This window comes from Furipterus horrens, unplaced genomic scaffold, assembly GCF_987537825.1.
Source record: "Furipterus horrens unplaced genomic scaffold, mFurHor1.1.pri manual_scaffold_1, whole genome shotgun sequence".
In the NCBI taxonomy this organism is placed as follows: domain Eukaryota; kingdom Metazoa; phylum Chordata; class Mammalia; order Chiroptera; family Furipteridae; genus Furipterus; species Furipterus horrens.
In genome coordinates, this window is record NW_028327171.1 from 160,919,830 (window position 1) to 161,041,725 (window position 121,896).

Genomic DNA, 121,896 nt, shown 5'->3' on the forward strand with positions numbered 1-121,896 from the left:
GTAAAAGAGAAAAGCATTTTTAAGCTGTCTGCTAGGGCCAAATGTTAAAGAAAGCCCATTAGACCCTTCGTTATTCAAAGGCATCAAAAGCTGGCTTTGAGCAAAAGAAACACAGTCGTGATGTTTTGAAAATTTACAGCCTCTTACTTTTAAGAACAATTACAGCAAACTTTCAACAAGCTCTTCCTAACTCTATACTGGATTCATTATACTCTTTAGCACATTTAATCCTTACAACACCCATAGGATGTGTGTCAGAGCTTAGGGGTTATGAGGACACCCTGTGGAATTTTAATTTACTAGAATATTCTAATAATATCCCATATACATTTCCTAAATGGAATCTATTGCTTTCACCCACCAACATGCCCCCTTATTTATATTTGCTATATTAAACAATGGTGCTGTCATTTTTATCTGGTCATCAACTCTGCAATTTCTAACTCATTTTCAAGCCTCTGTTTTTAATACTGTTTATTCACAAGCGAACCTTCCTTCCCTCCCCCGACCATTGCACTTTTATGCAGGCACTTCCACTGGCCTTGTCCCTGTCTTCAGTCCTGTCCAATTCCAGTCTATGACTAAAGAGCCATCCCACAAATCTAATTATGTCAGTCCCAGTTCATTTTTTTTTACTTCCCCTTTGCCTTCTGTTCATTTATAAAAAGCAAAACAAAAACCCAAACCTGTAAGCGAGATCCTCTGTATTCCAGATTAATTCAAGCGCTGAGACATTCACACAGCCATAATTTACTATGATAGAACAAAACTATAGCAATTTAATGCGGTGAATGCAATCAATGATGTGAGTACTATACAGAGGTATCATATTGCTTACCTTTGAAGATATTACACTGTAGGAGGATTTTGAGCTGGGTTTTCAAAGATCAGCTCAAGTTTAGCAAAATGATGGGATCAGGGGCCTGAAGTATATGCCAGGCAATGCACTAGGATGTGCAAATAAAATTTAGATTCCCTTCATAGCATTCCAAATTGTTGGTTTTAATAATCTCTCACCTTATTCAACCTTTAGTCTTCCATGTACACAGATTGAACAAAGTTTTCCCAGACATGTTCTATTTTTTCATTTTCTCAATGTTCTTTTCCTGTATCACGAACCACCTAGCTAACTACTATGATATTTCCAAACTCAGTGGTTTTACTATTTTCACTGCCTCTAGCCCCTTCTCCCAGAATGAATTGTTTGTGTCTCCTCTTTCTGTGTTAATTTTTGCCTCGAGCTAGTTCTTATGATCTTAAAGAGGCTGCTCTAGGAGCAGGTATCCTCCAAGTGAGACTTCAAGAGCTGTGCTTGTACAACCTGACCTGTCCACTCAAATAAGATAGTTAACATCTCTCTGAAATGAGATAGTGTTGACTATGAGAGGCAGAGGCAGCCAATTAATTCAAAGGCAGATCTACAAATTTCCGCTGAGAAGGTTATTTGGTTGTCCTGATTTCTCTACTTTCTGAAACATGCTTATTCAACACTTTTGAATTTTATAAGGTACTTCACCATGCTTCTAATCAATATCCTTTTATTCTTTGCTTATGCTTTCTGAATTTGATTGCTATTTTCCACAGCCAAACAAAAACAAAACAAAACAAAAAATACATAAATAAAAAAACTAACACTAAACCCAAAACCCTTAAATATAACAAAAACTACACTACCTGAGATCATTGATTTTCTTGTGTGGGTCTCTTATTTACCTATGAACTTACTGAATGATTTTACAGCCAGTGTAATAGGCCTTCAATAAATGCTAGATGAACTGGAATGGACTAATTTTGGTTCAACTCCAGTTATCTGGGGACAGATTATTTAAAATTAGAAACCAAAATTATCAGTGAATTAAAATGTATCAATTAAGTGAAACAGTAAGTGGTCAACAGGTGCTATATTATGTCTGTTGCAACATACACTTGTCATTCTCTGGCCAAATTAGTAGCACCTCAGTAACTCCTGGTCTTCACCAATACTCACGAAGAGAGGGCCTTGGATTGGCTGCATGGTGAAGGCAAAGGAGAGCTTGTATTACTGAGAATACAAACTCTGCAAAGTCAGGTTTAGGCTCTGGAGAAAGGGTTTGGGAAAGATAATTTACCTAAGACTGAGGTGAAGAAAAAAAAATAAAAACAGTTAAAACTTGAAAAAAGGTAACAATATTTTGGAAAGATATTAAGTTTGGGGCCATTTTTGAAGTAACTTTATGTAATATTTGGTGTTCTTAAACTACTATGTTATTTTTACTTTTTGGTGTGATGTTTGCAGAGCTGTAAAAGCACTCTGAAATAATGTTATATGTCATTTTAACCAAACATATTTACATTAAATATATCTTTATTTTAGTTCTAAATTAGTCATATATATATGATTTAGTCTTTATATATGTATAAAGATATATATATATATCTATCTTCTTACCCCACCTCTCTCTCACAGCCATTACCCCAGTGAATCAAAGTTATGTTACTTTTCTAATTTTTGATAAATTTAAATATTTATCCATTTCATTTAAAATGAATATTTTCAATGAGGGAAGTTACTCTTTGAGGTTTTATTATTTCAGGCATTACCTCCTTATGTAATCTGAGCCATGTCATTCTTGGAGTCATTTAATATTCCTAGGGAACCAAATTTAATTTCTAGTGTCTGTGTATGTGTGTGTGTGTGTGTGTTGGGGGGGTATATGTGAAAAGAAGAGGGACTAAAACTTATAATGAACTCAGAGAAACATTTAAGTTATATATGATAACATTTTAAAAATTAATATACAGTTCTTTTTTGAACACATCTAGTCAGTACTTACTCTTAAACAGCATTCTTCCATGAAAAAAAAAAAAAAAGGAAAACACTTTTTAAATTAGTATCGCTCTCTGCCTAAAGCCTTATGTTCTTTATGTAAGTATACATGCACATTTGAAACAGAGTTGATAATGTGTAGTCATGGGAATTTTTAAGAAACATAAAATACTTAATGTTATGTTTTTCCCCATATCTGTGAAAGTGCCATTCGTAAGAAATATCCTTTATGTGCCAGAAAGAGTTAGGAAAAAAATTTTAAATATTGTTTTTATCATTTTTTTAAACCAGGTGATGTTCTTTATTTAACCAGGAAAATAAAATTTCAAAGCATTTCCTATAAGCCCCTTAGAGATGGAAGACATACCTCCAGTAGCATTTGAATTAGCATGCATGTGTGCATTTATAGTAATATAACTGCATATACACTTGAAGTGTTAGTTCTATTCCCCCTGATTTACACAGAAGTTGATAAAATGCTTTGTCAAAATGAGTCAGGTAGTGACAATATGATTCTCTTCCTAGAGCATTGGAGCAACTGATTTCTGTGTTAGGAAAAGAGGGAATGTTTCATGAGTGTGTGGGTTGTAAAGAGAACAAAAGGGTTATCTGTAATTCAGACTAAAAATAAATTGCAGAGTTAGCAACAGCATTCTTACCAAGAGCCCTGCTCCAGAAAAGCTTCAGATGAAAAATTTGTTTGAAAAAATTTTAAAGAAGAATCTAAGCATAACACAGAATAGCACCTTTTCTAATACCTTTCCCTAATTACTGAAGGTTTTTTAAAAATTCCAATCAGGCTATTACTGATAGATTTATTCTTGCCTCTTATTTAATAATAAGATTATAAAAATGTCCTCAGGATATTGTTACAAAGCATTAAGTGTCTGGACTTGGAATAATCAATCCACTCTCCAGTCAGAAACTAACAGGGACACCTTCTTTTGGAGACACGCTGTCAACCCAAGAATGATGTTGCTATAAGAGTGAAGCGGAGGTTTATTTTCTAGCTTTCTTGCTTAGTGACAGTAGGGCACAACAGATAAAATTTGTAAGTTAACATCTGATAACAAATCCATGACATGATGCTCTGTGTTTCTGTGCATAAATATAGATTATGACGTTCTTGTGCGTAATTAGTATTAAGAGCTTGTCATCCATAAATAGCATTGTTAAATGCAACAATAAAGAAGTACTACTACAGGTGTGCCTCTGATACACCAGATTACTCTATGTTGAATATACTTGTAAGTCCTCTTATGATACCATCTACAGATAATTTTTGATAGATCTGTTTCTAATTCTGGGTTTACTTCTTTTCTGCCCAGGTCATGTCATCTTTTGTCACATAATAAATGTATAATCAGATCAATGTTTGTGTGTGTGGCATCTCATGTTCTGTTTTAGAATAATGACCCTCAAACTTTCTGATCTCAGGGCTCCTTTATACTCTTAAAAATTATTGATAACTCCAGTATGTTTTTGTTTATGTGGGTTATATCTTTTGCTATTTACTGTATTAAAATTAAAACTAAGGCATTTTAAATATATATATTTGTTGATTTATTTTAAAGGAACAATAATAAAACCACTTCATGGTAAAATAACATATTTGTGTGTGTGTGTGAAAAACAACTCTAATTTTCAAAACAAAGGAAATTTAGGGAGAAGAGTAGCCCTGTTTTAAGTTTTCGCAAATCTCTCTAATGCCTGAATAATAGAACACAGGTAGATCCCCATATCTACTTCTGTATTCGATCTATAGCAATATGTTTTTTTGGATGAAGTGTATGAAGAGAATGTAGCCTCATATAGATATGCAACTGGGGGAAAAAAAGAAGCATTTTAATAACTTGTCAGGTAATCGTGGATATTGTTCTTTAATACTACACTAAAACTCAACAGTGCGTATTTCTTAAAAGCTAGTTGCAGTGTGTAGTCTGAAACCAAATTAATGAACTTTGGATACTCTAGGACATTTGAAATCTATTGACCTGTCTTGCACTTTGAATAGCTCTTAACTCCCATATGTCTTTTTATTTACACTATCATGAATTGGACAATTGGAAAATATTGCTTCATTGAGTTATCCAGATGTTCCCAATGTCACCACATTTCATTATACAATACAAAAAATTACATTTGTCAATATCATCAGAAAAGTTTTTATGTATTGAGAGCTGTCAAGTTCACTGAGGCAGTTACAAATTTTCCAAAATTTTAATTTTCACTTACAAGTTCAAATTTTATCACTGGCAAAAATAGTGTTAGCGTTTCTCCTTGAAGTTACAGACTTATTTTATTTATTTCCTATCAAATATCCAAGTCTGAATAACCATGATTTGTCTGTCAGTTGTTCTTTCAAATAAAAATGGTGTTTCATGGAAAATACAGCCAGTTTATCTTCAAGTTCAACAATGAATTGCTTTTCCTCAAAATGGCAGGTATAAAGCAGAAAGGTTTGCTGTGCAAATTCATTTTGTTAACAAAACTCAAAATATGTGTACATATGGTCAAAATTTTATAGTTAATAATTTTTACTGTTTTATCTAGCACATTTTAAAGTAAAAAAGAAATTTTAAACTGTGGCACAAAGAATATAATGCCTATTCATATCATTTGGTGTCACAGCCTTGATTCATTCTCAGACATCCTCAATCTTATCTACTAATCAGTGTAAATATCAACATAGTGAAAAAAGGCAAGTACCATCTTGTATTAGGTGCAATATGGTATTATTATGAAAATAACAGACCCCTGCAGAGATCTTGGGTGCTACTGTCTAATTCCTGGTTCTACCACTTCATAACATTGTTCTTATTATGTACTGCCACATAACAAACCAGCTCAAAAATTAGTGGCTTAAATAACAATTTATTATTTCCTCTCATAATCCTGTGAATTTAGTTCAGAAGGGTAATTTTACTTAAGATTGCTAATGCAGTTGAGGTCAATATTTGAGACAGAGTCATCTAAAGACTTCTTCCCTGTAATAATCAGTGTTCTCCAGATAAACTAATGGCACATGTATAGATATAAATAAGATATTTACTATAGGAATTAGCTCCCATGATTATGGAGGCTGAGAAGTCCTATGGTCTGCCATTTGCGAACTGGAAAACCAGCAAATGAGTACTGTAATTCAGTTGGAGACTTCATAAATTGGAGGAGTGGGGGGCTGGTGACATAGTTCTGGTCTGAGTATGACAAGCCAAGAACCTAGAGCACGGATGTTTGAGGGCAGGAGTAGAGGGGTGTCTCAGCTCAAGCTTTCCTTCACCTTCTTGCTCTATTCAATCCCTGAATGGATTGAGTGATGCACACTCAAATTGGTGGGGTATCTTCATTACTCAATCTACTGCTTCAAATGCTAACCTCTTCCAGAGACACTCACAGCACAAACACACTGAGAAATAATATTCAGTTAGGTTGACACATACCACACTGCCTCATGTGTCTGTCTGGAATGATAGGACTGGAAGAGCTGAGGGATGATTGCGTATCTCACTATCATTTTGGCCTTTCCACTTGGCTACCTTGGAGCTTCTTCACATCGTGATGGTTTTGAGGTAGATTGTTTTCTTACAAAGCAGCTGGTTTTCTCCAGAGAGAGTTTTCTAATAGATATAAATGAGAGTCCTAGTTTACATTTTACTTCAGAGCTCCAAAATCGAATGTGAAAAAAGCCTTACACCATACATGAATGACGGTCACATTGATAAAACATCTTTTCAGAACTGACAAACATAGGAAACAACTCATTTACATTTCCTCTCTGGATAAGTCATTTTTATAACTTTAGCTGATAAATTTGAATACTTCATTTCTAAGTACAGTAAGTTTATATCTTTTCTTTCATGAAAAGACAAAAAGTGGACGTAAATGCTGACAAAATGTTTAAAGCAAAGTTTGTAATTCATAAGTATTAATAACCTGTGTAGACTACAAGTATATTGCTACCATCTAAAAAATACACTTCATTGTAATTCCGCTAACCTTGGTCTAAAGGGTAGAAACTAGTGTGGCTTAACATGCACCATCCCCTTCAGGTCTCATTCAATACTTACTCCCAAAGCTGAGATGTTTGACTTCTTGCCAACTGGCAAGAGAGTACCCAGGCTCTACTCTAAGATTTTCTTCCCCAGAATAGAGTTTTAATGGAAATGTCATTTATATGTATTAGTAGAAATAAGTAGTTCTAATTTAAAAATTTGCCCCTATTTAGGTAGTAAAAGACAACTACAATGTTAAGAAAACTTCCCATCAGTTAAAGTGCCTTTAAAAAATGTGTTTCCAGAATATATAATCTTTTTTATTTATTTTGGTTTTTCAATTACAGTTGTCCCCTTTTCCCCCAATTTCTCTCCCCCACCCAACACACCCCCTCTCCCGCAATCATATCCCTCCCCGTTGTCCATGTCCATGAGTCTTTTATACAGGCTCTTTAATTAAGCCCTTCCCTTACTTATCCCCCTTCTCTCCCTCTCCCCTCCCCCCTATTGACTGCTATTCTGCTCTTTGTTCTATTTAGTTCCTTTGTTTGTGTTGTTCTTTAGTTTCCTGTATTAGGTGATATCATATGATATTTTTCTTTCTTTGCCTGGCTTATTTCACTAAGCATAATTCTCTCTAGTTCCATCCATGTTGTTGCAAATGGCAGGAGTTCCTTCTTTCTTTCTGCTGCATAGTATTCCATTGTGTAAATGTACCACAGTTTTTTGATCCACTCATTTACAGATGGGCACTTAGGTTGTTTCCAGCACTTAGCTATTGTAAACAGTGCTGCAATGAACATAGGAGTGCATAAGTTCTTTTGAATTGGTGTTTCAAGATTCTTCGGGTATAATCCTAGTAGTGGAGTCGCTGGTTCAAAAGGCAGTTCCATTTTTAATCTTTTGAGGTAATTCCATACTGTTCTCCATAGTGGCTGCACCAGTCTGCATTCCCACCAACAGTGCAGTAGGGTTCCCGTTTCTCCACATCCTCGCCAGCACTTGTTGCTTGTTGATTTGTTGATGATAGCCATTGTGACTGGTGTAAAATGGTATCTCATTGTGGTTTTTATTTGCATCTCCCTGATGGCTAATGATGTTGAGCATTTTTTCATGTGTCTATGGACCTTCTGTATGTCCTCTTTGGAGAAGTGTTTGTTCAGGTCCCTTGCCCATTTTTTAATTGGGTTGTTTCAGAATATATAATCTTAGTTTCCTTTTCAACAGTCTCACATATGTAATACTGTCTCCCACTATTCAAAAAGTAGCTAATAAATCTTTTCCTGTTTAGTCAACATCTTGACATTCACCTTTAGCCAGGTGTGTATACCACTTACTTCTCTTGCCATCTCACACTCTTGGGCACTGAAATATTATCAAGAGGCTCCTCACACTTGGGAAGTTGTTGGTTAGGATAATAGAGGAAATGAACGAGCAAATGAAAGAGTTCTATGAGAATATTGGTTTCTATCTCTCTAGTAACTTGGGGTGGACTCAACTACCTTTTAAAAATATAGTTTGGTCCTCACTTCAAATATAAGACTAGATTACTTTATTTTCTAAAAATAGGTACTAATAAACAACCAAGGGAAAAATATTGTTTGGTTGGCATAGTAACTTCATATGTATACTGTATATACAGGGCTAATCTGAATAAATAAAGTTAATTAAATCAAGACTTAAGTCTGTAAAAATATTAATTTTACCTTATTTTCCCTTTACTATTGTATTTAATTAGCACTATCTTAATGTACATTTATTATGATGCAGAGATAAAAGTAGATGTTATCTCAGATGGCATAAATTCTTCACTTCAAAGCATAATTTGTTTTACTTTATATCATGTCAAATTAGTTTTACAGCATTATGAGAAAATGGAAAGATAAAGTTTAGTCTGGTCATTAAAACCAACCATGGGCCCAGAAGTCCCCTGGGTTTAAACTCCTGCCCTCTAGTGGCTATGTGACCTTGGTTCTATCTAACCCTAAGTCTCAGTCTAGGCATCTGTGAAATGCTGATGAAAATAGTGCCTCTCTCATAAGGCTGTTGTGAGAATTAACTGACATAATTCATTTGAAGGGGCCAGTATGGATTTTAGACCTATAAATGTTAGCTATTCATACCTCAAAAGTTAAACAACTATAATACTTTGAAGTTGAAAGTGGAATACCTTCAATTATATACACTTATTGGGGATAATTTTTTCTTTCTTGTGTACAATAATCATTGTCCAAGAGCAGGCGTTTACATTTCTTATTTTAACTAAAGCCACAAAATTAAGTACCCTGGATATATTTCTTTAGCAAATTGTGCATAATGACTCATCAAAATCAGCATGGCTATTTGACTATACAGTCTGTGTGTGGTTTGAGGAGCCTCATTATTGAAATTTAAAAAAAATTATAAACATGAAAAAATAAAATGAATAACCATTGTAAACTTGTTGGTGCTAATAGTACCCATTTCTTTGAAATCCCTAAACAGAAATACCTTCACATGTATGTATGTGCCTATATATATTTCAAAAATGCAAAGGCATACATTATTTGTGCATTTGCCAGACAGTAACATTATTTTACTTCCTGCCTTTTCTTATTGAAAATTTATCCTACAGATATTCTGAAAAAGAATATTACATATGTACATGATTAATCATTGTGGCATCATTTGTAATAGGAGAAAGATAGCTAATTATTCTGAGTTTAAATATCAAAAATAGTTAAAAATACACAATACAATATATAAATGATGTATAGAATTGTACACCTGAAACCTATATAATTTTCTTAATCAGTGTCACCTCAATAAAATCAATAAAAAATTTTAAAAGAAGTTAAAAAAATAATCTTTTAGCAGCCTCTCCTCAAAATAAGCTTTTACACTGGCTTATCATTGTTCCTGTGGTTGGATTCAAGATTATTTCCCTTTTTATTCATTTATTTGGTCAGTTTGGTGAGTCACAAAATATTTATTGTGTACACTTTGCTAGGAATCTCTACCAGGCCCTGTGGTATTAAGTGATCTGTTCCCTCAAGTGGCTTATAGTCCTTTTAATCCCTTAGATTCATTTAGAGTCAATAAAGTAGTGAAGACTGGGTTACATATCCACTCTTCTGTTCCTATAGCAGCTTCTATGTGTCTGCTTTTTCAGCCTTAACAGTTTTTCTGTGCCCTCTACTAGTTATTAAATTCCATGAGAGGAGAGAGTACACTGTATACTCAGCATTTACCATACTGCTAGGTACATCGGTGCTCACTTAATATCTTAACTGAATCAATGATCATCTTGCCAAAATTTTACGTTGACTTCCCACTGGTTCTATGTATTCTTACCTTCATTTTTTCAGTGCCTGTGTTTAATTATTTCTTCTCTTGTGTGTCTGTGTCAGTGTTGCCTGACTCTAATTGGATGAGACACTATTTAATCAATCTTTTCCCATGTCCAGAGCAAAGCAGTTCATTTGATCAGGCCTTTAAACTCAGAAAAACTCGTTCTGAAATTAAATTATTTTAAGCTCCAGGGCAGGAATTACAAAGTTTTTGTTCCTATTCTCTCACACCTTTGGATTCTCTACATAAAATGTTACTCAATAAATATTAAGTAATATCAAGTGTGATTTCAGAGAAAATATTGACTAAGATATCAGTGAAATAGCTAACATGTCTGATCATTTTAGAGAATCAATATACTGCATAGAGCTTGAATTTTAGCAGGTTTGGTACCAGCCAGATCTGGACTTAAATGTTGGTTCTGCCACTGACTTGGTGGTCCTGAGCTTCAAGTTTCTTCATTTTCACAATGTAATTAGTAAAACTTACCTCACTAGGGTCTTATGTGGTATAAATAGAATAAAATTTTATAAACACAAGGCACACAGTGCAATGGTCTATAACTGTTGTTTTCCTATTTTATTTCTGACCAATTTATAGTCTTTATTAAAATAAAATAGAGGTTCTTTGCATCTGTATATTATGCCTACATATTTATTGGCTTATTTTCATCTGAAAAATATATTCTTAAATACATTTAAATGCCTCTAGGTCTTCATAATTCTGGGCACTTAGGACTACATGCAGTGAACAAAAGAATTTTATGTTGCAATTTCTAGAGATGGAGAAACCTGGAGACAGGACAAGAGTGTCAGGAAGATACAACTCTGCATATACCTGTTTTCAATTAACTGGTCACTAAAAAGTACCAGTTCCAAAATGAGATGTAGAAAGTACCACTCAAGTTAAGAAGAGTAAGCCCCTGTAAACTGGAATGCAGGATATGATTGCTCCTATGATATGCTTTCGAAGTACATTATTAAAATGGAAAATGAAATCATAAACATGTATTTTTATTTTTTAAAAGCGCTACTAAAAAAATGTTATTTGTTGTGGAGACTAGAGTTGGAAATGAGCAACCTTAAAATCCAGCTCTTGAACTCTAGAGTTTGAACTCCATTGTTTTATTCCCTGTATGATAGTTATAAATTGAGAAATTAAATAATTGAAGCTGGATGAACTTCTTAAAGTAAAATCTGGAAATTAAGAGAGGGAATATTATACACATATATGTAAATATTTGAGATTTGGGGGAGGCCAAATTTATGTCCCTCAATCACAAACAAAGCCAATTACAAGTCTTCTTTGCTGGAGCAAAGCTAGCACACAAGGGTTACAACGCTGTTCTGCAGGCAGGAAGACCCTGAAGTAGAACTCAGAAAGTGAAAGCCACATTTTCCCAGTCTCTTCTGCTAAAACTTCTATCAGGGACATCACTCCTTCTCCCCTGGGATGTGTAAGGAGATGAACAGAGCCTAGAAATATTCTTTCTACATTTTTCCCTCTGGGAAAATGGGTTAGAAATTTCCTCTATGAAAACATGAGTAGGATGTGTGTGTATATACAGAAACACATGTATTTTCTTTTAAATATTTGTATGAAAGGGAGAGAAAAGGGAGTGGGGAGAAACTAAACAAAAAATAGAAGAAAATTTTTCAATTATTTCAAGTTTCAAAGTGAAAAGTCAGAGTACTTATAAAAGTCCAGGAACATCACCTAATTTAATGAAGAGAAACTGGCATCATCACTTCTATTTATCTTTGATCTTTTCTTATTATAATTAACATTACTATCATAATATTTATGCCCCCAAAGTCATGAAGAACTTAAATATTGATCACAACATCACTTTTTAGAATGTTAAGCAAGTATGGGTAACCCCTAAGAAATATATTTTGCCTTTTATCCACTTAAGATCCATTTGTATGTGACAGTTCTTCACTTCCAGTTTGTTTTCTTAGTTTTATCCAGAAACGATCGGATTGGCATTATGTTATAAATTCATGTATTTATATACTTGATTGTACTCTCAGAATCTAGAAAAATGAAGTCTTCAGTAAATAAATAGGTTTCCTTATTGATTTAAAGGTCAAAATTTCATCCATATTATTTCATCATCTAAATTAAAAAAAACACATCGGGAACTTTTGTGTTGATATAAACTTCATGAATAACATATAAACCAAGTTAGTCACAGCATTTTTATATATGGTCTTTAAAAAATCCAGAAATATACTTGTTTTAACTTTCTTTTGGAATATTTTTTCAAGGAAAGTAGTTTGCGGTAATTAAATAATAAAAATAGTTTACTTGTAAATTTATTTAATTTATTTTTTTCTTCATTTACATACTGCTTTTTCCTATTTGTATTCTATTCTAAAGGATACAGGATGTTAACATAAATTAAGAATGTGACCATAGATTTTCTAGACAAGGTAGCTTTGCTTTGAATTTAAGAAGACTACAGACTAAAGGAAGAAATGTTATTTATGCTTGTCCAGAATACTATTAAATATCACTGACTCACATTTTCTGTTTTTAAAACTTCAGTTGAATTAATTTTCTCTGTTTTATAATATAAATAAAACTTTTATAACGTAGAAGTTTTTTATAAGTACTAATAGATCCCATATTTCTATTTATGCTTGTTTTAATCATTTTTAATGTTGGAAAATTTGGTAGTTTGTGCTTATCTTTTTGTACACATCACTGGCATTTAATGAAAGATTCCAATACCTAAACTGGCATGTAACTTTCTTAGAGAATTTATATATTCTTGTTACAATATTATTTATTTACTATTTCTACTAAAGACTGTTGCTATTACATAAAAAGACTAAATGATATTGGAGCAGTAAGAGCCTTGTCCTTATTGAACCTCAGAAGAAAGAAATGTTTTTTCTAAAAACAGCTTTTTGATTTATTTAAATTTTAGCTAATTTAAATAGATGATCAGAGTATCCTCATTGTCCTTAATAGTGTGTGTGTGTGTGTGTGTGTGTGTGTGTGTGTGTTTGTTGGTGTGGGGGAGATTGTTTGTACTCTTTTTCTTTTCTGTCTTTCAGCGTACTAGGTCATTGCTTGATGTCCACCGCAACAGCGAAGGGGCTCAGCAATGTGCTCCGGTGCGAGCGCCACCAGCACTGCTGCTTCTGCTTGGAGAGCAGAGGAGGCCTCTCCTGTCTCCATGACAACCGAGTGTCCTCCGGAAAGCTGTAGCTAAAGACCTTCAGAGAGTTGGGGGAGGGGCCATTTCCGAGGAAAATCTCACCTCATTTCTCCTCTTTCTAGAGAAATTTGCTTAACTGTGTCTATTTTTTATTGTTGCTGCATAAGGCTGTGATCCAAAACCTGCGCATCCACAGCCTTATTTCATATATAAAAAAGCCATATCACAAGGATTTTCCTAGCAGCTGGCCCATAGTTTCCCATTCCCTCCACCATCATGTTAACTTTAACTTTCTAGTTCTATTCCCTAAAATGATTTAAATATTAATGATCGCTGGAAACCAAAACACTGCCTTAACCTGGGAATATTGTGGCTATGCATTATAAACATTTGAAAGGAATAAAATTTCTGTCTTTGCTTTTGTTTAATCAGACTTGTTATTATAATTTAAAATTGCACCTTCCCACCAAATAGCGTTTTATCATTAGGCACCATAGATGTGTGCCATATATTGATATTTTATACAAACCTAAATTTCCCAATTCATATGGGGGTGATTTGATTTAACCTTTGTCACAAATTCTAGTCAATATTTTACATACATACTTACTCCTTCATAAAAGCTCTATTATCAGAAAATAAGTATATTTTTGCCTTGTGGCTATACCTGGTAATGGTAGTGAGTTGATAGAGTAATCTTCCTTCTATTCATTATACTTTTTTGCAAGGCCATCTCTTCCAGATTTGTGGCTTCAACTAGAATCCTGAATCAAATGAACTACAATTTGTGTCAAGGTTGTCTTGGGTCCTGGACCCTTTCTTAAACTGGGGTGGTAGCCTATGTGGGATGAATTTAGATAATTTAGAAAGAAATTTCCCAGAGTTCCCTGTGGGTATGGCTTTGGTTTAGCATTGTTGCTTCTTAAAACGGAGGCAGCCACAATGTTATTTTATGCTCTGAGAGATGCATGTGGCCCCAAGCAATGTCCTAAGTTTTGCTTGTTCCTTTTTTTTAAAATTATATTTTATTGATTATGCTACTACAGTTGTCTTGATTCCCCCCACCCACCAAGCACCCCTCACTCCCCCAGGCAATCCCTCCACCATTGTTCATGTCCATGGGTCACATATATAAGTTCTCTGGCTACTGTATTTCCTACACTGTACTTTACATCCCCATGGCTATTCCATAACTACCTATTTGCATTTCTTGATCCACCACATCTTTACCTATCCCCCACACCCTCCTCCCATCTGGTAACTAACAAAATGTTCTCTTTTTTGATATTCTTCTTTTTCTTAAATAAGTCGGCCTGCGAGCTAAGTGTCCCTGGTTCGATCTTCCAGTCAGGGCACATCAGAGAAGGAAAACTCTGATTCCAAAAAACCTCCGCTGCCTTGCGGCATACCTCTTCAGGGGAAAGGCTAAGGGAGTAAACCCCGACAGAAAATCCGGAGCCGGAGTCCCTAAGGCGGTTTGACGTTGTAGTCAACACCGGCAACTCCTGCGGCGCACCTGAAGCCAAGCTGTATTGACTCCGTCTTTCCCTTGGATCCTTCAGCTGCGAAGAGAGGGGGGTCTGCTGCATGGGCAACAGCAGACCCTCCATATCACCCTGCCCAGGCTCTGTAGCTTCAGCTTCACTGGAGAGGACACTCCAGCATCATCATAAGATGTCGATTCAACACGGGAGGAGACAGATACCGTGTCACTCCCGAGTCGGACTGCACAACCATTCTCGGCGGTGCAGATAGACTCTTAAGAAGCTACACCATCGTCTCTCGAGACGGACGGCTGCCAACAGTGATCATGAACTCCTTTAGTTTTTTTCTTGTCTGGGAGGCTCCATGTCTTGATATTGTGGCCTAATGTAGTAGGTGTCCCAGTGACCCAGACTTCTCTATAACCCAAGCTGGGTACTTGAGGTAAACCCGTCCTGTGGGCTGAGTATACCCTCATCTTGTAGTTGAAACTTGTTTGCTGTTGGCAGATGAATGGGAAGGATTTACCTAGGCCAGTCAGCTGTGAGGATTGGCTGTGACCACTGACCATCAACCTCCACCCTTTGTGGGGAATCTGCTGTGCAAGGGCAGGGTGGTGGTGCTCTGATGTGGTCTGTAGCTGTCCACTGGGTACGCTAGTCCTGGGGTTTCTCAGGTGGTGCAGAGCAAGGTCAGCCCCCACATGTGACTGAGCTATAAACCAATCTGAGATGGCTGCTACTTGTGCTGGGCTTGGAGATTCCCAGGCAAAGCCAAGCTGTGAATCTAGGCTGGGTCCTACTAATGCTGGGCTTAGAGCTCAGTGAGGCCAGCTATTGCTTGTTTGATAGGATTTAGGAAGTTGTGAAGCATGAGCTAGGACCAACCATTCATATGGAAAAGCAGGTTGGATGGGCCCATAAATTGGTTTGGGCAGAGTCTCTAGGGATCTCCAAGGCAGGTGAAACAGTGTTAGCCAGGTTGATGGAGTCTCAGATATGGCACCCAGCTTGCAGGCTCTGTGGCTCTGTGGGAGGAGGGTTCAGAAAAGGGACAGTGGCCTCTGCTCACCTTGATGCTAGACACTTCAGTTTCTCCCACTATACCACTGGTGTCTTTCAAGCTGTTATCCCAGTGCTGGAGCTCAGAGGGAGTGAGTCTGAGTGGATGAGTCCATGTGTGGGTTCTTTAAGAGGAACTGTTTGCGTCTGTAACAGTTTCTTCCACTGACTCAATCCCAGTTGGTTTTTGCAGCCAGAAGTTGTGGGGACTTATCTTACTGGCACTGGGACTCCTCGCTCCCAAGATATCCCTTCCAAATTTTAGTCCATCAGGCGTGGGTGTGGGATCAGCCTGTCCCATATCCCCTCCTACCAGTCTGGACTGATGTGGTTTCTTTAATTCTGTAGTTGTCAGACTTCCATTCAACTCAATTTCTGATGGTTATGAGTGATGGTTGTTCTATATTTTAGTTGTAATTTTGAATTGGTTGTGTGAAGAGGCCAGCCATGTCTGACTACTCTGCCATCTTGACTGGGTGTTCCCTCACCTGTTGCTTTTCATCTTGTGGGGTTAGTCAAGGCATCATGGGATCTGCCACTCCTCTAGCACCATAGTTCATCTCTGTCACCTTCTCTAACTCCTGCACCAGGCATTGCTGGGGACCAGCTTCTATGGCAGGTCACCCAACCTCTTGGTCTTCTCTTTTGGCTTATCTGGATCCTACATCAGGTGCGTATGCAGCCAAAAATTGACTAAATTTAAAGAAGAAATAGACAAATCCACAATTACATAGGAGAATTTTAACATACTTTTCTTAATGACTAATAGAATAAGCAGACAAAAACTCAGTAAATATAGAGATGATGAAATATTAAGTATGTAGATTACTATATCTCACAATTGCAGAGTATTTTCTGAAATACATACAAAACATTTACTGAAAAAAACAGCATGTCACGTATGAAATATCCCAGCAAGATTTTATTTTATTTTTTAAATTTTATTTATTTATTATTAAGAGATTTACCCTTTTAACAAGTTTAAGCATATAATACATTACTGTTGCCTATAGATACAATTCTGCGCAGCAGCTCTTCAGAGCTGATTTATTTTGCTTAAGGAAACTTTATGCTTGTTGATTAGTGACCCTCCATTTCCTCTTCCCCCAGCCCCTGAGAACTAGCATTTCAATCTTTGAATTTATGACGATTTTAGATACCTGGTATAAGGAGAATTATACAGTATTTGTCTTTCTGTACCCTCAGGGTTCATCTATGTTGTCTTAAATTGCAGAACTTCTTTCCTGAATAGTATTACTTTGTATGCATAGCCCACATTTTCTTTATCCATTCATTGTAGATAGACATTTAGGTTGTTTTCACATCTTGATTATTTTGAATAGTGCTGTGATGAAAATAGGAGTGATATTATCTCTTTGAGATCCTGATTTCAGTCTTTTAAATAAATAACTAGAAGTGGGATTCTTGGATCGTATGGTAGTTCTTTTTAAAATTTTTTGGGGAAACTTCATACTGTTTTTCATAGCTGCTACACTATTTTTATTCTGCATGCCTGCCAACAATGTGCAAGAATTTTAATCTCTCCATATGCTTGCCAACACCTGTCTTCTGGGATGTGCATATTAATGTTTTTCATAATATTTTGAAAGTTTTTAGCAATTATTTTTTTAAATGTTCTTTCATTTTCTTTCTCCTCTCATTTTGGTACTGCCATTACACATATGTTGGTATATTTAATGGTGTCTCATATTTTTCTGAGGCTGTTTATCTTTATTTTTTCTCTCTCTGTTCTTCAGATTGTGTAAACTCTATCAGCCTTTTCTCAATTTTGCTGACTTTTTGTTCTACCAGCTCAAGTTCACTGTCAAACCTCTAACAAATTTTTCAATGTAGTTACTGTATTTTTCAACTCCAGAGTTTCTGATCTTACTTACCTTCCAAGATTGTCGTCGTTATTGTTTACTTGCTTTTTTTAAAAAAGTCTTTATTTGTTTAGTGATTTGGCTGAACTAATTTGGTAAAGTCTAGTTTGTTTTACAGTACATAGCCTCTGATCTCCTTGCTTAGACTGTTTTATTTTCCTCTTTGAGGCTAGATAACTTGGTGTCACCCTTGGGTCAGCATTAGCCACTTACTGGTCAAAAGTTGTGTTTAAGCCCCCTCATCTACTTAGATTTATACATTTTTGCCATTGGATGTATGTGTGACTTGGAGGTCATTATCATGGTCCAGGGTTATTGGGTTTTGTGCCCTATGTCCATCTAGGGACTAGGAGCTTTGAATTCTCTTCTCTGCTCCCAAGGGAGTACAGCCTTGCACATGTACACAATCTTTCACACTACCAGAGATGAGTCTGAATTTATTTTTAATCCTTGCCTCCTAAGAGTCACCCCTGAATTAGAATAGTTTGTTGTTCAGTCAGTGTTTGGCAGAGGTTGTGTTAAGCCTCTTACACAAGTGAGCCACATGCCATTCTAGGCATTAGGTTTGTGTGCATTTGGGGGAATGCTTTCATGTCTGCCCTGTTCCTTGTTCTGAACTGTCCTGAGTGAATGAAGGCTAGTCTATGTATAGCCTTCTTGACTCACAGAATTGGCTGTGACCTTAAGAGGGCTCTTTTTGGCTTTCTCTCTCCTTGGTTCCCTCCATTGTTGTTTCGCTTGTATAATGGAGCTACTAGCTTCCTCTTAATGTCCACCAGGATCTCTGTTGTCTTAGGCATGAAGTTCTGTATTTACTGTTCCAAATAGTCAGTCCCCTCAGGAACTTCTCTAAAGCTCTTTATCCCTATCCACAATTTAGAACTAAGACTCCAAATATATTCCAAGGTCAGATTTCTAATTTAATTACCTTCAGATCAGAGAACATGATGTGGTACATATGATACAAATTCTCTGAAATTTTTGGTCTGTCATTTAATGCATTTTAATAAATCTGACATGTGCATTTGAAAAAAAATCATAAAACTTTTTCAAATGTAGCTGCAGAGTTCTTTGTGTGTCTAGTAGGTGAAACTTAATTATAATAAAAAATTACAAGTCCTTTTAGGTTTTCCTGTCTGGTCGTTACATTTTGGCTATTGTTAATTTCCACCAGGTTATTTTGTACTTTTTATATTATTTTTCTATTTTACTTTTCCTTCTTCTGCTTTTGTATTAAATACTATTATTTAATTTTACTTTTGTAATAGCTTTAACATTTTTATTCACTTTGTTATTCTTTGTATATCTTTGACATAGTAAGCATTTTAAGTAAAGTATAAAGTTAATATTTTTAAGTATATTTTATTGATTATGTTGTTACAGTAGTTCCAATTTTTTCCCCCTTTGCTCCCCTCTACCCAGGACCCCCTTTCCCTTCAGCAATCCCATCCCCCTTAGTTCATGTCCATGGGTCGTGCATATAAGTTCTTTGGCTTCACCCTTTCCTATTTTATTCTTAAGATCCCCCTGTCTATTTTGTACCAATGGATTATGATTCTAAGTCCCTGCATCATTTCCCCATTTTTCTTCCTCCCCGTTCCTAGCTGATAACCCTCCAGATGATCCCCATACCTATGATTCTGTTCCTATTCTGGTTTGCTTAGTTGGATTTTGTTTTTATTATTTAGATCCAGTTGTTGATAGTTGTGAGTTTGTTGTCATTTTAGTGTTCATAGTTTTGATCTTCTTTTTCTTAAGGAAGTCCCTTTGACATTTCATATAATAATGACTTGGTGATGATGAACTTCTTTAGCTTCACCTTGTCTGGGAAGCACTTCATCTGCCTTTCCATTCCAAATGATAGCTTTGTTGAATAGAGTAATCTTGGTTGTAGGTTGCTTTTCATCACATTTAATACTGCTTGCCAGTCCCTTCCTGCCTGCAAAGTTCTCTGAGAAATCAGCTGATAGTCCTATAGGCAACCCCTGTGGGCAACTCTCCACCTCTCTCTTGCTGCCCCCAGGACTCTATCTTTCACCTTTGAAATCTCAGTCAGGATGCATCCTGGTGTGGTCCCCTCTGGGTCCAGCTCACCCGGGACCCTCCGTGCTTCCTGGACCTGTATGTCCATCTCCTTCACAAAATTTGGGAAGTTTTCCTCATTTTTTTCAATTCTTGCTTCCTCATTCTGCACTGGTTGACTGTTTTTTTCTTCCTCATGTTCCAAATCATTGATTTGAACCCTGATTTCCTTCCCTTCACCATTGATTTTGTGTGGATTTCCCTTTGTTTCACTTAGCATAGCCTTCACTTCTTCTCTTATGCATTTGCCATACTCAAGCATGTCTGTCAAGCCTGTGAGCATCTTTATCACCAGTGTTTGGAATACGATGTCTGTAAAGTTGGCTATCTCCTTGTCTGTTAGGTTGGCTCTCTTCTTGTCACTTAGTTCTCCCACTGGAACCTTGATCCATTCCCCTTTTTGGGCCATACTTCTCTGTCTCATCATTCTGACAGGCTCCTGTGTTTGTTTGCCTCCACGTCCCGGGCAGAACCATCACTCCTGTTACACTGTAAGGGGCAGAGCCTTAGGGATTCATCAATGCAGGGCGACCTGTTTCACCACGTTGTGGTGCTGTATGTGGGGGAGGGGTCCAAGACGGAACAATGCCACCTGCCCAGCACTCTCCCCTTTTCCAGGCACCTCTCCCACTGCTGCACTGGGCTGGCACCCCTCTAGCTTCTGCCCTGGTGGTCATTTCCAGAGTGGGTGGGTCTGTGGACATTTTAGGACTGTGGGGTCCCTTTAAATAAGCGGACTCTGCTGAGACCGGTAGTTTCTGCCTCCACTCAAATTCCCACTGGTCTGCACAGTCAGAAGCAATGAGGCTTAATTTTCCCTGGTGCTGGGACCATGAGCTTCGAAGCCTGGTGAGGAGCTGGGAATGGTCCCCAGGTGTCCCTCCTGACTTTTTAAAATGTGTGACTGCCGCCACTGCTGCCCCCACCACACCGCATCCTCGCCACCCCGGCTCCACCCCTCCTACCTGTCTGGATGAGTATTTCTTCTTTATATCTTTGTTTCCTGTACTTCCATCCAGTTTGATATTCTGGAACTTCTGGTTGTTTCTGGTTTTGAGGTAGTTGTACTCCTTCTTAGTTGTGGAGGGAGATGCAACATATCTGTCTATGCCTCCATCTTGGCCCAAAGTCCCTAAAGTTAATATTTTTATCACCCTCCTGAACAATACAAAGACCTTTGAATTTTTGGACTCCAACATCTCTCTCAGCTTGTATGAAAACATTTTACTTTTAGCTCTATTTTTTCAGTTTTAACAACAGAAGCAAAAATTATTATTGATTTTTGCCTTTGGTGTTTTTTAACTTTATCCTGTTAATCACTGATTTACAGTTTTATTTTTTGTCTCAACATTCCATTTTGAATCTTAGAACTTCCTGATGAAATAATTTTTCTTCTTCCTGAAGTATATCTTTTAGACATTTCTTTGTGAGAATATATTGGTAATAAAATATCTCAATTTTTGATCACCCAAAAAATTTTAAATTTGTTCTTTATTCTTAATAATATTTTCCCATGTATAAAATACCTGTTAACAGACATTTTCTTGTAATATTTTTGTTATTGCAGTTATATTAAATTGTCTTGTCTTTTTTTTTTTTTTACTTTGAAAAATTTCTCTTGGGTTTTATTGTTGTGAAATTTATTAAGATGTGCCTGATTATGGCTCTCTTTTGATTATCTTCATTAGGATTTTTTTTGATTCTTGAATGTTAGGATTTTTGTCCATTATCAATAATGAAAAATTCTTAGTCATGATGTAATCATATATTGGGTTCCCTTATATTTTAATTTTCCTTTTGGAAATCCAATTATGTCATACTTTTTCACAACTTGCTTAATTTCTCTTAAGGTTTTGAAAAATATATTTTATATCTTTGCCTTTGCTGTTTGTAATTTTTTTTTCAGATTCTAATTCACTATTTCTCTTTTTACTTCCATGTAAATTGCTAGTTAATTCTTTCATTTTGTTTTAATTTCAATTATTATATTCTTTATTTCTGGAAGTGGCATTATATTCTTCAAGCATGTCTCAGAATTTTTTTCTTTTTTTCAGGGGAGAGCGCGAACGCAGTCCCCCACTACCACAAATTATGCAGTCGAGTTTCCCACATTTGGGGAAATCGCAGGGGTCAGCACATCCGGAGTGCAATGGATAAGCCTCGCCCTGGAAAAACCACCTTCGTGATCATGGTATCTCGCCTGCCAGGTAAGTATGTCTCAGAATTTTTATCTCTCTCTCATTACTCATAGCTTAATTCCTCTTTTATTTTTTAATACTATTAAACATACCTATATCTTATATATGAAGACTGTGGGTTTGTTCTCCTCCTCTCACTCTGCAGTTTTATTTTCTCTTTGTTTACTTTGTCATTTCTCTTATTCTGAGTTTATGTTTCTCAGACTTTATTTGTGGGATATCTTTGAGGCTTGAGCTGAGCTGTGGTCTTTCAGAAAGGATTTCAATTCATTTCTCTAGGTGCCTGGAACCACTAGCAACTTGTATTTACTTTAAATCAAATTTTTGCCTTGCAGGTATTTTTGTACTAGGCCAAAAGTATAAATTTGGGCCAAATCCAGGTGAATTATGGGCCTATAGTTGTGAATTTCAAGAGATTTTTCCCTCCACAAACCCAGAGCTAAGACAAGACACAGAAGTTTGCTGACCAAGTTGCTTTTGTATCTGCCTTTGCAACGTTTGTTTTTAAAAATCTTTTCATTAAGTGTGTAGCTTCTTGTGGGTCTTAAATTTATTCAGGATTTCTAACCCTAATTAAATCCAAATACAATATTTTTCTTCTACTCTCTGTACACAGGTTATTAAAACCAAGCTATACATCACTGGGATCCATAGAAACCCAGAGTTCAGTGCTTGCTTACCTTTCTCTAACAATCCTAGGGAATTTCCTGTGCTTTCTTGTAAGCACAACCATACATTAAAATGGCCTTTTAAAAACATTTTATTGTTGTTTTTATGTATTTTATGATAGGAATATTGTAGGGTAGTTGTCCAAAGTGTAGTCATAACTTGTCAAAAGTGAAGAATATCTACATGATTAAGGTACTGAAATCTGTGTTTTTATCTATGCAACATAGTTCTGATAGAAGGCAACTCAATAAAACTATTCTTTCACTGAGAGAATTAATGAAATGAAGCCTATGTTTTAGTAGTTTCTGTTCGGTAATAAGATATTACTTGTAAACCACAGTTAAAGGGTATACAGTATTTCCATGATGTTAGTATATTTTTAAACTGATTATAAAGATGGATTATCTGAATTTAGATACCAATAAATTTGAGAGTCATTCTCAATCGGGACTGAAAAAAATTTACCAGTATTATTGTCTGGCACTTAAATATTTTTGTGTGTTTATGGAAGAATAAATTATACTAGCAATATATCTGAATACTGATAATCACTGATGCTCTGCCAGTCACTGCAGATAAAGGGAAGAAGGGTAAAAATAGTTAAGGAGATGTGCCTCATACTTTGGATATATACAACCTATTAGAAGAGATAAATGCAAAGGAGGTAATACAGCATATTATGATATACACCATCACTGATGCACATTAGAAAGTCTGAGGAGAAATGATATATTCTACTTCAGGAAATCTGAAGAAGGTTCCTAAAAGATGATGATATTTGAGCCAGTCCTGAAAGATGAGCAGTGATTTAGCAGGGGGATAAAGAGAAGGAAAGACACTGCAGGCAAAGAGAATAGCATGTGCTGAGACAGGAGAGATATCAAAACATTGTGTAATGTGATTCCGTGGGGGAGAGAGCATGAGCTGTGGAGTGGCGGCCAATGATAGATGATAGTAATGAGATATGTGAGAGACAGGTTATCCAGAGTATTTTTGTTACTTCATAATAACAAGGGAAAATTGATCTCCCGGTGATGGGGTGCTGTCTGGTTTAGAAGGTTTCAGATATGTACTTCATTCAGTATGTTAACTGGCAGAATTACAGAGGACGGAGAGATTCTGGACAGTAGAAAAGATATACTGCCAATAAAAGGATTCTTAGGAGTGTGTAACAACAAATGTTTGGATCCATCAAATCATTAATGCTTTTCTCGGTGAAAAGAATATAACATTTTAGGTGTTATAAGAGAGCAATGTTCATTTTTTATTCTTTTGTGATTAAAACCAATATTCTAGGGAATACAAAACCTAAGCCCAACTTCTTCAAGTTCTGTGACAAATGTTAATTAAGGATCAAGAAGTAACTTGGTTCCAGATGATTTTACAAACGACTAATGATTTCTTTGTTTTAATCTCTTTGGTTATATATTAGGTGTTACCTTTTAGAAATCTGTAAGGTCACAAAAGAAGAAATAATAGCCATTCTTTTAATTATTTGCAACATACTTCAACTTTGTACTATAAAATATTTGAGGTCAAGACTTTTAAGGGGGCTAATGTCAAGGCCAAGTGTGTTTCTGTCTATTTAAAGCTGTGTAGCAATGTTTCAAAAGGTGTATTGACTCTTCTGACTATTTTGGAAGATGATTATTTCAACATAATTCATATCAATTAATAGATTGCTTGGCTAACGATTACAAAATAGTAAACATAAAAATGCTAAGGATTTTAAAAAGTAATACTTGACTTCTGTGTGGTGTTGGCAAGATCTGAAAATTGAGCAGAAAGAAGCCAACGAATTTCAATTGTCTCCTTACATCATTTATGTTGGGGTTAGGGCTAAATATGAAACACATGTTTACATCCAATTCATCTTCAAAAAATATAGACTATAACTAAAGTTTCCCATTGGGGATAAATGTTTTTTTATTTTTTTTAATTCTCTGCCCAGCACCCCCCTACGTGTTTTGTTTTTGACATAACATTCATCCAAGGGACCTGAAAAAAAAAGTTAATATAAATCCTCAATCAACTGCATCATTAATACTTTACCTCTAAATAGGAGTTCATAAATGCATTTAATAACAAGTTATGTGAGATTTATCAACTACCAAGGAATTTGGAGACGGTATTAACTACACTGAGAGGAGCTGAGATTAAAATGCTTACAGTCAAGGGAATTAGTTGATAATCATTGTAGAGGGCAACTATTATTGTTATGGTTCCTAAGCTAGAAAATGTGAGTTTGATCTTTTGCACACACAAAAGTTCACAAAATGCTTTTAATAATCTATATTCTGTAGTACTGTGTGGTGGATAATGCACTAGGTTGTTATAAAATTTATGTGAACTTTTATGTATACAGATGTCAGATCAAATACAGCTTTTATTAATAATATGTATTTTAAACTTCCAACAATAAAAAAGAGGCCAAGAAGTTAAATACAATAAAAATTGAAATATTTATTCTTTTGGCTCAATAATGACGTAGCTCACCATTCTTTTTAGTAATAGCAATTCCCTGCATGCAGTTCATCAATACACTACAAGTAAATAGTTTTGTAAAATGAGTTAACATTAAATTTTTGGTTTGTGCAAAAAAAAAAAATTATATAAGTTTAGGTAATTGCACAACTTTGCCATTTTGTTTATGGCTAGAAAAGACACAACCCAAGTTATATCTCTAATAGCTTTAGTGCAGCAGGAATTAAAAAAATAAGACTAGTCTGCATAAGCAAATACTACAAAAGTTGAGTAAAAAAAACCTTCCATGAATAAAGGGTTATATTGAGGCAACCATAGTTGGTAGAAAATGATCTAGGATTAAGTTTTTGACCAATGTATCTGCTATTGGTATGGTAGAAAATATAACAAAGAAATCCACAAAACCCAGTGTCTAAGTTTTATTTTAGGAAATTATCCTTTGAAAAGTCTTATGAATTCAAAAGTTTGGAGTTGTGATTAAAAATAAAAAGCAAAAGCATAAAGTAAAATAAATTGCCATGTCATCAACCTGAAAATAATTTTCTTATGTACAAAATGCAACAAATAAAATTGATCATATTTTTACATTATTTATATCTAAACAAGTTTTGGACATATTTTTAGCAAAATATGAAGTACAGGTTTTGACAATAGGCAATATGTCATATGTTTCCTTGAAATCTAGAGAGAGAGAGGCACCACACAACACTGAAGTTAAATTAAAAATGCAAAAGGAAAAGTGCTTTTAAATAACTGCAAGCTATTCTGCTTGACACACTGGACCGAGAGCTGGTTGAATTCACTCTACCACCAACATGTGACTTCTTCTTACCAAGACTTATGAAGAATGGACTGAGTAAAATAGAGCAGCATAGGCAATATTAACATGCATCAGTGACAATCTTCAAACTATTTATGTTTAATGAATGTTACAGAATATATCCCTCTTGGAAGCTTGCAAAAGACAGATACACTGTGGTACATATTTGATTTAATAGAAGATTTCTTTATCAGGCTGTATATATACTTATATATATATAGATATATATATTTGCCCAAACATGCACCACAGGAAAAAATAACTATTTACAAAACAGAGGGTGTTTAATTGACATAAAGTGTCAGCTTTGCTAAGGGAAGAAGATGGCAAAGCAATACTGCAGCAGAAAATGGAACAACTATTCTAAAGAAATACTTTAGATATACTATACCTTTCTGGAACAGATTATTAGATTACTTTTTTTTTGAAAGCATTTAACCAAAATTAAATATAGAGCTCTGGGACTTGGAAAGAAATCTGCACTTGCTGAAACAGAATACTCTACATAAAAATAATCCTTTAAAATTAGAGTAGACTTTACAGGCACATAACTGTTTAAATATAAACAAACATAGCCTGAAATGCTTTCAAAATTAAAGTTATCTAGAAAGTAATGGAAGTACCTGAAATTATTGACATTAGAATTTTGTTTCTGGTTTTGAACTAGAATTTCATTTCTCAGACAAAATATTTTTGTCTGATTATTTGAGAAACTTCTGGGGTAGGAATACAGGGATCATATACTTTTTTCTCAACTTAAACCTCATTTACAAAAATAGTGACACAGTATTATGAATAAACTATAAATTAGGGACCAGGGACAGATTTTGTAAAAATATGGCAGATATGGAAGTTAAAAATAGAGCAGATGCAACTACTGTACTAAGGGTGTTTGGTGTAGTTACAATGATCACTTTGCACAGCTATCCCTACAGTCTAGGCAGCCATTGAGTTTCTCTTCAGCAGTGTCAGCTGGTAATGAGAACAGCAACCTTTTGTCAATGTTGATACCCTGACTCACAGAGTTGTAGTGACAGAGCGGCCGGCCACTGTCTTGTTATAGGCACTGACCGTGAGTATTTGTTAAAAGTCAGTTTGGCATAGACCTCCTCTGGGAGTGCAGTTGACACATAGACTTTACCTTCATAGGCTGTAAACAATTGATTACAAAGATAATTCTTTGTTTCTTTTTACTTTTGATTTTCCCTGACCTCTTTTCCTTTGCTTTCTTTTTCTGGTTTGTCTTTCTCAAACTTTTCTTTGTCTGGCTTTGTTACACTGTCATAGGAAGGAGGAGAGGTGGTAGAGGAACTTCCATCTGTTTTTTCTGGGGTGGAGTTCCCATTTAACTTGTCCATAATCATGTCTTCTTTTATAGGTAAGTCAACCCTCCCTTTGATTGCCTCTTTATTATATCTACTTGAAACTTTTTTTAACCTTTGCTTTAAAAGATAACATCTGAAATTGCGCTGAATGATAGCAGCAGACACCTCCTCTTGCTTGCGTTTCAAAGTGGTTGTGATGGGCTCATAGGAGACTTTGGATGGGTTCGATGCCATGAACCGGTCCTCCATCTGTATTCGAAGGGCGTCCATCTCTCCACTCTCACCCAAAACACGCTTTGTAAAGGCAAATAAGATGTCGAGGCAGTGAATCCGGTCGCCACTGACCATGGGCAGATCCATGGCAATGAGCTGAACTTTGTTCGGTTTTGCTATGAGAAGAGGAGGATCCAGGGCAGCTGCAAAATCAGAGAGCTTGGAGAACTCTATAAACTGGGTCGCATCAGGATCAAACTTCTCCCAAACCTCGTAGAACATCTCAAAGTCATCCTCACTCAGGGGCTCTGCACTTTCTTCAGTAGCAACACTGAAGTTCTCCAGGATGACAGCGATGTACATGTTCACCACAACCAGAAATGATATGATGATGTAACTGACAAAAAAGAAGATCCCAACAGAGGGGTTCCCACAGTCTCCTTTAACTGAGCTTCCAGGGTGAATTGTGTCGGGGTCACAGTCTGGAGGCCCACTATTAAGAATAGGTGCTAGCAGTCCATCCCAGCCAGCAGAGGTGGTAATCTGGAACAGGCAGATCATGCTGTTGCCAAAAGTTTCAAAGTTGAACATGTCATCAATTCCAGCTTCCTTTTTAACATAGGCAAAGTTGGACATTCCAAAAATGGCGTAGATGAACATGACCAGGAAGAGCAGGAGGCCGATGTTAAACAATGCAGGAAGGGACATCATCAGAGCAAAGAGCAGCGTGCGGATCCCCTTTGCCCCTTTGATCAGCCGTAGGATTCGGCCAATCCTGGCAAGTCGGATCACTCGAAACAGGGTAGGGGACACAAAATATTTTTCTATCATCTCAGCCAGAAACATGCCTATGGAAAAACACAGAAAACAGCTAAACAGTGAATATCCTATGCTTACGTGAATACTTTATCTTTGCAAGGTCTATGAAAACAACAGATTTGTTACAAATATAAACCTTTGGTAAATATTTGGATCTACTCCATAATTTAGCAATTAAATATTATATTGTTATGTAATTCTTTCAAAATGTCATAAACCAATATGGATTTTTGCAAAATCCAACAAATTAAATACTCTCAGATAGTGATAGGACAATTTAAGTTTATATACACCCAATTGCTATGAATAGGTATCCTCACATATGAAATCTGCCAGTTACAAACAAAGGTTGTTTCTGAAATCTCCGACTATATTATGTTCTATTTCTAAATACCAATGTTTTTCAGTTAGAGGAAAATGAACAAGGCTGTTAAACTTTAGATCTACACACATTACAATTCTCAGATCTGATTTCAATATTACACAGCTCTCGGCCTTGAGGGACATTCCTACAACTGCACTTCTCTGTAATGAAAGCATTCTTACCTACAATGGAGAGAATAACCACCACAAAATCAAAGATGTTCCAGCCTATGGTGAAGTAGTAATATCTGAGGGAGATAAGCTTTAGTACAAATTCTCCAGTGAACAAGATAATAAACACAAGGTTGATCCAGGACAAGACTAGAGTCATGTATTTGCTCTGATCATCAGTTTCCACCATCATGGTGACCATGTTCAGGCAGATAAGGATCATGATGCTGATATCAAAGACTTGTCTGGTTACAAAATCAAAGACCATTCCTTGGAATTTGTTCTAGAAAAAGAGAGAGAAGAGAGAAGGTTCATATACATATTTCATAAATAATGATACAGTGAAATTGCAGTGGAAGTTCTTCCACAAGTGGCCATGAGATGTGTACCCTTCTCACATACCACAAACAACTCTGTGTGCTCCATTTCTCTTCATGTTTAAAAAAGAGAAAGAAATGAAAAAATTTCATATGACAAGAACAAAACATAATTAGTTTAGTTTCTATGAGAAAATAAAACTGAATAAGGCATAAACTGGTAGCAGTTGGCTAATCATATGTATGGGCTTTGCTTGACTTTAAGAACTATGATTGTTTTTACAAAAAATAATGATAATTAGTAATGATAATTTACAAAGTAGATTAATATAGGCAGACTTGTAAACGAATAAATACCCCAATTCATTTTTCAGTACTTTAGGACTGATAGGGTCTTCTTTCCACCTCTCTCTCCTGCAAAATATGTCAATCATTTTCTATTTAATTCTACCTCTTCTACTGTGATATTTCAATCACTTTTGGTAAAGCAGGATTATGCTCTTTTGTATACCCTGTACCACCTCCCTTCAACTCATACCCAGCTATAACTACTCTTAAAAATACGAAGTGAAGTCATTTATAGGATTCATGAGACCTTGTCAAATTCTAGCAATGACAAGCTTTATGGTTTTGGGTATATTTACCTTTTGGGGGGCCCAGTTTTCCAATTACTTACTCATCTAAGAGGATATATGAGTTAGAGTACAGCTCTGTGAACATACAACATCATTATTATGCCTTTCTATAATTACAAAGCTCTACAAACTATGCATTCAAATATGTCCTTTTTGTGTATTTCATGAAACTATGCTGATGACATGCTTTTCTTTTCCAAAAAGGTTAAGTATTTTTTAGTCATAAGAATAAAGAGAACAAACAGCACAGCGCAGGGCCATGGGCATCAGGTGGGAAATCTGAAAAACTCCATCTACTTAAAAAGCCAAGAAGGTGCCTGTAACAAGATCAGAGGGGCAGGAACCCAGCACACTGTTGGTTGCGGTAGGGGTAGCAGGAGCATTAAGCCTGCTTGGGAAGCAGTTATCGAGAACCCTTAGCTGGAGACTTTCAATTGACAAAATGTGAAGAACATTTCCCCACTTTAAAGAACTTGGTAATTCTTGTTGTCTTATTGTGTGTAGCAGTTGCGAGTTGTGTTGCACAATATGGACTTCACAATTAGGCCATATTATGTATTGGTGATGTCACACAATATGTTCTCATCCAGAGCACTGCCCAGTTTCATCATATGGAAATAAGGCTTTGGAATGCTAAAGAAAATGAGTCATTCTTACTGCTGGCCGAGGTATGGGTTTCTGAGGTTTTTTGGATCCAAGCTTCTTCATTGCATTGTAGTATTTTTTCTGTTCCTCTGTCATAAAAATGTCCTGGCCTCCAAAGTAAAGACATAGAGTAAAATTGGTTACAATCTCAACATGTGTTACACCGCACTTTTACCAAAATATTTCTGGGTCTTTCCTTTAATCCTTTCTCAGTTTGTAAATGGATTATTATCCTGTTTCATACAGATTTATATTACTTTTTATATTTATGTGAAATTCTGATTACTTTAATATTATGTAAAGCCCATAATCACATAAAACTCTGATTAGTATAGGATCTTAATTTGATTATATTATGTTTAGAAGGAGGATCAGAGATTTCAAATATATTTTCATGAAAAAAAAATGTTTTCTTAGAATATTTCACTATTGACAGTTTTGCTTCTTTATTCAACAGCTTTTGGGCACTTCCTGTGTGCTAGACAATGTACTGGGTATCAGAATTACATAGCTATACAAGACACAGTGTCTATATGCAGAAAAAGCAGTACAGGCACTGCAGAGATAATAAATTCCAAGGCTCAGAAATGGACTTTATGTAGGAGAGTACCCTTAAGCTAGACGTTAAAGATGGTTATGGGTTTGCTAAACAAAGAATTCCAGGAAGAGAAAATATTCTGTGTGGAGTCAGGAAGGTAAGAGAGCATGGATTGCTCATAAAAGGGCAGAAAATCCATGTAGTCATGTGAGTAGCAAGTGATTATGTTGATGGTGGATGTGCAGTGATTGAAGAGTAGGGAAGTAGATATAGAAAATGTGTTATGGGAGTAAAGGAAGCTGAAAAACTAAGTGGAGGTAATTCCCGAAAGGCCATAAGCAAGGGTAAAGCATTGTAGGCCCAATGGCGGTTTTGAAGCTGTAGTCACATTTTTAGGGTCAGAAAGACACTATAACGGATTTGCAGAGGATGAACCTAGAGAGAGGGCACTGATTAGAGTGGGAATCCTCTGCAGCTGGACTAACAATGTAGTGAATGGAAAAGAATATCAAAATGATGCAAGTCTATCATGACTACAAGTGTCCATATATGACAGAGAGAAACTCAGAATAGAGAAAGGCAAGAGTTGAGAAATACTTATCTTCTTTTTCTGTTGGTTGAAGTTATCTATGATGACACCAATGAATAGATTCAGAGTGAAGAATGACCCAAAGATGATAAAAATGACAAAGTATAAATACATATATAGATTTTCTTCATATACAGGCTGAAGTTGAACCTAAATAATATTGAAAATATTAAATATTTTATAACACAAAAATACTTAAACTAAATTAACAATTCAGTATTATTTAATATAGAGCTATGTTTGCCTTGCCCTGAGTATTCTGCAAAAAAACAATTTTTTTTTCAAATTGGTAGGATGTAGTTTAATGAAAGTTTGTAATTTTTGTGATTGTTCTTGCATCTGTTTTCCCATTGTGGCTTATTCATGCATATGATTTAGAGTAAATAACAGTTATATAAACAAGGAAAACATTTTGTATTTATTATTATTCATATATTTTTTCTGCAGTATTTTCAATTTGGGTTTGGAAATGCTGGCTTGGAGATATGACTTTATCAGCAGAGCATCAACTTCTATGAGGAAAATTCAGCAAAAACTGATATGTTCTAAGGAATTATTTTTATTCCTATTTTTAAAATTGAATTTCCCTGAAACTTGCTTGCTTTTATCATGATATTTTTGGAAGCTGCTTCCGAGGCCCTGGTTTATCATATTCTCTAGAGAAAGGGAAAGACAAGTTACTTCCCCAGTGAGCATTTTCCCTCAATCTTAAGAGTCTCATTTACTGGATCAATTTTATGTCTTCTAATTCATGCAGATGGATATCTTTTTATGTTATATATATATAATATAATACACATGACAACCGAAAATTATCTATATTAAAGTGTACTGTCTTTTAAAGATCATTTCTACATATAATTGTAAATGTTCTGGTAACATCTAATATAAAATCCCAGGCTTTTCAGTTAAATTAGCACAAATGTTCACTATGAAAAATCTAATAGCTATAAATAGTATTTGAGTGAACTTACATCTCGTGAGTCAACAGCTGCATACATAATGTCCATCCAGCCTTTAAAGGTGGCCTGTAAACAACATATATTTGATTCTGTATAAAAATCTAATCCAAGAATATGCATTTTACTACAGGAAAATATGATAGTTATTATGAATAACTTTTTGTACAATATTATGAAATGTTCTATAAAGACATTGAAGTGAATTGAATGAAAACATGAAACTTAAATAGAACAAGACTTTATTTTGAGTCTGGAACTGTTTTCATTGTTTTTCTTGGAAGGTTTTCCTTTTTTTTTTCCTACACTAAAACTGAACTAGAGCTTGATTCATAAAACTCCCATCTCAGTCTCAAATTCCTTTCATACCAAAAGGTAAGCTCTATGATTCAAACCTATGTCATGTTTAAACACAGCTCAGTCATTTTTATTAATAATTATTGATTAGTTAGTATACTGTCAATTAAGTAAAAAATATTAAACATTATACATTTTGAAGTTCACTCCATAAAATTTGCATTTCCGCACAATTTAAAACCATACTTTTTAGATGTTGGTGTTATTAATTATATGGCTAATAATCCATACATTAAATTCATTACTACAATATATATTATTTTAATATATTAAATTATTCCTTTGGGAACGATTGCCGCAAAAGCCTAGAAATACTCATAGCTCAGTAGTGCTCAATAATATAACAAGAAAAAACCAGAAGCAGAACTATAAAATCACATGAAAACACACTAAAAGCTGAACACTAGTGAAAATACATTATAAAATAACCGCAAAACATCTTCCTTACAGTCAAGTTTATGATACAGGTGTTATCAACCACTTTTGTCAGATATTAGTCATTTAAACAAAAGAATATCAGAGAAATGATCTTACTTGAAACATTTTGAAAATGTTTTCAAAACTCACACAGTAGCCACTTACCACTTGAAGCAGTGCGAGATAGCCAGCACCAACATTATCAAAGTTTACTTTCACATTTTTCCACCGAGCTTGTTTGCCAAGAGCCCGACAATCGCTCAAATTGTTGACTTCACTAACTTCAAACATGGTACCCGTTGTTGCGTTAACACAATGGTAGAACTTGCCAGCAAACAAATTCACACCCATTATGCTAAATATCAGCCAGAAGATGAGACAAACCAACAGCACGTTCATGATAGAGGGAATTGCTCCAACTAGAGCATTCACAACCACCTAGAAGAGGAAATGAGGATAAGGAAGCTCACAAACTGTTAAAATGGAAACCATTCCTTTCATTTATTTAAGACTAAAATGGGTGTGGAAGGAGTTAAAGAAAAATCTAGGTGCATAAGTTGTTTCTTCTGATATTTTCTAAGACATATTTGTAAGGGAAGACAAACAATCACACAACAAAAAAGCTAAAGGATTTAAGAAAAGCAAAACATGTCAAAGCATGAAAAGAAAGAAACAAAACCTGATAAAGTAAGATGGAGTCAGAAAATGTTTGTATGCTGGAGAAAAAAAGAAAACAGAAAGATACATTAAATATCGACAGAAGAAATAATCATCATTCAGCAATATATTTTAATTTTTAAGTGTTAATGAATGATTGATGATTTGAAAATATGATTAACAAACCCTTTACAAATAAGCAAAGTATTAATACTGCATTAAATCTGTATCTTCAGAACAAGTTAAGTTTTCATGGCTATGAGAAAAGGATTAGGAGCTAGCAAGGTGCTTTTTTTGTCCCTATTAGTAAATCTCAATTCAAAAAGTATATTAAATTAGGAAATGAGGTAGAATTTATTTCTGAACATAAAAGTACTAAATATATTCCCATTATTATTATTCAAACTCTTTTAAATGTTCATTTTGGGGCACATGTTACTTCACCAGGCCCACCTATTTCATTAAGGAGAAATTAAGTCACATTTCCTTTAATTAAATTCAGAAGAAATTAAGATGCATTTTGAAATATCTAGGGCTGTCAGCCATATCTTTTGTTATCTAATTTAATCTAGTTTACATTGTACTACGTTGTTAAGAATTTATATCAAGTGAAACTATTTTAAAATACTGCAAATTTTATTTTAGAAATCAACACCAAGGAATTTTAAATTGAAATCACAACGTAAAATCTAAAACTGTAATAATTTCATATGCTACTTAAATTTTATTTCTTTAGAAATTAACTCAAATATACTTGTCAGGTTTTTTGCCACTAAAAGTTTTAATAAAATGACCTCCACAAGTTCTCTTAACATCATAAAAATTAATGATACATTTGACCATATTTTATCATTGGAATGTTAATTCTGCCATATGACTGAATTGAAAAGGACAGAATATTTTTTCAGATTAGAGCAAATATATATATTTTTTGTTTAATTGCTGTATCCCCTCAAAAATAAATTATTAATATGAAACCATACTACCAACTGATGGCTTAAGTAATGTCAGTAATGGTAAAAAGCTGGTAATTTTATATATTTTATTTTATTTTGTGACATTATCAAGTAGCAGTGGGATAAAATTATAGTGTAAAACCAAGTATTTATTTGCTTGCAGTGATATGAAAAATCTGGAGAGTGGTTTCATTCTACCCCATGAGTGAATCTCAGAGTCAAGGCCAAAGTATTTTTATTGCCCAAACCAACCACCCCCTGAGATAAAAGAAAGCCCTATGACCTAGAACAAATTCAGTATCCATGTGTGTTTGCAAACTAGATTAAACAAAGCTGACCTTTGTGCTAAATAGATTTTGAGGGCTGTTGCAAGTCAGTATGTATACAAGTGTGTATTTTGTGTTTAGATGCATACAATATGCACTAAGGGAGGGAGCTGGAGAGGAAAATACAAGTGCTATAGAAAAAGTGAACCTCATTCAGAATGCTCACTAAAAATGGAGATCTATAAAACAAACCCCAGGGGTAGCCTGCAGTGTTTAATTATCTTAACCCCCTATTATGTTTGCTTAAGAAATATAGATTTTGTCAGAGGCTACAATTTTGTGTCGTTTTCTTGTACAACAGCTATTTTTATCACTGATATTAGTTAAAAAAGTAAAAGCACACAAAAACCATTTTACTTTTCATTCATTACCATTAATTTTGGAGGAATCAAACTACCTATTAAAGAAGAAAAAGACTCTCCTAGGGTAAATGTCAGTAGTAAATATTCTTTTCAAAGTGTATAAGCAATGAAGAGAAATCAATAGCAGCACACGGTTTACGGATGTTGTGGAAACATCTTTGAACTTTCATCATAAGACCTGGACTCTACTACTTGTTCTGCCACAAATGACTTTTTGAGTACCTGTTTCAATTTCAGGAGGCTAGGTTTAGTGATCTCTAAGATTCCTACTCTGAAATTTTGTAATTCTATGAAATAAATTTCAAAAGAGTATGACACCCATTTGTATCTAAATCATTACCTACATTAAATTTTGATATGAACCATCAGAGAGCTTTTATTCTTCTTACCCTCATGCCTTCAAATCGGGATAAAGCTCTTAGAGGTCTTAAAGCTCTTAGTGTCCGGAGGGATTTGATGGCACCAAGTTCTGAGTAACCAAGAGCAGTGGCTACCAGGCTAACCAAAGAAACCTGCAAAAAGAAAAGTTATTAATCATCAGTCTAACAAGAAATAAACTGCTGAGTGAAGGCATAGGACATGTTATTTATTCTTTAATGACAACCATATAAAACTTCAGACATATCTTGGCAACTTCCATTTTCCACATAGTGGAATCATCTCACGTTGTGAGCCTCATCTCCTACTATTGCTTTTCTTACCAGTGAAATGGGAGTCCTTCCTCATTTTTATAAACATTTGTAAACTCCTCCAGTTAGATATTTCACCCACGCAGCCCCCTTTAACCTGGGCATACATACCAGTAATGATTCAGGATTTGGTACAAAAGCCATATCCTCCAGGTGCCATAGATCTGTGCTTAATATAATTGATTAGAAGTATTTCCCTCCTGAATTTATGTAGCATCTTGGTTTTGCATAATAGAGGCATTTGCCATGTAATAGAAATAATACATCCATTGGATGGCTTAAGGGCTTAATTTCTTCAGAAAAGGGCTGTTGGAGGTGGGTCTAAATGATTCCTCCCCTACAATCTTTTGACGGTGGGTGAAAAGAATGATCTTTTCAAGAACACATTGTATAACGCTGACACCAAAACCAGAACTGAGGCTTTCAAGGCAATTGGAGCCATTGCCCCCTCATTGTTGAACGTGGCATTCGTCTCATTTATTGAGCTATTCATTTCTCTCTAGTGTTTGCTGTCACAGAAGACTGGAAAGATAGGAAAGGTCATTAGAGAACACATGGGCTTCTATAAAGAAGCTGTTAAGCTTCTTTATATTTCTGAAGCTTCTTACTGAAGACTTTCCTTATCCTCCTAACCAAGCCCTTTATATAAAGATAAATGGCTGCAAGTTTTTCAAGACCCTAAACTGAGCTTCATGCTTTGAAAGGGAAATAAAAAGGTAATGGCCAGAACCCAAAGGTACTGGCACATTAGGAAGTTGTGGGTTCAAAGGCTAGGGGGCACCCACCACTTGCATTAACCACCTCAAACTGAGTGACTGTGTGTGTTGCTAGAGAAGCTGGGCGTTACTGAGTTGTCCTTGTAGTGGACCTCACATCATCTTGTGTAGCATAAAAACTCACTTTATTGAGTTAATTATTCTGAAAAAATATTCTTTAAAGGCAATTTTGAAGTAAATAATTTTAATGATTTGCAATATAATTAAAATTTGAAAATATCCCCTCTGGGGAAGTTGCTTTACAGTTGCAATGCTCTTTTTCACTCATGATCTCTGTCTCAAAGTAGTCAAATGACTAGTATAGTTGAAGAAAAAGTAGTATGGGGCAGGTTCATAACTGGAATTTAGGTCTTCTGTTTTCAAGTTCAGTGTTTTCCACGTCGGCAACTTTGTCCCCAACCTTTCAATGCATAGTCTAAATCTTCAACTCTTTTGTGCCAAACACAAAAGGCACTCTTGGTAATATATACAAAGGTGTAACAGAAATCCTGTTCCAAAAACTAAATTTTTAGTACAAATTTACATGATTCTAGGTAACTCACTACACAGAAAATACTGTGTGAAATTGTCTATGCTACATGTTTCAAGGGTGGTTTAGTTGGCATTCACATTTTTCCATATTCCTATGGCACGTAAGCTGAGAACGAATGGAATCATGCAGGAGGGATTGAAGGTTCTGAAGAAGACACTGGAAGTTCTGTGACTGGTTAGTGAAACAAGTGATATGAATTTATTTTCCTTAAAATGACTAAATACAATTTTTAAGGTTAAAAATGTATGATTACCTCCATATATTCAGATAATACATCCAAAATCTTACATAACTTTTGATGGCAAAATCAAGAGGCATTCCCATTAAAACAACAAATAAAAGAATATGCCTACTATCAACATTATTATTTAACATTTTCTTAGAAAGGAAATAGGAGCTATAAGAATTAGAAAAAATGAAAAAGTCATTAATTGTAGATATATTTTTGTTAACCTCTAAAAACAAAAACAAAAATAAGGGAATAAAGTGAAAACTATTATAAACATTAATACAATTATTTTAGGTACTAATATATTTTTATTTCTTTACGGTCTGTATAAGTATGTTTTGGAACTATACAAACTTTAAAATATTAAAAGATTAAAGAATAAGAATCTAAGATATTATTATTTGAAGATGAAAAGCAACTAGAGAAAAATTTATTCTTATACTAAAACCAATTACAAATCTGTAATAATTAATGTCATATTAGTAGACAAATAAATTAATAAAACAAAATAAAATTAAATTAGACCCAAGACATACCAAGATTTAGCATGTAGATAAGAGTAACACTTTGAATGAGAGGTAAAAACAACAACTTAAATGAGAAACAATTTTGAGGAAAAGAATATTGGAGCCTCCCCTCACACCTTACACAGAGATAAATTCCATAGTGATCAAAAATTAAAACAAAACAAAAATGAAGAAACAAAACTCAAACTATAAAACTAGAAATAAACAAGAAAATATATTTTCATAATCTTGAAAGGAAATGGTCTTCAAGAGCATGAAAGAAACCAAGAAGGGAAAAAAGACTGATAAATTTGACTAAATCAATATGAAAAATTTCTTCATGACAAAGAACAAAATCCAGAGACAAAAGCCCAAACAGAAAAAATACTCATACCACATGTGACAAGTAGTAAATTTTCTTAATATAAAAAGAAGTCTTATAAATCAGTGACAAAAAGGTCATAAAACAAATAGTAAACATGTAGATGTTTTTAGACTTTCATTTTAATTTGTTTGAACAAACATTTAAACTCCCTATTGAAATTCAACTTGAAAGAAAGCCAATGAATACAAAGAATGTGAGAACAAAGAGGAGAGTTTAAAAATTATGGATATTAATATTCAAAATACATAAAGAACTCATACAACTCAACACCAAGCAAATAACAATCCAATTTAAAAATGGGCAGAGGAGCTGAATGGATATCTCTTCCAAGAAGACATACAAATGACCAACAGTTATATGAAAAGATGCTCAACTTTACTAGCTATTAAAAAAATGCAAATCAAAACTACAATAAGATACCATCTCCCACTTGTTAATATGGCTATTGTCAACAAGACAAGTAACAACAGGTGCTGGAGAGGTTGTGGAGAAAAAGGAACTCTCATTCACTGCTGGTGGGAATGTAAACTGGTACAGCCATTATGGAAAACAGTATGGAGGTTCCTCATAAAATTAAGAATAGATTTACCACATGATCCAGCAATCCCTCTTCTAGGTATTTACCCCCAAAATGTGAAAATATTAATTCTCAAAGATATATACTCCTGTATTCATAGAAGCATTATTCATGGTGGCCAAGACAGGGAAACAACCCAAGAGTTTTTTGATAGATGACTGGATAAAGATGTGGTACATTTACGCAGTGGAATACTACTCAGCCATAGAAAAGAGGAAATACTGCCAATTTATAACAACTTGGATGGACCTTGAGAATATCATTCTAAGTGAAATAAGTCAGTCAGAAAAAGCTAAGAACCATATGATTTCACTATATGTGGTATAGAAAAATGAAACTCATAGACACAGACAATAGTATGGTTGTTCCCAGAGGGAAAGGAGGATGGGAGGTAACAAAGGTAAAGGGGGTTAAATATATGGTGACAGAAGATAATGTGACTTTCAGCGGTGGGGGCACAATGCAGTATGCTGATTATGTATTATAGAAATGTACACTTGAAACCTATATAATCATATTAATGTCCCACAATAAATTTAATAAAATAAAAATAACAGAATTCTGGACTATAGAGAGCATAGGAATGATTACTTTCTCACCCACACAGAAACCCAAGTACCTTCAGAAATCAAACTGTGCCAATGAGCTCTCGAAGAGCTCTGGGCCTGGAGGCACCAGTTTCCTCTCATAGAGGGAGGTAATGGGTGGCACTGAAAAGAACTGATTGACAGTCTCTCTACAGGAAAGCTGGACACTCTTGCGTCCTCTCATTCACCTCTCTTCGGCTCTGCAGGAGAGCAGAATGGAATAATACACCTTCACAACGTGCAGAGTAAAATCTGTATCTGCAATAGTAGTCAGAACATAGAAGCAGTGATCTACATTATGAGACCACAAGAGCCTCTTCAATATATAATGAAATTGAAGTTTCTTTTATTAATAGTACCATAGCATTTAAATAGCATGTGGACTAACTCAATATTTCTTAGAGCAAGGGCACCTGGGACTTGAGATTGCTACCTGCACACCTCCTTCCTTCCACCCCAGAACAATCCTGTTCCTCTCTGCTAGGCAGCTGGAAAAAATAGGGCTCAGCTAGTGGTAAGGACCAGATACAAAGCTGCCACTGAAGCGGTGGCAGAGGGCTGGCAGTGAAGACAGGAGGTGAGGGATTCTGGGGTTGGTGGGATTTGGTCAGCGGGGATGGGTGAGGTTCATGGCAGGAATGGTGTGAAGGCTATCTAATGTCTGTGAGAAGTAAAGAAAAATTCCTGTACAATGTCAGCCAGGAGTGAGAGCTCCTTTTTATGTAAGGGGAGCTTGTAGCTCAGGAGCGCCCTCTGCTTTGGACATCCCCTCTACTTCTCTCTTCTGCTGTTACAGTTAATTTATCTCTAACTTTGCACATGATTAAAAAATCCATGATGCTTACAAGCTATATAAAAGCATGTATCTTGGTCATCGTGCCTGGTTTTGTTTGTTTGTTTTGTTTTGTGCGGGTGGGAAGTGGGACATAAACTACATACTCATCTCTGGGGAACGGATGAGTGAATTCTGGAGGTGTCCTGCTGTAGACTGCTAACTGGCACTCAGGGCCACGGGTGCCACAGGAATTCCATTTAAGTATCACAAGCACAGTGGTTTAAAAAATGAGGACTTTCTAAGTTTACTCCTTTGTCTGAAATTCTATAATTCAGTAATTTCAATATGATTAAATCAAAATAACCCTATGTTATTCATGCTGAAAAGACAAATCACAGTATTTTTACTTATGAATGCATTATCCTTAATCAAGTACACTACTGGAAAATACTTCTGTTTATGGGGTATGTAACTATGACTCTATCATCAGGTTTAATAATTTGGGGGGTATAGGAATTATTTTTGTCATTTTACATAGTGACTTTCCTCATGTACAAGATTGGGATCATAATAGTAGATGCCTCAGTGGTTGTCGTGAAGATGAAATGAATTAAGACGAAGATTAGTTGTTGTTAATATACAAGAGAACCTTTATCTGCCTCTAATGTCACTGTTTAGAATCCTAGCTGATGAGCTTGTTTGGTATCCCTCAGGAAGGGCTTTAAGAAGAGAAAGAGCCATTAAGAGCCATGGACATCTTTTTTCTTCTTCTTCTTCTTCTTTCTTTTTATTCTCACCTTAAGACTTTTTTTTTTTTTCCATTGCTTTTAGCGAGAGATGAAGGGAGAGAGAGAAACATCAATGTGAGAGGGAAACATTGATTGGTTGCCTCCCATACATGCAAGGACTGGGGATCATGTGTACCCAGACTGGGGATCGAACCTGCAACTTTTTGGTTATGAGACAGTGCTCCAACCGACTGAACCACACAGGCCAGGATGCCATGGCATCCTACTATATGTGGTATTTGACAAAGTTGTAACTGGAGGTAGGAAGAATATTTAATAAGCCATTACTTGGTTCAGTTAGCCATAATGATGTTAGTGTTAAAGGGGAGGCCCCAGACCCCCGATTTATATTTTAGTTTGTAACATGGAGAATTTGGTAATTGATTGGTTGTGAGGAGTAATAGAGAAGGAAAGGCTGAAGATGACATTTGCTTTAGGTTTACAGATATACTACCATCAGACTAAACAGGGAATTCAGGGAAAAATACATGATTGGAGAGGAAAGGTAATGAAGGTACCCATACAAGAGGAGTAAAAGTAGGTACTATCTAGGAAGCATTTAGAAATGTGGGTTGTGATCGGACTAGAATTAAAAACTTAAAATCTCTGTACCTTAAGTCATGATTTTTTAAAGAATGGAATATAGAATTTTATACTGTTAAATTAATAGGGTTATCTATTTAAGGCTGGCCAGTGAGAAAGTTTTATTTTTTTTTTAATTAATGATGTTAAAAGAGAGTTAAATACTTCTGAAAAAAGGAATAGATTGAATCATTCCCACTAGGAGACATTTACAGAAAAAGCCAAAGCATGTGAGACTGTATACCTAGAAGTATGTCTGAAGAGAGATCAGAAATTGATATGAAATGACAATAATTTATAATTATTCTGCTCCTTTGGAAGTTCTTTTAAGTTAATATAATTCTCTTCACAAAAGCTCCAGCTGAACAAGGCAAGTATGTACATAGCAAGGCATTTTATTGTTTTCAATCACCACCATGGACTGTAATGTGGGAGCTCTCTGACTAGTGCAACACAGTATTTCAGATAGATCTGTGCTCTACTGCGAAATATGGGGCAAAGAGCACAGTGCTGAAGCAAGGTACGTATGCAACTTACTAGATGTATGACATCTTTAAACCTCATGTTTTCAGTAGCAACACAGAAATAATAAGACTGACGTTACAAGATTGTTAAGAGGATTAAAACGTATCTTATACTTTTAAAAGATATTGTTAATAAGTTTTGTATTGTAGTGGTTAGGAGCACAGTCATTAAAGTCAGACTACTTGGGTACAAAATCCATCTTAGCATCTTACTAGCTATGTTTACTTGGGTAAGTAACAACCGTTCTTTGCTTTAGTTTCCCCATCTGTAAAAAGAGAGTGATTATGGTTTCTAAATAATAGTTTTGAAGATTAAATGAGTTAACATATGTAAAGTGTACTTCGCAGTAACTTTACACAGTAAGCCTTAAAATAGTGTTATTAATTTTCATTATTATTAAGAAAGGCTCTTAATTAGTGCCATTCCCACAGTAAGTGCTAGGCATCCTACTGTGCTACTACTAATAATTCTGCTAATAATTCATTATTGAGGATGCCACTATGTCAAGAATAAATGTAATGCAGGGACTTCTAGATTCTAGAGGCTGTTGGCAAATGGAAATACATATAAGATGCAGAAAGTGTCCCTATTCTGCTTCAGCTCACCTCAACGGAATAGGTGGTAAGGGCTCTGAGCTGCCCTTGAACAATCAGCAAAAAAGGTTCATGAGTAGCAAACTTCATCAAATATCTTATTTCAACCATATCAGCAACTGTGCTGTCTGTCAAGTGGAAATCACTCGTGGGAAATAAATGTTTAATGATGGTTGAATCTTTTACTAAGAGCACCTTAGCAAAATTTAGAACCAAATTTTAAATTGTCATGAAAGATGTTCACATGGATTTTCTTGGAGACGACATTTATGCGAAATTTGTTAAGGATCACAAAAAATCTGAATCTTTTTCAATAAATGTGATCATGTATTTAATTTCTTGTGGGGTCAATAATAGCATCTGTAGTACAGCTTGTGTAGTTATAGGATAGCATACTTGGTTTTTATATGAAAACAGTATTTTTTGACTTTTGAATACATATATATATATGTGTGTGTGTGTATATATATATATATATATATATATATATATCCACACAGAATCGGAAAAAGTGATCTACTTAGTGTGTATTCTGGCAGACAAAGGCATGGATTAAGTTGTCCTACTTCATTTTAACCTGAATTATCATACTTGCTGTCTCTATCTCTTCATCTGTTCTTTCCTCAATCTTTCCAATATTGCTATACTTCATCCTTATCAATTCCATGTGACAACTCTTATCCGTGACATCAGTGACCTTTATTTTGCTAAATAGGTTATTTCTTAGTACTCATGTCACTTGACTTCCTTATAGCCTTTGACAAAACTGATCAGTCCTCCTTTGGAAAAAACCAACTATCTTCTCTGATTTTCTGTGACAACATCATGTATATTGTTTTTCATCTAACTGCTACTTAATCTAATTTACTGGCTCCTTCTCTTTTGCCCAGCTTCTAACTGTTGCGGTGTTCCCAGAGTTTGGTCTAGGCTACCTTGCCAACTTGCATTCTCTGTCTAGATGATCGAGGTTCGTGCTTCAAATGACATCTATATTCTGATGACTCCTAAAAATCATAATCAGGTCTCACTTCTCTCCAGAGTTGGAGACTTATATAAAATTCCACATGTATTTTTGAATATCTAATTGGCATCTCAAACTTAGTACATTCCTCTTCCACCTACCATCTGTTTGCCCTGTCAAACCTGTTCTTCTGATCATCCCCATTTCAGCTAATAGCTTCATTCTCTACCCATTTGTTCAAGCCCAGGTTGAAAGAAAATTTGTTTGTCAAATCCTCCCTTTTATTCACACCACACAACTAAGTCCATTGCTAAGTTTCATCACCTCAGTCTGACACACTTTTCTCTTTCCTAGATTATCAGCACAAACCCCTAGTTGGTCTCCCTGCTTTGACTCTTCACCAGATGTGATCACTTTGAGACTGTAGATCAGATCCCTGCAAAGTCCCCTCCCTGAGATTCCCATTGTAACTTGGATTAATATATAAGGAATAATAATATATACAATATATAGTAAATCATGGCCTCTAGGCAACTTTCTGAATTCAATTTCTATTATTCTTGCCTATGTTTCCTCATACACAAGCACAATAGTTTTTGTTCTGTTTCTTGAGTGTCCTTGTTCATACTCATTCCAGGGCCTTCAGATTGTTCTTTTCTATTCCTTAGGTCTTTGAATGACTAGCCTATTGTTGTAGACTGAATGTTTAGGTCCCCCCCCCAAATTGATATGTTGAAAATTAACCCCCAATTTAATAGTATTTGGAGGTGGGGGCTTTGGGAGGTGATTAGGTCATAAGGATTAGTGCCCTTATAAAGAGACTCCAGAGAGCTCCTTTGTTCCTTTATCCATGTGAGGTCACAGCAAGATGCTATCTACGAGCCAAGAAGCAGGCTATCCCCAGACACTGAATCTGCCAGCACCTTGACCTGGAACCATCCAGCTTCCAAAACTGTGAGAAATAAATTTATGTTGTTTATAAGTCACTTAGTTTGTGGTATTCTGTTACATCAGCCCAAATGGCCTAAGATACCCTACCTCATCATTTACCTTTGCAAAGACACCTTCCCTGCGTCTCTAGCTAACATGCACCCCCACTCCCCACTTTGCAGTCATTCTCCCTCATTTTATCCTGTTTTATTTAATAACAGTAATCACCATCTTTTATCTTATTTTTAGATTTTATTTGTTTATATTTCTACTATCTGTTCTATACTCCCACAGAACAGGGATTTTCAACCAGTGCACCGCAATAATCTTTAAAACATGCACTTGCTGACTATTTAGTCAAGGACTCTGACCACTTGTCCTTTAGATTGTCAAATTTTAAAAAATGACAACAGTTGGCACAACAATAGCTGTCTAGTGTGAATAAATCAAAATTAGACCTATTTTTTTGGTCAGATCAGCCAAAAATATTTCTCGAGTGCTGCACATTTTAGTAGCTTATGTATGCCATGAGATTAAAAAAAAAAAAGTTTGAAAATCTCTGCCATACAGTATAAGCTCCAACAGAGCTTACTCTGTCTTATTTATATCTCCTTTCTCTAAAATAACATGTGACACTTAAAGTGCTCAAAATATTTATTGAACAAAAGAATGAATGTTAGGAAGTTGGACAGATAGCCCATTCCAATCTACTTTTTTTTGTAGATAAGGAATTAAAGAGAGTATTTTTTTTTACATAAATAAATGTCTCAAGGTTTGAAAGTATATTTCTTCCGGTATGAGGTACTTCACTTATATCAGACTTTTTCTTTTCTTTCTCTTTCTTTCTCTCTTTCTTTCTTCCTTCCTTCCTTCCTTCCTTCCTTCCTTCCTTCCTTCTTTCCTTCCTTCCTTCCTTCCTTCCTTCCTTCCTTCCTTCCTTCCTTTCTTTCTTTCTTTCTTTCTTTCTCTCTCTCTCTCTCTCTCTCTCTCTCTCTCTCTCTCTCTCTCTCTCTCTCTCTCTCTCTCTCTCTCTCTCTCTCTTTCTTTCTTTCTTTCTTTCTTTCTTTCTTTTGTTAGCTTTCTGAGGCTGTTTAGTTTTGTTACTGCAAAATACCTGATGGATCATTGAAGCCCTTTTAAGTATTATACTTGTACTTCCAAAAATAATTTTAACTCTACATTTACATTAGCCTAGTAGTCTGAGAACAAGTTGTTGTCTGGGACTACAGTAATTCATATATTTCAACCCGAGCTTTAGAGCCATTTAAGACAATATAACTTACCCCAAAATAGAGAGCTTTAAATTCCAAGTTCTAATCTCTAATCTAGTAATTCATTCTCACTAAAAAGGGGGTAATTTTTTGGACACAATTTTTGTCATCAATTTATTCATTTTTGACATTACTTAATAGACACCTAAATGTTTATCTCAGGTGTCTAAAGACAAACATGACACAATACCCCTGCTCTTGAGAGATTTTGCTTCATATTCATATCTTCTATATGGCAAAATACATGGAAATACTAAAAATGCAATGTAGTATTTCAGTTAATGTAAAATTTCCATTAAATGTAAATATTCAGGAAATTTCAGAGTCTTCTGGAGTTCTATCCCATTTGTAAATGGCCATAATACATGACAAAATCTTTTCAAACCAGAGAAGATTCTTAAATGTATTTAGTGTTTCATCACTTCAGCGAGAAGCTAGAGATTATAAATGCTAAATCCCAAAGCCAATCTTAAAAAGTATATTACACTTATATTAGTTAGATAAGAAATCTGTGGGGTAAAGGAGCACTGAATTGAGAATTAAGAAATTTGACACTAATCTCAGCTTTGTTAGGACAGTTCTTTAAACTGAGGCTTCTGTACAGAATAAACACTGGAAAACTGTTTAGAATAAAAGCTAGATATTCTTTAAGGCCCATTTCAGGTGCAGATTCTGAGAATATTAAACCTCCTTTTATCTAAAGCTTTTTAGGACAATATAATATTGAGATGCATCTCTATTATTCATTAAAGACAAGCCATGGAAATTGGAAGTTATTTCTGGTCTATTAAAAGTGACTTGGTGGCAGATTTCTTCTCAACTCAAGGGATTACACAAATTTTGGTTATAGAATTATGAGTATGTATATATGGGAGAAAGGGGAGTCGAATTCAGGTAGGCTTACATGTGTCACAAATGATAAAATGAATGAATGCATACATACAATAATCATTGATTCAGAGTGGCAGGTGTTAGAGCTAAAAACAAAGTGCTCATAATTGCTAGGAATTAGGTAGATATACTTAAAGCACCATGTTTTGTTGGGAGGCTGTGACACTTTGTACAATGGAATATCACAGGTTACATAGAACCAGGTGACTATCATTTTGCCCCAGTGCCTCTATATCACTTGGAATAAAAAAAAAAAAAAAAATGCTGCAAGTTAGACAGATTCCATTATTTCCAATGTTTCTATGACTACTAACCTCAGGGTAATCAGTTTCAGGGCAGGGCTCTTGCACCTAATCCTTTGCATGGTAAGTTAAAACTAAAAATGCATTTCATTGTCTCTCTGCATACATGGCTGAATGAATAAAGTATAGGTTATTTTAACATTATTTAATAACATATTCTCTAGTAAGTGAATAAAGAGCAGTACTCACAATTCCTGACCCCGAATCTCTCTTGATTTTTAATCCTTGAGGTCTTTTTTTTTACTTAATTGTTAATAAGATAATTCCTTAGATCTGTCAACTGACAGGATTTTTTAGCTATTCCTGAATCTGAGGTTCTTAACTTTGAGAAAAAGAAGAGCTGTCTGCTTGTGGCATTGAACAGTCTTTTGCTGTTCTGTGTGTGTGTGTGTGTGTGTGTGTGTGCGTGAGTGTGTGTGTGTGTGTATCTGTGTTTTCTCTTAATCATTGTCCACATTTTAGGACCTCTTCTGTTTCCATGGGACTTTTCTCATTTTTGCATTTATTATATTTTTTAAAAATATAACTGCATAATTGTGTCAGCATCAGTGAAACTAGGCTCTCAAAAGTCAAGGTTTCCATTATAGAAATACATTAAATGTCAAACTTATCTCTTTAAAAAATAATTTTATAAAAATTATTCAATATACTTACATCAACAATCAAGAAATCTAGCCAGCACCAGGCATTAGTGAAATAGGTTTGAAATCCATAAGCTACCCATTTGAGAAGCATTTCCAGAATGAATATATAAGTGAAGACCTTGTCAGCATAATCTAGCATGGTTTTGACAGTCTTTCGCTGTTCAATGTATATATCTTCAAAAGCCTGTGAAAGAAGGATGCTTTTATTTTACTTGAATGGCTTGCTGTTCCCAAATACTTGATAAAATTGCTTAGTGTAATACTGGTCATGCAGCACTAATTTGATAGGTATTAGATAACATCACAGAAATATCAAACATCAGAAAAAAATTTAAAAATTAAAAGTAATGGAAAATGTTGGTGAGTATATACCTTTACTGATTTAGTATGTGATTTCTTCCTTGTATCTCACACCAAATCTATATTTTAATTACTCCTACACAGACTTGCTTTTAGAGAAGTAATATAAACTCAGAAAAATATACCTATAAGTTTTGTTAATGAGGGAGAGACTTGGCCTAGTCGAACATTACCTTGAATGTTTCCCTGTATGATCTGGTTTATTTTAAAAGAATAAATTGATTAGACATAAAGAAAACAACATGCACTTTTAATTAATAAATGTGAATATGATTATTAGGGAGAACTGGATGGTAGTTGATATGGAAGGTAATGTAATTACAGAATGGCTCCATAAATGGTTGTCTCAGTGAGGAGAACATCTGTTAGATAAACACCACATGAGAAATTCCATCTGGCTCTTCATGGTTCTGATTTATGAGGTCTGTCCAGAAAAAGTCCAACCATTGTTAATATAACAAGAATGGTTTGCTAGAGATCGATGTATCCTGGCAGCCAAGGAGAGTGGTCTGGAACACACACATGTGAACAATAACAACCTCATTGTTTTAGTCAGTGGGGGTGATAGATGCCTTTGAGTGAACATGTGTACTGTGTGGCTGTCACATTGAAAATGACTGAGTGAGTAGAGAAACAAATTTGCATCAGATTTTGTGTTAAGCTTGAATATTTCTGCACAGAAATTATTTACATGATTCAGAAGGCCACAGCTATGGGCAACTGGTGATTGGCAGCTTCATCACAACAATGCACCCACTCATGCATCACGTCTCATGCAGAGTTTTTTGGAAAAACATTAAATCATCCAGGTGACTCAGCCTTACTACAGCCCAGATTTGTCACCTTGCAACTTCTGGCTTTTCCCAAAACTAAAATCACCTTTGAAAGGGAAGAGATTTCAGACCACGAATGAGATTCAGGAAAATACGAAGGGGCAGCTAATGGCTTTTTGGAGAAATATGTAAGGTCCCAAGGTGCCTACTTTGAAGGGGACTGTGGGTCATTGTCTTATGCACAATGTTTCTTGTACTTTGTATTTTCTTCAATAGATGCCTCTATTTTTCATTGTACATGGCTGAATACATTTTGGACAGATCTCGTACTCTGTGCTGAATTTTGTGTAGATAAACCCTGGTGCCAGGTTCTGCAAAAGGCATAGGTATACCTCCTCTTTTGCTTTTAGTATTTTTGGAGAATAAGCTATTTTACTAGAACCTGATTTTTACCAACATGCATTTCACTTACCAAAGCACCACTGCTAAGAAGAATCATGAAGACAATGAAAGTCTCAAACCAGTTGTGTTCAACAATGCTGTAGCAGGTTTTCCGAAGATTCCACCAGACCTTTCCTTTGCCTTCTTCTATACTTACTTGACAGAATGGAAACTTCTTAATACATCCTATGAGATAAAAGTAAATGTAATAAATTAGAAAAATATATTTTACTCTTAATTAGGAAAAAACAAACTTTGTTGCTCCCTACCCATCCCAATCTCAGATCATCATTTTACAGGGGAACCGGTTACTTAATTCCCTAGTTATCTGCAACATCTCTTCTGTATAATGAATCATTTTCAGATTCAGGTATTAAACCAGTTACCTAGAATTCAAGGAATTAATTTACAAAGAGATGCTAGTTAGGATCTTTTTTTGCCTGAAGGCCATTGATGAAAATACTGTCCAAGAACCCTTCTCAGGGTTAGGGAAGAGCCACGTGTTTAAATTGTTCACTCACTTTTTGATGTGATCCTTCCTTCTTTTCATACACAAAAAATCGCCTCATCTTCCCAGGTATCAGCCACTGTCAGTCTTCCCAAGCTAATTTATTTTTGGCCTTGGTACTTTTCCTAGTCACACCCATGACTCATCTTGTCAGTCAGTATCTCTATTCCTTTGTCCTCCCACTCTTTGCTTTCCTGTTATTTCCAAATCCATCTACTCTTCTGCTCTGATACTCTAGGCTTCTACTCATCAGATTAAATTCAACCACATTGAATCAGCAAATCTTTATTGATTTGTATGTAAGACACTGTAGTGGTTGCTGTGAAAACAACTGTTTTCCTTCCAAAGCTCTACAACACATCTACATTCCCAAATAGCTCTGGTCACAGCACGAATGAACCATATGTGAAACTGTACGAGATGGGGTGTAATTATTGCAGCATCTATAAATCAAATCACCAAATTGACAGTGAAGTCAGAAAGGATTGCTGAATCAATGAGATGACATTCCAGAATGCCATTTATCTCATAGGGTTAACTTCACATTCTGGAGGATAAAAAAAAAAAAGACATGTCAAGTCATCCTAATTATTCAGGCACACTCACTGCTATAGCATAATCTGAAAATATAGATAAATTAACTTTTGGAACAAAAGAGGAAAACAAAGATAAACATATTGTCACCATTTCTTTGAAATATTTCTTTCAAATGATGTATATTCAGTCTCTATAAGGAAAAAAAGGGAGATTACATGTAATCAGATTAGAGCTTGTTTACCTTCAGTAAAACAAGCTTCTGGTTTAAGGTCTTCCTCTGGTTCAATTTCAGCTTGTTCACCTTCTCGGGGCGGAGCAACATCAACTGTGCTTCCTTCAGATGAGCTGGTTGCATTTAATTTCTGGAAACAAAACCCCATTGCAAAGATGTAATTTTTCTTCCCTTTTATTCAGTTAATTTGGAAATGCTCTGTCATAGTGTGCAAAAATGGTAGTGATAGCATTAGACTCCATTAATATTATTGATAATTATTTACTAATAATTTAACATAATTGATGTCCTACTATTCAAAACAATGTAACTACTGACCTGATTCTGACAATAAAAAATTTAGACATTATTCAATGTGGGTGATTTGAAAGGGTGGCTTATACTGATTAACTTGTTCTATGATCTATATATAGGAATGCCCATATGAAAATCATTTACTACATCAATACTCAGGCCAACTCAAAAATAGTTTGATAAAAATTTTTTATGCTGACATCCACTACTGATGATATTAATTAAAATGCATCAAATCTAATTGTAATTTCCACCTCTTCCAATGGAAATTTTCAGAGGGCAAAGAACATTACCAGTTGTCAGTAACTACTGTCCATGTTTCTGTAATTTTAGAAAGGGAGAATGGCTCATTAATATTAGTCACAGTCATTATACTTCAGTTTTGAGCTATATTTTTCTCTGATTTCCATAAATTTTTTTCTTACTTTACTAGCAGAAAAAATGATGGATCTCTCTCTCTGTCTGTCTGTCTCTATCTCCCCCCCCTTTCTCTCTCCCCCCTCCCTCTCTCCCTCCTTCCCAACTGTTTAAATGAATTCAATACTTGCCAAAGATTTCTAAATGGAAATTTCTTCATAAATGGCATTATCCAGAATCTTTGTAGACTTATTAGGAGCACATTCTTAATTCATCATGTGATCAGGCTGTGGATTTTTCCATTAAATAAATCACTGTGACATGCCACATGGCTAGGAAGAGCCACTTTATTACAAGAATAAATATCTAATAAGTACTCTGAGATCACTTGGGAAGACATTATGGATGTGCAATGCTTTATGAAAACTGATGCGAAGACATGACATACAGCACAACCTAGGCAATGTAAAGCTCTCAGAATGGAAGGGCATGGACACACTAATGGTTCAAAGCTTCCATCACCTTTAGTAGCAAGTGGTAGGGTCACCGTGCCCTAGCCTTCAGCAAAATTTAATGTGTTATTAAAAAATGTCTGAATGACTTCCTAAACATGGGTCATATTGGAGGAAATTTTGCTCAAAATTCTTGATTTATTGAAATTATAATGCAAGTGTATTTTATAATGCGAAATAATTGAAGAGTAGTATCTAGATGATACTTTCTGTGATGTTACTTTGAGGGTGAGGTTAACCAGGTGTAGCTAAATAGATTATGGAAATTAAGTCAAACTCTAATTCTATAATAAAATACCTCCTAGCCTGGACTATGCTATGGAGAGATGGTAGGCCAGCATTGTAGGCTAATGGTTCATAGGATCATTATAGTACAAGAATTTTACCATTAAATTCCTCTACTTTTTGGAGAAGGGGGAGGCCATGACATATTATTTTTCCCCAGGGAAGTTACTACTGGATAGAATTGCAGCAGACTCAGCCACAAACTCTTTTCTTCTGATTTCACTTATTTTATGGGTTGGACACTATCCCATTTACTGAGTGGAAGCAATAATATCATAATTGCATAATATGATAACATTGTAACTGCATATATAGAACCAGTAAAAAACCAAAATTTTTTATGATTACTAATAAAAAGTTTCATATTTCTTCTTCCTCTTGGCCAATCCAAGCTCAATAATTTCTTTTGAGCCTGGTCATGGTTCACCTCCATTATACTTGTTTTTGCTTTGACAAATATTCTCATAAGTATATATATATTATCATACATAAAATTATATATTTTTGTACATATACATAAACATATATGCCAAAAATGTACACACACACACACACACATACCAAATGGCCCAAGTATAGAATAGACATTAGTGATGTCGAGTTTATGAAGAGTGAATAAATGAATGTTTGCATTTTTCTATTACTCTTTTGGAGAGAATTATAGTAGTTAGATAATTTCATCTCTCCATTTTGAGATATAACTCAATTATGGTCTCGACAGCTTACTTAATTGTATTAGGAAATGCATTTCCTTCATAAATAACAATTATTTAATTAATAATATTTTAGTGATAAAAACACATGATCTTTCCAAAATGTTTCTCTCAAACATTGGCAGATATTTGATAAAGAAATCTGAGGGAAAAATTAATAAGTATAAATGTATGTACACAAACAAATACACATATACTTTTCCATTTAAAAACTAGAAAATATACTCACCCTTCACTTTTCATTTTACCACTGTTAATATAATTGTAAGATGTTTAATGTTTTGCATTATAATTGTCTGCTATATATTTATACAGGTGTCTTATATTTAAATACAAATACTGATTGAAAACAAACCTTTCACAGCACAAGTAATTGTAGCAGCTAATTTGAATGACAATTGAATTTACTGTTTACTAAATATTGTATATATTTTTACATTCATACTGTCTTTAGATTATAAACATTGGTGAATGTGGTTAATGTTTAGATATAAATAATTTTAATTTTCTAAATGGCTATGGAGACTATGCATTCAAAAATTGTAAAGGGGGTCAGTAGTGAGTTCACCTCTATCTGCCTGGCATTATGAGGCATAACATGTTTTTCTGAAAACAGACAAGGAAAAAACTCTGCATGTCTTCTCAAACAATCAGAACCCATTTTACACGGAGAATTGTTTCACTGTTATCCAGTTTTCTGATTATAAGGATAAGCTCCTTAAACTTATACTCTGTAAAGCTCCTTAAGGAATGTTCAGACAGAGACTTGTGAAGGATAGTTGGTAGACTAATGTTCATTTCACTAAAAAAGTGTTTTGTGGGAGGCTTCTTTCTCTATGGAAGCTGACAGAAAGTCAGTTCTTCTCAAATTAAAGAATCAGGCTTATTTATATTATAATCTTCATAAGCCACAATTTCCTCAAAGGAAAGTTATAAAAATATTGTATCAACTACATTAAAAATTTTGACAGTTTTTGAATTTACCTACATTTATAAATTAATGCTTAGACTATCATTAAATTGTAACAACTTACCAATTATGATATACTTTATTATTGCTCTAATAACTGGATCCATAAAGAATTTTACTGCTGTATTTTTAAATCATTAATTTATACCCTAGAAAACTATTTAAGCATTTAAAATTCTATACATTGATAAAATGCTCTCTACATAATCTAAATGTTTTCTAAATTCAACACTTTGACATTCATACTCTGGGTGAGCATAGTTTGTGATGTATTTTATCATAGCCATACCAAAATTACTTATTTAAAAGCATGTAACTGATTTAAAAGCAAGTGACCGGTGATAAGTACAAAAAATAACTTACTTTCTTTATATTGCCATAGCTGTGATACTACAACGATATAAAAAAAGGCAAAGAAAACCTGAAGTGAGTCTTTTCATGTTAAGAAACTTGATGACTATACTAAATAACTATAATTAATACTTGTTCTGAAGTAGTTAGAAAAATATAATTAGCTATATAGGCATCACAATACAAATCTCTCATATGGAACCACATAGTACAAGGTCAGGCTTGTTTTCTTGTACTATTTTCTTCCTACCCCTCTAATATTTCATAGCACTGAAGGTTAGATTCTTCCATCCCTTGTAGAAACTACCGAATCTACAGAGGGATGATGGCTTATGCTCCACAAATGCACACTGGGAAGCAGGTTTGAAGATGCAACATTCTCCAGGCCGAATTCAGCCGCAGAACACATGCCTGGCTGTAGCAGAAGCCCAGCGCAATGCTGTGGAAGCTGCACGCTGATCCAAGAACCATGCTCTCCAAGACATGGTCCCTGAATGTGAAGTTTTCAAGGTTAACTGAAAATACCACTCATAAGAAATGACAGAGTCAGCACCCAAGTTTCCCCCCTAATAGCATGAACTTACACAGAAATCCCCCTTACAACAAAAATTGCACTTGATTTTATCCAATTAAATAATGAAATTTAACTTTCAGAGAGAGAGGAGAATGTTAGCAACTGGCCTACTTCCACTGAAATGCGCTCACATTTCATTTGTTTTCAGTCAGCTATCAAATGTTTGACTCTCACAAACTGCTGTATTAAGAGGCAAAAATAAAAGATTCAGCCATTACACATTGCCTTTAAAATCTCCTCATTGACCTCAAAACATCTGGATTTAGTCTTGCAAGAAGAAGAGGAGAATCTTTTGGTCATACATACTATCAGGGCCTTAGTCTGATCTTTTGGATATGCATATCCATATCTTGACTTATATTTCACTTGAAGAACTGGTAGCCACACAGGGAGATAATTCAGTTGCTTGTCCAAGGCAGGAAGTGAACGATTAAAGTCAATAGATCTCTTTGCTGAACCACATATTGAATGATCAAAAATATAAACCGACTGTATATGGTTTGGCATGGACATATTTTAAATGTGCAATACCCCCGGTGCTCCTTTTATTTAAAATAGCCTTAATAAGAACATAATATAATGAAACTTGAAAATAATTACATGGTAGTTGAAAAGTAAGGTAAAAGGGCATCAAAAGAACAGAAGAAAAAGCTGGTTTATCTTGAGAAGGTGTACAAAGATTGCCATCTAAGCCAGCCTTCACTGAGTTTTATTCAGCAGAAGTACACTAAAGCAGCAAAGCAGTCTCTGCAGTCAAGATGGGTTTAAAATGGCTATTTATACACCCACCTGTGCCTCTGTAAGAGATGCCTCACTTGCAGATTCACACACATACAAAAAAAGACTAAAACGTCATTTTTAAGTAAAAATGACACAAATCACCAGAGAGTGTATTTGTTCTATTTTTCATTAATAATGTTATTTCTGAATTTGTTGCTTTCTACAGCTAATTCTCAGTTATTCCTAAAGAATAAGAGAGCATGTATAAATTAAACCTAGAGACAAGCTCAAATTTCCTTGGATATTCTTTTTCACCAAGAGACTTTAAAATTGCCAATATCATGTACTTTTCACTTTTGCTTTATAATATCCCTCCCAGAACCCTTACTCAGACTGAGATTCCAGTAAGCAATGATAGCAACAGGAGAAAGTTGAGTCAAGAGAATAAACTAGATATTTAGTTAATCCACAAACCTACAATAATTTTGGGAGATGCCCTTTTCTCCTCATAAAACAATAATTAATAATCAAAAGTAGGAAATTTCCCAAGTCTCTCTCTCTCTCTCTCTCTCTTTTTTTTTTCCTGCTCAGTTGTGGGCAGAACATTTTAGGGAGAAATTAATGTAGATCAGGGAAATTTTTAAAAAGAGGTACACTGGACCATTTACTTAATGATCCAGACACAAGGAACTTTTTCTACCCCGGAACATGATTTTTTTCCTTCTTTTAATTATTGTACAATGATCACTTAGGGTTTCGCAGAAACATGATTTAACAACTTTCCTAAACTGCATGAAAATCCAAGATATGTAGTGCCCAAATGCATACAGACTATGGCCCTTCATATCCAAACATTTACGATCACCCTAGTGTACCCTTAACAGAGCCCACCCCCCAAAATTAAAGCAAACATTTCCATCTGGAGCACGTGAGTTGGATGGGTTGAAAATTATATTCACAGATCTTAATATAATGATCTGAAATGGAAGCACTATTTAAAAAACCGTCCGAGCCTCGTTTTGGTAATACAGTTTACTTATAAGGGCTGAATCAGCAACAGAAAAAGTTGTGATCTTATTTTAATGAAATAAAAGCAGAGAAATAAAAAAAATGCATGCTCTCAAGTTTTTGCCTGTATTGAACTTTAAACATTCCTATCATGTTTTAAAATAGATATAAATCCTATGAGCATGCAATTATTGCTTGTAAAAGTGTAAAAAAGTCTAAGCTGGAAAACTCATTAGCAGGATTAGATACAATGTCAGGACTGCCCGTCTTGCCTGACCATGCTGCAATGTGTCACACGATTCAGCAGAGAGCAGCTGGGCATGTCTAGCGGTTCCTTGCCATGGCAGGAGAAGGAACGTAGCTGAGTAGCATGCAGTCAAAATTCATTTAGAAAGTGATTGTATATGTACAACTTGCTTGGGTAACCTGGGTAAAAGTGGTGGCACGAATCTCTGTCTGGTTAAAAAAACACCAGAGCTGCATTCTCGATGGCTCCAGCTTGATTTTACCCCTGTGAGAAGTAAGAATGGTAAGTGGTGAAGGTCACAGTATGATAATGCTAGATTGTGCTTTGGAATTCAACTTCAGATAGGATTCTTAAGAGCATTCATTCTGTATTCTTTACCTAGGAAGACAATGAAATCTTTTAAGAACTAAACTGTCAAAATCCAAAGTTATATAAAAAGTCCAAGAAATCATTATTATAGGAACTTTAAAACTGTAAAAATGAATAAAATTCTACATTATATCTTGTCATAAGATTTGTATAATTCCAAGTTATTCTAAAATCAAAAGATTACTATTGCTATCTTGAAACCTGTATCTTCAATCCTCTTACATTTTTTTATGTAATAATGTATTATACCAGTAATTCATATTTTTATCCCTAAAAACTTATGGTTATCATTTCTCCCCAACTGTGTTGCAAAAGGATATACTTTATTATGAAAATGAATGGAAGGAGTAGACTAGATAGGTTTCAGATACCATCTAAATTTATGATTAATGTACTGCCTCTACTTAAAGCAGAAATGTGTTGGAAATTTTTTCTTTCCTTCTTCCTTCCTTCCTTCCTTCCTTCCTTCCTTCCTTCCTTCCTTCCTTCCTTCCTTCTTTCCTTCCTTCCTTCCTCCTCTTCCTTCCTTCTTCCCTCCGTTTGGCTCTCTCTCTCTCTTTCTGTGATAAATGTATAACTCTGCTGGGTTTAGCTCACATGTTTTCTCACTTTGTCAGCAAAGAGACAGGATATTCTGTGTTTCTCAAAGCACGGCTCAATGTTCTTTTCCTACTTGTGGTCAAAAAACTAAGCATGAACCAAAATGACACTTTATGGATATGTTATTTTTAATTGCATGTATGTGCATGCATGTAAAACTACTGAAAGAATAACACAGCCAACATGAATCTGCATCTGAAACGTGTTCCATTTCAGCAGTTTTCAGAAGTTTCAGATCAAAACCGAACCTTGCTCAAATTCATCTAAATATTCTCTCTTATGTTAGAACATGCTAGTTTTTGCTTTTAAAAAACAATGCTTTTTAAATTTTTGTGTGATCATATATGAGAATGGCCCTGTTATTTTCCCAGAGTTTTCTTGGTACTAATTTTAAAAACTATTGACATAACATTTGTTGTTGACTTTAATTTTACTGCACAAAATAATTTGAAATTTTATCCTAGTTTTGTAAAACTATTTAATTTCATATTTACTTTGATTTATTTTCCTACAATATTATCTGTACATTTTAAACAATTTCATTACATTCTGCAATTAGATTCCATGTATCAAAAATTAGCTTGAAAAAGATAGACTACTTATTTAAAAAGTCACCCAATAAGGAATTTTTGTTCAGATAATAAAATATTTTCCAGGAATTGCTAGTGAAGACACTTCATCTCATTATTCCAAATTTATAATTTTTAGCCATTAAAAAGACATGATAGTGAGGTAGTATTCTCCTAGGCAATCTTTTGAAATATTTATAGACACTGCAGGGTTTCTGAAGTATTCTGGAAACTCTTTCAGATATTTAGTTTCCATAGAGCCAGTGTGATAAAACCTATGATATTAACGTAGCAAAAGTTTCTCTACCTCTTCTCCACCCCAAGCTAGTCTTGTCCCTAGTCTTCCCTTAATTTTTCTTTATAATTACTTCTTTGATAAGTTCCTCTAGTTTCAAGGAAGCAGATAATTATGAAATCTGAATTATTGAAGCTATTTTTAAACCCTGCTCTCTCACCCAGCCTCTGGTCCAAACACCATCACTTCTACTTCAGTACATCCCAGTGGAATTCCTCTTCTTTCTACATAAACTTTGTAATCTTTTCTAAAACATTTTCAGACAGGGGCGTTACTTTTTTTTTCCAATTTCCCAGGTTGTTTACTAAGTTCTTCAAATGGACACTCGATCTCATTACCCTGGTCTAGAAGCTCCCCCCTGATTGCTATCAAATCATTGCCACTCCATTATCCACCACACACCCACTTTTCCCTTACTCTAAACAGTTCTACTTATTGATATCAAGTCAATTTTCTTAAAACTTCATTTTTTTCTATTGGTTTCCCCCCTGCTTCAGGACAGATAGCTGCGTATCAACTCTGCAGCCAATTCCAAACTATCTAACCTATTTCGAAGACTGTACAATCTGAAACTACAATTTCCTCATCTAAACATATTTTCATCTATTTTCCCAACCTGTACTTTATTCATGCTGATTGTTTCACTGTCTCACGTTAATTTTAAGCTCACTTTCAACTCTGTTTTTGTTTAGTAGGTTTTTGCTTTTAGCTTTCTGTTTGTATATTTAGCCCAGAATTTGAGGCCCGTTTTAATTTTATCTTCCATGTAGCAAACTTGCTATTCTCAAAATCTATAACCTTGTATTTAGTTCTGTAGGATTAAACCTTGTAATGTCTTGAGTGATTTTGTGAGTTAGTGTTAGCTTCCTCAAAGGTGTTGAGCTCTCTCCTTGGAGGGTTTTGTTATGGAGCTCTCCTTTACTCCTTCCTTACTCTTAATTTCCAGCAGAATGTGAAGCTCATTAAAGTGTTCAATAAATGCTTATTAACTAATTGATGACTCCTCTTAAATAAATCTGCATCCGGTAATGGAAAATAAAATCAGAAGTGAATTCTTATTTTACTAGAATGAACAACAGATAGATTAGAATTTAATTCACTAAGAAGACTTTGAGTGGAATTCAGAGTAAGAATCATATATCATTTTGTATGTGCTTATACCTTTACCAAAATATTTTCAGATTTACTAGTATAATTTATCTCAATAGCTCTGAAATTCCCAAAAAAGAATCCGGAGGCTATGAGTTGTGATATTGTCAACTCCTTATCACTTATACAAATTCTGTTGATACTGTTACTATAAAAGGAAGGTTCCAAAATATGCTCACAGAATGAAACATCACTGGTCTGATTCCTAGGGTATCGATATTGTACCCTCAAACTAAAGCTTTCTTTTATAACTCCATGCTAGACTTATTCACTACTGGTATGTTACAAGTCCACAGATAAGTATAGTAAAAATTTTAATCCTGTTCTCCATAACACAGTATTGCAGAATTAATACCATTAAGCTACTACTATGAGACTATATGAATTCTTATATTATAGAAAATATTCCCTTTATTTGTTTTTTCATATAACTAGCAATATGACAGTAAGAGCAGTTTTTCAGTCTACAATTTAACTACAATACTCAAGTAGAGCTTTTCTAAGTAGTTCTTAGTATTTTCAAGTTCATCTGGAAGACCTTATAGATTTGCTCATTGCTGACTGGGCAAAATATAATCAGTGCTATTTACAGTTTTCTAATATGTATAACACTTTCATAAATAATACACTATCATAGTGAACAAAAGCTACATAACTTTCACATTAAAACAAATGATAGGAAAACCTTATATATTATAGAAAGTAAAGAGACGACACTTTTGCAATGATCAATAACATATGGTTCATTGACTTTTCTAAAAATCAATGTAATGTAGAATAGAACTTACTAAATATCATCTCTTTTTTGGAAGACCATATTTCTTAACCGTAATTTCAAGTTATTAAGAAAATGAATATACTAATTATTCCAAATGAAGGTTTCTTACAGAAAGTTGGAATTTCTTTAAATGAATTTTCTAATAAAATATAACTCATACTTGTCTAACATTACCATATATATGACTTTCAGTATACTTTAAAATAACAAACACAATAAAAATATTAAATAATCATATTGTATGGTTATTAAAAGAATACAACACAGTTTAAAAGCATTCTTACCTCTTTGCTTTCTTCTAGCTCTGACTCGCTGCTGAACTCTTCAGTATTTAAGTTTTCAAAGTCAGACTCTCCAAGAGCAATTGGCACTGTTACAGTGAGGCTGGGGTTGTTTATGAATATGTCATTTTCATCGATTACATATTTTTCAACACTGCTTCCAGTACCTACACCACTGGTTGTTCCATTCCTATCTTTTAGATAATTAAGCTCTTTGCTTATTTCAATTCCAGTGTTATTGGACGTGCAGCTGTCTATTTTGTTGCCTTCCTGGATTTCTATAACTTTTGGCTTTCTGAAAAATGTTTTAAGGAAACAGTCTCGTATCTTATTTTTCACATAATCAATTCCCTTTTGCACCCTTCCTATTGCGATCTGGAGATTGTTCATTTCATTGTCATCATCAGTAGCAGCAAGATTGTCAGAGCTAAATGAACTCAACAATAAGGCCAGGAAGAGGTTCAGAACCTAAAAGAAAAAAAGAAAATTTGCTACATCAATATTGAAGTTTACATAAATATGAAAAAATAGCTGAAGTAAGAAACACATAGAGAAAACAGGGAGAGAAACATCGATATGAGAGAGAAACATCAATTGACTACCTGTCTCTTGTACCTACGCCAACCTGGGACCGAACCTGCAACCCAGGCATGTGGCCTGACTGGAACTCGAACTGGCTACCTTTGGGTTTGCAGGAAGAAACCCAACCAATGGAGCCACACCAGTCAGGGCATCTTAGAAACTCACAAATCTTTGCTAAAATTAATTCATCAAACAATTTTTCATTGCTTTCTATATTTCAGACACCATGTCTCAGTTACACACTAATAGAAGACCTGATACCTTGTACATGCTCCAAGGACAAAATGGAAAAGCAAGCTTCTTCTCTTTCCTACTGAGGACAATAGGAAACCAGAACTCTGAAGAGTTAAAGTGTGTCTATCAGGGTTGCCAGTGAAAGATAAAATTCTATTTTTATGGGTTTGGCCAATGAGAAAAAAAGATATTTTCAATTTAGTCACTTTATCAGTTTGTCTAGGGAATGTCTAGCTTTGTGTTTATTTTCTTTTTTAAGATATTATTTATTTTTAGAGAGAGGGGAAGAAAAAGAGGGAGAGAAACCTCGATGCAACAGAGAAACTGATCAGTTACCTCTCAAACGCACCTCAACGGGAAATCGAACCTGCAACCCAGGCATGTGTCTGGACAACTTTTCACCTAATGGGATGGTGCTCAACCAACTGAGCCACACCAGTCAGGGATTGCTTTGTGTGAAAATAATTAATTAATTTAAATAATAGCTTAGTGATGTTAAAACAGTACTCTTGAAATATACATTCCTTTGCCCAATGGCCACAAACTTTTATAATAGCAGAAAATTCTAAATGCAAATTATATAATACATTTCCCATCAATATGCTTTAAAATTTATGTGTCCAAATAGTTCGACAGATGGAGCAAAACCAAAAATTATTCCAAGGCTTAGGTTAGACCCATATAATGCAAATTAGTTTTCTCTTTCCTCTTTTTGTACAGAAAATATGAAGAAATCTTAAATCTGAGAGTACCACTGGGACTAATGGGGAAAATTATCTAATTAACTGATATATTATGACTAATACAGAAATAATTAATTACAGCGAATGCAAAAGGAAATATATTTATAGGAATATTTTTAGCTTGAAATGTTGTTACTGAGTTTTAAAAAATGTTACAGTGTAGGAAGATACATGCAAATCAAAAAAAATCTCAGTTTGTTTCATGTCTATATAAGATTTTGTTCAGAATCTAGAGCTTCTTAATTAATTATTCTGAAAAAAAAAATGCCTGTCCACAGATATCCCACAACATCCTTTTTAGCTCTCATTTGAAATGTACCTCTCAAAGTAAAAGTCCATTATGATAGTATAAAGAAATGCTTTGTCCATACATGACTGAGAAATTTAAACATTAAAACATAAATATACAAACTGTGATTTTACATTAGTATTTTTAAATCAGACCTAAAAGTCTTATAAATCTAATCAATGTCTATACATATGAATAACTTAAACTGCAATAATTTATTTTTCTTTAAGAAAGCTAATACAAGGAAGAATATATTTAGTCTTCTTCCAGGTTACTTGGATAATTACAATAGATAGTTAAAATATAATACTCTATTTTATTGAAATATGCCTTCAAAATTTGGTAATATGAACCTTACTCTAAAGCAAACAGTATGAACTCTGAATTTATAAAGAGCATTTTCAATATAGGGTAGATGGTAGTATTTTTAGATATTTAGATTACCTTATAAAATAGGATAAAAATAATTCAGACTATACAAGATTATAATAGTTAGCCTTGATTATAAAAACATTTCTTTGAAGGAAGAAAATCTAATATTTTTCCCCAACCTTCAGCTAGACCTCATTTAATCATCACATCAACCACAATATTACAGTTTTGTTATTCCAGTCCATAGTTTGGAAACTTGAGACATTGAGTAACTGGCCCATGCGTAAAGTGCCAGTCCTGGGATTTGAGTCTAGGTCATTGATGCTAAGCCACAGATATGTCTACTGTGTCAGGCCATCTTCCTAGCTACTGTTTGATCTCATTCTTAATTATTTTTATTTGTAATACATACATACCACGAGGTTTCCAATGACCATGACCAACATGAAAACAATAAGGCACATGGTTTGGCCAGCGACCTCCATGCAGTCCCACATGGTCTCTATCCACTCTCCACACAGCACTCGGAACACAATCAGGAAGGAGTGGAAGAAGTCATTCATGTGCCAACGTGGGAGCTGACAGCTGCTGTCAATCTTGCAGACACATTCTTTGTAGCTTTTACCAAAGAGCTGCATGCCGACGACAGCAAAAATGAAGACAATGATGGCCAACACCAACGTGAGGTTTCCTAGAGCCCCCACAGAATTGCCAATGATCTTAATTAGCATATTCAGGGTGGGCCAGGATTTTGCCAATTTGAAAACTCGAAGCTATAATCAAGAGAAAGACTACTCTTAGTATTAATCATGATATAATTTTGGAAGTTAGTTAGATATTATCTTATATCATATTGTAGACCAACCTTTGAGGGATATAAAATTTCAAAACATGCTACACAAATTTAAATCCAGAAAAAAAGTTAATGATATTGCAATTATGAATCACATTATGGTATTACTTAAATGCAAAAATAAAAGAGATAAAATATTTTAGATGTGAAAAAACTTTTCTGATTCATTAACAAATACATCTATGAAAACAAATCAATATTTTGATTAGACATTGTGAACTTAGCAAACTAATATCACCCTCATACTATATTTTGAGAGTGAAAAGTAAATTTTAAAATATATTACATATTTTAATGCACATTTAAAAAATAAAGGTAAAATACTTTGATAAAAAACTTAAAGGAGGGTTTCTTTCAATTTGAAAAAATACATATTTTGCTTAATTTCCAATAAAATTTAACATATTTTTTAATAAATATTTTTGCAGAATTCAAAAAAATTTGTTTTACCATTGTTTAAAGTGCTGATGGTATCAAATATTTTCTTGCATGTAACTTTGAAGTAGCTGCCACTAATCTAAATAAGGATGATACAAAGCTAAGACTAATTTCAGCCTAAGATTTTTATTTGCATTTCTTTACAGATTTTAAATAAAAAAAAAAAAGTTAAGGAATTTAACACATAATTTTAGGATCACATAAATGTTTTTAAAGTGCCCTACATAGCTAATAATTATGAAGTCTTTCAACCATTGTTATCATCCTTAGAAAACAGTCACATATCTTTAAAGAGAACATTTATACATTTTATTAGAATACCACATACACTGGTATAAATTTAAAATATCTTTAAAAGTATATAATTATGTAAATACATATCAATTCACTATCAAAATAAATGTTCTCTTAATGAAAGATGAAAATAAATATTCTATGCAGATACCAGTCTGAATGATCTCAGTACAGACAATCCCTCCACTTTGGACAGGCCAAGCTCCATCAAACTGAGACTGACAATAATTCCATCAAAGATATTCCAGCCCTCTTGGAAATAATAATATGGATCCATGGCAATGATCTTGAGAACCATTTCTGCTGTGAAGATCCCAGTGAAGACCTAAAGCAAAGAAATGTGACAAATTGATACAAGTTTAGCATTTCATTTCAGAGAAGTATTTTAAGTAGATTTGTTTTATTTAATGAATCTGATAGATTTCCAGGAAAATGCTAAATTTAAAATATTTCATTGCTCTAGCTGGGTAGCTCAATTGGTTAGAGTGTTGTCCTGATACCCCAGGGCTATAAGTTTGATCCCTGGAAAGGGCACATACAAGAATCAAACAGTGAATACATCAGTGAGTGGAACAACAAATTGATGTCTCTCTCTCTCTCCTTTCCTCTCTCTCTCTAAATCAACAAATAAAACATTTCATCATCTATATTTTAAATGTTACTAAATAATAGATACTAAATTGTTGCCCTTTTTGGCACACTATGCTTCTACTATAATCATAATAATCTTTTTTAGTATTTTTGCATTAAGAACATATCTATATGCTATTGAAAGTTATGCAAAAATATTTTAAATTTAGTAAAAGACATATTTTGTCCTTGATTTTTGTTTTTATTTTAAGATACATCATCTTATTTCTATGACTCTACAAACATTCCTGAAAGAAGAGTGAATTTGCCACAAATGTTTTATATGAATGATCTCTGGATTCTTGCCTCAGAATTAAGGTTAATTGATTAACAGAGCAAGACACTGCAGATTCCAATCGAAAACAGCAGGAGAACATCCTCAGTATGCATATATCATAATTAAGACTAATACATTATTTGAATGGTTGAATGAAAGTCTATTTGACAACAGGATGAAAAATATGAGGCCTTGGCTTGGTTGCTCAGTCGGTTGGAGCATCATCCCTATATGCCAAGGTTGCAGGTTTAATCTCCTGTCAGGGTGCATACAAGAGGCAACCAATGAATACACAAGTAAATGGGACAACAAACCAATGTTTCTCATTCTCTCTTCTTCATTCTCTAAAACTCAATTAAAAATTTTTAAAGATTTAAAAATTTAAAAAAATGGAAAACAATGAAACAAATTCAAAATTTGTTTCTTAAACTCAAAACCACAAGCAAAGAGACCCAAAGATATGAAGAGTTAGGAAATTACTCTGCCCCCTCCCCCCAAAAATCTTTTAAAGCAATTCTCAGTTTTAACTATAAATAAAAGTGGCATTTTACGGCTGTGAAGTCAAACTTACCATTTACCAAGGTAAATCAGCCTTTACCTTGGTAGAACTCTGTTAAAATAACAGTATCAAAATTATTTGGTTTCCTAAAACATTATATTAATTTATAAATCTTGACCCAGTCTTACTAATATGTAAATGCAGCTAACATCTTATTTTCCCAGTCACAGAAAGACAGAAAGGAAATGCCTATCCAGAAATAAAATATCTTCAGTTCATCATTTATTCACTCAAATGGAAATAAAATGTATTTCAAGCAAGTGTGGTACATGAAAATCCAGATATATTGTGAAATGGACACTGAAAAATGATTTTTTCATTTTATAGAATGTCTCACCATGGGTTTTTTCCCCTGGTGAATGTAGAATAAGTTCTGATTATACAAATATTTCTTATGTAAAGTTTCAGAAACAGCTTCTATTTGAAATAGGCAGCTTGATTATAGAAATATATTGAATTAGACTATCCAGGGAAGTCAGAAACTATTCAGGTAAATTGTCTACAAACATCTTTTCCTTCAGAAAATCATAAGGTACTCTTTGTAGCCCTTCTGAAATAACTAGAAGATATCCTGCATTATAAAATCCTGTTACCTTAAACTTACATTCTTACATTTAAAATTTAATCTCAATATGACACTCCTCTTTAATATAACCTTTTATTTACAACTTAAAATATAAAATCACAGCTGTCTATAGCTTTAAATGCTTTTGTATTTAGGCCTAAAAACCAACAGGATTGTTTTTGTTCCATTTTAGTTTAGGTTAGCATTGTCAGTGAGTAAAAATTTTTAAAGTCTTCCTCATTCAAGCTAAGGTCAATCAAGGATACTGAATATGATGATGTGTGTGTAATTTTAAAACTCCATCAAAAAGTGTTAGCCCTGACTAGTGTGGCTCAGTGGGATGGGCATGGTATTGCAAACTAAAAGGTTCGATTCCCAGTCTGGACACACGCCTGAGTTGTGGGCAAGGTCCCTGCTTGGGGGGCATGTAAGAGGCAACCAATCGATGTTTCTCTGGCACGTCAATGTTTTTCTCCTTCTCCTTCTCTTCCTCCCTTCCTCTCTCTTTAATAATACATAAATAAATAAAATATTTTAAAAATGCTAACAACATATATAACACCCATAAACAATGCTAATGTATGCTGTATAAGCATACATTGATCTGCCTTTGAATTTTCTGTATCAAAAAAGAATTTTTGAGACCTAGGCAATTAACAAAATATATATAAAATGTTTATTGTTTGGACTTTGCCTAATTATATCTTGTCTGCACAAGTTTTTGTCTTTTGAAACTGTGGACTATGTGCTTCTGTAGCCATTTATTAATTCATTCATAAAAAATTTCTTTGCATAGAATAAGTGGTAGAAATTGTGCTAGCTATAAAAATACAATAATAATTAAGACATACAAACCTGAAATTACATAAAACTAGTTTATTTAGACTGGTACATTTCTTATGGATAGTGAATTTATAGGCTTTCTAAACCAGCTTCTTTAATGAGAAGATAAGTTTAGTGAAAAGTTCCTAATCTATTCTATGTGATAACATATGATAGTAAAGATGTGATTACTAAAGATGAGGGTGAGAATAAGTTCGTGAGTTTGGGGAAAAAGAGAAGAAATTTGGGGTATTTGAGCTGTTTGGGGGGGACATGGGATTGAGATAATCAAATGTTAGGGGTTAAGGTCTCATTTCAGGTATGGGAAGGTTAAATTGGTTGAGTACCATTGAGTGTTTATTTGTACAGAAAGGAAAGTTCTGTTGACTTACATTAAAGAGAAATGTTCATTCAAAAGGCTGAAGTTCTCATATCAGTTAGTTTGCTCTAAAGAATCGCTACTTGCTCAGGCTGATGTTCCATTTCTTTGTATGGTATTTTATGTAACTGTAGTCTTTCGCTCCATTACTAGTCCCTGTTTTTAATGGCTTTACAGTAGTCCCTCGCTATATCGGGTTCACTTATCACAGCCTCACTGTATCATGGGATTTTTAAAAATATTATATTTAATTATTTATCGCAGATTTTTTGCTATATCACAAGATTTTGTGGTATTGTATATGTATGTTGTTAAAGTTATGTAGGATTGAGAGTGTAGAATAAGTTTAAGGTTCCTACTTCTTGAGGGGGTCCAGAATGTAATACCCGCGATAAGTGAGGGAATACTGTAGTTTTATTATTTCCATGCCTTTATTATTCCCATACATCTTTAAATATTTGTTTTTTATTTTTTTTCATTTTGGATGAAATTGAAATATACTTAAAAATGGTGACAAATTATATTTGTGAGTTTCATTTCCCTCACCTGTCAAATGATATTTATTGAGATGATTGATCAGGTCTGTTTCTAAAATTCTTAAGATTTCTACCAATGTTGTATCACTTAGCAAATTTTATTCATAAATTGGTATACACGTGATTATTGTTACATAAGAACCCTATTGTAGGACTTCCAGCAAAGATGGAGGCGTAGACAGACATGCTGTGTCTCTCTCCACAACTAAGAAGGAATATAACTACCTCAAAACTAGAAACAACCAGAAGTTCCAGAACATCAAAGTGCATGGATGTCCAGCAAATAAGGATCTAAAGAAGAAATACTCATAGAGACAGGTAGGAGGGGCGGAACCCAGGCAGAGCGTACACGGCAGCAGGCCAGTGGAAAGTGCAGTTACACATTTTAAAAAGTCAGGAGGGACAGCTGGGGAGCATTCCCAGCCCCCTCACCAGAGCAGCTCCCCATCCCAGCTCCAGGGAAAATCAAGCCTCATTGCTTTGGACTGTGCAAACCAGTGGGGGTTGAGACAGAGGCAGAAACTGCCGGTCTCAGCAGAGTCCGCTTGTTTAAAGGGCCCCCTCAGACCTAGAACATCCACAGACCCACCCACTCTGGGCCCGATGGCCAGGGCAGCAGCTAGAGGGGCATCAGTCCGGTGCGGAAGTGGGAGAAGTGCCTGGAAAAGGGGCAAGTGCTGGGCAGGCGGGATTGTTCCTTCTCAGACCCCTTCCCTGCATACAGCACCACAACGTGGTGAAACAGGTCGCCTGTTACTGATGAATCCCTAAGGCTCTGCCCCTTATGATGTAGTAGGAGTGGCAGCTCTCCCTGGGACATGGAAGCAAACAAACACAGGAGACTTCCGGCCAAGATGGAGGCCTAGACTGACACGCCCCGTCTCCCTCCACAACTAAGAAGGAATACAACTATCGCAAAACCAGCAATAACCAGAAGTTCCAGAAAATAAATGGAAGAACAATGTATGAAGTTATAAAGAAGTGATGCTCATCCAGACAGGTAGGAGGGGCAAAGCCAGGGAGGAGAGGTCAAGCTGTGCTGTCTGCGGCAGCAGTAGTGATAGGGCAGGACAGCGGTAAGCACAGACACACGTATTTAGGAGGAGGTGAGAAGCACCTGGGGAGCACCCTTGGCTGCAGACCAGACCCGTCAGCTTGCAATTCCAAAGCTGGGGAAGGCAGACCCCCATTGCCTTGGACTGTGAGGCCCAGTGGGGGTGGGGACGGCGGTGGAGGCTCCCAGTCTCTCAGCAGAGAGTGAACAGCAGGAATTCATCTTGGACCCCCACCCCCGCAGAAAACGCCCTGTTATGACGAGTGCACAGGGCTCCATCCCCTATAGCGTAAGAGGTGTGACAGCCCTGCCCAGGAAGCAAAGGTAAACACAAAACTGTTCAGGATGGCACAGATCATGATAGAGATCCCAATGATGCAGCTGACCAGACAGCAAATTTCTAAACTAACAAAGCAGCAGATAGAAAATCTTTCTGAGGCACAGTTCAGAGCTTTGATTATAAAAGCACTTACAGACCTAACAGCCAATCTTAAACAAGACAGGGAAGGAATGAAGGCTAGTCCTGCTGAAATGAATGAAAACACATACAAAACCAATGGTGAGGGAAAGAAAACCAGGGGTCAAATCAACAAATCGGAACATAGGGAAGGAACAAACAGTCAACTGGTACAGAAAGAGGAAACGAAAAGTGAGGAAAATGAGGAGAGGCTCAGAAACTTATCAGACAGCTATAAGCAGACCAACATCCAAATCACACAGTTGCCAGAAGGTGAAGAACTAGAAATGGAAAAATTATATGAAAAATTAGTGAAGCAGAACTTCCCTAACTTGGGGAAGGAAATAGACTTACAGGTCCAGGAAGCACAGAGAATTCCAAAAATACTGGACACAAGGAGAACCACACCAAGACACATTATAATCAAAATGTCAAAAATTAAAGATAAAGAGAGAATCTTAAAGCAGCAAGAGAGAAGAAGAGAATTATGTACAAAGGGGTCCCAATAAGACAGTCAGCTGATTTCTCAAAGGAGACTGCAGGCAAGAAGGGACTGGCAAGAAATATTCAAAGTAATGCAAAGCAAAAACCTACAACCACGAATACTCTATCCAGCGAAATTGTCATTCAGAATAGAAGGGCAGAGAAAGTGTTTCCAGGACAAAGTAAAACTGAAGGAGTTCCTCAGATCCAAACCACTGTTATATGAGATGTTAAAGGGACTTTTTAGGAGAAAGGATCAAAACTATGAACATTAAAATGAAAGCTGTATCACAACAACCAACAACAGAAGCTAGGGAACTGAAACAAAGGCAAACTAAGTAGGCAACGAGAGTGTGAAAAGAATTATAGATATGAGGAACATTATGGGGGGAGGTCAGCAGGGAGTGGGAAGGGTAGAAAGGGAGGGAGATGGTACAGGAATTAAGAAGCATAGTAGGAGGGAGTGAAGTAGATAGGAAGATATTGAGAGGAACTATATGCACAATCAATGGGCATGGACTAAGGGGGGGCGGACAACTGGAGGGAGGGATGTCACTGGGTGGAGGGGAATAAAGGGAAAAGAAATTGGGACAACGGTAACAGCATAATCAATAAAGCATATTTTAAAAAATAAATAAATAAATACATACATACATACATACATACAGTTGTCCCTCAAAAAAAAAAGAACCCTATTGCAAATTGTTAGTTTGGAGATGATAAGAGATTATTATTATTATATCATTCCAGGGAAGGAGTTAGAAGCAAAATAGCACTCCATTAATGCAAGAGGCATCCCAGGTGAATTCTATGATTTGGATCCCAAGTGTTTTATCATTTAATAAATGAGACATTAGTTATTCTTAAATATGTTGTCATAATCCTGAAATTTTAAATTAATGTCCTATACCACACCGTTTAATTAAAATAATTTAGCTAATTGTGTTACTTTAGACTTTTATCTCCAAATACCCTGTAAGATCTTTAGAACAGGAATCATGTTCTGAGTTTCCTTCTGGGTTTAGCAGAATAATCACTGGTTACAATGAGAGTTATAATAAGAACAGTAACCAGTTGTAGGAGCTTCAGATCTTTGTCTATATTCCCTGGAGAAAGAATTACAAGTTAGTTGGAAATGTTGGTGTGATGAAGAGGTTATTTAACCTACTATGATTAATTGGAGGATTTCTTGCTTAGACAATCCCTAAGATGGGTGTGTGGGCTTTATAATGGTCAAAACAGATCAAAAACAGAGACAAAACAGAACATCTTAGAGAAACTCAATAAAGACTTGAGGTCTCTTGATACTCAAATTTATTCAATCCAATCAACAGAGAAGTGATGTAATTTTTATATGCTCCAGAAACAGAATGCCAAAGGGACATATTAATCTAAGGAAAGACTGAAGGTAATGGCAACTGTTATATGGCACATTATTTTGCTAATCAATTCAACCGCTACAGTCTTATTTATAAGGCAGTATGCAGTTATTTGAACAGTAATAAACTAATCCACAGAAATTCTAAACTTAATGAGCAAACTATAAACTCCACAAAATATAAAATGTAACCATCAAAGATATATAGTATAATTAAAGTCAGCTAACTACCCATGATATAAGAAATATATTATTTATCTATATATATATTAAATACATATTTTTAAAGATATTATATGTGTGAAATACATATTTTTCATATATAAACATTTATTATGAAGTTGTATCAAATTATATGAGAATTTAATCTTTAAAATGCTTAATGTAAGACATTAATAATAAAAAAAAATATTAACCTATAGAAACAGTTCTCCTATTCTTATGGTTATAACTAGTTAATTCAATTCTGTTCCCTGTCATGTATTCTCTCCATCTTGATGAGCCTTGTTTCCCCATCATTAATATCAATATACCAATGGTTCTACCAGTCATCAATCTTCTACCTAACTTTCCCACCTCATTATTTTTGTTGCTACTCCTAAAGTTATAGAATTTGAGAACTGGAGGGGACATGAAAAGTTATCTAGTCCAAAACTGTACTCATGAGAAAAGAGACCTAGAGATCTAAGTGACTTTCAGGATCACCCAGATATTTAGCACTGACATTAAACTTGGATCCAGATTTGATGCTTTGGTCTAGCACTTTTCCATTTGATTATCCTATAGTCCAGTCTCTCTTGTCCTGTGCTTCCATACTCAATTGTTTCAACATTGGAATTCTGTAAGGCCTCAATTTCCTGTTTCACTCTAATAAATATCTTCCTTCATTTGTTCAACTTCCCTGACACCCCAGTATCCTGGGAAAAATACAAGAGCTAGAGCATAACTATTTTCCACCAGTATTTCAAAGAAAGGTTACTAGCATACATAAGAGGAAGGAAATTGTTTATTAAGCACATGCTAGATGCCAGGCACAGTGTAAGTGTTTTCACATTACCTCACTCGACCTTCACAAAAACTCTGGGAGCTAAGTATTATTATATCCGTTTCAATAACAAAACAGACTCAGATGTTTTATCAGACTTGTCCAGATGCTACATTATTAGTAAGCATTGGCAGGGAGGTCAAACTCAGTTCTACCTGATTATAAATCTCACGATCTTTCACAAAAACTTGCTACCTGAAGCAGTCCTTTTGGATAGGAAACAATGCGTTGGTTATTTATTGAGCAACAACCATGTAAACACTGTTGGAGATACAAAAAAATGAAATATGACTTTAGCCATCAAGTAATTTACAATGGATTTGAATACCAAGAATTATGATACAGCAAAGATACAACAAGTGTTTAATATTCTATTATGTTTTATTCAGAAATGCACTTGCATTTAAGAAAAATGTGTTTAATTGTACTGTCATTAGAGGAGATGAGATTGAAGATGAACTTTAAAGAATACAAAGAATTGCCCTGGCTGGTGTGGCTCAGTGGACTGAGTGCTTGCCTGCGAACCAAAGGGTTGCCAGTTCGATTCCCAGTCAGGACACATGCCTGGGTTGCAGGCCGGGTTCCCCATTGGGAGTATGTGAGAGGCAACCACACATTGATGTTATTCTCCCTCTATTTCTCCCTCCCCCTCTCTCTAAAAATAAATAAAAATAATAAGAATACAAAGAATTAAGATGAGGTGACTTGAGCCAGAATACGCTAAATGTGAATATAGGCAACAATGAGATATTTTCCTATATGTCACTATATAAAAATTTGTGTGGTGTTTGTGTGGTGTAGTGACAAGGCTCTTCTGATGGGGCAGATGGAAACTGATTAACAAACAATGGACAATAAGTTGGTATAAGAAGGATGGGCTCAGGTGGGGTGTGGGGAGTCTTGAAAACCAGCAAAAAGTATTGACTCACAAATATAGACAATAGATACTTTAGCAAGGTAATAGCATATTGAGTACAGAGCACTAGAAATATTATTTTAATAGTAGTTATAGGATTAAAAAAGACATGCCTTGAAAGAAGTACTAATGGGCCTTCATATCAATTTGTATACAAGAAGTAAGGGGAAGCAAGTCAAAATAGCTGTAAGATTCCTATCTTTGAGTCTGGAAGGGCACTACTAGAGGTATCACGAAAGTAAAGTGATATATACTTGTTAGGATTTTCAATAAATTCAGAGAAAGGTGATATTTCAGCTACTACATATTGTGTTTAAAGTTGTCCTTGAGCAATGATCTGCAACAGTTGCAAATACAGGGCTGGAACACAGCTTATATCACAAGAGTAAATAATTACTAGAGCTATTGAGAGCATACAAACAGTGAGTGAAAAATATAGCTGTAGTAGGCATAAGAAAAGAAGTTCAGAAAAAGAGGCAGAGTTGTACTTGTTGGAAAAATAAAGGAATAATTAGGGGGAAAAAAAAATCAGTATCACAGGTGCCAAAGATGAAGATCTCAAGAATCTGGCAGAGTTCTGTCGAGACTAATAACGTAGTGAAGTTGAGACCACTTACTGAGGTAGATGTCTATGCAATTTTATGCAACTGTCCGTCTGGTATTTCTTTTCTCTCTGCTTTTGGGGACTGGTTCCTTAAGACTGCCATGCTTTCATATGACTCCACCCTCCACCAAGGCTGATTAAACTAGAAATGAGCACCTAATCCAAGCTATGTCAAACAGAGTCCCCCCGTCATGAGAGTATTTGAATAAAACTGAAAAAGAGAGCCAGTCCTTTTTCAGTGAAGCATGCTTTCTGACCTAGAGACAGAAGATGCAATGAGCATTTCAGCTACATCCAAGCCGCTGGTTACAGCAATTTCCTGGAGCCTAGCTACAAAATTACCCTTTATGTGGTTTGGTAGTTTATCTTTCCTTTCTGTTCCACAAGTCAGGTTTTTTCCCCCTCTTTAGCTAGTTTGAGTTTGTTTCTGTCTTGTGCCAAAAAGATAGGTCTTGATTAAAGTATGTCAATACCTTCCTTACTTGTTTATCCATTCCAATTATTTATATACTTTAGGAGGAAATGTACATGTCAGCACATACATACAGAGATGTCTGTTCTAGTAATCTGAATCAGAAGTATGGCTAAATTAGAAATGCATTTTTACTAACTATTTCTTCTCTGTGTGAATAGAGCTGAAGTATTTTATTAGATTAGCAATGTTCAGCCTGTGTACCACAAGAATTTTTAAAACATGCAGTACCTGACTATTTAGTCAGGGGCACTGATCTCTTTTCCCTCAGATTTTCAAATGAAAAATGACAACAACCAACGCAACAATAACTTTCCTGTGTGAATGAATTAAAATTATATCTATTTTTTGTCAGATCTGCAAAAATATATAATGTATTTTTTTGGTGTTGCAGAATTTTAGTAATTAGCTTATGTGTGCCATGAGATCAAAAAGGTTGAAAATGGCTGTTTTAGATAATTCAGTTTAAAACTACTACTTCCTCCTTCTTGCAGAAATCAACCTGTACATCCCTCTCAATGGACATGATCTCTTCACAGTCTATGTGTGATAAAACAATAGTTGTCGAACTAGATTTACATCTAATGGTTTCTTTAGACCTATATTTCTAGCAAGAATGACAGTAAGGCCCTGGCCAGGTAGCTCAGTTGGCTAGAGCATTGTCCTGATGCACTAAGGTTGCCAATTCAATTCCTGGTCAGGGCACAAACAAGCATCAACCAATAAATAAGTGGAACGACAAACTGATGTGGTTTTTTTTTAATCTCCCCCTACCCAAGCCCCTCCAAAATCAATCTGTAAAAAAAGAATGACAGTAAAAATTTTAATAAGTTTACAGCTGGTGAGACACCGCTATTGATCAGCCTGGACATTGGTCCAAACAATGAGCATTCAAACTAGTTGAATTTTAAACCTTATCAGTGAGATCCCCTATAACATTTCTTTAGATTTTTTTTTCCTGTGAAAAAAGAAGATATGTTTCAATGCAGCACAGATGGATTTATTTCTTTGGTCTACACCTCCCACTCCTGCCCAAGGAAATGTGTAAACTTCAAGTAAACTTACCAGGTTTCCTACAGTCAACACACTACTGAATTGGCCAGTCATTGGATAGTGCTCCATGGCCATAAAGAGGGTGTTTAAAACAATGCAAATAGTGATGGCCAGGTCAACAAAGGGATCCATAACAATTAAATTCACAAGATGCTTCACTTTTAACCATGCATCACAGCAGTCCCAGATCAAGAACACATTGGCAAATCTATACCAGCATGGTGGACATTTCTGTCTAGATTCTTCAAGTTCTGGAAGAATAAAAAAGAGGAAGAGTGGTAAATAATATTTAAAATGAATTATTGTTGTGGTAGATTATACATTATTTGATAAAAATTGATGCTTCTCTTTGGGGAATAGAAGTTTATATAACAGCTTAACTAACTTGATAAGACAATCCCATTAAATATTTTCATAAAATTTCATTAAAAATGTCATAAAACACTTTGTTTATCCTTTAATTGAATACAAAAATAAACATTTTGATTTTAATATTTTGCTTCAAACTAATTTCATTACCTAATAACAAATAATTATTGATTAAATTGCTATATTCTCTGTATCAAAACAAATTTTTATCAGCTTTATTGGAATATTAATCATATGAAAATTTATTGTTTATTTTGAAAGTACCCTTTTAAGAACATTGTCTAAAGTTGTGATCCTTATTAATATGTGTGACTTATTCTCTCCTCTGATTGCTTCCACATCAGCACTGATCTTGCAAACAATGAGGATATATGTATTTTTTAGTATAGATTGAGACCCAAAACTACTTCTGTTATATTTTATTATGTGTTTCAGAATTTTAGCCTAATATATAAAAAATCACTAGCAATTTTAATGGATGAAGCCTGTTACAAAATAATTATGTGACTGTTCATATATCTTATATAACAACAGAACAAGATACAAAATTTAATTGATGCTTTCTAAAGAACATACGTCAGATATGACTTATGTAATTGACTTACATACACATTGCAGTACTAATGTAATATCCTTCTAAACTTCAAGAAGTGGGGACTTATTTAATGAATGAACAAGGAGTAATAGTTACTGCTCATTCCCCCATGTCAAAATCAATAAGCATTGTGTCAGCTCTCCTTTGTAGCAACATAATGATTTCTGTGAATGCGGAGATGGAGGAGAGAACGTTTTTTAGGGTCCCTGTTGAAATGGAGCACATGTTTTGATTCATTCCAACTCATTCATAGGCTTCTCGAACTCCATCACCACCTCCTTTCCTGGAAAACAAACTGGAGGTTGAAAGAGATGTTTCTTTGTTCTTCTTCACACCAATACATAAAAAGGGAGATATTTACTCTAATTGCTTAAGGATAATTTAACGTAAGGATAAGTCATCACTCGTATAATATCAAGTGGGGACATATCATTTTGCAGAGAAGATACGAACCCAAGTCAAAAAGAAATAAGGACAATATTAGTTTTTATAATTAATGTGAACATAATGTGTTCCATATATCATCTACTTAAGTCCATTATACAGTTCTGATCCCGGGCAACTGACTGTGGTAATGTAAAGAGAAGGCCTAGTTCCAGCAAGCAGCTGATCCTAAAAAGCTGCCTGTCTCACAGCCTGCTCCTTACCCTCCATTGTGTTGGTCAGGATGCTGGCGATGCTCATGGCTCTTTGCCTTCCCGAGGAATCCTCCAGCATTTCCATTGAAATCTGGTAAGAACTTAGCCTTCTCTTTCTGACTTCTGTTTCAGTGGTGGTGCCCTGCAAACCAAATACTGATGGCTCAAACCACCCTTTTCAATGAATAATACAACCCAGTACAGTATTTCTTTGGAAAATCATGCTACATGCAACTTTTTCCAAGTAACTATTTTCAAGTAATAGTAAAATATTGAATTTTTAAAAAGTTATAAACAGTTAAGTTTTAATGATCACAGTTGATACCCTTAACAAGAATTCATTAGTTTGACTACAAATTGTACAGGGCAATTGTATTTCAGAACTTGCTGGAAGTATCATAAGCATGCTAATGTAATATGTTTTTTCCATTTTATTCAAATTCAAATTGTTTTTCTGCTTATCTCAAGGATTAATTAACAGATCAACCTCCCCGCCCCCCCACAAACAAATAAAGATTATATAGTCTCAGGCTTAATTATTTTGCTTGAGGCTGTATTGACAATATTGACATACATGGGCCAATTTTATTCATGCACAAACACAGATGTACAATGAAATGTGTGTGCTTTCCTGAGATTTCCTTAATCATTTCTATATGCCATTTTATAAGAAATAACATTTTAGAGTCATTTTAATAGATATAAAAACATTTTAGAATCACTCTAATATTGATAGTTGTGTAAAAACTGCCCTTTATCTTAATTTCTCATTACAATGTTTAATTTCAAGTATATGAAATTTCCAGAATATGAATAATTAGTTATACAATTCTGGGTAAACATATGTCTATAATAATAATTTGGTTGTTAAACTGTTCATTATTTTCTGTTAGTAGGTCTATCGGATTTGTAGATATGAGTTTCAGCCCAGACTGTAAAAACTGGGCTCTTTTAACCTAAAGTATTTGGAAGCTAATGGTCCCATACAATTCAGTTGGTCTAAAAAGTCTGTTGTTTTGCATTCAGTGAATAATATGTTATTTTTAAGGACTTGCATTTTGGGGAAGCAGGATAGTATAAATGCCTAAACCACGTAGGCCTTGATTATTTCAAATTGGTGTATGATGTCAGTAGTAGCTAACTTATTATCTATTATCACCTCTGGCAGTTGTCCAGTAGGTGAGGTTAGAGCTGATGGTCCACCCACCAAGGAAACCACACCATTGCAATCCACAGTGCTGTGCATCTTCCCATTTGCTGGAAGCCCTGGCACCATCCTGGATGACATACTGGCCTGACTAACGTTACTGTTGCGTCGCTCTCCATGTCTGTGGGGCACAAACAGTGAGTCTCTCCTGCTCTCGCTGTCTTCAAATGTACTGTGCTCGTCATCAGCAAAGTCATTTTCAGAACCAACATCCTTTGTCCGACCTCTGAAGCTGAAAATACTTGTTTTGCTGTTGCGTCGTGGGGAAAACAGGGAGCCGCGGATACTTAACAGAGACTGAGGAGAGAGCAAGGAAGAAAGGAATGGGAGGACACACAGAATTACTTAACATTAAGTCCTAATATTGCATATTCTATTTGCTTTTGGATTTAGAATAGTCTTTCTCTTAAACACAGGCAGTCAAGTTTACAGAGAACATACATATTTTGGTGTATTTGTTATAGATCACAATGCAAATTTAAGTATAAAGACTGTTTTTGTGTTGTTGTTGTCATTATTAATAATCCTGATTTGCAAATTGCTAAGTGCATGACCACTTCAATTAATCTTCATCTAGTACTGTGAGGTAGACCTTAACATCATAATGTTATAGAGCTGGAACTTCATGCTGAAGAGGACTAGTGGTTTTTGGGGTGTGGGTGGGTTGTGGTTAAAGAAGTAGTAGGTGGCTTTCACTCCCAACCCTCCCCAATACTATGATCTGAAAGGACATACTACTTGGAAAATGATTTATGGCTCAACTGAGACTGTTGACTCAGATTTCAAAATATTTGTATTAATAGCAAATATTTTACTCCTTGATAATGGTTTAAAAACATAACTATTATCTTTTCAGTTACTTCTTCTGAGTTCTAAAAGGAAATTATTCTTTTTCTGGACCTGTTTGTCTCTATCCACGTGGGAATAAAAGTCACGGAATTTCCCTATGATGCTGTCTTCCAAATTTGCTAACAGTTTCCCAAATGACTAATCATGATTCACATTATTTGAGAGAATATATATCATAGTAATGACAACAGAGACTATTGCTAAATTGCTATATAAATTATTTTCTTATTTAACATACTTGACTTAGAGGGTGATGTAGAAAACAGCTCGTCCTTCTTTTTATTAAAAGGAACTGGATGATTCAAAGACTTTTTGTATTACATGTACTCGTGAATAAATCAAGTTAACAGTTTCTGGTCCAGGAAAATGAAGATTTAGTATGAAATCCCTTCTTTCACTTTTTGGGTAGATTTTAAACTAGCAGCATCAAATAATTCTGTGTTTATCCTAGCCTTGATGATAGTTTTCAAAACATCTTGACTCAGTGTACAGAATCTTTGTTTACTCCCTTCCTCCTTAACTGAAATTCCCTGTTGCTGCCCCTGCTTTGTTTCCCGTAACCTTTCCTACCTCTCTGCATAGCCAGGGTGATATGTATACATACATATAGATACACATGCATACATAGCCCTGAGCCAGCATAAATATCACTCACCTTTTCTTTCTCTAAGCTTCACTGTAAAACCAAATAAAATAATTTTAGTGGAAAAAACGTAGGAAAGGCAGGCTCCATTGAATTTATTTTTGGTCTCTGCCTAATTAGGTCATCCTGATTTTTTAGGCCCCATTTCTAGTTTTATTTTTATGGCTTTTCCCAGACTACAAAGCACTAGAATAATCTTTGTTGCCCTCTGTCACAGTGATGTTCTGGGAAGACCCTACAGTATTCCCTCACTTATCGCAGGTATTACATTCTAGAACCCCCCGCGATAGGTGAAAATCCGTGAAGTAGGAACCTTACATTTATTTTAGTATTTATATATATTTTAAGGCTTTATAAACCCTTCCCACACACTTACAAACCTTTCCCACTCCCTTATTAACCTTTTCCACACTTTTATAAACTCTACTTATGTTCTTAAACATATTCTACACTCTTAAACCTATGTAACTTTAACAACATATTATACAGTACTGCAAAATCCCATGATGTAGCAAAAAATCTGCAACAAATAATTAAATATAATATTTTTTAAAATCCCGCATTACAGTGAGGCCGCGATAAGTGAACCGCGATATAGAGAGGGACTACTGTATTCATTTAAAAATGTGCTGTTGCTGGTCAGGATAGTCCCAGGAATTACTGACTCCCTGGTTTGTTTTACCTGCGACTGTGTCTGTGTGACACGCAGTCTATGCAGCAGGTTGGTCTACCCACTGGCAACAATGAGACTCATGTTCCATTCATCAGACTAAGAAATTAGACATTGTGAAGACGTTCATTCAGCCCCCTCCATACAAATTTTAATGTTTTTAATCTCTTTAAACTCAATTTAAATTATGAGCGTAATATTGGTTATGTTCAAATTTGGTTTTGAAACTTCAGTGTGTATTTTTAGGTCCCTGCCTTTGGAACTGGGACTCAGTATGCTTGGGGTAGGACTCTGGAATCTGAATATTCACCACACATTCCAGGTGGTTCTATGCAGGTGGACCTCACCCTACACTCTTCCATTAATCCCTAAGATGGTTCAGGGTAATCATCTTAACATACTTATGTTCAGAGACTGCCTTTGGAAACTGAAATTCCGTATACATGATATTGGTTGGGAGTGATATGTGGTACATTCATAATGTGTCCTGTGCATGTCTTTCATTTGCATGTTTTTTATGTGAGGGTGTTTTCAAAGGCATTCCAGATCTTCAAGTTTATTTGAAATTCCTATTCACTCTTTGGAAAGTACAATAATGGGTGTGAGCACAACTTTCAAAGCAATAGAACCTGAAAAAGATGATAACAAAAATAGTGTTCAGAGCAAAGAAATAAAAAATAACGCACTAAATGATGCAGCAGAGTGGAGGGAATACCCACAGCTGTTACAATCCTTTCTCTAGGGAAAACAAGCTTTTGTGCCTCAGGGACCAAAAGCTCATCTTTCTTTGCCTCAGGCACACCAAAACATAGATCCCAGGGTTTTATGTTCCCTTGGTCTGAGAAGGTAAATCTGAACTCATTTTCTTAACTTTCAATAACAAAAGGGAGAAGAGGAGAAATTCAGTCTGTTAAACACAATGCTGCCTGGAGGGCTTGAACTCAAAATGAATTGGGAGAAATCAAGTGGGAAGACCATGCAGGGAATGTGAAGATGCTCATTAAACACATGTGAAGTCAGTATTTGTTAGGAATACCCACTTAATAGCATTTCAAGTTAAATACATATATCTTATAATGTTTTCAATTAGTCAATAATTGTACTTCATTCTAGCTACAAAACTTCTGATTTAAAATCAATTGTTTCAGTGGGTTCAAACAATATAGATTAAATCTTTAAGGAGATTTACTTTCCATGGTAAACCTTTAAACAATTTTTTCCAGTTTGGATCACGAACATGCTTAACTATTTAAAAATAAAATAACACATGGCTCTTCTGGTTTGAACACTCTACTCCATCCATCTTATGTTTCTTGTCCCCACTACCTTCACTGATTCTCTTTCCCAACAGAAAGAGTCCTTTTTTGTTTTTTTACAAAACAAGAAACTGTAATCTGCTTCTGGTATATTTCTGCTCATGTGTTGTGTTAATGTTCTCTGTGTCTTCTACTGAGGTGTGTAAATATTGATGCTCATAGGCTTTTTCTTTTAATTTTTATATATCTCCTATCTATCATCTACCTACCTACCTACCAATCTATCTATCTCACTATGTCTCTATCTACAAACATAAAATGAACTACATATAATATATGTTTATTCTAACTTCCCTCTGCTATGGCCTCCACATGGCTCACCCAACACAGGCGTCCCCGTTGCTCATTCAGCATCCTGGCACACTACCGCATCAGGGACTACACACTTGCTGGAAGAGCCCGGAATGCTCTTCCAAGAGGAAGCCTGTTCCCTTGCCACCTCTAAATCTTTGCTGAAATGCTACTTTTGCAGTGAGGTTTTTCCAAAGCACTCTATTTAAAATATTTACCTCCAGTTAGTGACCCTGATCCCCCTTTCCTGCTTTTTTTAAATTTATTGCATAGCACTTATCATCTTCTAACACAGTCTACAACTGATCCATCTTATTTATTGTCTGTCTCCACCTTTAATATAAAGTTCCATGAGGTCAGTGAATTGTACAATATATATTTTGTTCATTGAGGTAGTGTCAGCATCTAGATCTATTTCTGTCATGTAGTAAGTGGTAAATATTTGTTAATTGGCCAAATGAACTAATACACAAGTTTTTATTTAAGCACCATGATGAAACAATGGTGGACAAATAGGGTTTTCAAAATATGTAGATATACTTATGTAAATGATGCTACTATGCATAAACATTTGTGAGTAATTGAAACTACTCAAATTTCTAGTTTTCCTTATTTGGAATTCATTTACCCATTTTAACTTAGTAAGAGCTTTACTATTTTACATAGGTATTTCATATATTGCTTAATCTCCCATAGCTGTTATTCTCCCATTTTACAGAAATTTTACTAAGTAAAAGTGGCTCAACCAAGGTCACAGAACTAATTTGGAATTGAAATATGAACACAAACTTTGCAACATCAATCATTATGCTACAGTATCAAGTACTACTAATCTTAATCATTTTAATAATGCTAAGATATATCAAGGATGGTAGTTTAAGCCAAAATAATATGGTCTTGTAGAGGTTGAAGTTAAACCCAAATGTGTTATATTGATGTATTACTGTGTTTTGTATTATGCAAGATAGTTATTGGATCTCTTAATACAAGCCTTACCTGGAGGAAAATGATTTTCATCTTGTAACTTTTGTGTGTGCATAACTATTTGTCCTACTATGAGAATTCAAGTTACAAATTATTAATATAAAATTAAATTTTTAAAAATTGTTTACATATTCAATATAAATTATAAATTAAACACCTGTTGATAATTTGTATATGCCTTTTCCTCCCAAGAGCTAAACAATGAATTTTGTATTTAACATTTCAATTTTTTAAATAGTTTCTGTTCTTTATAAGAAGGACATGATAGCCCTTGGTTGATATACAGTAGTCCCTCTCTATATCTCGGTTCACTTATTGCGGCCTCACTGTATTGCGGGATTTAAAAAAATATTATATTTAATTATTTATCATGGATTTTTTGCTATATCGCAGGATTTTGCAGTACTGTATACATATGTTGTTAAAGTTACATACATTAAGAGTGTAGAATAAATGTCAGGTTTCTACTTTGCGTGGGGGGGTCTAGAACGTAATACCTGCAATAAGTGAGGGAATACTGTACTTTCTTTTTTCTTCTCTAACTTAGTCTTAATTATATAGTGTATCCCTCAAAATGTTATCTTTAGGGTATAATTATGACCCAGATTAATATGATTAGAATAATTATTAATTCATAGTACATGAAATTTTAATGGAACCAAATAGTGTTTAAAGTCATAACTGTACTTACATAAATTTTGTAACTGTTTAATCTTTATATAATATAACAACAGAAACTTACTGAGGGGGAAAATTTGAAACTTTTTTCTCTTTGACTTGAAAATATGCTGAAGAATTGGTTAGCTGGCATTAAATAAGACCAAAAAATAGACCATCTTCAATTTAGTTTTCTTCAAGAGCATTTAGGTCATAATTTAATTCTAGTATCATAGCATGGCACCATACTGGGATAATGGAGACTCACAACAGTACAACTTTCATATCAGAAGGTGAAGGCAAAATCCAGCGGCATTTCTTTTCAAGATTTATACATATGTTGCAATCAAAACCACAGGTAATAAAGGCAGAAACCCAGAAAAGAAGAAAAGTTCATTTGGGGTCTCAGAAAGGAAGAGGTAAACAAAATATTGCAAAACTATCTCCCTGAAAAGTATGATAAATAGGTTTTACTTCCTACCACCCTACCCCTCTAAAAAGCAGATGAAGAAACTCAAAATAGTGCAGCATGTAAAGCTAATTACCTTTAAAAGTTAATGGTTTAATAAAAGTCTCATTTAAAGTTAATTTATGATACAAACTTAAATAAATATATTAAATATTAGTTACCTGCCCCTCATTTAAGTCAGGTATTACTAGAATATAGAACAAAATATAGCAATTAAAAAGCAATAACAATGACAAAATAAATTGTAGCACTTGGTAGAAAACCATACCTGATGAGGGGAGTAGAATTTCTTGTCACTCGTCAGTCGGTTTCCATCCATGGTAAAAAGGAAGCTTTGTCTTTTGACACTGTCTTCAGATTCAGATTTGGGAAACCTGTCTCCCTCTCCTCTGCTGTTTCCTTCAAGATGCTCTTTCTGCCTTCTTTTCTTCCTTCTGTTCCTCCACTCCTTAGCACTCTTGGAGCTTAACTTTGATGCTTCTGAAGAACTTTCCAAGAGCTCTCCTAAGCCACCTATTCCACTGAAATCTCTTGAAGCAGCTGATGCTGCTGCAACTGCCTATTTAAAACAAAGCAAGGCACTATTTAAAGCATATACAAGATGGTACAAATGTTGCAGTTTAAGACTATTAACTATATGTTAAAATTATGTCTTCTGGTCATTTCTTTGTGCTTTAATACAAGAGAATTCCCTTAATAATGACATGATTTTGCATACTATAAAGCAACATGCTAGCCTATGCATTAAGGTAAGAAAAGTCTGGGTTGGCACATCTCCTGGAAAGTCTTTTTTAAAAATCTGTTGAAATTAACTTAATTTCAGAGGACAGTTCTCTCTTAAAAATATCTTCTACATTTTAAAAGCAAATGTTTCTTAGTGGTGACTGCTGATCTGGTTATTATTCCACTTCCACCCATAGGATTGTTTCTTCCACGATGATTGCGAATAACTGAGTGGTATGTTTTTCCTTCTAAATCTAGGGCAAAATACTTCTTTTCTTTTTATTATGGACTCAAAGCATTTAAAGTGTTTACTATTTTACCTCTAGATAGAAGTAGTGGGATGTATTGGGTAATTTATCCTCTTATTTCAATTGAATTATATTTATCACTCTAGTTCACATTCTTGGGGTCATGTTAAATTCAGAGCTTAGCATGATTAATTTACTACATTGCACTTTTCGTTTTATTTTTTAATGTTATAACTTATTATAAAATTAAGTATATTCCTCTTCTCATTAAGTATATTCTTGTTTTTAAACATTATCAAGCAAGGGGAAATTATTAAATTATGAGAATACTGGTTCAATCCTTTACGTGTCAATACTCAGTACAAACAACTCTAACTTATCTATGATTTTGTTCTATCTTTTCCACTAGACTATATATTAGATAGAAATTTTGCCATATGTTTTTGTGCACATTGCCTAGTTTACCACGTGACATTAAAAAAGGGCTCGGGTACTGTTTGGTGTATAAAGATGAAGAAAAGGCATCATGCTGTCAATTGTCTCAGACATTGAGGTGGGGTTGGGGAAAGAACAAGACATACTTAGACTTCAGTTTTCAAGATTTCATAAAAAACTACATGTCAGAATGATCTATATAACAGAAGCATGTTTTAGGAAAGAATGACGGTAAAACTCATTTCTAATGCTTTGACATGTTGTGCTTTATATTTCTTCCTTCCTAAGGAGAAAAAAACCCTCCTAAGTAGTTTTAATTTCTGAATTTAATCTCAGATTTAAAAAAGTAAAAAGTGTTACAAGCTCTCTAGGATTAACATGATCCCAGTGATGGGAGCCTTAGTACTAAATCTATGTGTTGAGATATGTGTTGAGCTAAGCATCACATAAAATGTAATACAGATATTAGTTTATATTGAATATATTGAATACTATATTCATTATGGAAGCCCAGACTCCAAACTCAGCAAATGCCTACCATTTACATGAAACATTAATTCAGATTTTGAATATTTATAGAGTTGCCTATAGTCAGATAGCCAACTTCTATTGAATTCTTGATCATCAGTATCACTTCTAACATCATCAATGATAAAAGATGAAAAACATTAAGAGCCCCTTTAAATATAAATAAGTTTAATATAAATATGTATAAAATAAAGTGAATAAATGAAGCACTTATCTGTAGCAAGTTAAATATAGTTGATTGTGCTTGATACATAAGATATACGTAATATACACTGTTGAAAGAATGAATATACATATGTTTCTCTTTATCCAAATGAAGTCCTTAATTCACCTTTCCACTTGGTATAGACAGAAGCATGCAACACGCAGTGATAATCACTTACCGACTTGCTTGTCATTAGAAACAAAGGAAGTGGTGGTAACATTCCCTTGCCCTAATCCTGAAATTCGTGTTCATTTAAATCACTTCCGGAATTTGTTTTGCATAAGACATGATTTTCCTACCTATTCTGGGTAAACAGTTCAAATAACTCAAAACCAAAACAGATTTCTAAGGCAACAATGGTAGCCTCCCGACACAACACATTTTCTGTGTCACTCGTCAGCATAAATCTGTCACTTGTTCCACTGATTTGACAGTCCCTCAAAAGCAGATGTTTCCTTTCACAGTCCATATCTGTGTACCTGTTTATACCTAGCTCTGTGGTTTGGCCAGTGTCCTGCTTATTTAGACTAATAGGGCTACTTTCACAACTGGCTTGCTGAATCCCTCTTGTAACAAATAATAAATAAGTCCTTACTAGTTACACAGAGAATAACAATTTCTTCTTATAGCATTGCTATGTGATTCAAAATAGGCTCTGTAACTCATTGTATCTGTGTTTTTTTAAAAAATAAAACCACAGTTTTAAAATCCCACTCAAAACTACAAGACATTAACTATATCTGTTTCAATTCTACCCCTAATCATATTAGATCTCTTAAATGCCACTGTTTCTAATTTTGCCCTAAAGCTACGCCTACATTTTTTCTATCAGAAATGGGATATGCTATGCTGGGCAGTATTAAACATTTAGAGACCACAAATTAAATGCCAAGACAATTATGACGATCTAGGACAATTTTTTTTTTTTGCTGGGTTTTGTCTTTCTCTGTCTTTTAAAGCTGCATTTGATTTATGAGTCCAATGAGCTGAATATGTCATCTTTTGTCCTATCTAAACAATGATTAGGGCTAGGATGTCCTCAACAGATACTGAATAAAAATGGAAGTGATGTTAGGCTTCATGAAGTCATTCACTAGGTAGTAACTTTTGAAGAGTCACAGGTAGTTAACAGAATCAAGTTATATGGGAGCACCAGTGATCTGCTGGGGAGACTAACTCTCCCTCTCTCTCTGTCTGTAACCCCCTCCTCTCTATCATTGGCTTACTGGTTATTGTTGCCTGTGTTGTTAATAAGAAACTAAAATTGGCTCGGTACTGTGCCATCCAAGTCAGTATTAAAATACTGGTATCAGTTACTCTGACATGTTTAAATTTTTGTATGTATGAAGCTAAAACTGCGTCAAATCATGATCTGATCACTGGAATCTAGTAACTTTAAATGAAAAAAACTAATATATTATAGCTTACTTAATCAATATGTAGATAATTAGATTCCTTAGACTCCTATTAGACACAGTGCACTTTTACTTCTTTTAAAAGATTTTACTCTTTCAGTTGATGCCATATTTTTCCTTGCCTTAAAGTGGCTGAATTTCAGAATATATCCTTACTCCTGTATTGTACAGTATGCCTGTGTAGCATTTTCAAGCATTTTCAAACATTGCTGTTTGTTTTAATAAATAATAGAATAGTCCAATATTTTAAAATAAAATTATATCTAATTTTTAAATATTATTTTTTATAACATTTAGAATTTTGAGGTAAATTCTTTCCCCTATGTATGGCTATTTGATTTTATTATTTTACATATGTGTTTTATTTGTCATGATCTGAATTGAGCTCTTAAATATAGTAGATCTGTCTGGCAAGAATCAAGTTCACTTTATAAAATTTTCAAGCATAACCAACTTTGTTTATAAATTTTCTTATAATATCAATAAATACAACTGTGTTACTACTCTGTGCCCAATGGTGAAATGAAGGCAGCAAAGCCAGAAAAGACTAAGTATATATCTTCGGCAGCCGTCCGTCTCGAGAGACGATGGTGTAGCTTCTCAAGAGTCTATCTGCACCGCCGAGAATGGTTGTGCAGTCCGACTCAGGAGTGACACGGTATCTGTCTCCTCCCGTGTTGAATTGACATCTTGCGATGACGCTGGGGTGTCCTCTCCAGTGAAGCTGAAGCTACAGAGCCTCGAGAGACGATGGTGTAGCTTCTTAAGAGTCTATCTGCACCGCCGAGAATGGCTGTGCAGTCCGACTTGGGAGTGACACGGTATCTGTCTCCTCCCGTGTTGAATCGACATCTTGCGATGATGCTGGAGTGTCCTCTCCAGTGAAGCTGAAGCTACAGAGCCTGGGCAGGGTGATATGGAGGGTCTGCTGTTGCCCATGCAGCAGACCCCCCCTCTCTTCGCAGCTGAAGGGTCCAAGGGAAAGACGGAGTCAATACAGCTTGGCTTCAGGTGCGCCGCAGGAGTTGCCGGTGTTGACTACAATGTCAAACCGCCTTAGGGACTCCGGCTCCGGATTTTCTGTCGGGGTTTACTCCCTTAGCCTTTCCCCTGAAGAGGTATGCCGCAAGGCAGCGGAGGTTTTTTGGAGTTAGAGTTTTCCTTCTCTGATGTACCCTGACTGGAAGATCGAACCAGCGACACTTAGCTCGCAGGCCGACGCTCAATCCACTGAGCCAAACCAGCCAGGGTAACTAAGTATATAACTGGGCTGGGTAACTAGCTAAGCAATTTATTTTCAAATGTGTGTCTTACCCAAAAATGCCTCAAAAAAAGGATCGAATGTTATATGTTGTGCATCTTCTAAGTCACTTAGAATTACTAAAAAGTTAAATTTTGAAACTGGAAATTCCAAGGATATGCTGTCATTCAAATAATACTTCAATATTTGGAACGATCTACTTTGAAAAAAGAATCACTATATATCAAAAAGTCACTATGTACGAAAGTTTTTTGCACTTTTGTTTCTGGCCAAAAAATAGTAACAGTGATCAGATTTGTTCTTCCTCCTGAAACAACTAATAAAACAGACAGAATACATGTAACAATGGTTCTGAAGACATTGAATGAATGAGATATTGCGTAGAGTATTCGGAAGGATCTTCACTAAATACTAGGGAATAATCATCTTAAACTAAGCACTGCCCTACTTCTACCAAACGAATCTCCAAAGGTTTGAAGATGCAAAAGGATCAAACAATTTGAGTACTGTAACTATGTCTCAAAAAAATGATCAAGAATTTTTATAGGAATACAAAACATTGCAGCTCACAAAAAAAGTAAAATTAATAGTTTCTGAAATGCAACTGAAGATTTTCAGGAATGTAAAAAAGTCGGGAATATATGATCAATAATGAAGAAAAGGATTAATTAAAACCAATATATATCATAGATATTACAATTATCAAAGACTCTAAACAGTTATTTTAATTGTATTGCATATGTTTAAAATGTTAGAAACAAAAGAGACATAAAAAGAGATGCTGATCTGTCTTTTAGAGATGAAAACTACAGTGTCTGAGATGGGAAATACACTGGGTGGGATTAATGGAAGAGATGCCACAGCAATGCCACAGCAATGCCACAGCGTAATAGCAATACGCACTCTCCAAACTGAAATTAACAAGCTGATTTTAAAGCTCATCTGAAACTATAAAGGATCTAGAATAGTCAAAACATCTTTGCAAATGAAAAATAAAGTTGGAGAACTACCAGTATCTAATTTCAAGATGTATCAAACAGCTACAGTAATTAAGAGACTGTGATATTGGTGTAAAGAGAGACAAATGAATCAATTTAACAGAATAGAATCCAGAAATAGATCCACTCATATACGGACAACTGATTTTTGACAAAGGTTCAAAAGTAATTTAGTGGAAGAAGAATATTTAGTTTAACAAATAGTGCTGGGATAATTACATATCTATATACAAAACAATATCAACACATGATGTGATTTACATTTCACAGAAAATTAAATTAAAATGTGCTATTGACCTAAATATAAAACCCAAAACTACTAAAGTCCTAGAAGAAAAAATAGGAGAAAATCTTTGTAATGTTCATTTGGACAAAAAATTTTAGATACAACACCAAAAGCATGATCAAACAAACAGGAAAAGGTTTGATAAACTATACTTCATCAAAATTAAAAACCTTTATTTAAAAAAAAAATGCCCTGATGGTGTAGCTCAATGGGTTGGATGCTGTCCCACAAACTGAAAGGTCACTGGTTTGATTTCTGGTCAGGGCACATGCCTGGGTTGCAGGTGGGTGGGGTCCCTGATTGGGGGCATTCGAGAGGCAACTGATCTATGTTTCTCTCCTTCTCTTTCTTCCTCCTTGCCCCTCTCTCTAAAAATAAGTAAAATATTTTTCTCAAAAAATGCTGTTAGGCGAATAAAAAGACAAATTACAGACTGGAAGAAAATATTTGCAAAGCCTGTATATCATAAAGGACTGAAAGACTTATTCCCAGAATATATAAAGACTACTTAAAACCTAATAATAAGAAAACACACAGCTCAGCTAATACAATCGCAAAAGATCTGAACATGCACTTCTCAATAGAAGCTATACATATAGAAAATAAGAACATGAAAAGATGCTCAACATCATTAGTTATTAAGAAAATGCAAAACAGAACAGAAATGAGATACTTAAAGTAATGGTAAAAAAAACTTACCATGCCAAATGTTGGCAGATATATTTGAGGCACTGTAACTGACATGAATTAGATTTCACTTTGTCTTTCCATGATATTTACCTATCAATTTAGGTTGTTTCTTAAAACAAGAACTGTCATTTTGTCTCTTTTCAAGACACAAGTGCCCCATTCACCAGGACCCTAGCCCAAACAGCCTTTATTATTAATGAGAATTTAAATTTGGAATATAATAGCCAATGCCTTCCTGATATCCTTACAGGGGATGCAGAAAACACTCTTTTGTGGTGCAGAAACCACAAAGAATGTGTAAAAATAGGTATACATGAAGTTTTCTTGTTAAAATTTTAGATAATTAATTTCACAATAATACCTCAAATGTTATAAGTAGTAAAATACAATGGTAGAAAATATCAGTTATGTATCTTTTTCACATTAAACTGAAAAGCAGATTCCCCCTAGGTTTCATGAGACAATTGCATTACTAACTTGACCCCAAATGCATTTTCTACCCCCAGTTAATTTTCTTAAATGTAATCTCTAAAAAGTTTTTTTACTTCAACTTCAGAAACAACTTTAGCTTTCTTGTTTCTAATAGGAATGCCTGTATGCCAAATGAAAGTGTAGTTCTAGTTTGACAGAAACATTCCTACTTAAAAATTTAATAATAATAATAATAATAATAAAACTTTGTTATCATTCAGTACCTGAGCTTCTTCCTGTTGCTTTTTAAGCTGTTCAAGCATCTGCTGAAATTCAGCCTCTTTCTGCTCTGCCTCTTCCAAGGTGGACTGGTTCTGTTCCTCATAGGCCATGGCCACCACAGCCAGGATCAAGTTCACCAAATAAAAAGAGCCCAAGAAAATCACCAGGACAAAAAATATCATGTACGTTTTTCCAGCTGCACGTAATGTCTAGGAGGGAAAAAGGATCATTTCATGAAGATTTTATATAATGTCAACAAAGACCTCATTACCATAATTTGTCAGAAGGTGAATGCTTTTTAGCATCCAATGTATTTTGACCAAAATATTTTGGTGTTAAAACGTGCATGTACAAATACACATACATTACATAATGAGGCTTGACTGTAGTGTCATTTGATATAAACACACACATTTCAAATTAGTATATATTGGATATATATTTGAGCCCCACTAAAATGCTTTTCTTAAAGTCCACAATGCAGGGCAATTTACAATTTTTAATTCCTTTCAATGGAGTTCCACTACCACAGCAGCCTACTCTCCACACCATCCAGAAATAACATCATTCATTCCTTCTCTTCTAGTCCCAATTAATTACAGATCTAATTTAAAATTTTTATGTAATTCATTTTTTAAATTATCGCACATGCTCTTTTTATATCTACCACTAGATTATAAACTCAAAGTTGTAAACATTCTTTGCATGCCCGATAGACTCTAGCGGAATGCCTTTCATACAAGAAGCTCTCAGTATATATATACTGACTGAATGAACAATCAGGATCCTAGACACATTTGCTTTAAATAGGACCATCCTTTGTATTCTAGGGTGTAATAAACAAGTATCCATATTTATCACTTTATGTATGTTCATAAAATTAAATCCCACGCCTGTTAATTTTAAACCTACTGCAATGGCCTGAATGCTGTATCCCCTCTCCCGCTCCCAAATTGCATGTGTTGAAATCCTAATGCCCAGTGTGATAGTATTAGAGCTTTTGGGAGGTATCTAGATCATGAGGGTGGAGCCCTCATGAATGAGATTAGTGCCTTATATAAAGAGGCTCCAGAGAGATCCCTAGCCCCTTCCACCAGGTCATGACACAGTGAGGTGTCAGTTATGAACCAGAAAGAGGGTTCTAGCCAGGATTGAGAATGTTGGTGTCTTGATTTTGTACTTGCTAGACTCTAAAACTGTAAGCAATACATTTCTGTTATTTATAAGATATCCAGGTGTGTTATTTTTTAATGTCAGCCCAGACGAACCTAGACACTTACCAACTGGTAAAGGTTCTCCCAATAGTCTTGAGTCATGAGTCGAAACAGAGACAAGAAAGCCCAGCTAAAGGTGTCAAAGCTTGTGTAGCCATAGTTGGGGTTTCGACCAGCCTTCACACAGATGTACCCTTCTGGGCACTGGCTGTAAGAGAGAGAAACAGGGCCAGGGTCAGTATAGCAATTACTGCTGTTTCAATCCATGTTGCTGTCTGTGGTTCATTTTCTCGCCTTTCATTTCCAGAACACTTCAAATCATTGCTCACTGTGAAACTCTTATCAGATAAAATTTATTAAGAAAACCAATATAAAATTTAGGTGCAAGGGAGTCAGATTTACAGATATTTAGAATGCCAGAGAGGCAGCAACCACACACTTTTGTCTCCGACACCATCAATATCCTGCTCTTTACAAAATGGCGAGGATCAACAATTTAAAATGAAAAAGCCAGAAAACAACCAAAGGGTTGAGAACTACTTAATGAACTTCTTCATCAACCCTTTTTGTAGAGTTTTCTAAAACAAAATTTATATTTTAAAACAATTTTAGATTTGTAGAAAAATTGCAAAGAGCGTATGGAGACTTCCCATACACCCCATGCCCAGTTTTCCATCTTATTAATATCTCATGGTACATTTCAGTCAATATTGTTACATTATTATTAACCAAAGTCCAAACTTTATTAAGAGTTCCTCAAGTTCTTCCTTAACATCCTTTTTATGTTACAAGATCCCATCCTGGATACCATAGGACATTTAGTTATTTTGTCTCTAGGCTCCTCTTGGCTGTGACAATTTCTCAGACTTTCCTTTTATTTCATTACCTTGACAGCTTTGAGGAAGGAGCACTATTAGTCAGGTATTTTGAAGAATGTCCTTTAATTGAGTTATGTCTCTGTGTGTGTTTTTGTGTGATTAGCTTGGGTTATGGATTTTGGGGAGGAAGACCAGAGAGGTAAAATATCATTATCTTTACTTAACATCAAGGCTACAAACTATCAATATGACATCGCTGTTGATGCTAACTTTCATCACCTGAGTTGAGGCAGTGTTTTGTCAGGTTTCTTCACTGATAATTCACTCCTCTTTTTCCATACTGCACTCTTTGGGATGAAATCATTATGTGTAGCTCACACGCAAGGAGCAGGGAGCCATGATCCACCTTCTTAAGAGCAGAGTTATATACATAAAATATTTGGAATTCTTCTGCATGACAGATTTGTTTATTATCTCTCATTTATATATCTATCAATATTAACTCATTTATTTAAATGATTATGTACCATGGGTATTCATTTTCTACTTTGAATTATAATCCAATTATATTATATTTTATTTATTTTTGCTAAAATTGTTTCAGTTTTGGCCATTGGGAATCTGCAGTTGATTCCTGCATCTCCTCAACATCACCCCATGATTGTGTGTGGATTTTTATTGCTCTTTTTGTTTCTTAGCACTTTCTCACCTTCTGAAACTATAATATGCTCCATGATCATGTCTTATAGTTCCTGCCCCAGTGCTAGAATCAGCCATTTCTCCAAGGACCACTTGTTCTTTTATTGGAGAATGGTATTAGAAACCAAGATAAATGTGTGTATGTGTATGTGTATGTATATACACATATAATTCCCTGCTCTGTCAGCTGAGGGCCTAAAAGCAAGATCACTACCTTTGCAACAAACACACTTAGAACCCAGATCTTGGTTTCTAATAGGATATATATACACATTCACATACACATACACATACATACATATATGTATGTGAATGTGTGTGTGTGTGTGTATCTGTAAGGAAGCATCTGTACCTAGATTAACATAAACAGGAGGTCATATTCGTATCTCCAACTCTATTTTATTATCACAGGATCTTTATAACTTTTTTTTTTAACCTTTAATCTCTCATTCCAAAAGTTAGAAGCCTGGCTTCTATCATCTGCTATCCATATACTTAATATATATACATAATTATTTCAGAGTTGTTAATTTATGCTACTATGAGAAACAACTTTATCAAGTAGAGTATAGTTCCTTTCCAGTTTTTTTAGATTAGCACCTCTTCCCCTACCTCCTTCAGTGAGGTTATTTTATACAGTTTAAGCATATTTAATTTTGTCACTTTCTATATTGTTATTAACCTGGGGTTCTCCAACCTCACAAATATTTTTTTTAATTTGCATATGCTGTTCATCCTTTATGCTGTAAAGTTCTATAACTTTTGATAAATGCTTAATGTTCACCATTCTAGAACCATACAGACTAGTTACTCCACCCTAAAAAATCCCCTATGCATAACCAAATCAGCTACCCTGAATCCCTGAATAACACTGATATTTTTTTACCACCTCTATTGTTTATCTTTTAAAGAATGTCATGTAATTGGAATGATACATAATATTGCTTTTTCAGATTGACTTTCTTTGTTATGTAGTGATATGAATTTAAGGTTCATCAATGGTTTTTGCAGTGTGATAGCTTATTTCTTTTTATCACTGAATAATATTTCATTCTATGAATATACAACAATATGTTTATCCATTCATATATCGAAGGACATCCTGATTGCTTCTAGTTTCTTGTGACTATGAATACAGCTGCTATAAATACTCACATGCAAGTTTTTGTATGGATATACATTTTCAAGTTAATTGGCTAAATAGTAGGGCAAATTGCTCGATTCTATGGTAAGACTGTTCATTTTGTAAGAAGCTGCCAAACTGCCTTCCAAAGTGGCTGTGTCATTTTGCCTTCTCATCAGCAATGAATGGAAATTCCCATTGTTCTGCGTCTTCATCAGCAGTTGGTATTGTCAGATTTTTTAAATTATTATTTCAGCCATTTTAATAGGTATAATAACTCGTTTCTGTTTTAATTTTCAATTCCCAAATAAGTATAGTAACTCATTGCTGTTTTAATTTTAAATTCCATAATGACAAATGATCTTGAGCATTTTCTATATTCTTCTGAGCTGCTATATGTATCCTTCTGTGATGTGTCTGTTCAGATTTTTTGCCCATTTTTAAATTGACTTATTTGTTTTATTGTTGTTGAGGTTTGAGTGCTTTTTATATTTTGGAAACAAGTCTTTTAATAGACATGTGTTTTGCAAATATTTTCTCCCAATTCATGGCTTTTCTTCTTATTTCCTTTACAGTGTCTTTGAAGATCCAGAGTTTTTAATTATAATAAAATCTAACTTTTTTTTCATGGATTGTGCTATTGTTACTTTTAAAAACTCATCAAATCCAAAGTCATGTAGATTTTATTCTTTGTTTTTTTAAAGAAGTATTATCATTTTATATTTTACATTTAGGTCAATGATTAATTTTGAGCAAATTTTTGTGTAAGGTGTAAGATCTCTATCTAGCTTCTTTTTTTTTTTTTTTTGCATATGCGTCTCCAGTTGCTTCAGCACCGTTTGTTGAAAAAGCTCTTCAGTCTCTATTGAGTTGCACTTTCTTCTTTGTCAAAAATTTTCTGACTATGTTTATGTGGACTTTTTTTTTTCTTTGCTTTCTGTCCTGTTTCATTGATCTATATGTTTATTCTTTTCCAGTACCATAATGTCTTAACTACTATAACCTTATAAGAAGTTTTGAAATTGAGTACATATCTTTGGAATTTTATTTGACATTTAACAATAGAGCAGCTACCAATTTACCATGTGAATTAGGTAATGCATACTAGGAACTCAATAAAAGGATGTGATTATTATCACTTAATTGGAATCAGTATACATTAATCAACTTTACCCAAATTTTATTTAGTATTTTACATTAACCACAATAATAAAAAATAATAGATAACATGATGGATCAGGTGCTAGTCCACGTGCTTTCTGTGTATTATGTTATCACCATAACAACCATAAGAGAGGGGCAATATTACTGTCCCTATTTCAGAAAAAAATAAACTCAGATACAGAGAGCTTAGGACACTTTTCCAAGGTCAAAGAATTTGTAAATGGTGGAGTTAGGATTTGAACCCAGGTATATATGAACTCTAGAAGCTATGCTCTTACTTACTATACTCTACCAACAAAGGTTGGGGAAACTATCAGGAAAAAAAAACCCACCTAATCTTCATCTCTGTGACTGGTATATGTTTTCAATAACACATTTAGATCTTTATGACTAAACTAGTTTTCAATTTTCTAGGATGACTCAAAAGATGTTCTGTAATTCTATGGTCTAAGTCACTTACTATTGCTATCCCTTGGCTTCTAAAAAATCCACTCTCTACCCTAACTTAATATTAATTTACAATACTCTCAGGAAAATATGTCAAGTATGAGAGACTAGCAGGATGACTAAGATATTGCAGCATCTGCATTGTAGAATTTGACCAAAAAGAACTGGTAAGTATGCAGACTCAGACTTGAACATGCCCTTGATATACATCTGTCCCTTGGCTTCTTTGCATACACAGTTTTATGTTATTTCAAGAGTATTAAGCCTCTCAAAGCAGTTTCCCATATGGGCTTGCACTCTAAAGTCCATGTTATATAGTATGAATCTTTTCCAGCCACATCAAAACTTAATCCATCAACATATACCCTCACCATGCTCCCCATCTTGTGTTTCCCTCCTGTATTTCTTAACTGGCTCTGAAGTGTTTATAAAAAAGACAGAATATGGGTCTTCACACTTTTGAGCAATAACACAAGTACATCTTAACTGTGAAACTTTGCAGAAAAGTTCTTCACCCAAAGGGATGGTTTGAATGTTTCTGAGTTTAGAACTGATAGCAATCAATAAGACAGAGAAGGTACTTCCTAGGTAGACAGCACCGCTCTTTATTATATACATGTAACACTACCCTTATTATTTTTTCTCATCTGCTTTTTTCTAAAGTGTTCTAAATCTTTAAAAAACATTTGTTCCTTACCCTGCATCTGAGCCATTTCCACAGAGTAAAGGGTCTTTTTGTCCATCCAAAACATAAAAGTGACCTGTAATATAAAGAATAAACTATTTAATTTCATATCGATCCTATTGACATTAGGAATCATAAGAATTTGACTATCTCAGTTATTTCCAAAATGGACACCAATAAAGTATATTTACAAACGTGGCTTCACACCCACAACCTCAACTATTTATACTTGAAAACTCATTCAGCAACAGCTAAGGTAAACAGCGTATCAATATTTCTTACTGTCATCTTCAATGTAATCCTTCCAGTTAAATGTGCTCATGGTTACATTAACAAATGTCCCGTTTGAGTCCATTGTGCCCCTAAAGAAGGAAGTGGTGTTGCTTTCAAAAGCAGAATCGCTTGGGGGCCATTGTAAGCATTTATTCCGTAGGTTGCCCATGAACAGCTGCAGACCAATTAGAGCAAACACACTCAGGCAGAACACAGTCAGGATCATGACATCTGAGAGCTTCTTCACCGACTGGATCAGGGCCCCTACAATGGTCTTTAAACCTGAGGAGAGAGAATGAGAGGTCAGCTAGGAGAAGTGCCATTCCCACAACATCCTCTTAATAGTCATATACATTCTCTCTCCCCACAGACACTTGTGTGGCAGTTTAGAAATCCAAGCTTTATGGACAACTAGATGGCTTGAGAAATGGAAGAAGAACAGATTTTATTTATGAACAGTGTGCTTTCTGGAGGTTAAAAATGAAAGTGTAGATATCTAGGCAGGAAGTTTTGTGTGTGTGGTTTTACATGCTGCCAAGAAGATGAGAAGATAAACATACAATTACTTTTTATTTCAGATTTTGTGTTTCATGAAGCTATTTCTCCCCAACCCATTTTTAAATACTAACCTCTAAGTAACAATGATTTAAGGAAGAAACAAATTTTAAATGATAAAAGCAGCCATGTGCATGCTATTTAATAATAATCTTTTCTCTAAAAAGAAGATCCATTTCAAAACAAATCTGCAATGAATGGTGACATCCAGATCAGTTAGTAAAGCCATGGTAGCAAAGCTATTTTATGAACATAGTATAAAAAACTTTACATCATAAGTACGAAAAAGAAAAGAGAGAGAGAGAGAGGAAGAGAGCAAAACTAGTATTTTTTTAAAAATAGACATCTCATGCAATTTTCTGTTAAACTCAAAGGCTGACATGATAAATAAGCATGTGATTTCTAAAATTTTAGGAACTGAACTGCATTGAAAAATTATTTACATTCTTGAAGGTGACAAGAATAATAAGCAACAAGGCTAATGTTATAAGAGTGATTTCAACTTCAGTGTAATTACAGAATATTCAGTCAGCCTCGGTGTTTAACCTAGCTCTCACCTGGAATGACTGAAATTGTTTTCAGTGCTCGGAGAACTCTGAATGTTCTCAATGCTGAGACATTGCCCAGGTCCACAAACTCTGTCACATATCTGCAATAGGGAGTTCACACACAAACACAACAACACACAAGAAAAGTTGAAGCTATAAGGGGCCTACCATCTTACACCAGTTTCTTCTTACCTGGAATTACAGAAATAGTTTTCAGAGCTCTCAACACTCTGAAAGTTCGAAGAGCTGAAACATTGCCTAGGCTTACAAATTCTGTTACATACCTGTAGAATTAAATCAGAGTTACTGATAGTTTTGGCAAAGTTTATACTAAATAAAGAATGAAAGCTGGGTTTGGCATATAAAGCTCCTTGAGTTTAACAAATGCAATCGCTGTAGAGCGCAAGATGCCATATGCTAAAAGTTGCTTTTGAGGAATAACATTTTGTTGCTTTATTTCAATGTAATTTTTAGTAATGTGAACAAATTTGTTTTCAAAACTAATCAAAATAGAGTGGGTGATATTAAATTACAGTCACTGAATAACTTCATTTTGATGAAGTGGAAGACTATATGACATGAAAGTAATTCCATTTTTTGCTCATTTACCAGATAAATATATCTTACAATATGTATTCTCAAAATATATGGAGCATAGCCCTAACCGGTGTGGCTCAGTTGGTTCGGCATCGTTCCACAAAGCAAAAGGTCACCAGTTGGGATTCCCAGTCAGGGCCCATGCCTAGGCTGCAGGTTCAGTCCCTAGTTGGGGCAAGTACGAGCAGCAACTGATCAATGTTTCTCTCCCTCTGCTGCTCCCTCCCTTCCCTTCTGTCTAAAAATAAAATAAATAAAATATTTAAAAATACACATGGAGTTAATTTGGCTAATAAGCATGCTCTACATTTAAAATGTCACAACAACCTGATTTATGCTGCAACTATTTTTATTTCTTTGAACCTGACAATTTTTCAGAAATACTCACGCCATCACAATGACACTGAAATCCAACCAGTTCCATGGATCACGAAGGAATGTAAAATCTTCTAAGCAAAACCCTCTTGCTAAGATTTTTATAAGTGACTCAAATGTATAAATTCCAGTGAATGTGTACCTAGGAAAAGCATCCAAACAAATATTAACAATTTTGTTTGAACTGATAATATACATATTTTAAAACAACAAATTATCCATTTGTGTTTTTTCAATTCAATGGAATTTTGTTCCTATTTTCACTTACCAAAAATAATCTACTAGTTTAATTAATCTTACAAACCTGAATAAAGGGTTAAGCTAAAGAGATCATATTTTCCCCAATGAATATGATCTTGTTTGCAACTTAGGTCTTAGAATAATAGTTTCATGTGTTTTACAAATAATCAAACTTCATTGAAATATAATACAAGCAATGTAATGAAGTTTTCAGATTCCTAGTAACCAAATAAAATAGGAACAAGTGAATTTAATTTTTATTCTATTTTAATTAAATCAATATATTTAAACTATTATAATTTCAATCATTCAGACTAGCCAAATTTCAAGTTTCAATACATACATAATGATGGGTGTCTCCCTCATTGGATAGTACAGCTCTAGAGGTAACATTTCTTGGGTTTGTTTATTCATAATAAAATATTTCACTCAAATTTCTTAATTACTAGAATTACTTTTAGGAATACTTTACATGTCTAATCTAGAAAGTAGACTTAAGAGGCATAGAGTTATAAAGCTGCTTTTCTCTCTCTTTATACATATTTATGTATAAGTATATATTATCACAAGAAACTTTTCAATTCATTAGTATTTAAGTGTGTGTATACAAGTTACCAAATTTCAGGGATGAAATTCCTGAATCTAACCTGAGCAAGCTACTGTCTCTATGCAATTGGGCCAAATCACTTAAACATGCTCAGATTCTAAATCAGCCTCCAAAATGGTGAAAGACTTTTCCATCTGCTACTTGATATAGTGAATTTCTAGCCCTTCCTTTATTGTGTTGATAATATAAGTTATTTCTGTTTCTTCCAAAAATAGTTGAGGTACTTGTTTTATAACATTGTGTTCTTTTAAAAAGTGCAGTTTAAGTTTATTGTACAGATTACTTCACCCAAGACGCAAAGATTTGATTTACTTTTATTAAAAATCATATTTTCCAGCCTACTAGAATTTTATATAGGAAAAATAGTTAAAAGTTTTCTCATATGAGGAACAAAGAAATCAGAGAAAAATGTGTGCAGCTATCTTCAGATTTAGTTTTCCTAAGAGCATTCTTCCTTCTTTTTTTAACCAGTTTAGTTGATTTCATAAGGAATATGTTTAATTGCTATCTTTACTGAACAAGAACTGACTTTACTAAGAAAATATATAATTTGTAGTGTCAAGCTTATGTTTACTTGTGTTTTAGTTTTAATTCTTTGTGTATTATACATAATCACCAAGGCATTTCTGTTTGGGGAGACAGCTGGCCTTGTAAAAGCCCATAAGAGATAGTTCAGGTGTATGTGTTATTTACCATACTAATGGTTAGTGCTCTATGGGCTATACTTACGCAGTTCTAAGTAATCTATAGTTATTTGGAGTAAGATTAAAGTTTCTACTTCATTTTCTTTTTTTTATAAGTAAGACATTTCGTTGGGATATTTGGAGTATATAGTGAGTGTTGATAGATATTTAAAGAAGAGATTCCTAAAGCGTAACGTCTGAGACAGATTGCACAGAACAGGTGTTTGCCTATTAACAAACTATTGAACAGGTAAGTGAAAATCAAGGAAATGATTTTTCTTAGCTCTGTGCTCACTAGGCTCCTAATCATCCTATTGATTCTATCCACATTTCTTTTTTCCCTGTAATTATGATGTCGATAGCAGGGCCTTGCCTTACATAATATGACCCTCACAATATAATATGGTCCACAGGCCATATCTGTGTATGCCACCTCTTTGTACAGGGACTGCCTCTGCTAGCATAACTTCTGTTTTCATGTCAGAACTGAGCTGTATTTTCTTTTCATTGGACTTTGGGATTTGTGGGATTTTTTTTCTGTAACCACTAATATTTTTATTGTTTTTCTACTAGAGATAATTGATCAAGAAAGCTGTGAAAAACTTTTCCAAATAAAAGATGTAAGTAAAAAACATCTGTAAGGCTTAGACTATTTTAATAATAGATATAGTCAACTCTAAAATTTAATAATAGATATAGTCAATTCTAAAAATGACTTTAAAAGAGAGACCTGCATATTCAAGTGATAATATTCAAGTGACATCTTTACCTATCTTTTAATAATGTTATATAAAAATGAGCTGTATACATGTTTAAATGCTTCAATAATTTCTGTTGAGAAAAGTACACACAGAATACTTTTATATAGATATGTTCATTTGTTAACCTCCAAATTATAAGTGGTAACTTATGATTTTTCTATTAACGTGATCTCTAGGGAGCATTTCCAAGCTACTATATATAATCTTTAATGTATTAAATCACTGGCAAATGATGGCTTAGACTTGTACAATAAATCTCTATAAAAATAGAAATAAAAGTGGCAATGTTTATCATAATAACATATCTCCTATTAGACATTACCTTAAAACTATAACAATAAAAAATCATACTAAAACTTTTTTTTGTGTGTGTCATACTAAAACTTTTAAAATAAACCAAATACTTAATTATTGTATTATACTATACATGAGTAGCTTCTATAATCTAAATTTTTTGTTTCATTTTAAAAAAATGCTTTTTATCATGAATAACCTAATGTGTGACATAAATTAGGCAATAATGTTGACCTAATGCAGAAATTGTGTTATTTAGTGCACAATTTTCCCTATCATATGAATATTTTGAAGCAATCAGGGTCACCTTTTCCTCACACTTAAATAGGACATCCTGAACAATAAAGGACATTACCACTAAAGCAGAAAATTGACAGAACTGCCTTCTTTAGTGCAAGCAGGGAATAGTTCAACATGCCCAAGAACTACTATGTACACCTCTTAAAATATTCAATCAAATGTTTTGTTTTGATGATATATTACAAATGCCTCCAGGGACTCCATCTCAAGGGAGAAAGGATGAGCCCAAGGGACTGAGATTGCAAAGTAGTTCCTGGCTGCGATTTTAGGTACAAATGTCTGTAGAGTTAACTGGACCAGTATCTTTTCATTGGGATTATTATTGCTTTTATTAGTGTTCTACTTACAAAGTTTCATAAATTTGAGTGATATTTCCTTTATCATATTTTCCTCTTAAGCCCTTTTATTTTTTGAGCATGCATCTGCAGAGACATTTTTTCTTTTATGGAACACATCTCTGGTATTTTAGCACACATGCTGTATCAAAGTAAACTATGTATTGAATATAAATAAACATCTAAGTAATTTAACTACCCAAATGTTCTTTTCTTAAATATAATATGATCAAAATGCCTAATATAATAATATAGAGCTAAACACTTAAGTCTATTTTATCAGAATATAACAATACTAGCCCTGACTGGTGTGGGCCAGTGAATTGGGCACTGTCCTACAAACTGAAAGGTCATCGGTTCGATTCCCAGTCAGGGCACATGCCTGGGTTGTGGGCCAGGTTCCTGATCAGGGGAATACAAGAGGCAACCAATTCATGTCTCTCTCTCTCATACTGATGTTTTTCACCCTCTCTTTCTCTCTGTCCCTTCCCCTCTCTCTAAAAATAAAATAAAATAAAGTAATAAAACAATAATAATATACTAGAATAAAAGCATTTTACTCATCAGATCACTCATGGTCATTATATTTTACCTAAAATGCATAACTATGATTATTAGCTTTCATACTAAATTATTAATTTTGTTTAATAGCTACTGTATACTATTTATAACCTTTCTTAAACAGATACTATCTTGAATTTGTTGGGAAAAAAATACTTACCTCATAGAAGAAAAACTCCCCCAAAGAACTTCCCTTATCTTCTTTCATATTATGGAAATAATTTTTCTTAGAAGTGTTTAGTCTGACTTCAAAAACTGGAAACCATAAGTCAGCCCATAACCATAAGGAGATTGCTAGAGAATGAGTGTGCATGTCTCATTGCAAGAAGGCACTCCTACTTACTCTACATTCTTTGTCCAGTCTGGAGGGTTACTCAAGGTCATAAATACACAGTTGGTCAAAATAGTGCACATGATAAGCATGCTGAATAAAGTAGATTAGTTAAGGAGTAAATGCTAATATATTGTCGTGGTCATTTACAAATGATGCAACACAAAAAAATCAGCACAAAAAAGAATCAACACAAATTACCTGTGAAATTAATCTTACTTATTATTGTTTTAAAATAATGGCAAAAATAATAAGAAACTTTAAATCCTGTAATATATTCTTGGTCTACTCTTTTTTGATTTTACATCGCTTCCTCACAACACTGAATTTAATAAAAAGAGATCTTTATTTGAAGCATTCCAATCAGTTGTGTGAAATTGCACTGTACAGGGAAATGACCATTCTTTAGTGAGGTTAAGTATAATAGAAGTGTAAAAGTTGCAGTTCAGATATAATTTAAAATATCCACTTACTGACAAAATGTTAGTGAACACAATATAAAAAGCCTAAGAATGGGTAGCCCGTCATAGTCAAGGATTACATTGAGAATTCTACTGTAATGTGGTACTCCAGTAATTTTATAGTCACTAAACAGATAAACACTCTTTTGAAATCTTTCTGAGAATTAATGTAATAATTTCCTTTAGTTTCTCAATCCAGGCTTCATTCTCAGGAAGCTTATGATTATTTAGAGGTGGATCTTTTATTTTTAAATGTAAATATTTCTGATATTAAACCATAGAATGAGAGACTTTAAATGTACCTCAAAAGCTTATCAGTTCTATTTGTACTATCTCTAGGGTAACCAGTCTTTTGTCTCTCTTTTTGTTTTAATATAAGCCTATTTTGAATCTGCCTATATGAAATATTTATTTTTGAAACTGCCTCAGAGGAGCATGTTTCTATTTTATCATTACTTATTTGAAAACTTTCTTGAAATTCACACCTATTCTGTTTTTTTACATACACTTTTGGACTATCATTGTAACTAGTTCAGATATATAGGCACATAGTAGTTTAAACATGTTTATGGAAGGAAGGAAGGAAAGAAGGAAGGAAGGGAAGGGAAGGAAAAGGAAGGAAGGAAAAAAAGGAAGGAAAGAAGGAAGGAAGGGGACAGCTGGATCCAAGAGCAGAAGATACAGAGCCAATTAAGGAGAAAAAGTTTCAATATTTAGTAATGTAGATTATAACACAATAGAATATGGTCCTTTAGCAATGGTTATATATGATCTAACTGAGGTTAACAAAGATGTGAAGGAGCTTTGTTGTTGTTCCTACTGCACACTGTGCTTCATTTACACACTCACTATCATAGTTGCAATTTTACTTCTACAATCATTCTTTAATACAATAGTCATTTTATAACACAAGTCATTCTATAAATTTATAAATATAATTGTCATTCTATAATTTTTATAAATAGCAGAAAACAATGAGAACAACAGGTTAAACAACAATTTACCATTAATCTTAAAGAAATTTTATCTATATTTTAAAGAAAGAATGACATTTTGTAAAAAGTCAACCACTAGAAGCAACATTTAGAAAATTCACATGAAAAGGATATGAATGTACCAAAATCTTAATAGCAATTTTTCTAACAGGGTTTAGTGGAGTTAAAATATACAAGGCAGAGGTGGCACTGAACCGGAAAATTGCCTTCCCTTTATTCAATACTATAAAAGTCTGAAAAAGAAAATAGGAAAAAAAATTAATAGATTATATATGTGGCTTATCTGGAGAGTTTACACACATGAAGAACTTCTACCCGATTTTTTGTTCAAATTTGTTTATTTAAACAGTTGGTATATCATAACCATAAACATGGTAGATGTTTGTCCCCTAAAGTAACATATAGCTACAAATAAAAATATACCTTAACATCTAATCTGTCTCTAAGAGTCTAACTTTATTATACAAATAAATGTCCTAACCAAATTTTTTACCAAGTTATAAGGTAACTTTATAGACTCTAATGCTATTTAAAGCTTACCATCTGTCTACAGCTTTGGTAACTTTTCAGTTTATTCTGTACATGTTACTATTAAAATAATCTTTTATAAATATTTTAATTACATCAAGTCCTTTCACTCCAACTTTTATGAAGACTCTATTTTCCTTATGGTAATTGTCCTACTTTAAAATGTTCAAAAGCTGGTTTTGCTGATTCTATCGATCTGCTGCTAACACTGAGAAGGGACAGCGGCATTGAAAATTGGACTGAAATACATAATTTCAAAGAGCATTTTATGGCTAAAATCCTATAATCTGAAACCTATAATCATCAATTTTGCATTTAAGACATGCTACTCAGGGATTACCTACCACGTCTCTCTAGGGTCATTTATATTTTTTTCCACCAAGGTAACTCTGCTCCAGCCAATTCAACCCACTTGTCAATCACACTCACAACCTGTCAACTTCTCCCTCTGACTCTAAGAAACAGTGTCATTGAATCCTAGAGGAAGGAGGAGACTCTGAGGTCATCGAAAGAACCTCCCTTCCATTCCAGGTCTATAACAGACCTGATAATAAGATTCTACCTAAAATGCGCCCCTGTTAAATGGTTCTTAGTCCTGTCTGCATATTAGAATCTGCTGGGGTGATTTTAAAATTTCCAGTATTCTGAAGGATGGACACAGACATGGTTATGTTTTAAAATGTACTCAGAAGATCCTAATATTCAGTCAGAGTTGAAAATCCTTACTCTGGGAATGTTCTCAGCTATCAATCATATCTTCCATCATATCTTTCCAAATAGATCACACTGCCTTCTGATCACTCCCTAATTGATTTTTTTTTTTTTACAATTAATTCTTGGTATATTATTTTCCACACATTGGCAGGTTGCTTGTAAGTACAGTCAAGTAGCAATTTACATGTAGGGATCATTCCACTGAGGACTAGGTTAGGGGTTGTCATAAAGCATTGAGCATTAAAAGTATGTGATATTTTCTTCAACAGTTTTCACAGTATTTAATAGTGTTATTTGCAAATAAATATTTGTTTTAATTTAGCATGTGTTTACCTTTAGGAGGTCATTTACCTTTACTTTAGATGTTTTACCCTTTAACTAAGGGCTGTATCCTATACATTCACATTCACTGAGAACATACTCTGTTTGAATAGGTAGTTAGAAACATTTATATTGTGAGTATAAAGGCAGAGAAAACAATTTCTCTCTACATTTGTATTTAAGACCATGGAGACAACCATTTATCTAACCAGCCATTTTTTTATGAACTGCATTCTATGAATTTGAAAATTCAATGAAGAGGGCAAGTAAACTGTTTTTTATTAGCATTGAGATTATCCAGAAGGGACAGTGGACATTGGGAAGACCGCCCTTGAAGCACAAATACATTACAGGAATTTCTTGAATTCCCAGGATTAGACTATCTAATATTATAATCAATCTGGACTCATTTAGGTAGTCACTGACAGCAGTAACAGGTGAGGTTCAACATAATTCATGGTGCATTTGCTTATACTTTTCTGAAAGAATTTCCCTGAAAAACCACTTATCACTTGTAACGATAGGAGAAGATTTTATCTTGAAAAATATCCAAAAACAAAGTGAATGGAAAGAAACTGTTTAAACATAGAATCCTATGCTCCTTCTGCAAGATTAACCTACATGGTTCTAATGGGATAACAAGCGGCAGGCCAAGAGCATCTTCATGAAATTTACAGGTTCTGGAACAGAGCAGGCCTTAAGAACAAAATACCAGTTTATTTATGGAAAAGAACATCTAACACAAAGAAAACCTTGATTTCTGAGAAGTGAAGAGTAAAATACTAATGTCCTGTATAATAAAAGGAAGTTATTGAAAGATATACTTAAACTGAAAATAGTTAAGAAAATGACAGGTAATTGGAGGAGGGATAAATAGCATCAATTCCAAAATCTGGTCTTCAAGTAATAAGTAATGAGGTGACTTAAAAAAAATGAGACTATATATTTCTACCAAGGTGATAAATATCATAGCTGAAAGAATGTTAAACTGGTCCTTGTCCATTCTAGACTGCTGCTTGCCTTTTTTCCAGGTAAATGCACATCTTATATAGCTTTACAAAAATTTTTACTACTTGGTGCAAGAATAAGCTTTACATCTCTGAATAGGAAGGACAACATCAACCAACAAATTCAAAAAATTATACAACTAAATTTTTAGCATTTTATTTTTATTATATTAATAAATATGTATAGTTTTGTTTAGTGGTCAAGAGCTCTGGGTCTGGAGATTGACTACCTGTGTTCAAATCCTGAATTCACCACTTATAATGTGTGATCCTGGGCAAGTTACGTAACCTCTCTGAGCTTTTCTTTTCATCTGTAAAATGACACTAATACAGGACTGGTCCTTTGAATATCAAATGAACTAGGTCTGAGTTCTTCTCGAACAGTGCCTGACAAAGCATGTGCACAACAACTGTTAGCTATCATTATTATCACTGTCCCTATTCTTAAGTTATTCCCTGGCAAACTTAAATGCCATTAAAATACATTGTGATGTTGCTCATCTGATTAAATTAGGTATGTAAATGTATCTTTAATGGCAGCAGTTACATAATACTTTACAATTTTGAACTGTCTTTCACCTGTATTATTTCATAATTGACAAAAGATTTATACCACATTTTAAAATTCCAGAACTTCTTCATTCGCTTCTTACCTGAGCCCTACCTATCCTAAGAATCATAAACTACAGTTTTCTTCAATAACACCTCCATCTTCATCTCTATAGACATTTCATAAAGGAAAGCAGCACAACCAACAGTAATGAGCAAACAGTCTAGATGTCCCTAAAAACGGGTCAGAGCCAGTATGAATAAATCAAGGTCCAAGCCTGGTTTTCTCAGACAGGGAAGCAATAAAAACTGACTGTTAGCACAGAGAGAACAACACTGTTTCCAAGCAGCAAACTCACATTCACTACGCCTGAGAGCCTAACATATAAAATCGTAATGCCAACCTATTTATTTACAAGACATATTACTTTCATATGGACTGAAATAATTGCAATAACACAGCCAGCACAATCTTTCCTTTTAAGCAGATTTGTGGGAAAACAAATTATAATACAAAAGTTCTTTGTTGGGGGTAGAGTCTAAAAAACTTGAATTAAATGATTCAGAATGTTTGACATCTCTGTTAGGTAGCCAATGCAGCCCCCTTATTTGGGAAGGAAAATAAGTGGCTTTTATTTTGGGAGGAAAATGCTTTCAGGGATATTACTAAATATCTATCTCCATTGAAACATGCTAATGTTAATCCTTAGTATTCTCTTTCTTCCCCATTAATTTTTCTGATTCCCTTTCATAAAGACACTTCCTTTCTTTACATAGCAAATACACTTAATCATGTCAGAGTAAGTGATACCCCTGTCTCTTGAAGGTATCTTTGCAAATATATAGTTTTCAGAGGAGAATTGTCTTCTGGCTTCTTGGGGGATGTCTCACTGTCATTATTGTGTATAATAGTACAGTAACTACATTTCAAAAATTTCTTTATCAGTACTACAGAAGAGTGCTGGAATAAATTACTTTTAGAAATATATGAGTATATAAAAATGCCACCTTTTATGAGACTTGTTTAAAGGAAAAAACAGGAATTATTTTACTGTTTAATTTTGTTTTATGGCTTTAAATAAAGCATTTTAAAACTTGCTGATCAAAGTGTGGCCCGTACAAGCTGCATGAGTCCCACTCAGAGGCATGTTAAAAATGCAGGCCCTCTGGCCCCACCGGGATCTATGGAATCAGAATCTGTATTTTAACAAGACCCTCGGGTGTTAGTATGTACATGCAAGTTTGAGAAGCACTTCGTTAGAGCAATAGGATAGTTCCATGTCTGAATGCTTGTTTTCAGTTCCTTTAGCCACCAGTTACTGTATAAAATAAATTGTATACTGTGTAGAGAATGCATTTTCATTAGCCGTGTCCTTTAAAGGGGTCAACTTCAACTAATAAATGTGTTCAATATCTTCTTTAATTTGTAGCCCATCAACTCATGGCAATATTAACTTATCTTTATTCTACATAGATTTGTGTTTATGTTTGTGAATGTGAAATATAAATTGTGATTACAATATACCAAAATACTCAATTAGCATAAAATCTATCATCATTTAAAATATATATATCCTGTAAAAAACTGCACAGCAGTATCTTTTTAACTTAAAAAAACTAGCTAATTCTGGCAAAAGTATGTGGTTATTCTATCACTAGGAACACCAAGCAAAATAGGAACTAAAAAATAAGAACATCCGCCCATAACTCTTCTTTTGCCTGGCTACAGTTCTGTTGTGTATGCTGTGTTTAAATGTGTCAGCAATATTATTGCTTTGTTAATGTCAGTTTTAATTCTATATCAATTACTGTGAAATTGTTGAAACGGTCCATCTTTTCATATATCTTCATTGTAGCCAAATCTTGACCATTTCTTATAAATATTCCTGCTTATAAAATAAAATTTTAACAGAAAATTGTGATGCAGTATATATATACAAGCCTGAGAAATATATATTAATGTTAAATGTTTAATTAAAGACTTTATTTTGGAAGTATAGCTGAACTTTCGGAAGTATAAAATCAACGCTCACTTTCTTACTGACGTAGTACGGGTCCAGGTCCTCCAGCGGCTCTGACACCATCTCTGGAGGGAGGTCTCCATAAATAAATGGAAGGTTTTTTCCAGCTTCCAAGTCACTATTTGGCTTTGGTTTGTTCTCGTCATCATTGTCTTGTTCTCTCTTGGGGTTCTTGGCTTTCTCTTCTGCAGCACGTTTTTCGATAGCAGCAAGAGATTCTCTAGTAAAAAGGCGGAAGCTTCCGGGCCCCGGGGGTACGAGCAGTGCCTGCGCCATGTTTTCATCCTGCACATCTAGTCCCGTTTAGCCTCTTGCATATGAATCGCCTACAATGAGAAATGGGTGAGCGATAGGAAAGCAAGTGAATGAGAGGGATTCAGAAAATCAACCAAGGTGTTATTTCACGTTTCTTCTAGTAATGTTTTAAAACTGTAAACATTAAGTAGTGATTTTAGTGCTGCACTACGAATTTTAACTTGGAAACATCATCATTCTATCTAATTTTCAATTAGCTAACTTTATAAGTCTATCAAATCTCTGTCCTGAGGCCTTTGAGTCAAGATATATTATAACATACATTTGGTTAAAAGAATAATGCTTGTCAACAAACTTCGGGGCTCATATTTCTCTCTCCCCTCCTTTTATCACATCTCACTCTCCAAATATAGAAATACTGAAAACAAGACAATATTATAGACCAACTCATAAAACCTCAGGCTTGGAGAGAAGCTTTGGGTACCCCGAACATTGTTCTGGTTATCGCCGCCACTGATCACTGGCTCTCCTGGCAAGGTCTGACCCTCTGCAGGGACCGGGAAGTTAAAACTCTGTTTCCTTTTAGCTTTTCGTTTTGGATCCTTCTGTGGCATCTTCTGTGGTAATGCAGAATACAGGACAGGGCACAAGCAGGTTTACAGTTGTTTGTATGGAAAATAATAGAGGAATAAACCGTGTTTTGCATAATCAGAACTGTAAACCTACTTTTGCCACACCCTGTATATTTACTTTCTTTTCTAATCTGCTGTTCTTTAACTATTCCAAGACAATTTTCAGGTTCTTTCTGAATCTCGGTTTGGTGTTTTGGTTAAAGGCATAGACTATGGAGCTAGCCTCCCTCTGTTCTAAACCTCTGACTCTGCCACTCATTAGCTACCTGACTTTGCAAAAGGTAACCCTTTAGGGCTTCAGCATTCATCTATAAAATGGGATAAGAGAACTGACCTCCCAGATTATTGTAAGGGATAAGTGAATTAATTTACCTTTAGTGTCTATAATAGTTTCTGGCATTAGTAAACACTATTTTAGTGTCAACTGTCATAATCTAATTATCCTCAGTTCCCCCAGCCATTACTTCTATTGTAATTTCAAGCATTTTCACAATTTAAGTCACTCTCCTTTAAATATGGTCTTAATTTGCTGGAACCAGAACTGACCACAGAGCTCTAGAAACTAACTGGAAAGTGCAGAGTACAGCGGAGCGTTCACACATGCCTACCACCTGGCAGTGGAAGAAAGGCAAGAAGGCAACATGCTCTGTGGCCCTACTCAATTTCCCAGGGAAGGGAAAAATTCTATCTTCTGGAAGTGTAACAGGGCTGTCAAAAATACAGGAAATCAGCTACATAAACTTGGAAACATAAGTTAACAGTTATTTTATTTTGCATTGTGCCAAAAACTCACATTTTAAAAGTCAAGATAGAAAATAGAAAACAATAACAACAAAATACGAGTACATCAATCATCTTGTAGAATGATCTAAACCCGTAGCATCAAAGCAATTATCCAAGTCATCTGTGATATTTCCCCTGTCTCCAGCCACCCATCCAGCCTCTGCCCCTGTGCTATTCTAGTCTCCATAGTAGTTTATCCCTAAATGGCTTTCTAATTCTTAGCGGTTTGTTGCAGGGATAATGAGAAACTCTAGTTCTTATAGTAACATAAGAACAATTATATAGGTGTGTATGTTGTTTTAGTTTTAATCTGGGTTATTGGTTCCTTATTCTGTTCTAATGACAAAAAGGATTTTAATAGCTATAGCTATTTCTTTCATTAGATTTGTATTTATAATATAACATCATTATATATCCTGCTACTATGAAGGTATATTCTAAATAAGTTATAAAATATTAGACTTGTCAAAAATTGTGCTATTTTTTCCTACTAGTTCTGAAAATAAAATGACCTTCTGATATGAGGTGGAACAGGGCTTTTTTTTTTTTTTTTTTTTTTTTTTTACTTCATTGAGTGGCGTGTGAATGTAAATCAGAAGGTTTGAGAACAGTTATTCTGTTTTGCTCAAAAACAATCAACTATTTATTTTGTGCCTTCTAAATTTACAGCAGAATTACTGTTTTCAGCTAGTTTATGTCAGTTTTGATGGCAACACAATCAATCCAGCTCTAGGCCATGTGGAATAATCGCAGCTTTTATACTTTTGAGTATGGAAGGAGTTTGCCCTTAACTGCAAACCTTAAGAACCCAGAGATATGCAATTCACCTGTCTCTCATGACCTGTCATGAATTAAATAGATAAGGTTCTTCTCAAGTGCTGACTGAAAAGGAGACGGCGTGACAAATATGACTTGAAAAATTTCTATGAAACATGGTTGTTTTCTTAGGGGAAAAGAAAGGTTACTTTTGTACTTGAGCTTGAAATGACTTTGGTTTCTTTGTTGACAAAGAAATGAAAAATATGTAGCAGTTGTTATCAGAGATCTGGGTTAGTACTGAGTCTGTCATTAAGAGTTGGCCTATGTCATTTAACCTTCCTCAACCTCAGCACCATTGGAGTGCCTTGTCATATTTGTGGTGATTATCTTGCCATAAAAAACAACCAATTTAATTATACTCATTTAATTGGAGTCTCCTGGTTGCTAAGTTTTAAAATGAAATTGGGTTGAAAATGACTGATTTCTCTGAAATGACACAGAACAAAGACAGTCACAAAATCATGAACATTTATTTTAAAATAAATAGTTCTTCACCTTCACGTTCATTTATCAAGGCTAGAATAAAGAATTCGAATCTTGGTCAAAAGGAAGTAAAGAAGCCTCTTTGAAATTTCTTATCCTTCTCTCTCAAATCCTGAGAAACAGGTCAGTTCCCAACTCACAGCTTTTCCTCTGCAAGCGCAGCTGTTTGGATAGGCTGAGACATTAAAGATTACAGGAAGTAGGGTTTCTGGTGGCTTCATCTGAAGCTTTGCTGTTTAGAAACCTCTCGTGGCTCTTTGAAAGTTCTATTTTAATTTTCATTCTAGTTTAAATTTTTCCTTCTTTCTTGTTCTTTGTGAACTTATTATACAAAGCTGTTATGTAATTTTATATCCCTTTTAGAGCAGACTTTTAAAAATTAATTCCTGCCTTGGTGTGGAATATATATTATTAATGAATATATATGCATTATAATTTATTAAAATACATCTAATTTAATATACCAGATTTTCTCCAGAACTTTCCTTCCAAGGACAAACGAGATAAGAAAGAAAGATCTGAGATGATCTCTGATTAAAACCAATGTCTGCATGTGTGAATCTGTGTGAGTCAAGCAAAGGCATCCCTCTGCTAATCAATAGAAAAGATTGTGGTTCAGTATATCCTATTATAGAGATTAACCACAGAATTTCAAACCCAAAAGGGAATTAGTACAATTTATTCAGGAAATATTTATTGAGATACTACTATACATCAATACTGTACTTGGACTAAGGACCTATGGTCCCTGCCCTTAAGGAGCTGACAATCTATTGAGAGAGACATATATTTATACAAATAATTATAATGCAGTTATATACAGCTGACTATTGTATGCACTTCATAAAAGGGAGCAATTTATTCTGTCCTGGTTCAGGGATGTTCCCCTGAGGAAGTGATATTGAGGTAGGTTTTGTAGACTATTTAAGATTTGACCAACGAGCTATGGTGGTGGTAATTGGGGGAGGCTTAGTAGGAATACATTTCTGTAGAGACGTCTAAGCAGGGAGACAGCATGTATATGGACCTAGAGATAGCAAAGAGCAGGGAGAGCTTGGGAGGAACTCAAGTTTATTACTCATGGAGACCAACATGCCAAAAATGGATTGGTAAGAGAAAGAACTAGAAAGTTAGGCAAGATATAGCTTACTAAAGGTCTTGTAGAGAACACTAAGGTAAGCCATAGGTGGTGAGTGACATGTTCAATTTGAAAGTTAGAAAGATGGTGGAAGTAAAGCATAGACAAGTAGGGAGTGATCCTAGAGCAATGATTTTCAAAAAGTTTAGTTTCAGGGCCCTGGTTGGGTCGCTCAGTTGGTTAAAGCATTGTCCCAATGCACCAAGTGTGGTTTTGATCTCTCGTCAGAGTACATATAAGAAGCAAACAATGAATGAAATCAATGAATTTGGAAAAACAAATTGATGTCTCTCCCTCTCTCTTTCCCTCTCTCTCATAAAAAAAAAAAAAAGTTCAAAAGTTTTAGTTTCTGGATCCCTTTATACTCTTAAAATTATTGATGACCTCAATGGGGGGGACTTATCTACCCATATTTACCATATTTAAAATTAAAAGAAAAATATTTAAAAACTTTTGTTAATTAACTTAATAATAAGTCCTTGTATGTTTACCTAAACAGAAGTTTAGTGAAAATAACTATTTTATCACTAAATGAATTTGGGTAAATCTCATTGTCTTGGTTAATAATAGAATACGGCTAGTTTCTTATATCCATTTCTGAGTTCAATCTGTTGAGATACATTGTTTTTATCAAAGTACATTAAGAAAATCCTCACATATATATGTAGCTAGAAAAGGAGTATTTTAAGTTAATTGTCTTTTCAGGCAATTATGATTATTCTTCTTGGACACACACCAAAACAACAAATGGTAGTTTCTCAACTTAGTTTCAAAGTGGAATCTGAAACTGTATCAATGAACTTTAATCGATCTTGCCCTTTGCATGCATTTTACACCATCATGCATGAATAATTTACAAAATATTGGCACACCATTATGCATATTTTCCAAAGTTGACAAATTTCATTATGTAACATTCAGAAGTCACATTTGTTAATATCATTATTAATCTTATGAGAAAAGTCATAATGTATTGGGAAGCTGTCAAGCTCCCAGTGGCAGGTAAAAGTTTTCCAAAACTCCAATTTCCACTTGAAAGCTCCAGTTTTAAATGTCAACAAATGCTGTCACTTGCTTGTCCCGAAGTGACAGGCTTTTCCTTTGTTCGTTTTTTGAGAAAATATCTGCCAAATACCTGAGTCTGAATAACCATAGTTTGCCAGTTCTTTCAAGTAAAAATGGTGTTCCATGAAACAATATAAGTGGCTTATTTTGTTCCTGACTCACACAATCACACAAGTGCTTTTCCTCAAGACAACAATGGTGTTTGAGCGTGCAGCAGAAACTCTCTGTGTTTTCTTCCCATTTTATCACACAGAATGTTAAAAACACATGTTCTTTAGGCTCTAGATTGAATAAAATTAATAATATTTACTGCTTCATCAATTATGTTCACCCATGAACTGGCATTTTTTTCTTACTTAAAATGTGTACTAAAGGAAACAGGAACTACTCCTAAAGTTTGATGCTGCTGCCTGGAGTCCTGGTAAGCCATTAGCAGTTTGACCCCCATGACTTTTGCAGTATCCATGCAAACACAAAAACAGTGGGAAAAGGAAAAGGCTGTCATCATATTATTAAGAAAATCATTTAGACCTAGGAGTCCCCCCACAAAGGGATTCAGGAACCCCCCAACTTATCTGCAAACCACCCTTTGAGTACAGCTGCTCCAGAAGGAAATAGCTAGATACCACAGTCAAAAGAAAAGACAATACATTTTTACTAAAGCTTTGCTATCTAAGGGCAAAGCCATAGCAATCAGAATTGTATTCAAGCCCTGGTTCTGCTATGTTCTAGGATTGTGACCCTGGACCATTGATTTTATTCTTTGCAATCTTTAGATTACCTATCTGTACATTATCTGCATTATCTGGATATATTGATAGCACGTACTTCATAGGGTTAATGCACCTAGAAGGTGAGCACAGTACCTGGATGGTAGTAAGTCATCAATAAGTCAGGGAGTAAAGAAACCATGGCCAAAGGACTGTTTGTTTTCAAGGCACAAGTAGGAGAGAGAAAATCATTGAGATTTCACAATGACTTGATATGAGGGGTGGGGGGAAAGAAGAGTTATGGTATTAAGGTCATTCACAGATTTCTGGTTTAAGCCACAAGTTGTTATTAACCTAACAGAGAAGTGGAGGTCTGTAGGTCATGATAATAAATTCCACTTGGGATTTATTTAATTTGAGATGCCTGTGAGGCACCTGGGACTGAGTATGTAATTAAAATATGGGTCTGAGACTCAGGAAAGCCATCTGGGCTGGGGAAATATTGATTAAAAAATCAATGGTTGAAACTGAAGTTAAGAACATGCATTACACTGTCTAAGAAAATATTGGAAAGATGAAGAGGCAGGACTCCTGTGACTACCAATTTTTAAGGCGAGGGTACCCAGAGGATGTTAGTCAATGAAGTCAGAGCAGTTATATGGATGCCAAAGGAGGAAGTTCCAAGATGCTAATAAAAAGGCCTACATCGGATATGACAATTGGTCCAGTTCCCTGCTTTTACAGTAAATGAGGTACAGGCACAGAGAAGCTAAGTAATTGTCAGTGAAATGTCTACTGACAAGTACCAACTGTTGTTCTGAGGCAAAGCACTTTCCACACATTATACTCTTGACTGATTTTCCTATTATACTTGGCATTTTTATCTTGACTCTTACTATTGTGAGATTTAATTTTAAAGATCTAAGCTGTATGTAAATAACTACAGAAAAACAGATTTATATAGTTCAGCTTTCACCTATCTGTACGGTAAGGTGCTAATATAAGCTCCTGAAACTAGACAAAGCAATATTTGTTAATGAATCAGAATCTGAAAAAAAATAGCATAGTAAATATTTTGGATATGCTGTGGCATTACTGAGGCAAAGCCAAGTTGTTGAGGGTTTTTTTTTTTTTTTTCATTAGTCATAGAGCCTCTGAGTTCCCATCTTGCCAAATTTTCCAGAATCACAGTTTGGCAAATTGTATTGGTCTATAACCTACTAGTAACCTTTAGTAAAATAGTCTCTTTCTCTCTCTCTCTCTCTTTCTCTTTCTGTGGGAGTTTTGATGATTATGTTACAGACAAAATCAATTAGTTCTGGTCTATTACCATGGAAACAAAATTATGTCAGAGGCTGTAAATGTGCCATCTTCAAAGATGGGTCATACAATTTGAAAGATCAGAAACAAAAATCAACGATGTTCTTGATTATTAGAAAGTGAGTTGTCAGGAAAAGACTTGGTCCATTACTGAGGCAATGATGCTGTGTTTTCTTGGTATCAACAAAAGAGACTATTATAAGTAAGACATAATCTAAAGAGAGGATGGGCCAATTAATTATCCTCATATTGAAGAAAGTTATTAATTTTTTCAAAAGGAATTTTCATTTTGGGTTAATGATTGTCAGATATTAGTATTTACCATATATTCTTAAGCAGCATATGTGACTGAGTGCATAATATATTATTGAAGGCATACAGAGAGCACTCAGCACATTATGATGACCATGGAACACTCTCCAAAGCAGAACTGAATATTATTTTACATATTTCAAAACAGTTTTGAAATAATACATAGTTGGTGTACCTATCTAACTAGGTGACTCTGAGGATTAAATAATAATAGATAAAACTATTGAATGATTACTATGTATCAGGCACTCTGTCATGTAATTTATGGATATTAATATAGTTACCCATTTAATCTTAAGAAGTTGGTATTATTATTATTCTCATTTTACAGATCAAAAATCCTAGATGCAGGTAGGTTAGATAACTTAAGTTGCAGAAGTAGTAAGTCAAGGAGCCAGTATTTGAACCCAGTTGGTTCAGGAAGTAGTCTGGTCCCCCAAGCCTACAAAATGAAATTTTTAGTTTGTGTTTTCTGAAATGGAATTAGTGTAAGTCAGCTACTTTATTTGGAGCTTATTATGTATAGAGCCCCAAGCAATATAGTCTTCACCTTTGTTTTAATGTAGAAGACAAAACAAACAGTAATGAATTAGTAATAAAAGTAAAACTCACAAATTCACATTTAACAGATACATATTCACATGTATATTAAGCTTTGGAATTATTTAGAGGTAAATTAAAAGCCTACACTAGTTTCTTCTGTATTGTATACTTCTTGCTGTCATTGTGTTGTCAAAGAATTCAGCATCATTCTTGGTCTGAATAAACCTATGGAGAAGGTGAGTATAGCAAATATACCAATATGCCATGGCCAAATACTAGACTAGACTTTCTCTACCATTAGCTAAACACACCACTGTCCACAAATTAATATTATTTATTGACTTGCTTATTGTTTAATAAGAGAATCTATGTCTGCCTTTTTCTATCTGGATTCAATGTCATGCCCCTGGAAAAAGGAGCTGTATGAAAGTATGAGTTCATCTCCGTCTTCAGAACAATTTTTATCTCGGAAATAATTAGTTCATAGGAGATGAAGTTCCCTGTGACTTCGTTCTTACCAGACAGCTATAGCTCAGAGAGACAACTGCTAACTAATGACAACAATTAAGCCAACATTGTAACAGACAAATCAGTCCCATTGGTTTCATTACATTAGCTCCTGAATTTTTCTTGTGTTTGTTTGCAAACTAAAATTGTCTGTTTAGCTCCCCGACATCCATTCCACTCCAGATACCTCCTCTCCTCTAAGCCCCTTGCAAATCATTGGTTAAGGAAGAGACATCTGGTCCAATTCTGGTGAAGAAAAGGTGAGAAGTTCACCAAGTGGGTGTCTGTAAAAGGTTTTTTCACTCCTAAGAAAGAGACCAATGAGACAGAATTTTCTGTCCTCTCAACCTTATTGTGTTGGTATATGATACATGGCACTACTCCCGTCAAGTTACAGTCAGAAGAGATGGCTTTCTGAGGGCACAGCTGACACACTGAGGGTGGCAGATCACAGAGACAGGTCCACCCCTGAGGTCATGATGAATCACTCAGTTCTTGGATCCAAACAACCTCTGCACTGCTTGTTATGTTCAATAAACATTTTTCTTGACTAAGATAATTTTATACAGTTCTTCTAGTTAGTAGCAGCTGACACACTAAACAGATACTATTTCTTGATTGGTTCAAACATTTGGGCAGTCCAGAGTCATCTTACAACCAAATACTAACCATATATTCAGATATCTTTCACCCCATGGAAAATGGTGAGCTATGAATCCAGTAGCCAAATAAATATAAAATTCAAGTAAGTACAATCTTGGCTTATTTACTAAATACACAGGATGAGTGTCTTTCTTAAAAGAAAAAAAAATTTAAAGCTAGATTTGTCTTTCTTTTGTACATCAGTAGCCCTTGGCATCGTTCAATTCCTAGGCCATCACTGCCATATCTCTATCTATGTCCGCTGATTTGGAGGAACAAATTAGCAAGGAGGGAGGAAGTCATTGTGTCTTCTTTTTGTCCTGATAAAATTATTCTTGTTAGCTAATGGAGATTTGGATTTACTTCCCACAGGCACAAATTTACACCCACTAGTAGTTTAGGTACCTTAGATAGTCACAGTACCTTTTTCCGGAAAATCTCCAGGCCACTTCTGGGAATTATCATATTTGTTCTTATGCTATCCCTAGAAGAGGTTTGGTATTTTTATTCCAGTAAGCCACTCTGCCACAAATCCTTGACAGATATCTCATCCCTGACGAACTCTGATGTGGCGTGGTGTCAGCTTTCTTGGTCCATGATCTGTGTAGAAAGGGAACACAGGTGAAGTTAGTCCAACATCTTGGGCATTTGGACTGAAGCGGGGCCTCTGGCTCCGGCTCTGGCTCTGTTTAATTAGAGCTCTTGATCAAGAAAGCAGGACTGATGCAAAGCTGGTTTTGACTCTTTCAAGCAGTATGCTCTGGTGCGCTCAAGGACGGGTGGAACCCAGGCCGGGATTCTGGGGTGCGGGGTGGGGGGGCGACTCTCCTTTTTTCTTTGGCAGCTTTCATTCAAGGTCTTGTTCTGAAGACGTGCTGGAACTTCAGAGGATCTTCCTGTTCATCCCCTCCTACTTTCCCCCCTCTTCTCCCCTCTTTACTTCCCTTTTGCTTCTTTCTTGCAAATGCCAGAAAGCCCAAAGAAGCAGACCAGTGGAGTATGTGGTTACACTGGCATAGTGGGTCAGTATTTTAGTTCCTTTTCAGCTCCTTTTCCTCTCTATCTAAACCCTATTTGATAGTATGACTAAGATAAGACAGATAAACTGTTTTCAGTGGCTTCTAAGAGTAAGTTTTTGACAAGCAGAGGTGAAAAACCAGCACACTAAACCAAGGCATAACATTA

The 121,896-nt window shown here is 34.7% G+C and overlaps 1 protein-coding gene and 1 non-coding gene across 2 annotated transcripts; both read right to left on the reverse strand.

The window, feature by feature from the left end:
- Positions 1 to 21,856: 21,856 nt before the first annotated feature.
- On the reverse strand, positions 21,857 to 22,020 carry LOC150022144 (U1 spliceosomal RNA). The gene has a single exon (XR_016513921.1). It is a non-coding gene; the product is annotated as a U1 spliceosomal RNA (small nuclear RNA).
- A 4,482-nt stretch (positions 22,021 to 26,502) lies between these two features.
- On the reverse strand, positions 26,503 to 111,797 carry LOC150022145 (sodium channel protein type 3 subunit alpha). The gene is made up of 26 exons (XM_090280397.1): positions 111,515 to 111,797; positions 106,477 to 106,595; positions 104,919 to 105,008; positions 100,808 to 100,936; positions 100,015 to 100,106; positions 98,729 to 99,001; positions 98,459 to 98,522; positions 93,577 to 93,718; positions 92,299 to 92,505; positions 85,083 to 85,373; positions 78,936 to 79,232; positions 77,738 to 77,870; positions 76,139 to 76,377; positions 65,048 to 65,221; positions 63,728 to 64,084; positions 61,095 to 61,559; positions 51,029 to 51,149; positions 49,774 to 49,928; positions 48,179 to 48,352; positions 36,015 to 36,137; positions 33,490 to 33,762; positions 32,566 to 32,619; positions 31,604 to 31,741; positions 30,477 to 30,581; positions 28,880 to 29,150; positions 26,503 to 28,362 (listed from the first exon to the last, which is right to left on the reverse strand). Exons 1-26 carry the CDS (start codon positions 111,776 to 111,778, stop codon positions 27,167 to 27,169), a joined length of 5,946 nt encoding a protein of 1,981 aa, XP_090136523.1. The 5' UTR covers positions 111,779 to 111,797; the 3' UTR covers positions 26,503 to 27,166.
- Positions 111,798 to 121,896: the final 10,099 nt, after the last annotated feature.

Excerpts from the sequence above, each read along its gene's own strand:
- LOC150022145 (XM_090280397.1), bottom strand. The coding sequence starts at position 111,778 with ATGGCGCAGGCACTGCTCGTACCCCCGGGGCCCGGAAGCTTCCGCCTT. Across the intron at positions 100,107-100,807 it reads TTCAGTGTCATTGTGATGGC|GTATGTAACAGAATTTGTAA; the intron begins GTGAGTATTTCT and ends TTAATTCTACAG. Across the intron at positions 92,506-93,576 it reads GGGAGAACCTTTACCAGTTG|ACATTACGTGCAGCTGGAAA; the intron begins GTAAGTGTCTAG and ends TTTCCCTCCTAG.